General features: G+C 40.7%; 2 protein-coding genes across 2 annotated transcripts in view; both read right to left on the bottom strand.

Moving 5' to 3' along the window:
• LOC108791873 (inter-alpha-trypsin inhibitor heavy chain H3-like) overlaps nt 1–47,572 on the bottom strand; it is a 59,356-nt gene extending 11,784 nt beyond the window's left edge. Inside the window, exons 1-15 of the mRNA XM_018562477.1 lie at nt 47,340–47,572; nt 44,884–44,901; nt 41,969–42,135; nt 40,737–40,841; nt 35,797–35,959; nt 33,523–33,633; nt 32,760–32,885; nt 31,948–32,064; nt 30,053–30,221; nt 28,996–29,121; nt 21,946–22,127; nt 18,895–19,080; nt 17,692–17,831; nt 11,283–11,437; nt 1–15 (exon numbers count right to left, since the gene is read on the bottom strand). The exon at nt 1–15 is cut by the window's left edge and continues 6 nt beyond it. Of these exons, the coding sequence (XP_018417979.1) occupies nt 1–15; nt 11,283–11,437; nt 17,692–17,831; nt 18,895–19,080; nt 21,946–22,127; nt 28,996–29,121; nt 30,053–30,221; nt 31,948–32,064; nt 32,760–32,885; nt 33,523–33,633; nt 35,797–35,959; nt 40,737–40,841; nt 41,969–42,135; nt 44,884–44,901; nt 47,340–47,432 (1,873 nt within the window). The 5' untranslated portion in view covers nt 47,433–47,572. The remainder of the gene's footprint in view (nt 16–11,282; nt 11,438–17,691; nt 17,832–18,894; nt 19,081–21,945; nt 22,128–28,995; nt 29,122–30,052; nt 30,222–31,947; nt 32,065–32,759; nt 32,886–33,522; nt 33,634–35,796; nt 35,960–40,736; nt 40,842–41,968; nt 42,136–44,883; nt 44,902–47,339) is intronic.
• A 7,449-nt stretch (nt 47,573–55,021) lies between these two features.
• Nucleotides 55,022–139,683, bottom strand: LOC108791884 (inter-alpha-trypsin inhibitor heavy chain H3-like). Its single transcript, XM_018562487.1, has 21 exons — nt 139,594–139,683; nt 131,554–131,571; nt 127,371–127,537; nt 121,530–121,634; nt 119,015–119,177; nt 114,379–114,489; nt 112,987–113,112; nt 109,096–109,212; nt 105,202–105,370; nt 99,557–99,682; nt 88,161–88,342; nt 85,570–85,755; nt 83,743–83,882; nt 81,134–81,319; nt 77,227–77,237; nt 67,870–67,917; nt 64,891–65,004; nt 63,099–63,303; nt 59,272–59,444; nt 58,350–58,461; nt 55,022–55,311 (listed from the first exon to the last, which is right to left on the bottom strand). The coding sequence occupies exons 1-21, from the start codon at nt 139,672–139,674 to the stop codon at nt 55,170–55,172; spliced, it is 2,682 nt and encodes an 893-aa protein (XP_018417989.1). The 5' UTR covers nt 139,675–139,683; the 3' UTR covers nt 55,022–55,169.
• Between the last annotated feature and the right edge of the window lie 4,496 nt (nt 139,684–144,179).

Here is a 144,179-nt window from a genome sequence, read left to right as displayed (position 1 = left end):
TAGAAGGTGCCTGAGCTGTTAAAAAAAATAAGAATGAGTTTTAATAACAGAATACAGTTTACATATAATAATTATAGAAAGCTGCAGTGGAACGTATCATTACACAAGTAATGTGAAAGACTACATATATGGAGAGTAGCGCTATAGACTAGGATTACCAAAACTCAAAGTTCATATATTCACATTAATGCAGAGAAGAATGACGTAAGCAAATGACCGAACAAAACTATATGGCCTATGTCTAGTGGCTTATAGGAATCATGTAGGTCCCAGCCATTTTTGATGATTATCCCGCCACTTACTACCTTATATAAACCATTTATTTAAAGTAGAATAAAAGAAAAAAGTGCAAATGAGTAAGTGTGATGATCGTAATGCAAAGTTTATAAAAAGACAGTCAACGCGTTTTTCGGGGCACAACAAATTCTCCTTCATCAGGGATGATAGTATGATTTGATTTGTTTCACCATAACTGCCAAATTTTGTATCCTTAGAGTAGCATTATTATTGATCATTTTGTGTATTCTTTGATTATTAACCACAGGATTTATCTAGAACATGACTTCATTGATTTACCCTAAATCGTAAGTCTGATAATTGTTGAGCCGCCAAACTGTGTTGGCTCTCTTTCTATTAACTTTGCACTGTGATCTATAAAGTTTTACTGGACCTTTCATACATTTATGGCGCTCTCACTAATTTGCACTTTTTTCTTTGAATTATCTCAAGGCATAGAGAGCAGCCTTGAAAGACCCAGGACCTTACTAGGTCATATATATCCCTGTAGTCCAGAGTTCCACCGATACCTATTTTTTATTAAGGTAGAACTACGCAAGCAGTTAATTACACATATTAAATGTATATGTGGCAACTGTTGCCAAATGATATGTAGTTCTGTTTAGCCGCTCATGATAATTTACTCCCCCCTTCTAGTCAGCATAGCCAGCTCCCTGACATAAAAAATTTTAAATACAGGAAAACAAGCTGTGTCATGGACTTGTCCCAGATTGTGATTGGATGGCAAAAGAACATAGGAAGACTCACTCCTCCTATCAGACTATGGAAGATTGCACAAAACATCAGAGCCTGATTGGCTTACAGTCTTTTCTTTACCTCCTGCTGTCAGAGACTTTCTGTGTAGGGATTGCAAGAAACTGATATAAAGAATCTTAGAACCTGGCTAGTGGGTTCGGGGTCTTATGAAGTTTGTATTGTTTATTGAGGAGATTTTCCCACAATTCCTGCCACTGTTGAACCATTCACCAGAACTATAAATTAGGTGGAAATCTCCCAATCACAAATACAGCAATAAAAACCTGACAGAAGTTCAAAGCATTCTCCACCCTTCCAAAATAAAATTAAAAACATTTTTTGTTGAAGTTAAGGCATGGCAAAAATGTTTTTTAAACAAGGTTTGTTAAAATTTTCTTCAACAGGCTGATAGCTTTCCAATGGAATTGCTCACTCCCATGCATCACAACAGATAAGACTTCTTCTTGAACTACCCCATTTCATGTTCCCTGGACTCACCTAGGAAACAACTAGGATGCACATGTGTATGTTAGCGTCAACTGCACAACATGTATTAGGTATCCTCATACATGCCGGATTGAGGAATAATTCTGGGGCTTTTATTAACAGTTAAAGCGGACCTTTACCCATATCTTTAAAATAACAACAAACACACCTTTAGAAATGTTTAGTAATGTCAATCTACAAACACATACTTATAGATAATTGCCGGCTTTGTATTCTTTGCATACCTTATTTCTCTTTTCTTCCCCAGTCTTCTGACAGTGGCCATGTTTACTAGCTCTCCTATTACTTCCTGGATTACTGGCACATGTGACTAGACATGTGACTAGGGCATGTAACCATGCACATCATCTCAGGGGAGGAAAATGCCTTTCCTGAGATCTCATGAGATTACAGATGAGATTTCCCAGCAGTGCTCTGCTGATGTCCATTGCTTTGGCAAACTGAAGTAACTGAGCACTTTCAAAGCAGGAAGTGAATGCTCTGCAAGTGTAAGTATTTTAAAATCACAGCATTTTAAATCAATCATACATAGAGGGATGCATTGGTAGAATTTGATTTTTGAGTGTGAAGGTCCGCTTTAACTCTAAACTGGTAAGCTGTAAAGATTTCTAAAGCATTCCCTATTGGCAATTTTGGGTATCTTCGTTTTTTTGCTTTTCTTTTAGCAGACGCACACAATTGTGAGGCTTGACATATATTTACTAAACGTCTCAACAGCTCATATTTTATATTTAACAAAAAGAGTATGGGTTTTAATGTGTTTGTGGGCACAAAAATTAATTTGAGGGTATTTTTGTTTGCTGAAAATATAGATTTGATAAACAGTGGTGCAAATGTGGTGCAACATAAAGCAAATTGTTACTACTATCATATTTTTCTATATGTCCTCTATTTTTACAAAATATATACAAGTATTTTTACAGGTATCCAAGGTTGTAGACATGTGCACCAGCAAAAAATTAGTTTAGTTTCGTTTTGATTCGGATTTTCGTTTTTCGGATTCGGGTCCGCAGCTAAATTTGTTTCGGGATTCGGATTCGGACGAATTTCGTTAGCGGTAGTCCGGTCGAAATTTCGTTTATTGGACGAAATTTCGTTAGCAACAAAGTGACATTAGAAAAAAAATGGTTTTTGTTTTTTTTGTTTACAGTCTGCAGAAGATGAAAAAGAAAAAAACAAAAAAAGCGTGAGGTTCCCCCCAATTCATACCAGACCCTTTAGGTCTGGTAGGAATGTTAGAAGGGACCCTCCCCAAGTTAAAACAAAAAAAAAGTGCGTGGGGTTCCCCCAAAATCCCTACCAGACCCTTTAGGTCTGGTAGGAATTTTAAGGGGGAACCCCAGCCCCAAGAATTGGGGGGGAAAACGTGGGGTCCCTAACAGTCCTACCAGACCCTTGATCCAAGCACTGGCCCGGCAGGCCACGTTCCCTCGGCATTGGGAGGGTGTCCCCGTGCTCATGGGGACAAGGGCCTCTTCCTCACGACCCTGTGGAAGGTGGTTGTGGGGGTCTGCGGGCAAGGGGGCTTATTTGCATCGGGGTACCCCTTTAAATAAGGGGGCACCCAGATGCCGCCCTCCCCCCTTGTGAATGATTAAGGGGTACTTGTACCCCTACCCATTCACTAAAGGGTTAAATCAAATAGTTAGTAAAAAGTTCAGACTTTTAGATAAAATCCTTTAATTGAAAAAATAAATAAAAAAATGGCTCCATCCATGTAATCCAGCATCAATCATGATGCACGACCCCCGTCGACCCACAGAAAAAACTCGACCCAAAATGATATTCAGCCTGAATGTCAACAGGCGTGATGTCACGGCTCGCTCCGCCCATTTGACATTCTCAGCCGTCAAATACTACATAGCATTTCGGAAACTCCCGAGTGCTATTCGTGAGTTTCCAAATGCTATTCATGTCAGTGAGCCGAGGTGTCATAATGCTTTTCATTTGACAAAAAAAAACATTTTTTTTTTCTGTCACTTTGCTGATAACGAAATTTCGTACAAAAAAAACAAAATTTCGACCGGACTACCGCTAACGAATTTCGGGAAATCGGGAATTCAGATTCGTTTGCATTCGTTATAGCTGTAATTCGGAATTCGGATGCATCCAAAGCTCAGAATTTCCGGATTCGGAACGAAACGAATCGCACATGTCCACAAGGTTGACTTTAGAGATTTATTGCCTGCAGGTGCTGTTTTTATGCTTATCAGAGATCCCCCAGGCTATAACAACATACAAATAAAAATAATTGCATGCATGATTTAGAGTGCATTCATGCATAACCGGTATTTGTTCACAGACACCCGAAAACATTATCTTTGTTTACTGAATCGACATCTAGGAAAAATAAAAAAAGATAATCTATTTTTTTACCATAGAGAGATATTGGATAGCCATAGTACTGCCCTGCAAAAGAGAAGAAAAGCAAATATTGATGGTATAAAGCACTCAATATAGAATTGGATTCAGTTTAGTATTAAGGCAGCACATCATGTGTACATGATTGTCAAATGCAATGTGAAAAGTTGATACAAGTGCTTCAATATAAAAATGTCTACATCAGTTGAGGGGCCTAGGGTATTCCCTGTGTTGCAAGCCACACAAACCCTTATAAAATCTGAAGTATCCAATTGACTAGTCAGTGTATACTATTGGCTATCACCAACTATGCCAGAAAATGTTGATCACATGAAGCTACTCACATTGAAGAGCATAATGTTTTCTGAAGATTATAGCCTAAAACCTGAAATCTGTTTTTTTACCTGATAGTCTCTTCTTCAGTGAATGTTGGAGATAATCTTACTGTTACTCCCATCATGCTGGGAAGCTCAGCTCTAGCTGATGTCTGTTAAATCTACAGACAATAAGTAGTCAAATGTCACTTCTTCTAGCCCAACAGCAGTCTTCCAAAGTGATGCAGCATGGCTAAACACCACTGACGACACTATCTTATCTACTTGCCTGTAAATAGTTACATAGTTACATAGTATTTGAAATTGAATAAAGACAAAGGTTCATCAAGTTCAACCTTTCTGTCTCTATGTGTGTTTGTGCGTGCATGTGTGTGTACTGTATATGAGTTCCTGTGTGATCTAGTTTTTAAGAGTAGCAGGTACTGTATGTTATGGTCTGTAAGGAAGGTATCTAAATTATTTTTTAATGATTCAATACTCTCTGCTGATACCACTTCTTGTGGAAGAGAGTTCCAAAATGTAACCACTCTAACTGAAAAGAAGCCCCTACGCCCTTTGTGGTTAAATCTTTTCTTCACCAATTTTAGGTGGTGTCCTCTAGTCTTTATTTAGGGAAATTACACTAAAAAGTTTATTGCTGATTTTGCCATCACCACTAAACATTTTGTACATCAAAATCATGTCCCCTCCTAATCGCCCCACTTCCAGTGTGAACAAGTTTAAATTTAGCAACCTTGTCTCATAGCTTCTAGCATTCTCCAGCCCTTTAATTATTTTTGTTGCCCTTCTCTGGACTCTCTCTAGCTGAAGGACATCCTTTCTGTGAGTTGGTGACCACAACTGAACCGCATACTCAAGATGAGGTCGAACCAGTGATCTATAAAAGTGGCAAAATTATTACTTTGTCTCTAGAGTACATTTCCTTTTAATGCATGATAGTAGACTGCTAGCTTTGTTTGCGACAGCCTGGCATTGCATGCTATTGTTCAATCTGTGGTCTACAATGACCCCCAAATCTTTTCCCATTTCTGACTTCCATAGTGGATTACCCATTAATGTGTATTCCACTTGCCTATTTTTAACCCCAAAAAGCATTACATTACATTTTCAACAGTAAACCTCATCTGCCCACTCCCCTATGTTATCCAGGTCCTCCTGTAATGTTATAATGTCTGAGCTCGTGTCTATTACACTCCCAATGTTAGCATCATCTGCAAACACAGAAACATGACTATTAACACCTTCCCCAATATCATTAATAAACAGTTTAAACAGTATTGGGCCTAGCACAGAACCCTGGGGCACACCTCTCTCGACCTTAGACCCATTTGAAAAAGAGCCATTTACCAATACTCCCTGGACATGATTCTGTAGTCAGTTCTCTATCCATGTACACACATTTCATCTATGTTTGTAATATACTGTATGACTACTGTTTTTTTAAAGCTCTACTGAAATATGTAGAATGTGGTCGTTAACAAAATAGAAATGCACAGAGGTTGGTTTAATCCTGCGTTTCATAGAGGTTTTACAAAGGAAATTATTAGCAGCATACAGAAAATGGAGGTCCACCTATTGTAGGCACCATAGCAGCTATGCTGCAACTACAGACCATATGAACTAGTGTTGTCTGAAACATAAATGAGCACCATACCATGGCATGTACACTGGTGTACAACCCCAATTCCAAAAAAGTTGGGATATTGTGTAAAAAATCTACATAAAAACAGAATGCAATGATTTGCAAATCTCATAAACCCATATTTTATTCTCAATAGAAAATAGAAAACATATTCAATGTTTAAACTGCGAAAATGAACCATTTTTAGGAAAAAAATAAGGTAATTTTGAAATTGATGGCAAAAACGTCTCAAAAAAGTTGGAACAGGGCAGCACAAAACTGGCAAAGTGAGTAGTTCTAACAAGGAAGAGCTGGAAGAACATTTTGCAACTAATTAGGTTAATTTGCAACAGGTCAGTAATATGATTGGGTAAAAAAAGAGCATCTTAGAGAATCAGAATGTCTCAGAAGTAAAGATGGGCAGAGGTTAACCAATCTGTGAAAAGCTACGTCTAAACATTGTTGAACAATTTAAGAATAATGTTCCAGAATGTAAAATTGCAAATACTTTAAATATATCATCATCTACAGTACATAATATCATCAAAAGATTCCAAGAATCTGGAGAAATCTCTGTGTGCAAGGGACAAGACTAAAATGCAATATTGGATGCCCGTGATTTTCAGCCATCACTGCATGATTCTGTGATGGACATCACTGCACGGGCTCAGGAATACTTCCAAAAATGACCGTCTGTGAACACAGTTTGCCGTGCCATCCAAAAATGCAAGTTAAAGCTCTATCATGCAAAAAAAGAGCAATATCTGAACATGATCCAGAAATGCCACCACCTTCTCTGGGCCAAAGTTCATTTAAAATTGTCTGTTGCAAAGTGGAAAACTGTTCGTGATCAGATAAATCGAAATTTGATATTCATTTTGGCAACCAGGGGTGCCACATCCTCTGGACTAAAGACGAGAGGGAGCTTCCGGCTTGTTATCAGCCTGCATCTCTAAAGGTATGGGGGTGCATTAGTGCATATGGATTGGGCAGCTTGCAGATCTGTAAAGGCACCATCAATGCTGAAAGATATATCCAGGGTTTAGCGCAGCATATGCTTCCATCCAGACAATGTCTTTTTCAGGGAAGGCCTTGCATGTTTCAGCAGGACATTGCTAAACCGAATACTGGATCTAAGACAACAGCATGGCTTTGTAGTAGAAGAGTCCAGGGGCTTAACTGACCTGCCTGAAGTCCAGACCTTTCACCATTTGAAAATATTTGCCGTATCTTGAAAAGAAAAATACGACAAAGAAGACCCAGGACGTTTTGAGCAGTTAGAATATAATATCAGGCAAGAATGGGACAACATTCTTCTTCCAAAACTCCAGCAACTGGTCTCCTCAGTTTCCAAACATTTACAGCGTGTTGTTAAAAGAGGAGGGGATGCTACACTGTGGTAAACATGGCCCTGTCCCAACTTTTTTGAGAGGTGTTACTGCCATCAATGTCAAAATTACCTTATTTTTATTCATAAAATGGTACATTTTCTCAGTTTAAACATTTGATTTGCAAATCATTGCATTCTGTTTTATGTAGATTTTACACAGTATCCCAACTTTTATGGGTTGCCTCATAATTGATGAGCTGGATCCAGGAACCAAAGGGTCTTTTGACTAACATCTAGGAGAACTTTCTGGTTTCAGATTGGGATTGTGGTTTGGAATGTGTAGTGCTTATGTGTTCACTTCAAACGTGGGTAGCTTCAAGTTCTTTAATATTCAATTAGGGCTTTTCCACCCACTTTTAATTAAAATAAAAGTTCCTTTACATCAGGTTTTCCCTTGTAGGGGTTGCCAACATCACATAAAACAAAATAAACTGTTTTATCCTACTGGCTATCTTGGTCCACACAGTCCAAGAGTCTACCACTGCACAGATATCAACTCACAGGCGTCATTGGTCAATTCAGGCACTCTCCAAGTGTCTGCCTGGCCACACTGCTCCCATGCAGCATGACATCTCCTGAGGAGGGAGGAGTACATCTGGCTAATATTGAGGTTTGGCTACCAGGTAAGATGTGGACCTAGGAATGGAGGCTTTGTCCCACTTAAAGACTACAGGACCTAGACCAGAACTTATTTAGCTCTGAGATAAAAATGCAGTTATTCCCTCAATTATTTGGTCTAACTCTCCACCCTGTATTTCCAGAAAAGCATTGCAAGTGTTGCTTGCAGAAGGAGAGCTCACTTATCCATTATGCTGGTCATGCCTATCCCTAAAAGTTTGACAAGATTTAGGTTGCAGCAGCTAGCTGCTACGTTTGTGATTACTCCTTCTCAATGTATTGTTTGATTAATGAAGTTGTGTATATTAATACCGTCATAATGGAGGTGGGGTATTCAGTAAAGCATGCACAACACTTTTTTTTCTTAAGCAAGGCTATGGAATCCACCCACTGCCATCTGCTGTCAGTCACAAGGGTTGCAGATCTGATGGGGAACTTCTTTCTATGAGTTCTCCATCAGGCTACGCCCAACCACAGCAAAAATCCAGCCCACTGTGCCTGTATGTGTGACAGGTGCAGTTGCCGGGCCGGAAGCTCAGCAATTCTAAACATGTGATTTTCTGAATCCCAGCATTACTGAACTGCACAGCTGCACTTATGAACAAAAAAGCGCCAAATGGGACTGCTCCACCAGAATAACAAGTGTGCAATTGAGTGCAAAGTCTGTTTTAAAAGAGAGGGATGTAATAGAAAATCTGCAGGACGCTGCCCCAAACCAACCAGGGGGACTGCAAAATCTGGGGAAAAAGCACAAACGAGGGGCGCCTTTCCTGGTGCAGACAAATTTATTTAAGATAAAAACAATAGTGGATGAGAAACATACTCACAAAGGTCGACATGATTAAAGCATTGTAAGTGAATACATGGACCAAAGAAGAAGCCAGTGATAGCTGCACAGCCGTGCCTGTGTACCAGCAAGGTAGGCTGTGATGATAACGCGTTTCCGGGGTCACGCCCCTTGTTTGTGCTTTTTGCACAGCTGCACGGTCAGGTATGGACACTCCAGGCTCAGATCCAGTACTGGTGACAGATTCATGTGCCCATATGTGTCTACAACACTTTTTATGAATTCAGGGTTTGCCTCTATGAAGGTATAATGGGCTGAGGGGGAAGGAGTGTGTGATTGTGTGTATGAGTGTTTGCCTGTTTGTCTTGTCTCTGTACTACTCATGCTGGTTGTGATGTCCAGTAGTAATGAGCTTTGGGTTTGGACCAAACCTGAATTCATTTCCAAAGACCGAAAGAGCCTGATATGGATTTTGGGGTTCAACCCTATGTCAGGGTTTTTTTTTTTTTTTTATTATGTCTGTGGTATTTATGAATGTTATTTGGATTAAGGAATAAATACCTGTCATAGTTTAATATCATCTTGGCCACTTTGTAAAGCAGCTGAGAAATATAATTTGTGGGCATTTAAAATGGTATTTTTTTTTTTTAAAGTGTGTTTTAAAAAATGTTTTGGTAAATGTCAGTTTTGCTGTGCAGTATACTTCGAGCAGATGCACCACTTCACAGGCAGGATTAGGGCATCCCTCAAGCATAAAAGGAATTGTGCCTTTCTAATGTTGCCCTTTACTGAAAGCATTAATAAAAGAGCTGCTCCTCAAAGCATATTTTTTTTACACTTGTTTTTTATGCATTGCTACATGTCTACCCTGGCAGTGCTCAGCTACCCATAGCCTTTGTTACACAATCCATTGCCTATTAGCCCTTTAATACATTACACAGTTTATCAAGAGTTAATGTTAAAATCCTTACTCTGAAATGGACTTGTAAGAGGAGAGAAGCAGCTCTGGTGTGAACAAAAGGCCATTGACATTGGCCCTTGAAATGCCAAAAGCAATTATACTGTCCAGGCTAATGATTCTAACCCACACTTATCTCTTTTAAAAAAAACAGAATACTATGCCCTCAGTTACCCACTGTTGATCCAGAGGAAGGCAAAGAAAAAAACCCCTATAAAGCATGGTTCAATTTCCTCCAATAGGGGAAAAAGAATTCATGTGAAGACAGCCTCTATTGTTAAATAAAGTTTTGACAGAATAACTGTCTACATAATTCAATTCGATTTCTATCCCTTCCAGGTGAAGTTACTGTACCTAAAAATCATTATGAAGGTAGTACAATTTAAAAGAGATAATACTTACATTCTCCTTGTGTATAAAAACAGACGGAAATATTGAGTTTTTCAGAAAAAGGAAAAAAAAAAAAATCAGTACATGAATATTCTACAAATCAATTTTTAATCTGTAACATTGATAAAACAATATGAATAAGACAAAAAATATGGCAGTTCTTTGAATTAGTTCCATTAATAAGTATCAGGAGATTCCCCTTCATTTCCTGTTAGGTCACTGTGGCAGAAAATGAGAAGAATCTCCTAAAACATGTTTTATTAGTTAAACAGTAAAAGGCTAGAATAGCTGTCAGTTTTTTTTTGCTGTCTGTAAGGCCCCTTTCACATCAGGTCCGCCTCTCAGTTTTTCAGGCGAACCCGATCAGATGCCCAATGTAAGTCTATGAACGGCGATGTGTAAATGGACGAGCGTCCATTTACACTCAGTTACTCCTGACTCTAGCCGGGGGCGGAAAAATGAATGGATCAGAGATCCGTGTCGCCAGATCGGGGGTAATCTGATGTAAATGGACACTGTTTACATCCGATTCCCCATAGACTGACATGTTGTCGATAGAGGAAAAAACTGTACAGACACCAATGTCACAGTGGTGACAACTGATCTGTACTACTGTGATCAGGAGAGGATCCGTGCAATGCTACTGGGACAAAGACAGCAATAAAAGTATGATAAAGATATGTAACCTTTTCCTACTTGATCAAAAAATGACCTAGCTTTATAGTTAAAGCTAACATTTGTATGAAACCTGTTCATGCCCAGCTCCAATGAAAACTGTTATCTGCTTCTCCACTGTGGATTTCCCCTCGCTCCCTGTCTTGGGAACAGAGAAACAGGACGTAATGGAAAATGTCTCCAATGGGGGCAAGGCTAGAAGGAAAATGCTTTTCAGTAGGGTGAAAAAGGTTAGGACCTCTAAGGTCCACACAGAGAGCGGCAGAGAAAGAGAGAAAAAGAGAAGATAGAGGGGGAGAGTAAAAGATAAAGTAAGCAGCAGGGTCATAGAGAGAGAGATACAAATTAAAACAGAATATAAAAACAGAGGAAAGGGAGGAAAGCAAGGAAGAAAGAAAGGAGTAATAGAGAGAGCTAAAAAGAGAATAAAAGCAGAAAATAAAAAAAAGTAAAGGGAAGAGGAAGGAAATGAGGAAGGAGAGGAAAGGACTGGGAGGAAGTGAGGAAGGAAAGAAGAAAGAAAAGATGGAAGGAAGATGAAAACGGCAAAGTAAGTGGGGGAAAGAGCTAGTGTACATATGGAATACAAGCATGTTTAACATTCGTACCTTCAACAAATTTATCAGCAACTAATGTTTCTTCCTCTATCTCATCAGGTTTTGTAACCACCATAGATGTTAAAGGAGTCACAAACTTGAACTTCAGAGAGAGATCCAACGCCTGTTTTTTCAGTTTCTCTTTCTCTGATGGATCTGCAGAAACTCTTCATGAAAACAAGATGATTTTAGAATCATATAAACAAACACTGTTTTATATATTGTACAACCCCAATTACAAAATAGTTGGAACGCAGTGTAAAATCTACATAAAAACAGAAGGCAATGATCTGCAAATCCCATAAACCTATATTTTATTCACAATAGGTAATAGAAAACATGTCAAATGTTTAAACTGAGAAAATTTACAATTTTAAGAAAAAAAATAAGTAGGAGATTTAGAAATTGATGGCAGCAACACACCTCAAAATAGTTGGGACAGGGCCATGTTTACCACAATGTAGCATCCAATCTTCTTTTAACAACACTCTGTAAACGTCTGGGAACTGAGGAGACCAATTGCTGGAGTTTTGGGAAAGGAATGTTGTCCCACTTTGCCTGATATAGGTTCTAACTGCTCAACAGTCCTGGGTCTTCTTTGTCAATTGGTGAAAAGTCTGGACTGCAGGCAGGGCAGTCAAGCACCCAGACTCTTCTACTAAGAAGCCATGCTGTTGTCACAGTTGCAGTGTGCGGTTTAGCATTGTTCTGCTGAAATATGCAAGGCCTTCCCTGAAAAAGACGTCGTCTGGAGCATATGCTGCTCTAAAACCTGTATTTATCTTTCAGCATTGATGGCGCCTTTCCAGATGTGCAAGCTGCCCATTCCATACACACTAATGCACCCCTATACCATCAGAGATACATGCTTTTGAACTGAGCGCTGATAACAAGCCAGAAGGTCCCTCTCCTTTTTAGTCCAATGGAGGCTGTACCCATGGTTGCCAGAAAAAATATCAAATTTTGATTTGTGTGACCACCGAACATTTTAAATGAGCTTTGGCCCAGAGAAGACAGTGGTGTTTCTGTATCATGTTCACACATGGCTTCTTTTTTACATGATTTGAAATGGAGTGACCTAAATCAAGGCACAGGATGCCACACCGCTGAAAATGGTATATCAAAAATTAGAAAAGTTGGGGTCTTTTGGGCAGCCGACTGACAACATACAAACCAAACATTTGTTTAGAAAATATAATTTTATTTGATTAAAAAGTGAATAGAATTAATAAAATTGACAACATGATTCCCCTATGAGCTCACTCCACACTAATTAAGTTCATTCATATAAGGATGACATTCAGAGACTTATGCAATGAAGCATGATTGACATAATAATTAAAATATTCATTGACACAATACGTGATTGGTATAAGGAAAGGTGATGGAGGAGCTTGATTTTCTGGATGTTTCGCGCTGAAATAGCGCTTCTTCAGGAGATGGAGAGGGAGGTTGTCTATGCAATGGGCCCTCAACCCCAGTGGAGGCAGACCCAATCAAGAGATGACGGAGGTACCTTGTTTAAAAAGCAGAACAAAAATTAGAGGATACCATTTGGGGCCTCAAAAGGAATCATAAAACTAATCTGAGTATCAGTGGGAACCACCCGCTGTACCATATCGTCCTTGCTGGACATAGTGATTGAAATAAGTACATACCACTGCTCGCAGAGGATTGGAAGTGGATTCAAAAGATTGTCGGTCAGCGACGTGAGGTAGCCGTTCCTCTCTCGATATCGAGCCCCCAGCAGCTAATACAGCCCTCTCAGGCTGTACATTGACGCTGGGGGCTCGCGTGGGTGCTAATAACGGCGCTCCCCTGGTGACGTCATTGCGTCGTCATCTGGTCCAAAACAGGAAACGCCCCCTATGCGAGTCGCCGGGGAGTCACCTCATGCTTTTACTCTCTCACCGTCTGAGCCGGGTGGAACGATTGGGACGCACACAGACTCCAAGGATAGGTGATATATTTACATACATATATCCACCTGTTTACCATACCACTAGACAAGTTCAAGTGGCTGTGTTAGAAGTTCAATGATGTTTATATTTTCTATATATATCTTTCTTAAATTGCATAGACAACCTCCCTCTCCATCTCCTGAAGAAGCGCTACTCAGCGCGAAACGTCGAGAAAATCAAGCTCCTCCATCACCTTTCCTTATACCAATCACGTATTGTGTCAATGAATATTTTAATTATTATGTCAATCATGCTTCATTGTATAAGTCTCTGAATGTCATCCTTATATGAATGAACTTAATTAGTGTGGAGTGAGCTTATAGGGGAATCATGTTGTCAATTTTATTAATTCTATTCACTTTTTAATCAAATAAAATTATATTTTCTAAACAAATGTTTGGTTTGTAAGTTGTCAGTCGGCTGCCCAAAAGACCCCAACTTTTCTAATTTTTGATATTCTTTTTTACATGATAGAGCTTTAACTTTTAGCATTTTTGGATGGCACAGCGAACTGTGTTCACAGACAGTGATTTTGGAAGTATTCCTGAGCCCATGCAGAAATGTCTATCACAGAATCATGCCTGTTTATAATGTAGTGACGTCTGAGGGCCCGAAGATCACCAGAATTCAATATTTTGTTTTGGCTTTATCCCTTGCGCACAGAGATTTCTCCAGATTTTGATATTATGTACAGTAGATGATGATATACCGTGTTTTGCGGTCCATAAGACGCACCGGACCATAGGACGCAGGGAGGTCCGGCGCGCCTTATGGAGCACTCGACAGACTGTAGCTTCTGTCACAGCTTCTATGACAGAAGCTGTGACAGAAGCTGCAGTTAGTGACCGCTGAGACAGGTGGCGCTGTGATTACCTCCGTTCTTCGTCTACTCTATGGTAATCTCGATCGTCGCCGCTGCTCGGTTTTAATACGAGTGATCTCATTAGATCACTCGTATTAAACGAGCATTGGCTCCTACTGCTGAACTCGATCGCCGCCGCCGCTGCTCGGCTTTAATACGAGTGATCTCATTAGATCACTCGTATTAAAGCCGAGCAGTGTCTCCTACTACTCGCCCGGCGCCCGAAACTGCATGTCTCGGGCGTCGGGATTCGCTCCATAAGACGCAGGCACATTTTCCCCCTCTTTTTGGGGGAGGGGGAAAGTGCGTCTTATGGAGCGAAAAATACGGTATTTCAAGTCTTTGCAATTTTATGTTGAGCAACATTATTCTGAAATTGTTCGACAATATTTAGATGCAGCTTTTCACAGATTGGTGAACCTCTGCCCATCTTTACTCCTGAGACAATCTGACTCTCTAAGATGCTCTTTTTATACCCAATCATGTTACTGGCCTATTGCTAATTAACCTAATTAGCTGCAAAATGTTCTTCCATCTCTTCCTTGTTAGCACCACTTACTTTGCCAGCTTTCTGTTGCCTTACACCAACTTTTTTGAGTCGTATTGCTGCTGTTTTTATGTCGATTTTACACCGCGTCCAAACTTTTTTGGAATTGTGGCTGAATCATTTATATAATACTAGTTTATATTTTAATAAGAAATGCAATCAGGTTTTCCTGCAAAAAGAATTGTATTTCACTGCCCTATACAGGTGATGTCTGTTTTGGCCTATCAGTTTTACCACCCAATCGCTTTTAAAAACCATGATCCATAGTAAGTTGCACTAGAATGGACTAGCTGCTAGGAGAGATGCTGTCATATTGTCAGGTGCGTCCGCGGGCAAGCAGCACGGAGGGAACCCGCTGGCAGGAAGCAGCCTGAAAAGTCCGAAGGCAAGGTAACAAGGGGCAATCCAAAGGGGTAGTCAAGTGAAATCTGAGGTCGCGGCAGGCAGCAAAGGGTCAGAGGCGATAGTCGGTCCAAGGTCAGTACAAGGGAAGTCAGCAGAGGGTTCAGGAAACTGGCAGCAAGGCACATAGGAGGGGAGCTTCGTATGTCACACCATGAGGTGAAATAACTCAGCAATAAGCCAGGGCTCTGGCCAGGTTTTTATAGCTAGGGGGTGTGAGTCCACCCCCTGGTCACCGAGGCAACCAGGAGGCTTCCCTCCCCGGGAGCCAATGGCAGACGAGAGGCTGGGGAACCTCCCCCGGCACCTGAGGCCTAAACAGACGCATGCGCAGTGGCCGTTGGAGCACCCGTGGTTCTGCCAGGCCGAAGGGAGGCCTGCACCCTACGCTGTACCCTCTGACCCCGTGGGGAGGTGACGCCCCCGGCATCCTGACACATATGTCCTAAAAATGGAATAGAACTAGTTTATTGGTTCTCGACATAACAAATTAAAGCTAAGGGGTCAGTTGTTCAAACAGCCCAAAGATCTCCCATGGTAGCTAAAGAGTAAAGTGAGGTATATAACTAGTCTTTTCAAGAACTTTAATTATGCTGAAGAATAGTGTTAAATCTTAAAATATTCAATAAAGATTTGTGAAGTGGTAAAGATCTTTTTAGCAAACCTCTAACACTTTGAAATCTCAATAGGCATACATGTTTATAGTGAGTTACTCTGCCGCATGTGCTTGTTGTGGTAAGTTAACTTCTTTCTGTAATAGCATGATCCATTACCCATTACACCACTGCTACCAGCAATATCAAATATTACTTACCACTAAGCCTCCTTTCCCAGCAAGCTAGGCACTCAGTAACAACTATGTCAAACCTTTAAGTCTTCGCCAGCAGGTATGAAGAGCTGGCTTATAAAATTGTAATACAATGGTACAGGGTTCCCTGGTTGCTGCACAAAATCATTGCCTCCGTCCCTAACCTTTGCTGGTGATGTGGTTCGGCCGTAGGTATGATGACACACATATTTTGGTCTTGTCCACGCTTGTGATCCTTTTGGGATCAGGTTCTTGGAATTATTGAAAATTTGACCATGATGAACCTCAGAGACAAACCTGCTGCTTGTCTGTTACACCTTACAACTAAACCAAGCTCTAAATATCGCCATTCCCTCACATATAATTTGCTGAACGCTGCCAGAGCGTGCATACCCTTGATGAGGAGAGAATTTCAACCTCCCTCCGTTCAGCTATGGTTTTCTAAAGTCCAAGACATTTTTACTATGGAGGATCTCACGGCCTCGCTGAATAATACAGAAGGGAAATGTAACTCCACATGGGGTCCCTGGATATATTACAGAAATTCCTCCCAATGCTCTCAATTTCATTCTCAGTCTTGACTGGGGGGATGTCCCCATGTGTCCTATTATACTTTCCCAGCACAACTAACTGCTGGCCACTATTTCTTGCACTGGTTCCGTTTACCGTTGGAGTTTACCACATCTCTCTTTAGCAATGTTACTATGCTTAATTTTTAAAGTGTATTTTGTGCTTACCTGAGAAGGTAATATTATACCATTGTACTTCTGTTTGTATCTACCTTATCTCGTATGGCAATTGCATTTAGGTGACAAGTTTATCTTTTGCCCTCTGTTATCTTGATTCAGTCAATAAAGAATTAAAAAAAATAATCTTACAGCATTTCTCAAAAGGGATCAGTTTTTCAAACAGCCCTCAGATTTAAAAGTTAGTTAGTTGTATAGATAGGCTTTCCATGAACTTTATTTTTCCCTGAGAATATTGTTAAATCTTAAAATGTGTTAAAAGAGCTTTTCAACAAACCTCTAACACTTTGAGAGCTCAATAGGCATACAGGTTCAATGTGAGTTATTCCGCTGCACGTGGTTGTTGCGGTATCTCTCTGTAATAGTGTGATCCATTAACCATTACACCACTGCTACTGCATATATAAACTGTGACTTAGTGCTTAGCTTCCTTTGCCAAGCAGGCAAGGTACTCAGTAACAACATTTTGAATCTTAGAGCATTCCTGAGCTTGCAAACAAAAGTTGTCAATTATACCATAAAAGGTATCATTTAAAGCCCATCTCCAGGGGAAAAAAAGAAAGACTACCCTTGCAAGTAGGCTACCCCACACTGTAAGGATTACTACTTGATTTTGTCTAGGTGTATTATGTAAACCTTTTTTCTTCCCTGATCTGCGCTCCCACAGGCTCCACGAATGGTGCCCAGAATCTTTTCCCCCCTCCATTCCGACATTGGAGGTCCACTGATGTAATCACGTCTAATGTAGAGCCCATAGCACAATACATGAAGACACACAGGGAAAGTCCATAAGCCAGAGCAGAGGGGAGAGAGATGAGTGCCAATCACCTGTGGAGCGGGGAGCAGGGATCAGGTAAGTAGAAGACATTTACACAAGACCCCTAGACATAAACAAGCAGTTTATGCTTGCAGTGCTGGATTAGCTGCACTGCAAGGGTAGATTTTATTCTCAGAGATAGGCTTTAACTGTTTTCTGAAATCTTCTAAGGCAGCTTTACAAATTGTTTTGGAATCTCTTGATGGAAAAAATATTCAAATAATTGTAGCCAGGTAAATTTCTTATTAGGATGCTAATAATATTATATACAAACATACCGTTTCTCCAGGAGTTGCTGTATGGTGAGGTAGGCCCAAAGCCGCTCAGTGAAGTCACCAAATATGTACTCCTGCTTTTTGCTCACTCCATCCGTATCTTGGAGTTGAACATTTTCACTGTATTTCAGTAAATTATCTGCCTGTTTAAGTAACATAGACATAACTCAATATCTATATAAATCTAGTATACTCAGGAAGCACATCATAAAACTTTCAAAAGAATCTTTAACAATGCTATTTTAATGTTTACAATACAAACTTCAAGGCATGACAGTTTACTGAGTAAAACACACTTCTCTGTCTGTCTGAGGTAGTCCTCAAACTACAGCACCTTTCTAGCACCCAGCAATTTATATGGCACTATTGGCCAGTATGATCTCCTGCCTGATGTGTCCTGTATAGTTCATGTCATCTGGCCACTAGGGAGCAGTGCAGGATATTTAGCATATTCAAAGATAAGTGAACAACATTGCTGGGGGGCTTTTCTAACCCCACTGACGATGGGACTCTATTCCTCCACTGACTCCAAAGATGGGACACTATTCTTCTTACTGACTTCAAGGGAGGGGAAATATTGGTCCCACAGACACCAAGGATGGGGCACTATTTCTCCCACTGACTCCGAAGATGGGACACTATTCTTCTTATTGACTGCCAGGGTGAGGAAATATCGGCCCTGCAGACACCAAGAATGGGGCATTATTCCTCCCACTGACACCAACAATAGGGCACAAATATTTCCACTGACCACCAATCGATTCCTGCTGGGTCAGGGACCGATGGAATTTGTTGAGTTGGAAGTCCACGGGACCCCAGATGACTGCATTCCTAACAACACACAGTCCCGTGACATGCTCTGCTGGTTTAGCTGGGGAATACTGGGTAGTAAACTGTGTGTGGGTTGCAGATCCTAATGTGGATATGGATACTTGTGAGTAAGGTGTGTGTGCTCTGGGTCACAAATCTTACTGGTGGCATGGATACTGGCAAGTGTGGTACATGTGCTGTAGTGCAGACCTCATTGGTTGTAGGTTTACTAGGGGGTGGGCAGTGTGCGATAAAGTGCAAATCTTTTGGTGATATCAATAGCAGGGAGTAAAGCGTGTGCTGGAATGCAGATCCTTTTCATAGTATGGATTGACTCAGTCAAAAACAATATGTTTTCTTAGATAGCACATTTAACAGGACAGTATTTATACATACCCCTTCTGCCTTTACATCTACAGAGAAAACATTCAGATCATTATCAATTATTCGTCCAGCAACCACAATTTCACTGCCATCAAAGTAATGTTTGAAGCTGTTCTGGGTGAGGTTTGCAATGGCATTTTCAGGATATTCCATTTTAATATCCAACAATGTTGGGTTGGCAATTTCAGTATAAAATCCCTGAGATACAAGAAAAGAATATCGGGTCAATTAGAAGAAGAAGCATTTTAGAGAGAATACCTACAGTATAACCCATTGCGATCAAGTTGTTGTCTTTTATAGTTTGCATTGTCCAATGGAAGATGTTTCTAATTGTGCACTCTTAGGGGGTGGGGATGCGAGGAAGTAATCCAGCACTTTACACAATGGAATAAAGATATATTGGTTTCAATTTATATATTTTTATTCAATATCAATTAGATATTCAATGTAAAAGGCATTTGAGAAAATGTCAAGTGGGTAGGAATGAGCTTCAGGTTCGACCTGAACCCAAGTAATTTTCGATTCAGGAAAATGGCAGACTAATGCTGCCGTTCATGTTCAGAATCAATCACCAAAAATGCACTTCCTGTGGTCAGGTGACTAAGAAGGGTCAATCATGGGTATTTTCTCATCTGCCAGTCCTTCCATATGAATGTTAGGGTTCCCAGCAGCTTTTCAGTTCAGTGTGTTTTGGGGGACAACTTGGAGTAGTAAGGAACAGATCACAGAGTGTTTTCATGGAGGCATAGGTGCTGCTGGTGATTGTTGAAAATGTCAATGTTTATAAGAAGCCACAGACACACCAAGTGTCAGACAGTACCGTAGCCGATTAGGGACCGATCACAGAGTATTTGCAGGGAGAAACTTTTTGTGTGTGTTAGCAACAACTTCACGTTTAGCCGTTAACCCCCCCCTTTTTTTCACGTTTCTATATTTGTTTTTACATTCAGGAAGGTTAAAAAAAAAGGGGGTGAGGTTGGGGTTTAGTTTTTAGTAGAAGTGCTTAAATACTGTGCACAGAATGATTACAATATTTTGGGAGATTTTTTTAGTCAAATAAATACTAGTGTTGATCTCTTCATTAAAATCTGCTCGGTGTCTCTTTTTTGCAAAATGCAGCCCATTACATTATTTTGTGTTTTTTCCTGGTTAAAAGCCGACTGGTGTGGGTCCTTTTTAAAATGCGGCCTAGTGAAAGTGAACTCTGTGCATGTAGTCAATGCAAAATTTTTCTAGTGAAATAAATAAATATACTCTAATGTTTTTTTTAGTTTTTTTTAAATTAGCTTGCTAATGTCCGTCTTCTTCAAAATGGAGCCTAGTAAAAGTGATTAAAGACTTTGCATAGTCACTACAATATTTTGGGGACTATTTTCAGTAAAATATATACACTCAAATGTTGTTTTTTTAATTAAAAGCTGGGTGGTGTCTCTCCTGTTCAAGAGTTCTTGGAGACCCCTGATGTCTCCATAAAGAGGACCTGCCACATGTTTTGCTATCACATAGGGGAGTTTAATTAGCCCCCGTATGTGATAGCAATAAAGTTTAGTGGAAAAAAAGGGGGGGAAATGTAAGTTCCCCCCCCAAATTTTTTTGAAGTTACACATAAAAAAGAATAAAAAAACAAAAAATGTTTTTAAAGTCCCCACCCATACATACACGCATGCAAACATGCGTCGGGGGCGCATACGTGTAAAAAGGCGATTGTGCCCATTACACCGCACATGTTACATATCGCCACGAACATCGGAGTGAGACCAATAAGTCTAGCGCCATCAATCACTGATAACACTAAACTGATGAGCGGTAAAAGCTTTTAAAGCATCGCCTTATGGCCAATTTTAAGTATGGTAGTTTTCTGCGATTTCGCGGGTGCGCGCAATTTTAAAGCTTGACATGTTTGGTGTCTATTTACCCGACGTGACCACGACTTTTATATTTTACCAAAAAACTGGGTAATAATAAATGTTTCCTAACATAATGTAAAAAAACTTTTAAAAAAAAATTCTGTCATTTTTCCTAATTATAGTAAAAAATAAAAACCCCAGTGGTGTTTAAATACCACCAAAAGAAAGCTCTATCTGTCACCAAAAAATGGTATAAAATAAATTTCAGTACAGCGTTGCATGACGGAATAAATATCAGTCAAAGTACCGCAGCGCTGAATACTGAAAAATGGCCTGGCCAGGAAGAGGGTCTAAACACCTGGTCTTGAAGGGGTTAATACAGTGCATGGAGTTAGTACAATATTCTAACTTTTTTCTGTGGAAAAAACTCTAATTTTGATCTCTTTATTTTATTATAAACTTGCATGTTGGTTTCCTTGGGAAACTACAACCTAGTAAAAGCTGCATACACACTGTGCATACATTTATACCATCTTAATGGTTATTGCCTCTGAAATATTACACTGTTATTTTTTTGTTATTATAAAACATGCCTGGTCTTTCCCTTTTAAATTGCAGCCCTATAAAGCTGCTTATGTACTGCTCATCCACTGCACAAACTTTTTAGCAATTATTTGTGAGAGAATACAATGTAATGTTTAGTTCTGTAAAACCTGTGTGGTCTTTTCCTCCCAAACCTGCTTCGTCTCACCTTCCTAAAATGTGGCCTAATAAATCTGCTTATGTACCGTGCATTGACTGCACAATATTTTCTGCAGTTGTTTTTGAATAATACACTCTAATTATTTCTTAATCTAATTATTGTCTGAATTTTTTGTGATTTATTTTTTCAATTTAATACTGCATGCACACTTTTTATCTGATGGCTTCAATTAGACAAACCTCTTCATTGTTCTGCTTTACAACTCTGTTGTATGTGTTAATTATTATTTCCTGTTTTTCTTTATTAAGCTCCCTTGCCTATAAGCCTTGAAAGAACAAAAGCTGTCCAAAACTAATTTTCAAGATTTGCTCCCAATAAATCAAGACCCCACTGAAATTTGAGTTCACAATTTTCTAACTTTACCATTGGTTCGATTAAAAGACCTCGAACCACAACCAAGCACATTTGCTCATCTCTAGTAGTGAGTTGAACTGATATACATTAAAAGCTAACCTTCATCTGCAAGGCTGCGTCTGAGTCCTCATATATTCGACGAGCAATTCCGGCATTTTCCAGTGCCATCTTTTCGAGAAATCCATAATTAACCCCATAGCCAAAGCCAAGACAATACAAAGTGTATCCTCTTTGGTTGGCTTTCTTTACATTTTCCTGAATTTTTTCTGGTTCTGTCTCACCTTGTAGAAGAAAAACAATAGTCATACCAGTGCTTTAAATGTTTATTTGTAGAATAATTTTACTTATAGTGCATGGTAAGAAATTATATAATATATCGCTTAAAAGCTAGCTAATAAAAAAATATATGAAAATGGCTTTAAACCATTTAAATTTCCTTTTAAAGCATAACTTTACTTGCAAAGAAAAACCTTGGACATGTTATAAACACTGAATACATTCTAAATTATTCCTTCTGTTAGGTAGAAATGCTGAGGGTGCTCTGTACACAAGCAGTGTTCAGAACGCCCCCGGATTGCCATGCTAGAAGGAAGTGGAATTTGTCGGTTGCTTTTCGAAAATTAAAGATTCAGAACAAAAGGCAATTTTTATTAATGTTAATTTACAGCTTAAAACTTTAATTGTAAACGTATTATTTTTGTAGAAAATTTAAGCCTCCAGACAAATATATAACACACAAATAATGCAGCTCGGCATTCATTAAAACTATACCGTTGTCCCTAATCTACAACCTGCAGTAATCTGCCATACACCTTCAACCATTTGTGCAAAAACATCCTTCATTTTGCAGGTAATCCATGGCTTTAAAAAAAGAGAAGAAAGAGGGAGCCCCACAACCTAGTGTAGTAAATTTTGTAACATGGGAAAAGCATAAATAAACTATGTTGCGCTTACAAAGATACTTGTAACACCAGCGTGGAAATACTGTGTGCTGAAAGTAACCTCTTTGTCAAGCCAGGAAAAGGTCCTTTCCCGGCTTGACAAAGAGGCTACAAGCCTGTAAACACATTGCCAGCATCTATTACCTCCTTCATCCACATTTTTATCCACATGACAGCTATTTCTGGCTACTGCTCTGCAAGCCTGATTCTAGCTCTGCTCAGCCGCAGCTCTCCGGTCACAGAGACTTCACTTACCTTGTAGTATTTTAATGTATACTTCTTTACGGTAAGCCTGCCTGTAGCAGAGGAGTAGGTGGAGGAGGTAGAAAATAAGGGAGGAGGAGGAAGAAGAGCTCACATTAACAATGCTTTGCTGCCACTATGTGGCAACACCTCTACCTCTCCTTTTAGGCGCCATGTAATTTCTTTTTTTAGACAGTTTTTGGGAAAGGGCAGGCAGCCTATGGCTGTAGGATTCTACATTTACTTTTTGTTGCTGCCTGCTTCCCCCTAGTTGTGAATTTTTCCCCTACATTTTCTTTTGCTAGGTCTTTCCCCTGTTATGGAATTGTGGGCAGCCTATGGCCATACTTTTTTCCACTAAAACTATGCTTCCAGTGACCTAACTATAATGAAATAAAAAATATAGAAATAAAAGTGGCAACTGAGTGCCTGGGAGGGGGAAGATTATTCTGACAAAGCAGAATTGCAGACATGCCTGACCTCTGCTATGTGCAGCTCAACCACCTCATTAATACAAAAAAAAGTGTATATATATATATATATACATATATATACATATGAAAACAAACAAAAGGAAAAAAATTTGAAATTGCAGATGGGAATTTGCCACTGTGGGTCAACCCAGGCCAGGACATTTCCACTAAATTATACAAGGGAGGGGTTGGAGCACAACAGCTTGAACAAAGTGGGGCTCAGAATGCTGGATTTGGGTGTGATTATAGTGTAGTTTTTTTGTTGCTCCAGCTGCTCTGCCTGATGAAGGGGATCAGGCAGGCAGAACAAGTTGTTCTGCCTAATGAAGCGGATCCTGTGTGACCCCGAAACGTTGCAATTAGTGTATTGTTGCATGGAACGTCAATAAAAGACGTTATTCTACTTTGGAGTGCCGGTGTCCATAATTTCCTATACTTTATTCAGATGGTGGCCATCCGTTGACTACTGATGCACCCAACCTATCATTATGGATTAAGCGGTAAGGAGTGCAATGGGTACACGGATTGTTAGGTTTTAGATAAACACACAGGGCCTGGTAGATTTAATGACCCAGGTGACCCAGCATTCACCCTAACATCATAAAACTGAGTTACGATATCAACTCAATTTCATAACTAGGAATTGGAGAGAGATATTGTAAAATGAATGGTACTAATAGCTATGTCTCATCAAGACAAGAACACACATACCAAAGAATACAGCAATCTTCATGGCACATCATAATTTAGGAGCTGCCAGACCATAGGGAGATCAATAATTCTACGGCCAATATTCTTGGATATCTCCAAGATAATGACTAGTAGTGGCTTTCAAAGCATTGCCTATGGACAATTTGTGGTACCGTTTTTTGTCGCACAATTTGTAAGCTGGGCATGTTGGGTATCTATTTAGGCATCATAACTTCCCATTTTATAGTTAAAAAATTATATTGTTTTTTTGAGCACAATAATTAATTTAAGTGCATTTTTTACTAAATGTTTGGGTTCAATAAAGAGTTGCACAAATACCGTACGACATAAAAATTTGCAACTGCCATCATTTTATTCTACAGGGTATTTGCTTTCAGAAAATATATTACATGTTTGGGGCTTTTAAGTAATTTTCAGACCTAAAATGTGTGCAAAAAAGGTTTTTTAAAAAAAGGTCCTGAAAGTGAAAGGGTTAAATTGCAGCCTTACCAAGCTGCTTACATACTGTCCAGCCACTTAACAATATTTGTGGCTATTGTCTCTCAGATAACAATCAAATTTTATTTTTGATATTTTTTTTATTTGCCTGTATCTTTCTATATGTTGCCCATTCATTATGTCTGTACTATCCTCATGATAGCTAAGTTCCCTTAAACACATAACTAAAGTCTATTTTCTAAAACATTCTGGGATAACAATTCACAAGCCTGGAGCTTATCAGTTAGTAGGTGGCCACACCTAGTCCTGCACACAGCGTTCTCCATTTTCTCACTACAGGTTTCCTTAGAGAAATATGATGACCCAGAAGTATAATGAAGTTTACAGAATTATAATTTATAACATTATTAAAATTGATAGCATTTTATAACACTATTAACTTTGGTCCTCAGTGAAAGACAAAAGTCGATGCTTTGTCTAGGCCTTTTGGTAAAAGCAGGTTTACCTGCTTTTAATTGAAAACATCTGCAGAAAAAAGAGAATAGGAAAAACATAGAAGACCTTCTAACACAGATTGGGGAATTAGAAATATTACACAAAAAAATCACTTTTTTCGGACCACTTAGAACAACTAATTAATAAAAGGGAAGAGTTAAAAAACTTATTAAATATTGAAACCTCACAGAAGTTCCACTGGATGGCGGGTATACAATATAGATGGGGTAATAAACCAGGAAAAGAACTATCTAGATCTTTAAACCATATGAAGACGCAGACTTATATCCCCAAAATTAAAACAATAGACTCCATGGCTTTTACCCCTAGAGATATCGCTGAGGAATTTAAAGAATTTTATTCCACATTATATAATGTTTCAGAAAGATCGACACAAAAAACAACGGACCAGAGAGAGGAAGTAATAAGAGAATATCTGACTAGGGGCAAACTACCGCCCTTAACAGAGGATTCTCTGAAAAAACTTGGAAGGGAGATAGAGGTGGGGGAATTAGAAAGTAGTCTTGCCGAAATGGCTAGAGGAAAAGCACAAGGCCCTGATGGCCTAACAGTGGTTTATTATGTAACCTTTAAAAATATACTACTCCCCCAGCTGGCTAACTATGTAAACTCATTAACAGGAACTGGTAAGCTCAGACCGGAATCTACTTTAGCACATATAACAGTAATCCCCAAACCGGATGAAGACCCAACGAGTTGTGGGAGTTACCGACCAATATCATTATTAAATATGGATATTAAATTATTTGCAAAAGTATCGGCAAGGAGACTCTCACCTTTGATACCTCAATTCATCTCGCCTGACCAAACGGGATTTATTCCTGGTAGAGAAGCTAGAGATAACTCACTTAGAACACTAGCAGTAATGACCTATGTAAAACAAAGATCCCAGCCAACATTATTACTATCAACAGATGCAGAGAAAGCGTTTGATAGGGTAGCCTGGGACTTCCTATTACTCACATTACAACATATGGGCATGGGTAGTAAAATGATGAGCTGGATATCGGCCCTTTATAAGGAACCAAGGGCACAAGTAAGAGTCAACAGTACCCTCAGTAAAGAATTCACACTGAGAAATGGCACACAACAAGGTTGTCCACTATCCCCTTTATTATTTGCAATAACATTGGAACCATTCTTAGCAAATATAAGAGAAAATAATGATATCCATGGTGTAGTTTATAGGAAAGAATAAACATAAATACTCAGCATACGCCGATGATATATTACTTTATATTCAACAACCTGTAATATCTATCCCAAACTTATTAAAAGCATTCCGGGAATATGGAGGGTTATCTAATTTTAAGATCAATTTGGATAAATCGGAGATATTAAACATCGGCCTACCTCATAGGGAGGTATCTATGCTGCGTTCAAGTTTCCCTTTTAGGTGGCAGACTAAGAAATTGAAATATCTGGGGATTAACCTAACTCCACACCAGCAGGAGCTTTTTGACTATAATTATATTCCACTTCTGAATGATGTTAGGAAGGACCTCCAACAATGGTCTGCACTATACCATTCGTGGATTGGAAGAATAAGTGTAGTCAAGATGAATGTCCTGCCGAAATGTTTATTCTTATACCAGATGGTCCCCATTGCCTTGTCTAAAAAAAATGTTTAAACTTTAAAAACAATGGTATCTAAATACGTGTGGGGAAGGAAGAAAGCGAGAATATCATATAAGACTCTAGAGAGACCTAGATCACAAGGTGGATTAGCATTGCCTGATTTTAAATGCCACTATCAAGCGGCAGTGCTGACCAGACTACTGAACTGGCACTATGATAAGACAACTAAACTCTGGGTTGATGTTGAGTCTGAAATATGTAAAGTAGACCTGTGTATAATCAGTTGGTTACCGAAAGAACACAGAGGTTCAACGAAGGGGTGGCACCACTTAGTAGTAAACACCCTAGCGGTATGGGACCTAATGCACAAAAAAGCCGGATGGAGTTATAACTCACCTTTAATGCCACTGTTAGGTCACGACTATTTCCAACCAGGAAAGTTAGATAAAAATTTTGGTAAATGGACAGATGAGGGTGCACTACCTGCAATTAACCCACTTTTTGCAAATATTACCTAAACCAATCAGAACAATGGATCAGTTAAATCCAATAGAAGTGATACTATCAGGGACATCATGCCCAAGGGGAAGTATATCACTGTTGGCGAAACTGTTGTCTCAATTGGATACCGTACAGAACACCGGGTTTTTGTCACAATGGGAAGAAGACCTGGGAACCCCCATATCAGAACAAGGGAAATTAAGAGTTTTGCAACGGGTGTGTAGGACTTCAATATCATCCTGTATGGAGGAGATGAACTATAAACTCTTGTCGAGATGGTACCTCACACCAGTAAGACTCCACTCTATAGACTCTAACAACTCACCATATGCTGGAGAGGCTGTGGAAGGAGGGCAACAATGGCACACATATGGTGGCACTGCCCCATTATTAATAAGTACTGGGAAGAGGTTGGCAGGATCATCTCCTCCATACAGGGAACAACCCTGAGTATGGACCCCTGGGTAATCCTATTTCATAACAGTGAAGGGTCACTGCTAGGGTACAAAAAGTCTATTATACCCTACCTGTTGAATTCAGCAAAATGTCTGATACCAATTTATTGGAGACGTATAGAATCCCCTCCAATAAAGGAATGGTTTATAAAAATAAATCACATATGTTTTATGGAGGAACTGTTTCTGAGAAGCCAAAATAAGTATACAATGTTCTGCGAAATTTGGAAGGGATGGTTCAAGTATAAGAAATCAGAGGAGTATTTATTAGCGATGTCCTCATATAACTAAATAAATAAATTACTGACTCCCCTGTGCCCTATGGGACGATTCCATAACTCAATTAGAGAAAAATATGAGAACAAGAAAGGCTTAGAATAGGATGCTTCAGTATGTTTATTTTTGTATTTTAGAGCTAAAAGAAAACAACCTCTTTTGTTCCCCTACTCTTTATTTAGCCTGGAATAGTTTATTGTACAAACGGGTATAACCCAAAAGAACGGCACACACGTGAGGGGAGGGGGTTGGGGGCGGTGGAGGGAGGATAAAGGGTAGAAAGTATCAAGTAGCACTATTTATACGGTTTATCCTTTGAGGCTTGGGGTTATTTTTGATAAGAATTAAGGATATAATAGGATACACTTAATAATAACTTATATATAGATACATATCATCTCACTTTGAGTGTTAAGGGATGTTCGTTTTGTAATATGATATAGGGTGGGAGATGCACAAAATATTAACTTCATAAAGTAATGATTAACCCATGACACTAAACCATTGAACTTAATCTATAGTAGAAAGATACACCTTATCACATTTTGATCAGCATAAGATAATTTTTTTTTTTTTTTATTTATACGCTTGGTTACAATACTTGAGATGCACAGAAGATTGGGTTCACAATGCAGTGAGTAACGATAGACACTAATCCACTGATTTGTAAAGAATTGAAGGAAGAGAAGTTAATTATAAAAGTAAACAGTAATATATAAATCACATTAAGAAGAAAATAGAAAAGTTAGCACTATACGGATACAGACCAGGCTACGATTAGTGGGAAAAACAAGGAGGTTAGAAGAAATTAAATTAACATTATGATATGTTTTTGTCTTAATGTTGGTATTTATGTGATTATGTTACTTTGTGTTTTAATGTTAATTGTTTAGTAAGCTATGTAAAATGTCGGATTTGTATACTTTTGTGAGGTAAAAAACTTAATAAATATATTTATAACGAAAACATCTGCAAAACCACAGTTGAGGCACACATTGTACAAAATATTTTACTTACCTATATTTGCTTCACCATCAGTAAGCAAGACTATCAAAGAGACACTTCTTTCTGGGATTTGATTTAGTGCATTCGCTTCATCCAATAATTGCACAGCCTTTAACACAGGATCATTGATATTTGTGGCTGCAAAAAAATATGTGTAAATAGTGGTATATCATATGTACACTTCACTGTGTTTCACACATACACATACAAACACTCCCACAGACAGTGTGACTCTTTAACCACTTGAGTCAATCTATAACCAGCCTTTATAGCAGGGCGCACATTGGGAAGGCTTACAACAATACAAAACACAAAAATTCCCCAGCCCCAACCTGCCAGCCAGCCTGCAACCAAACAAATTGCCCTGTCTCTCACACTTGGAGACTCGGATACATAGAGTTAGGACCACACTTTGCAGAGGTGCCTTGGCGCGGCAGTGAGGCTTCTACATATTTTTGGCCAAAAGTTTGTGCAACTAAAACCTCTGATTTTAACGCATACTGTTGACAGGGCTACTTGTTTGGTTGCAGGCTGGCTGGCAGGTTGAGGCTGGGGAATTTTTGTGTTTTGTATTGTTGGACTTGATGAGCCTGTGTCTTTATTCAACCTCGAATACTATGTAAGTATGTAACTTTATTGTTTTGAATTACAGAGTTGATTTACATCCTATATAAAATTCATTTACAGGTGAAACTCGAATAATTAGAATATCGTGCAAAGTTCATTTATTTCACTAATGCAACTTAAAGGTGAAACTAATATATGAGATAGACTCATTACATGCAAAGCAAGATAATTCAAGCCGTGATTTGTCATAATTGTGATGATTATGGCTTACAGCTCATGAAAACCCCAAGAACCCCAAATCCACAACCTCAAAAAAGTAGATTATTACATGCAATCAATAAAACAAGGATTGTACATAGAACAATATCGGACCTCTGAAAAGTACAAGCATGCATATGTACTCAGTACTTGGTTTGGGCCCCTTTTGCAGCACTTACTGCCATTACTTTTGCACGATATTCTAATTATTCGAGTTTCACCTGTATATGTTGTGTTTACTTACTATAACCATCTGTAATTTGTCTGACAAAGTCCCTGGCTTTTTTCAGGTTTTCTGGTGTTGCTTTCACCAAAGAAGGTTTCCACACTTCAATATCATTGTCAAATAATACAAAATTAAAATGATCATGTTCTGCTGTGTCTTTCAAAATTTCAAGTAGGGCTTCTTTTGTCTAAATAGGGATACAACAGTAATGCATGAATGTAATCATTAACTTAAATTTTAACTCACAATTGGAGGGATGAGCGGTAGTTTCAGAAAAAGTTATTAAAGGGCCCCTGTGCAAAAACAATTGTATCGTGGTGTCTGGTGAGAAGTGTTCGGTGTATTGTGGCGAATGGTACTATGTGCTAAGTGTACTGGATTATCATTATTATTTTTTTAGAGCTCTTAGGTTTTCATAAGCACTTAAATTTAAAACAGATATATATACCATTTGCATATAAATTGTTAGCTGATTGTATGTACATCTATACTAATGTTATATACATATTTATATACTGTATATATATAAATATATATATATATATATATATATTACAATATATAAATAATTTACAATATGTATATATAATTTAATTTCACATTCTTAAACCAACATTAAGATTTGGAACACATTACTTGCAGTTTACTAATTTTAATACACAGAGCTTTCCAGACCCCCAAAAAGTTGCTAGAACATGACTAACATATAGAGGAACTCCAGCCAAACCTTTTTTCAATTTTGGATGTAGAGGTGAAGGGTTAGAAAGCCAGCCAGATTTTTATTGTTTTCTGTATCACTATTGGAGATGTTTTGCCTCACTTACTTGCCTGGTGGCACCAGTCAACAGGAAAGAACTGAAGGTAAATCTTTCCTAATTCTTCCTTAATTTGCCGAAATATGCTTTGCCTGGAGTTCCATTTTATCATATGATTCTGATGTTCCCTTGTTAAATAACACCTCTCATCAAGGACAGGGTAATCTCATTTGCAATCTTTTAGTCCTTTTAGAGTCATGCATGTGCTGCTTGACTTGTCTAATGCGCTTCTTGGGACAATTTGATTACAGAGAATTGCGAGATTCTCAGATAACAGTGAGATCAGTGCTTTGGGAACTACGCACTGCTTACACTCCTAACCTTTTAAACTCCCATCCTATTGTATCTGCTGGTATTGCAAACCATATAGCTGCCAGATAGTATGTACACAGAAAATTGCATCCTTAGTTACATTTTAGATTGCTAATTGGAACTAAACACTGCAAATTCCACATCACTTAAGGAAAAAAAAATACAGACTTTTAAGGCTGGAAAGCATTAGAATCTTTGGTTCTATCCGAATGCCATCATTAAAAGGGCTTCCACTTTCAAAAGTCCACTTTGATTGGTAAAGTGGGATGCCATTGCATCCGCATTTTGCACGGGATATGGGGTCGCCACTAAAACCCTTGCTATTTTGGTTATTGCAGGATGTGACATTGACAGCCTTAGTAGTTAAGAGTCTCAACATCATATACCAGATCTTGAGTGCTTAAAGCATATCTGAAGCCATAATCTTTCTTTTCAGTGTGGGATAGTGAAGAGGTTTTGAAATCTCTATCAGGTTCTTTCTGTCGTCTGTGTCTCCATCAAGGAAAGTGACCCCTCTCTACTTGTCTTTGTGACCATTGCCACTGGGACAGAAAGTGATGGGAAATAAAAAATGTTACAATTGTCACTTAACCAGGAAAATAAGGTTAACCTTCTATTGGGGATATCTGTTTCGGAGACAGTTGTCTAAGAGCGTATTTCCCCTCATTTGGGAAAGATTTCCTTTTACATATCTTTCATGTCTTTAGGTCAGAAAGTGACAAAGATGCAGTGAGGAAAGGGTGTTAATTATTAACAATAATATAAAAATGTTTATCTATATCTTACCTGTTCCAACTTTCTACCATACATCGATCCACTTTTGTCTATTACATAGATTACATTTTTTGGTACACCAGCTAATTTCTGGGGTGCAAAAAAGTGAACAAAATATCCATCGACAACCTAAAAAAAATCCAAACAGTATTAGTTCCTGCAAATACACCAGAGTATAGAGCATGTGCCAATCATTGCTGGAAGTATGGTTGGCACATGCCATTTACTTCGTCCACTCAGACTTTGCATAAGATGGAATTGTCTCTAAACTTTATAATAGGAAGGCAACTCTCTAAACACTACCCAATGAAGTAAATTATCACACATCATGGCGAGAACACCCTAGGCAAGGAGTGGACACATGAGTGCCTGTTCACTTGGCATAGAGTCAACATGGTTTCATACACACAATTGTAATATCACGTCTAAAGAACTAATGCCTCAAGACCATATGTACCAGGAATATGAGGCCATTCCACTAATGTGCTTGGATTCTGCTTTATTTCGGATATTATGGCATGCCCGATACCATTTTTCCAAACCAAGTACAAGTACAAATACTTTGCCTCACAGATACCAATTACTGATACATTTTTGTTTATTTTCATGTGACAGTTTTTCTAAAATAATATAGACTAATGATTTGAGGACAGTGGTGGAGCGCCAGGGCCCAGTCGCAGCTGCAACCGCTGCAACCCTGGTAGTTCTTGTGAAAATGCCAAGTATCGTCACTGGTATCTAAACTGATATCTGTGCATCCCTGGCCAAGACGAATAGTGACAACTTGACCTGGCGAAAATATGCCCGAAACATATATATGTTACCTGTATGTTTCCTGCCGATTCTCGATTCACATCATATGTCACAGTAAAATCTCCATCCAGTAATGTAGTTGAACATGTTGCACATGAGCGTTGCTGATCCAAAGTTGGTTTGAAAGAAACATAGCCCTGAAAATAAAGGCCATTATATGGTCAATACAGTCAAGTCCATAATATACTAACTTAAAAAAAATTATTTAGGGTTTCAGTAATTTGTTTGTGAAACTTTCCACCTTGCATAATATAAATTAAATAGCATAGCTCACAGCTGTGAAGACAGATGTAGTTATACATAAACCGCTTTCTTTGCACTCTTCTTAAAGAATGAGTAATGATAATAGTTTATGGTCAAGTTTGCTTGTTTTCCTGCTGTTTTCATTATATACAAGTTTTATATTCAAAATAAATATTTAATAAATATACCATCTATAATATTTCTATAAAGGAACACTTGCTTGATTATTGGCAGACTGTGTATAACTGACTCTGCCAGATGACCCAGTTTCTACTAGCAGAGTAGCGAGTTGCATTTTTCAACTGAGTCATTCAACACTCTGTGTAATCTGGCCTCCCCACTATTCAGGTGTATTTTAAATGGGTTTCTCTTGGTGCTACCCACTGGTTGTTTGTGAGTGGAAAGTATGACCTTTGCAAGATTTCATATCTACCAGGTTAAAAAGAACAATTGTTTTTAAATTTTAGTAATGAAAAGAAGCAAAATTAATTACAGTGTATTTTACCTTTAAATAAATAAAAATATAATTACCTTTTCGGCAGAGAAGCTTTTATGGACTGCCGGCAGCAAATCATTTGTTATGAAAGTTGCTTCAGCATCTAAAAAGCTGATGCCTTGAGGTTCATGAATTTCTACTTCAATCTGAAAATTATTATTATAATTATTATTATTATTATACAGGATTTATATAGTGCCATCAGTTTGCACAGCACTTTACAATATAAGGAGGACATTACTAATACAAGTCAAGACAAAATGGTAAGCAGGGCCTTGCCCATGAGAGCTTACATGATGCCTCCGCCTCCTTTGACTTTATTTTTTTTTAAACTTTTTTAAAATGTTTTTTTACACTTATTGTTATTGCTATCACGTAGGGGGATAACAATTTCTCTATGTGATAGCACAGGTACACTGACAGGTCCTCTTTATGGAGACATTAGGGGTCTCTAAGACCCCTAATGTCACCTGGGGACCCCCAAAGAAGCTGATGAAGCAGAGATCTGCTTCATCATCTTCTTCTCTCTGGCTATAGCAGCCAAATGACTGACAGGTGAATGCGGAAGTGATGTAATACACATCACTTCTGCATTCAGACCTCGGAGGGAGATCAGCAAGGAGGAAGATACTGATCTCCCTCCCATCTTACCTCCTAACGCCCTCCCAAGCCGCTCCCGGGCCGCAGATGGGCTAGCGGATCCTGGGATTGAAGGTGAGGGGTCAGGAGGGGGAGGGGGAGGCGCGCAAAGACAGCACATACATACGATCGGCAGGCTATAGAGCCGCAGATCGTATGTATATCAAACAGCCGGTAATGGCTGTAAAGAACGGGCGTGTTTTTTCTGCCCGGGGGCGCACGCAAGCAGAAAAAAAAAAGCTGTCTCATGACGGCAACCCGCCTATGTGAGTCTGCCGTCCAACCGTTTTTTCTCAACGGGCGGTTAATAGTGTACCAAGCACCACATGCAATAAAGTATTGCACCCAAGCACAAATTTCCCATCCCACATTCTCTAATAAAATTTTATAATAAGCCCCACATCATGTCTGAAAGACCAACAAGGAGACAGGTATGTAACAGGTGCATATAATTAGACTTTTTTTACAGCAGGGCCCATTCCTGTGCTCATCAAGAGCAAAGGTGGCCATACACCTTACAACCATCGCACGACTTTGGTTGTGCGATGGTTGTGAGGTAATTAAAAGTTCGTACAACCTTCCCATCGTGGACAGGCAGATCGTACTTGCAATCATCACAAGCAATCATCACAAGGGAGGGCTTACAGATGATTGCAATGGTGAGCGGGCAGTGTGTGCTTGCGATCACGCGCTGCCCATACACGTTATGATTATTGTACGATCGCGGGATCACCCGCGATTATCGTACGATAATCGTCAGGTGTATGGGCAACTTAACTGTGATGGGATACAGTGTGGAGGCACCAACACCAAAGACTCTTCTTTTCCACACCTGTGTGACAGGTATATATCATTTCAATTTTTAGAGCAGGGTCGTATCCTGCACTTGTCGAGAATAACTGAAGGGTTACAGTGTGAAAGCACCTCCAACACTAAAGGCCCAATTTGACAGCACCTGCTGTTATTTTCATCCAACGTCTGCAAAAGGGGCACCAGAATTTACCCAAAAAATCTTGTTCCGAGTGTCCTAGAGTGTGTCCTATTCATACAGACTGCCTCCCCAAGCAGTTGTTTACAAGATTAATGGAAAACCAATTACCGGCAATTTAAATATCATTGTTTTCTTTATAAATGTCACTTTTTGCTGCAGCAGGTTCTATACACTGTACAGATCCGCCACTTCACAGACAGTTAAGGGGACCCCCCAGACATGATATTTAAAGGAATTTTTCATTTTTATTGTATCACTTTAAGCAATGTTGAAATCACTGCTTCTTTAAAAACGGTATTTTTTTAAAAAGTTTTTTTTGCATTGATGCACATCCCCCAGGTCAGTACCCGAATCCCCATACCCTGGGGGGGGGGGGGGGGGGCAAGAAATTGTTTGCCCAGGGTCCAATCAGTATTAAAGACGGCCCTGCATAGAAGAGTTCAAAATGGGGACCTTTGATTTTCCGAGTTCTGGTGCTATAGACTTTTTCCATGTTTTAAAGTTCGAGTTAGAACCGATCTCGGGTGTGTTCAGCCCATCACCACTAAGTATATAGAGATATAGAAAGGGTGAATCTCCGCAGAGGCAACAAGAACCTTGCTACTAAAAAAAAAGGTAAAACACTGTTTAAAAATGTACATACTTCTAATAAAATTATATTGGATTGTTTGTAAAATACCTGGAAGTTCCGAACAAGCGTCTTTGGTTGAACTTTGATGAACATTTCATATTTCCCATGATTACGCTTAAGCATTTCTTCATAAACCAACTCAAACGTCACTTTACTTTGTGCGGCTATATTCACTGACACAGTAAATGTCTCTGTTTTTCTGCCAGATGCCCTGGAAAGGACAACAAATTAAATATGTGTGCTATCTTTAAATAAGAAAAAACATTAAAGTAGTATTGAACTCTTAAACTTTTTTTCAACAATGAATCCAGAACAAACAAATATACATTGCCCAGCAAAGTTACTTTTTACATTTTTGCCCAAGCATTTACAGTCATCATGTTTACACACAGCTGACTCCACTCCGGTACCTCAGCATCCCTGAACTACATGTCCAGCACAAGTTCACAAGGGACACAGCAGTCTCTAGCAGCTGTCCATCTAATAGCATGGACAAGGGAGGAAGGAGGAGCTGGGGGAGGGGAGGGGGGGGGGTCTTGGCTTGCTTTGCCTGTTTGTTTGTGGAAACACACACCTTACTAGTACACACATGGGCTGCTCCATAGGATTCTGCAAGGAAAAGGAGCAACCCTAAAACAGGATATCAGGGCCAGTGCTCAGGGGACCAGCTGATTCTGTAGAAAAGTAAAACTTTTATATATCAAGGAGCGGCATCCATTGTAAGTGATTTAATCAGTGTTTGAAATAGCTTAAAATCCTTTTGGCTTTAATATCAATGTAACCACTAAACGAATCATTTTAAAGAATAACGCCCATATTTGGGTTAAGAGCACGTTTTTGCCTAGGTGCTAAAATAACAACGTTATATTCACCCGAAGCTCCAAGCCGGCCAGCTGTCACGGCGCTCCCTCGAGCCTGTCTCCCCTTCCCTGCAGCATTGTAATCTTCCTCAGCATCCTCACTGCCTGTACACTGTGTATAGATATTGATAATTTAAAGGACCTTAGACCGCTGCAGAGGAGGGGGAGAGACATTGGAAGGACCGGTCTAAGAAGAAGCCAGTTAGGAGCATTGGGTAAGTATAACCTTTTTATTTTTTTTAAACCTAGACACCTAGGAACACTTAACCCTTGCAGTGCAGGGATAGCCCCACTGGAAGGGTTAATAAAGAACATTTCCTGGAGAGGTACAAACCTCTCATTGGGAACACTTCTTATGGTGTTCGTATGTCCCCTGTTCTACCAGGCATCCTTGCAGAACTTTGTTTCTGTGAGTGATCACACCACCTCCCAAGAATGTCTTAGCCTGAACCAGGAAACAAAAGTTTAGGCTCCATATTAAAACAGATCTCCCCTCTCTTGACTTTCTTTCACTCAGTTGTTGTTCTTCAAAGGCAACTTTATAAATAATAACACTGTATATTGTTGATCCAAGGCATATCCAATTGCTTTAAGGGATCAGGAAGTTTTTTTTTCCTGCTAGAGCAAATTGGACCATGCCAAGGGGGTTTTTTTTTTGCCTTCCACTGGATCAGCTGAGGTTTTAGGGTTCTATAGATGCAGATACTCTAATGGTTCTAAAGCATTTCTGTTGTGAACAGAACAATTGTACACTTTTAACCTATGTGTTATATCTAAAACAAAACAATACCGTTTTTTAAAGGAGCAGTGATTTTAACATTGCTTAAAGTGAAACAATAAAAATGAAAAATATAATATAACATTGAGCCCATCCCTAGTGTTTAATAACAATTGTACTTCTCTTCTCTGACCGAGAAGAAAATGTGACACATTATGAACAGCCATGAAGAGAGATTTGCACCCATGATCTCACACAATTTGACAAAATCAGGGGCTTAGCCACTCCTTAATTGAAAATTAAAATGTAGAGGAGTAAAAATAACAGTTACACAATAAATTTTACGTTTATAAAAGACAGAGTGGATATAGATTTCTGTGACACTTGTACATGAGTGTATAACCACAAATACACTGAGTGTCACAGAAATGTCTTGACATAAACAAAAACACAAGTATATATAGCCCATCATGCATTGCTTCCAGCAAGCAATGACAATGTTAAATTGTTTAGATGCTGAGCTGTAGTTCAGAAGGCAGACTCTATGAGAGTTGTGACACATTCTATGAACATCTTCAATAAGTACGTTTACAAACTGCAAGACTGATATGGTTAAATACATATTTCATACCGTATAGTTAGCAACTTAATTAAATATGTAACCTTGAGTTTTGATTTTCCACAAAGAATGTAGAAACATACATTCAAATAATGCATATTTGTTTTATTTGTGTGATAATCATCAGCACAATGTTTGCTGTTCCCACAACATTTTAGACAGTATCTTTGTACTAGGAGTTATTGTTTCATCATCATAGAAAAAAAGCTAAAGAAGATTTGCACTAAAGTATATATAGATGGCTAGCTTTATTTTCAAAGTTCAGCTGCATATGTTGATGTTGGTTGTAGTTCAGGGACAGTTCTTTACTGTTTGCTTGATCTTTTGCAAATAGGTGAATGACAGGTGGGATAGCGCAGAGGACGAAAGGACTTTCAACCTGCTAAATATATTTATTTATTTTTTTTCTTTTTCTTTTTTTTTTTCTTTTAGGGAAACTGAATAGATTTCTGATCAATTTTATTTAAAGCTGTTTTTTTATCAGCTTAAAAAAGTTATGCCTTTTGTTTTATATACTCCCACACCCAAATGGCTAAATTATTAATATGATTTATTCCTTTAAATGGTCTTTTCAGTATGATCAACATACTTTTGTATGATTTCAGGATTTCTGGTTTTGGGTATACAAGCTATACAGTATATGTTTAGTAGTTAATGATTTGAATTTCTTTCCAGATAACTCAGATATTTTGGATAGAATGTCATGTTACATAGTATTTGAGGTTGAATAAAGACATTAGTCCATCAAGTCCAACCTATAGGATCTCGTTTTTAGGAGTACTTTTACCCCTGTATATTACTGTCCCTTAAAAAATAGTCCAAAAGTTTCTTGAACAATTCCACGTTTTTTGCTGAAATCACTACCATGTTGGTTCATCTGTGTATCTTTTCACTTTAAGGACCTTTTCACATGGGCTGATCTGAGTGGAAGCTAAATGTTAGTCTATGGGCAGCCTGATTTAAGTGGACGTGTGTATTGAAAAATTAACTTTCTGCATAAAATCACTCCTATTACCTTTGTTAGTAAAAAAAATCCTCTTCTGTGCACTGGTTTGATTCTGGCTTTGTTATTACCAGAAACCAGTGCAGTGCCCAACTTCAACATTAACTCCTAGAGCTAAGCTTTACTCACCTATTGTGCTGCTGTCCATTGAAAACACCCTTATAAAGTTAGTAGTTAGTAGTTAGATTCTAATCAAAGCACCCCACCCCCAAATTATGATGCAGGCTGATATGAGCTTTGCAAAGTATCTCCCACTCATAGGTTTTTCAGCCATTGGGCTACTAATACCTATACCTGGTGTTCCGGGTGGATAAATCTACATGGGTAACGAGGTTGTTGCTTCCTGCTACTGCTTTGGTTCTCAAGGCTTCTTCTTCTGTCCTAGCATCTTTTAGGTGATAGAAATTTCCTTTTTTATACCTCAGAGCAGCTACAGCTCATATAGGTCCACAACTTACACTAATATCACTCCTCACCTGATACCCTTTACCACTCAAACACAAATTATGGTACTTGAATTTTCCTCAGCTTCATTCTCAATTATCTGCATTTTTCAGCAAGTTCATAGAACAGGCTGTTGTGTGTATACATATATATATATGACGAGTGTCCCTTCTCCCCTCTCCGGCCGCTTCCTCTCCTTGTCTCCTCCCTGTCTTGCTGACTTCTTGCTCCACGGACTCACACAGGCATCCTTCTATCTACTGCCAAAGAAGGACTCCTCAACTCATTCTTCCAGCCTCCACTGGGTGGCGCTATGGTGCCTGAACTACCAAACAGCAAGTGATGCTCATCAATTGTTGTTTAGCCAATATAACTGATCTTCTAGCTGTCAAGCACGTGAACGGTTACTGTTGCATACTGTGTATGTATATATATATATATATATACAGTATATATATGTATTGTCTACTTATTGTATATATGTATATTGTATATCTATATAATGTCTATATCTCTGCAGTGTTTGTTCCTTTGAAAGTCCATGGAGACACATGGCACTATTATGTTGTTCTATAGGCTCTAGCTAAGCTAGGGGAAGAGGCCTACATGAAACTTCAAGGGACAGGCAACAGCTCACACAGACCCCCTTCCTCTGCATAATGCAGGACTGGGTGGCCACTTACAAGGTCTGAGCGCTGTTGCATGCGGGAGGAACTTGCTTAGCTCCTCCCCTTGTGCCAGTTATGACCTTCAAAAAGTCTAAGCATGCCCTAGAATTTAGGGGAGCTCTGGTGTCAGATCAGGGTGTGAAGGTAAATACAGATTGCTTACAGTGCCTGTGGTTCAACGGATCTTTTTTTCTCTCTCTAGTATGGGAAAATACACATTTGCTTAATTTGGTAATTCAGAACTACCTCTGCTGATGCCATAACAGTAAAAGATGACTTCTAAATTGTTGCTATAAGTCACTGTATGTACCAATTAGCACTTAAAGTGTCATTGTTTTCTCCATTGGGAATATTTCCTTTCACTTCCTGTCTCAGAAATGCAGCAGGAACTGAAAGGAAATCTCCTCAAAGGGGAATGCTCCTCCTAGACAATTATTAAATGAACAAGTGTCCCCATCGGAAGATTTACCCCCAGGTCTTGTTCTGGTGGCATCTCTGGATTTCTTCACACTTTCTGACTTGGTGACAACGGTCACTAGGACAAATAGAGAAGTGACATCCTTTGCACACTTTAAGAATACGAACTCTTTATTAAATAAGGTTGCATGTGTGAACAAAATAACAACATGTCATAAAATATATATATATAGATATAAAGAATTACTAATAAACTTACTTGACAAGTCCAGCTGTCTGACCTCTTTTGACAGCAGTTTCATACTGTTTCTTTGCAACTTCTTTTTCTTTAATCTCCCCTAAATATGTTTTTCCATCAATTACCCTGCATTAAATTACCACAAGAAGGTTACTGTTTTCAGATAAAACAGATTTATCATTAACAAACACAATTTTTAGACAGATCGGGGCAAAATAATATGCAGAATGCAGGTTGTGATAGACAATTTGGATGATTTTAACGAGTGCTACCAACAATAATATTTTGGTGATCTAAATTAAATTGACAAAAGGGATTCTAAAACCTATCAAGAAAAGCAAACAGCCATAGCAACAAATCAGAAATATATTTTTTTTATTATTCATTAGTCTTGCTGATTAAAGATAAACTGCAGGCAGAATGTAAAAAAACACAATTTAATCCAGCAATGTATGTGTTAAAATAAATTACTGGATTCGTACATACAATCAGCATAAGAATCTTAATCTGTCTTGACATCAGCCTGCTTTTATCCTCTGCACAAAGTTCCAGGACCTGTTGCTGCTTTCTAGCAGGACAGCCTGGATCACAAGACTGGCTGAATAGAATTCCAAACCCTTTGACAGTTAAAGCCGTTCACATACAGTAAGGGCCGGATTTCCCAAAAGGCCAACCAAGACCCGGCCTTGGGGGGAAAAGGGAGTAGAGGAGGAAGCAGTGGTGTGGAATTCCCATCTCCCGATGCCCGGGACATGCATTTCCGGGGGACCGGCGGGTAGATGTTTTCTACATTAACCCTGCTTTGGGCAAGCGGAGCTAAATGTACAGCGAGGAAGCCGCCACTTGTTTTTGGGGGGGGTTGGCAGATAGGGGGGCGCATTGAGGAACCTGGCCTTGGGGCAGCAGAGAGACTAAATCCGGCCCTGCATACAGTACATATTGTCCATAAATAGGTAAGCAACGGTATAGAAGTATCATTAGACTTTATCTTCAAATATTTCCACCAAATCTGTCATTTTGATTATTACCAAAATGACAGATTTATTTAGGAAGATTACAATAGAACAGCTGATGTGTAAACTTATGTTCACCTTTCCAGCGATGATGTAAAGATCCAATGCTTAAAAGTCCCTCCTGGGATAGAAGGTATGCAAAGGAATGTGTAATTTTCAACTCAGTCTTCCACACCATTATCAGCCACCCAAAACAGAATGAATACTGTAGCTTTTGGAATTAAATGCCGAAATACTTACATGCTAAAATTAGTAATGAAAGCCGTTTTTGGCAAATCCACTTTAAACATGGCCTCTTTAGACATACTGGCTCTATTAATGGCTCTGCTTGTGATGACATTATGAGCGAACCGGGATGTCACCTTACAGTCAATATTAATACTGTAGACTTCGATATCATTCACTGGCTGGGGAGTACAAATACATAAGAAGTACCTGATTATATGTAAAAGTCAAAATAATCTTTAAGCCATAGGAATGTAAGATATGAATAGCTATGTTGTAGACTAACTTACCCTGTATATTTATATTTTTAACAGGTTTGTTGAAGATTAATAGTGTGATTTTATAGGTAAGTTATATAACAGCCGTATTCGGCATGGTTATTAAACTATATTAAGTATGCATATACACTCTAGTGTTGGTTCCCTGGTCTACCATAAAAATAAACAACATCATGGAAAGAAATATAATGTGGGAGGCTGCACTAATCAGAGTTAAGAATGTTTTTACCTCCCTGGCCAACCACTAGGAGGATTATTGCCAGTGGTGAAGGTATAAATAACTGGGAGGGACTTTGGGAAGTCAGACTTCCCCTAGGGCCTCCTGCCTGGGGAACAATGCTGGGGATTGTCTGATCCTCCTGGGGCTGCTGCCTGAGGAGGGTGACTTTTGCTTAGACTGAGACTTGGGTTTGAGGCCTAGTGTGTGAAGCCTGGGGCTGTAGATGCCATGGAGATTCTTTAGCCTGAATAAGGAGCCTGAAAAGCTGGGTAGTAGCTTGGTCCTTGACTGAAGTATAGCGATTTCTCCCCAAGCAGTCAGTAAGTGCAATATCCAGTATTGTACAGCCAGGGGCTCTGTTGACAGAATGCCGGGTCAGCTTAATCTGTGAAGGTTGTAAGTACTTTTTGTCTCTCTTTTCTGGAGTCTGCAAGTCCATGGATGTCCTGTGTCCTCTCTCTCAAAGTTATTAAATATGTTTACTGCAAGCAAAAGATCACCAGCATGGAAGTCAGTTAATTGGTCACCACTGATGAGTCCATGGGGTTGATTTACTAACCTTATAAACACACCACGAGCGTGTATACACCTCTGCAGTGTGTTCCCTCCCAGCATGATCTATGGGTGGAATCTAAACACCTTTGTAATGTGTACACACCCAGCAGGTGTGTTGTGCAAAGCCCTGAAGGAATTCCAAGGTGATGTTGGGTAAATTAGCTCTATGTTGTGTTGCTTGCGTTGATGAATGCAAGGAATGTAAATGCATGAGCTAACCATTTTTGTCTAAACTGTGAAGCAGCATTATATATGCATCATGTGCATGATTTTTCCATATATGGCATTAGTGGAAATATGCTTTTAGAGACTTTTTGGTTGATAAATACGTTTTGCTGTGTGAAAATCACACACACCTGGTGTGTGTGTGTGTGTGTTTAGGTTAGTAAATCACCCCCCCATGAGTTCTTTGGGGCAGCAATGGAATTGTGTACTCTAGACAGGATAGGAGGGCCCAAATCATTCAGCAGGGGTGAGCGGTACACCTCTTAAAGAGGAACTAAATTCTGGAAACTGTGCCTCAAAAAGTCAGGCAAAGGACATAGGACTAGTCACCAGTTTTGCCTGTGGTCTCCCTGCAGCTGAACATTTCCCTTTACTGGCTTACAATGCCTTGTTCCATACTGTCCAAAACTTGTGAAAACGAGGTGCTGGATTTGACCTTTCAGTGAGTCAGTCAGATTATAGCAGGGCAGAGTGGCTCTAGTAAGGCTGCTCTCCTCACAACAGGACACCCCTTAACACAAGGAGTCCAGAGTTGAGGGTTCACATGCACAAAGTCCAATAAGAGCACCAACACATCAACAGGTTCTGATACAGAGAATCCTGGAATTTTGTATCTTTCAGCTAAAAAGTATTTTGGGTGAATATGCCATTTCTGAGTCTTACCATTTGCAACAACTGAGCCCTGAAGAAGGGGGATAACTTTTGGGCCCCTAAAGCACATTGGCTGTTTTGTGTTATCCTGTTATGAACTAGCAATGATAATAAAATAATGTGGACTCTTGAACCTTGTGTTTGGTGCTCTCATTGGACTTTGTGCTTGTTCTATACTGTATCCATATGGAGGAGGTCATCTTGGTAAAAGTGGGGTTTTCACATGTCAGAGGCTTCAGCAAGAACAACAGTGAGCACCACAGTGGTGACATCATCAAATCTCATGCTATGCCTTCATTTCATTACACTTGAACGTGAACAGTTCCAGGTGATTTTATGTGGTTTTCAGGCATTTTCAGGCTCCAGTGTTTTTTGTCTTTGTCAATGTAAAGCTAGTTACTAGAAGAAGGAGACAGATGCTAGATGTTGATGTTAAGCTTCCACTGAAGTATATGGGGTGAAAAACGTGTGATTCTGCCTAAAAAAACAAAACTAATGTACTTTTTCCAGCTACAAGCGACACAACACTCAATGAGAGCTCCGGGCCGGCCGTTTTTCTACTACGGCCGGCCCGGAGGCAGTTAAAAATAATGACATTATTCATGCTGAACATTGCCAGGCTTCAGGAGTCTCAAGACACAACACTCAGGTGTGAATGGGCACCATTAAACACAATGGCATTTCTTTGTGTTGCACATTGCCAGGCTTCAGGAAACCCACTAGAAAATGCACAGTCTGCTGATACTAACAGTCAGAAGCAGCAGTGACTTAGATCTAACACTGCAGATATGCAGCTATTTGGCTGTAGGCACAGGAGTGCCTAGGTACCCTCACAAACCAGGACGTGTACTGCTATATTTCAGGATGAATTCCATACAAGAGGTAGACATTCCCAGTGCTGATCACACAATTAACATTTCTAGATGTTCCCTATAACCTAGCAAATCTTTACTTTTTGTTATTCAGTTCAACTTTAACTTAGATTTACTAATATTTCTTACCTCTGCAGTGTTTCTCTTCTGTAAATAAAGACAGAGAAAGAAAAAACCCTATTAGTTTATACAAACACACATACATTTTACATCCTTTTACTAATTATAATTTACTGGCAAACTGAGTCACTACAAGGAGCAAATAGTGAAACTTCACAAAGTAGATCGAAACTGTAAAACATTAAAGGGTATGTATGGTCCAAAAAAAAATCTTCATTTCTATATTACATTTCCATAAGTTCTATCCCACTCCTAAGAACCATATAAATCTAGACGTTTGTAAACATACTTATTGTGGGGAATTTATCAAAACTGGTGCAGACAGAAGCTGGTGCAGTTGCCCATAGCAACCAATCAGCTTCTCTCTTCAGTTTTTTTAGTTAGGAGTTAAAAATGAAAGATAGAAGCTGATTGGTTGTCATGGGCAATTGCTTCATATTTTCTGTGCTACAGATTCAATAAATTCCCTTCATTCTGAGTGAGGAGCAAGTTCCCCACCGGGGACACAGGTTGCAATAAAAATGTGACAGATGTTATCACCTTTCCTCGCTCTCCAAAAAACACTTACACTTACAAGTTTTATTACAAGTCAAATTTGAATAAATGTATTTTGTTTCAGGAGTTCTACAGTCACAACATATACCAGCGGAGGGCAACCAAACTCATTAGGGGAATGGAGGACCAAAGCTATGAGACAAGGCTACTAAATTTAAATATGTTCACACTGGAATTAAGGAGATTAAGGGGGAATATGATTTTCATGTACAAGATGTTCAATGGTGATAGCAACATTAGCCACAATTTCTTTACGATTAACTCCATAACAAAGACTAGAGGCCACCACCTAAAATTGGTGGAAAACAAATTCCAGCACAAGGGGCGAAGGGGGTTCTTCTCAGTTAGAGCAGTTAGGGTAGGGAACACGCTGCCACAGGCAGTGATTTCAGCAAAGAGTGTGGAATCATTCAAGAAGCGTTTGGACGATTTCCTGAGGGACCGTAATATACAGGGGTACAGGTACTCTCAACAATGAGATGGCACAGGGACCTATACATACGCACACATCAGCAGAACCATACACATGTACGCAATAGGTTGGACTTGATGGACTTATGTCTTTATTCAACCTCAAATACTATGTTACTATGTTACCATCCTGTTATAACCTCCGTATTGTAATAGGAATATATACTAGAGTTGTTTTTGATAATGCGATCAAAGCCTATTTTAAAAAATCCCTTTTATGTAGTGAGTGCTGCCTTCCGTCTGCCCATCACTTTCATCAACTTCCAGGATTCTCGGAGTGCTTTGTATCTCTTTCCCTGCTGCTTGATGTGATGGAATCTCGATTTCTCAAGACTACATATTCCATCATGCATTGCTTCCAGCAGGCAATTATACACTTACATTGTTCAGATGTTGAGTTGTAGTTCAAAAGGCAGGCTTTGAGAGAAGTAAGGAAGTGCATATTCACAGGGCTAAGTGAAATTGTGTCTGTGAATTAAGGAAGTACATCCTATGGGCATCTTCAATAGTTACGTTTACAAACTTCTAGATCGATATGGTTATTAGGAGTGGTATAGAACTTATGGAAATTAAATATAGAAATACATATTTCTTCTTCGTTTTTGACCATAGATCCCCTTTAATATCATAAATCAGAACATGAAGGATTATATTTCTTACATTTTTTTTCAGCATAAAATATCCCTTGCACATAACATGACCAGTTCCAAAAATGAATGTCCCCAGGCAGCCATCCTAGACAACCATGAGCTTCCCATCATTGTTGTTTACAACTAAAGCAGCCATACTTTCCTCACTTTAGAGTGGAAAACTGTTTTCCTTTATTTTCTTTAACTTTTCCTTATTAAAACTTCTGCTTTTTTGAAGAATATTTTATTGACACTTTTCAAATCCATTACTAGTAACAGGAGGGTTTCTGAACATTGCAGTATAACAAGACAGACTTCTTAGAACTCTGGAAGTTCTCACAATTGCTTCTAGGGATGGAACAGGTTACATTGCTAGAAAAAAGCAGGCCGTGTGGGTTTAAATGACACTTTCTCATTTGGAATTTCTAACATTTCCAGCAATAATATTAGAAATGTGTTTTACTTAGTTACCTTTATTCAAGCTAATGTTTGTCCTATACTTATCCCAAATGTATGGGAAGCCTCAATTTACGAATTGTCTTGTTAGGATGCCCTTAGGCTGGATTCACACATAGCGTTTGCGGTTCCCGCATGGTTTTCCGTGCGGAAGACTATGAGGGACGAAAATGCTAATATTTTTACATATTCTAATTTACAGCCGAATACGCACGAACAGCCGCTCAGGTGTGAATGGAGCTTTATGCCTACATGTACTTATAAAGAAATACTAATGATAAATTAATACAGATATTAGTAAATATTTACAGATCTATGCAAGTAACAAGATCAAAGATAGAAGATGACACTGACCTTGATGTTTCTCAGTCCTTCAATCAGAAAGTCGCCCTTAACCGAGGACACAACATGGAAGAACAAAGTGCAGACCAACAGAAGGTGACCCATGCTGGATGGATGTCTTTTCTGTGTGACAGACGAGCATTCTACGAAGTATATGAAGACATGTTAATAAATTACAGAAGATCAGCCACTGCTGGTGACAGCTTTATCCAGTGGTATCTTCTGTACCTGCAGACATGTCACAGTTTTTAACTATTAAGCCTCTCAAATACTTTTTGCAAGGAGGAAATGATGATGTCTTCCTCCGTTTGTCTAGCTTGGCAGCTGCATTGTGGTTGTAAAAGGTTCTCAGACATAAAACACAAACACACACACACAAACACACACACACACATTGCTGGGCTCATTTGTTTCCTCCACTGTTTAAAATACAAGCAAACCCTAACTGAATGAGATTTAGCTTCAAAAAGCACTGTTTATCATAAGCAAAAAAGTTTTTCTTGTAACATACCTATTTTCTATTTTACCCTTTGCTGCATCGCAATGCTGATGATCTCCAGCAAGGGACTGGAAAGACTTCACAATTAGTGTTAGTGGTTTACAACAGCAAAGCTGAGCATGCCTGTTTATGACTTCTCTAATTCTGCTAGAAGTGCTGAACATCAATGTCTAGTTGAGGCTGTTGGTTGTGTGTTTAGATGAAGCACTGAGATCTTGAGGAATGCTGAATTAAGTTTTACTTGCTTAGAAGATGTATACAGCATTGTGCAGGAAACATGTCCTGTATATAGGAAAACTTCTTGTGTATCATAGATAAGCATGCATCTGGCCATTTCTATAAGAATGCAATCTTTCTGTTTTACTACACCATTTTGTTCAGGAGTGTTTGGTGTGGTGGTCAATACACCATCTGTGCGGTATACTTTTCTGAGTCACTTCGAAGGTAGCACTGCTGGATGTGCCTGCAGTTTCCTTTGTAGCTGCCTTAGCTCTTGTAGATGCCTCTTGCTTTCTCTGCTTGGCTTTCCAGATTGAACAGTCCTTTTTCAGGTGACCAGTCTTTTTACATCGAAAACATGCGTTTCTTACTTTGCTTTGCTTTGTGCTCTCATGTAGCTTAAGGGCTATTCTCATTTTCTTTATTGTTCATATTTGCTTTCCTTCTGTCATAGTCATCGATTAATTTTCCTTTGGCGTATTCTAGTGTTAGTTCCTGCTCAGGTCTGGTTTCTAGAGTGTTAGTAAGAGCACTGTATGACTCTGGAAGGCTGCATTGAAGTAATGCCAGCACGTGGTTATCTTTCATTTCCTCTCCAATTGCACGTCTACGACTTCCAGCATGGCATTCACATGTTCACGCATTTCCTGGCCTTTTTCTAGCCTCATATTATATAGCTTGCATAGCAGATATATTTTACTGTTTAGGTTTGAACGTTCATGCAGTTTTTGTAATGCATTTCACATACCTTTAGCTGTATTTTCTTTTCTGATGTGGATGAGCTGGTCATATAGTTACATAGTTACATAGTATTTGAGGTTGAATAATGACATAGGTCCATCAAGCTCAACCTTTGTGTGTCTGTGTGTGATTGTGCATGTGTATGTGTGTACACAAGTCCCTGTGTGATCTAGTTTTTAAGAGTACCTGTATCCCTGTATGTTACAGTCTCTGAGGAAGGTATCTAAATGCTTTTTGAATGATTCAATACTCTCTGCTGATACCACTGCTTGCGGAAGAGAGTTCCAAAATGTAACCGCTCTAACTGAAAAGAAGCCCCTTCGCCCTTTGTGGCTAAATCTTTTCTCCACCAATTTTAGGTGGTGGCCTCTAGTCTTTAATAGGGAGTTAACAGTTAAAAGTTTATTGCTGATGTTGCCATCACCACTAAACATTTTGTACATCAAAATCATGTCCCCTCTTAATCGCCTCACTTCTAGCGTGAACAAGTTTAAATTTAGCAACCTTGTCTCATAGCTTTGGTTCTCCAGCTCCTTAATTAGTTTTGTTGCCCTTCTCTGGACTCTCTCTAGCTCAAGGACATCCTTTCTGTGGATTGGTGACCAAAACAGGACTGCTGACTCAAGATGAGGCCGAACCAGTGATCTATAAAGTGTCAAAATTATTGCTTTATCTCTACAGTACATTCCCTTTTTAATACATGACAGTACTCTGCTTGCTTTGTTTGATGCAGCCTGGCATTGCAAGCTATTATTCAATCTGTGGCCTACTATGACCCCCAAAACTTTTTCCATATCTGACTTCCCTAGTGGAGTTCCCATTAATAGGTATTCCGCTTACCTGGTTTTAAACACCAAAATGCATTACTTTTCAATTTTCAACATTAAACATCATCTGCCATATATTTGCCTACTCCCCTATTTTATCCAGGTCATCCTGTAATGTTATAATGTCCAAGCCCATGTCTATTACCCTCCTGATTTTGGTATCATCTACAAACACAGAAATATGGCTATTAACACCTTCCCCAATATCATTAATAAACAGGTTAAACAGTATGGGGCCCAGCACAGAACCCTGGGGCACGCCACTCTCGACCTTAGACCAATGTGAAAAAGAGACATTTATCAATGCTCTCTGGACACGTTCATCTTCCACTAGCAGACTTATAATTGCTTTTGCTTGCCTGTTCTTCTTTGGATTCCCATTCCTTCATGGATTTATTAGTGGGTCTGTCTGTACTCGGTACTTGCCGTAAGTCATCTTTGCTTAGCAGCATTTCAAGCTTGAACTTCCATAGCTGGTAGTTGCTATTGTTGACCTTTGCGATTGCAAACTTCATATCTGAACTACTTGTCTTCTTGCATTAGCTTGGTTCTTTTGAGACCTTATCCAGTGCCTTGTGCAGGGTTACCTCAAATTGGGCCATCAGGGACGGTGTCAATTCAGGATCCGACGGATCCGTTTGTAAGCTATCTCCCTGTGGGTCTTGGGGCTCCACTGAGGAATTAGAGTCCTCTGCCTGTAGTATTGCTGGCGCTGGGGCCAGTTTGTGGGCCGCGCGGCCCAAGGCCTCGTGGAGGGTTGGTTGATTCATCTTACCGCCCCTACTTCTGGTTTGCGACATCTCGGTATGTATCGATCGGCGGCGGGAGGCCGAGGCTAGGAATCAGTGTTTGGAGCGAGAACGAGTCCGGTGATCAGCCGTAAAAGTCAGTTATTCTCCCGGGCAGGCGCGGAGCTGGTTAGTGTGCGGCCATCTTGGTCAAGCTCGCGCATGCGCCGTTGCTGAACTAAGTTTTACTTGCTTAGAAGGACATTACATCAGAATACAGCATTGTGTAGGAAACATATATATCAGAACTTCCTGTGTATCATAGATTAGCATGCACATTGAAAACGTACATTGCACCACAGGGCCATCTACAGCTCAAAAAACATATCACAGTCAGTAATACAACCAGAGTGTGCTGTTGCATTTGCGACAGAGGCCAGTCTAAATACCTTGTTACATTGTGGTAAGTCTAAATGCTTAATTTACATTGGTAGTTAGTGGGTGTACAATCTGTCAATTCATTGGTTAATGTAGAATACCCCTCCATGGATGATATTTATTATGTCCATAGTTGTGGTTACGGTAAATGTGGGGACTCTATACTGGCTATGGGTGTAACAGAGGTATCCATAGTTTCCTGCCGCATAGGTTCCCAAATCACCCTTTGTAAACAAGGCATAAGAGTTGCTACACAAGGAAGTGCATATTCACAGAGCTGCACGAAATTGTGTCTGTACATTGAGGAACTACATCCTATGGACATCTTCAATAAGTAAGTTTACAGACTTCTAGATCGATATGGTTATTAGCGGTGGAATATAACTTATGGAAATGCAATATAGAAATATACAGTATATGTATTTGTTGTTTTTGAAAATAGATACCCTTTAAAGCAGTGGTCAGTGGGGAACTGCACAGTTACATATATGGTCAGTAAAGAAGTGTATTAGTATAGTGGTGATGAAATGTGATATTACTGGTGCCATCAGTGTAGAAGTGCAACATTGTAGTTATGGTCAGTGGATAAGTGTGCCATTAAAGTGGTTGACAGTGGAGAACTGCACTGGTAAAGTGTCAGTCGGTGGAGAAGTGTGCTGTTGCAGCAGTGTAAAGAAGTGTGTTGGTAGCATGGCAGCAGGTGAAGGAGTGTGCCTTTACAGTGGTGGCCAGTATCCCTGGTATTAGTGGTGGACCTTGGAGAAGTGCCCTTGGTGGTTGTTCTGTCTCCACAGTTTAACATTGAAAGTGTGATCTCTGTAACTTACAGTTGTGATAAGATAGCAATATCTCCCAGTCACAGTGAGTTGGCAGACAGTTGACTCAATCCATAATGACACCTTGAAGAGCTTTGAGAAGTTTTATCCAAACAGCGCAGATCTTTAAATCAGCGAACATATGATAGGTCAAAAGATCATAGCGTGATTCACTCAGCAAAGGACATGTGGCTGAGATACAGACTGGAACATAATGAAGACTAGTGGAGCTATCTACACGGAGTAAAACTGAACTACAGGGAGGGGTAGAGACAAATGCTAGAGACAGATATAGCAAATAATATCACAATGCATGTGTAACAAGACAATGGTGACCAGTGAAGTGCCTCTAGTATCAGTGGGGATGTGCTCCGGGCAATAAAGTTTGGTTACTTACCTACTTGGATTAATCTGCCTTTGCCATTGTTTGTGCAGACATGTAGACATTTTTTCCATCAACTTTGCCCAAGACTAAATGGTGGTGGCCAAAGCTACTGAAGGAGCTCTGTCAATAGCTCTTGTCCTCACCACAAATAATTGTGGCTCTTGGTTACTGACATTCTGGTGCAATACTAGTTACATTAAAATTTCCCTTCGGTTCTACTGAACCGAAGGGGTCCTGGGGCCGAAGCTAGCCCAGGGATCGGCCGAAGCTACGGTCAGATCCTTCGGCAGCTTCGTGAATAGACCCCTAAAGATTGCATAACGGTATTAGTTGTTTTTTTTATATGTGACTCACTGAATCCCCAAGTTTTTTTTTACACAAATTTGTAAGTACTGACTTTGTGGCCAAGTCACTGACCTGGTTAATTTGAAGCACCCAAATAACATACACCCCAAATTTTCAAGATCAATCGCCCCAGTAATAGTTAATATATAAGGGCTTTAAATTGATGCTCGCGAACTGAATATCAAAACCATGTTGCTCATAAAATCAAGTTACATTTATTAATTCCAAGATATTAAAAAACAAACTATAACAGCCCTGGTGACACCCGCACAGCCCTGGTGACACCCACCGCCCACACAGCTATGGGGACACCCACTGCCTGCACAGCTCTGGGCACACCTGCCCAGCCTGGTGACACCCACCACCTGCTCAGCCCTGGTTACTTCTACCACCCACACAGCCCTGGTGACACCGCCACCCGCACAGCCATAGAGAGACCTGCCGCCTGCACAGCCCTGGTGACACCTGCCTCCCGCATCCACCTGCACAGCCTTGGGGAGACTGCACTGTCCTGATGAGACCGCACACAGCCCTGGTGAGAGCACACAGCCCTGGTGAGAGCACACAGCCATGTGAAACCCGCACTCAACCCTGGTATGACTGCACAGCCCTGGTGAGACCACGCAGCCCTAGAGAGACCCGCACACAACCCTAGATAGACCACACAGCCATGGTGAAACCCACATGTAGCCCTGGTGAGACAGTACAGCCCTAGTAAGACTCTGCACAGCCGCCTGTGACGCTGCATAGCCCTGGCCACACAGATTATGTAGCTTCATATTATTCTGCATTGCTGTATAATGTATTGCTGAGATTTGCAGTCCTTCTAACTACAGCCTGGAATGAGTGGCACAACTACCATGGTGGCAGTGTTTGCAGCCGATACTGGGCCCTGGCGCTCCATAACTCTGCCAAAATCATTAGTCTGTAGTGTTTTAGAAAACTGTCACATGACACACAAAAAAAAGTATTGGTAATTGGTATCGGCGAGTACTTGAGAAAAAGTATTGGTACTTGTACTCGGTCTTAAAAAAATGGTATCGGCACATCCATAGTTTTTATGTATTTTTGTTATAGTTTTTTTTATTATCTTAGGAATTAATAAATGTAACTTGATTTTATGACCAACATGGCTTTGATATTCAGTTCACACGCATCAACTTAAAGCCCCCATTTATTTACTATTTGGGTAATTGATCCCGAAAGTTTGTGCTGCATGTTAATTGATCTCAGGGGTGTGATGCTCTTGACCAGGGGTAGCCAAACTCCGGCCCTCCAGCTGTGGTGAAACTACAAATCCCATGAAGCATCTCTCTCCAGGAGTCATGTTTGTGGCTGTGAGAATCTTGCAATGCCTCATGGGATTTGTAGTTCCACCACAGCTGGAGAGCCGGAGTTTGGCTACCCCTGCTCTTGACCCACACACTAAGCCACTTCAATATTTATTAAAGCACCCAAAGGAAAACTGTTGCCTTTAGTGAAGTTGGCCATACACTATTCGAATTTCGGGTGGTTCTTGACGAACTGGCAAAAATTCGCACAGTGGGTTCCACTCTCGGCACCCTTTCAGCTGGCAGCCATTCTCAGAATATAATGAAGACAGCGGGTGATTTCTTGATCAACGCTCATAAGCATTGATGCCTGAATCTGTTATATTTTCTCAGCTCAGCCCGCAAGTTGAACAAAAAAAATATTACAGTGCATGGCCAGTCTCATGAATAAATTCGAAAATTAAACAGAGAACAAACTGCAGCTTTTGTTTGACATTTCACATTGCTCATTAACGAGGCTGGCAGTGGAGAGCAGTTTTTACATCCTATTTCATTTTTACATATACTGTACAAAATTTACATACTACCTTAAAAGAGAAAATAATACACAAAGGCCCAATAAGTCTAATAAGTATTGTATTAAAAACTACATGAATATGAAAAAATATTGCCCATTCAATTAAAAAGTCATCCTCAGTTACTCTGATCACTAATGCCACCAAAATGTACTGCAATCCATTTAACTTGATCCTGTAAGCTTGTTGCTCTTCACTAACATAAGGCTTTCTGTGAAATTGTAATAATATGATTTGACCCCTCCCAGGTCCACTGTATTTTTTTCTAGTGCTTTACATTACATTAAGGGCTTGTTCACACCAAATGCAGACCAGATCTGCACGAGTTTCTGCACACGCGGTGCAGTGGGTTTTGCCGTGCTTTTGATGCGTTCCAGGCCATTTAGTAAAAAAAGAAATTATATATATTTTGCCTGAAATGGACTTTCAGTGTGTTCCTGGGTGATTGCATGCGTTTTCATGCGGTCCAGAGCAGGAAAAATAGGGCTTGCTGCAGTTTTTTTTACATGCTCTGGAACTGAACTTTGCGGTGTGAACTAGAGCCCAAAATACCATTGGAATACATTGGACGCAGTTTAGATCCGTTCTGTAACTGCTCTGCTCCGGGAACGCGCTTGGTGTGAACTAGCCCTAAAGAAGAAAGCATGTGGGTAAACGTGCCAGCAGTGTAGGACATGTAACAAACCAGCCACCTGTTTGTTTTCCTCAGTGATGACTTATCTGCCTAGCATAAGCAGGGAAGTAGACGTCTTTCTGGGAATTTTGTTAGCAAGACACATTTCAATAAATGATGAGTGCTGTTTGAAAACTTTTATTCAGCTAGTAGAACGTTTGACACAGAACAACACAAAGTACATAAGCACATAAGTAGATTTGGTGATTTATTTATATGTCAGTTGTGATCCAAGGAATACTCTTTTCACAAAATGAGAAGTTACATATTAATGATGAATGATTCTGCATCTCCTTGTTTCTGTGTGTAACTGTTGAAAAACCTGATCATTCAGCAATGCTGAAGATATCGGGCACAATATAATCTGTATGTGTTCCATCGATCAGCCCTTCTCCATTGGAATGAACAAACCAACAAGCAACTTTACTGCCTTTATAGTGGTCTTTCCTGTAATCTCTCTGTACCCCCCTAAAATGACAAAAACACATTAATAAACATTATGATGTAAGTTAACTTCTATCTGCATTCACTTGGCAATGGTTCCACAGTCAGCTATTGCAATGAAACCACAGCACACAAAAAGAACTACAGTGTAATGCGATTTTGAAAGTATATATATAATTATACTGCATCAGTGTGTGTTCTGATGACCACAGTAATAAATGGTAAAACGTACAGGTATTATGTTTTACTGCAACTGAGCATAACACCATGTGACCAGCAGCGTTGTTAATTCTTTTTTTGTTTTAATTTTGTTTAAAAAAAAGCAACATAGGAGATTGTACCAACTGGTGTAAATTTCACATTTTTGTGTTGTCCCACTTCCATCCTCCCCACCCCGTCTCTGATCAGTTCCCCCCCTCTACCATTCTCCAGGGTCACCTCCTCAGGGTGTCGGATGAGCTTCTTCTCCCAGTTAATGGTGGAGAGGAAGGCTGGGTAGCTCACAGTCTGGAAGAACTTATCAGACTCAGGGAGGCGTGTGGGGGGACGGACTCTTCACCTCCGCCGGCCTCTCCTCCACATCTTCATCCTCCTCACTGCTGCTGTCCAAGCTGCCATACTTCCGTGGGGAAGACAGTCAGGGTTTTTATTTTACTAAACTCTATTCTATCGAAAAGTGGCAGCATTTGAGGTGACAGGTTCTCTTTATGACAGCAAAAGGTTTCCCAGCACACTCTTTATGGAGACATCAGAGGTCTATTGGACTCCTGGTGTCTCTCCTGCCCAACAATACAAACGAACAAGAATATAAATTTGATTGATCGCCTGTGTAATGGGTACCTCAGCTAGTTTCTGATGGCTTTGAAGCAAAAAGCACTGCACAATAGCAGGGAAAGTATGTGCAAGGGGGGACAGTACCTTCACAGTCAGGTACAAGTGATCGTGTGGCTCTACAACCACCTAGATCACTAATAATGGAAAGCCCTCCGCCTACTGAAAAAATGACACTGAGCTTATGGCTGCAGCAGCCAAGAACTTGGTGTAACCACTTCAAAACCAAGATGTACAGGTATGTCATCATATGATCCTGAAATTGCTAAATAAAGAATTTATAAAACCGATACATGTTCTATCCTTTCCCCACACTATACAAAAGGTTAAAAAAAATCTACCTTTGAATATAGTGAAGAATTAGATCTTCTGCCAGGTTTATACTGCTGTATACATCCCTCTGGGGAGAATCAACCTCTCTATTTTTTTTTTACATCAAGACAGAAAGTAATGGGAAAGCCTAAATATCTTCAGGTGGCACTAGAACAGAAGGTGAAGGGTATATTCTTTATTTATACAAATAAGCAAAAAAAAAAAGTTCACTTTGAAGGTGCTCAAAAAAACTTGGATTCAGCCATTTTGGCTGCAACAAAATATATAAAAGATAGGAAATATTTAAAAAAAATTTGGGGGAGGGGGTGTAGTGTGAATAGGAATATATAAAAAACATATACTGTAGATGCTTTTTTTCTTTATCTTGACTGCAAAAGTGGGAATACCCTTTAGATTGATGTCATACTTGTTCCTTGACTCGCTAGTTACTAAAGCTGGGATCAGATTGACAGCCCCAAGGCCTGACCATTCAAAATAAGTCAGCAATGGCAGCTCCCATATTTCTACCTTAAGGCTGGCCATACACCTGTCAATTTTTTGTCGTTCAACCTGCGGGCTGAACAAAAAAAATTGACGCGATTCCTCCATCAATACTAACAGAGTGTCGATCAAGGTATCACCACTGTCTGCATTATATTCTGAGAGATGCCGCCGCCACCTGCCAGAATACCCGATAAGAGCGGGCTGCCGGCTCTGATTGCACACAGATTTTCCAGCAGGCTCCTTTGATCAGTTGATCGAGGAATGCCGGCTGAAAGGGAGCCGACAGCCCCACACACCGTTCGAATTTCGGCTGGTACAATTAAAAACCGGCCAGTGTATGGGCACATTTACAGCTTAATTTTAACATAGTTCAAAAAATGAACATGCATACATAACCACTGATAGAACAAATGATATTGTGTTTACTGAATGTTTTGCATTGCTTGAAATTCTAGTTAAAAGAAAGTAACACATTTAATATACAAAAAAAAAATGATAAACCATCTGCTAGTTTCTTACATCTGTCTGAAACTCCATTGATGACTTCTCTGCATTTGAATCCCTAGTCTGCACACCTGCTGTGGATGTTATGAAAGGTTTCAGCATGCCCAGAGCGGCGGCACTAGGGTGGGTGTCACCCGGTGCGGCCGCCATGCATGTGTTACGATGTCAGTGGTGCAATGTCATCATGCATGCACGTTGATGTACTTCACTGCCAGTGGCCACCTTGGTAATGGATGTCGGCAAAGAGAGGAGGGGATATTGACCTGGGTCCCCCTCTCTCTCGGTCCATGACTGAGTGCTCGACTTTTAAGAGGGGGTGACACCAAAATGATTGTCAGTCATTTTGGTGTCACCGTCTCTGATGGTGTCACCCGGTGGGGGCTGCACCCCCTGCACCCACCCCACACCCCCCGTGACACCACTGGCCACCCGGTTGGACTTTTTATATTTTATCTTAAAGGAGTATAACATGAAACACATATAACACACAAAACTTCCAGCTGGACTGTAATAAAGCGTGAGTCAGGGAGATCTTGGGAAAAAGTGGAATAAAAAATGTGTCAGTCTAATCAGCTGCTAGAGATCTCTATGCATTCTCACACACTGGACAAAAGAGTATGCAATGTCACATCATGCTACATGTTCATCCTTAGTAAGCCTTAGTGAAGGGGCTATCTGTATGAGCTCCTGAAATGTGTTGACTATTCTATACTGTCCCCTCAACCCAACATTAACTAAAGATGTATTTGGACTAAAAAACTGAGTGTGGCACTTCAATAAAAAATCCTGCGACAGGGAGGTCTTGTTCTAGACATATAAGATATCGGTGTTTGACTTCAAATATCACATTTTCGTGGACTGGATGTGTTATTTTTTTTTTACAGTGGAGAATATTGAAATCCATTCTTTACCTTGTCACTGTAAGGAGCTTAGTTTTAACTTTCATTGTTGCATCTAGTTTGTTGGGAATTTCGGTTTCATGAATATCAGATATTTCATAATCAATGCCATGAAAGAATTGTCCTTTAAAGAAAATAATAAGTTAGCATTATTAGACCTCTACATACAACAGATAATGAAAGGAGTTTACCAAAAGTGGAGCAGGCAGAATCTTGAGCAGTTGCCCATGGCAACCAATCAGCGTCTCTCTTTCATTCCCAAAGCTTAATTGAACAAACTAAAGAGAGAAACTGATTGGTTTCTGTCTGCTCCAGTTTCGATCAATTTCTCCCAATGTATATAAAATGCTTTTTTTCATGCTGGAATAAAGCTTAATCTATAAGCTTGTTTTGGGGAGGGGGGGTTAGACCCTCTGCCACTTTTTTTAATTTTTATTGCTGTCTGTGTCCTCATCAGGGAGATTCACCCCTCTACCTGTACTGGTGACCAATCTCACCAAGAAAGAAAGTCTAGAGACATCTAACATTTTAGAGTTGTCCCCAGAACAAGAGGTGAGGAGGAATCTGATAAGGACACCTGTTCTGGACAGCTGTCCTAGAGGGGAATTTCCCTGAATTTGGGAGATTTTCTCTAACTTCCTGTTGAGTCTTTAGAACAGGACGTTAGGGCAAATTCTCCAGATTTTACACAGAAAGCGGAAAAAAAAAACTAAAACCAATACAGAAGGGGATTGTAACCCTTCCTGTTCCATCTTAAACAAAAAAAAAAAGTTTTAGCTCTACATCCACTTTATGATTTCAATAAATTTAAATATTTAATGACAAAAGTGGCAGCTCTTGCTCCACACTTATGTTGTTCCATAATCATATCACACTTATGTGATATGTTATGTTATATCTGCTACTCCAAAATGTATGAACAGAAATCTCTCACCTAAGAGTCCATGAACTTCTGTAGAAAACATATGATCATCCAGAGTGTAGAACCCCAAGAAATCTTTATCTAGAGGATGATCTTTTAGGGCTTGATGTAAAATTATAACAAATGTCGCCCCTTCTCCGAATGTAAACGTCACATTTTCTTTCTTGTATATCACCAGGTGCAACCTAAAGGGGTATTTAGTGTAAGAGAAAAATATGAAGGATCTAAACAGATAAATGATTGTGCACACTGAAGCTGATTTACTAAAGGAGTAGAGCATGTTCATTTTGCATAATGAAAGGAAAATGTAAAAAAAACTAAATGTTCTCTTGCAAATAATTGGATGATCAGTCACAGCTTTGCCTCATTCACTAAATTATGAGACAAATCACTTTGCAAACTGAAAATTCGCATTGCTATGTAAACAGCCTCCACTCCTTTAGTAAATCATCCTCACTTTTGTTGGTTATTATTAGTTTCAGCAGATTGTTTTAGTAAAAAAGAGTTGACCTTGCAGGCCCTAAATCTTTAATACTCTCATCGTTTGCATACCAGAAAAGTCAGAACTCTGCATGCTTGTTCTGTAACAAGTAGCATATAATAATTAAGCAGAGATAGGAAGACCAGTATAACAGGAATTCTAAATTATTTTTATTTGTCATTGCATTGTGCTTTACTAACCAGTTGCATACATTGGGCATAATGGTTATGTCTCCAAAAAAATCTAAGTACTATGGGCATACCTAGTATGGAGACAAGTACTGGAATGTGTCACAGGTTTTCCCGCACATATTCGCGCATACGGAAACGCGCTAAACATAAAAACTAGAGGTGCACCGAAATGAAATTTTCAAAACGAAACCGAAAAACTAAAAATGTCAGGCCGAAACCGAAAATGTTTTTTTCTAACCTTTTCACAAATATTTGTATTTATTTATTTTAAATATTTGTATTTTTTTTAACTTTACTGTTGGAGGCTTGGGGGATAATTGGGGGTCTAAACAGACCCCTGATATTTCCCTTTAAAACACAGTCTTCAGTCTCTTTTTCTACAGCCCCTTATAAAAAATACTCAATACTGAGTGTTCCCGTTAATTCATAATCTGTGGAAATATTATGTTTACTATATCCACAATCATGAATAAACAGGAAGTGATGTAGAGCACTTCCCATTCATTCATAATTGGGGACAAGGTAAACCTACTATGTACTCAATTATTTACAAACACTCAGCAATCACTGATTGTTACCCGCTCGCTCTCACAGGAGGCTGAGCGAACAGTGCGGGGAGGAGAGCTCAATCTTCTCTAACAGCAGACTCCTCCCCCGCATTTTGCCAAAAGTGCCATTTTCGGCCAATATGTTTCGGCGGCTGAAATTTCGGTGCATACCTAATAAAAACCAATGCATTGCAATGTGTATTGTTCAGACTATTGCGGCGGGCACACGGTACAAAACCCATGTCCCGCAAATAGTCGAAGCGCAATTTTATTTGAAGATTCAGCGCGTTTCTGCTATAGTAATAGCTGCAAATGCGCTGAATCCATGCGTATGTTACTGTTTGCGTGGTTTCGTTCCACGTGGCTTTTCGTGCGGAAAAATCGTGCGGGAAAAATGCTACTGCTTTGTGTGAATGGAGCATTAACCTCTTGCCGTCCGCCCGTTAAGAAAACGTGTGCCCCATCTCCCCCTCCTGACCCCTCACCTTTAACCCCAGGATCTGCTAGCCCATCTGCGGCCCGGGTCCGGCTCGGGAGGGCGTCAGGTTTTTTTTTTTAATCTGTAGTTTTTCCTTAATATATTAAAAAATAAAAACCCCAGTGGTGATTAAATACCACCAAAATAAAGCTCTATGTGTCCCCAAAAAAGGGTATAAAATTCATTTCAGTACAGCGCTGCATGACGGAATAAATGTCAGTCAAAGTACCGCAGCGCTGAATACTGAAAAATGGCCTGGGTGGGAAGGGGGTTTAACACCGCGGATGTCAACTGGTTAAAGGGAAATGCCACCTTAAAAAAAAAAAGTGCAATAATAATAATGTTTTTGCATTGGAGCCAGTAATGTATTATTATTACAGATATTTATATAGTGCAGACAATTTTTGTAGCGCTTTATATAGTGCACAAAGTCCAAAAATGTCACCAGTACACCATACAGTATTTGAATGACAAGCATGTGTCATTAAATGGATTTGCTTCACATTTAAATGGTGTGCTGGTGACATTTTTAGACTTTGTGATATACACGGTGCCATCCGTGGTCACTTCAAGCCCCCGCCTGATTTACAGATCTATTCTTTGACTCGGTAAGGAGTGCAACAGGACATATCTATATGTGACTTTATATAGTACACATTCACATCAGTCCTTGCCCTTAAGGAGCTTACAATCTAAGGTCCCTATCTCACATGCATTCATACAAGAACCAATTTAGACAGGAGCCAATTAACCTACCAGCATGCCTTTGGAGTGTGGGAGGAAACCCGTGCAAGCACAGGCAGAACATGTAAACTCCTTGCAGATAGCGATCTAGCTGCAATTCGACCTAGAGAACCTCGACCTATTGAAACTGTGATTAGTGGATTGCGGGTGCAATACTCTGGCTCCTGCAGACTATAAATATAGACAAAATATAAGCACCTTTAAATTCTCCACAAAGCCTATAGATATAGTGGTGAATGAGGGCTTGTTTTAAAGTGCTTTTACGTGCATTGATCGGGTCTTTTCTGTCCGTGCGTACCCGCTAGGGGGCGCGCGCGAGCAGAAAAAAATTGCCGTCTGGAGACGGCAACCCGCAGATGCAGCAGTGCCGTCCGTCCGTTTTTTTACTACGGGCGGACGGCAAGAGGTTAAAATATGTAAATATTTTAGCGTGTGTGATCTGGGCACAAGTTCACTTTAAACTAAATAAAGAATATTATATGTGTGTTGTAGTACAGTAATGAAATGGTGGCTATGTGTAACCTGGGTCCAACCAAGCAATAGCCGCCTGTCAGATATACCGCTAAACCATAAGAATAGGAAAAACCCCTAAATAACCCCTAAACCAGTAGTTCTCAACCTGTGTAACCTCAGGACCCACATTTGTCCTTGGTCATTAAGTCGTGACCCAAGTCGCACTGCACTGGTACCATGCGTTCCGGTGTGGGCGATCAAACTGTGGGTGGGAGGTGCGTTTTGGGGTGCCAGTCAAATGAATAGCAATGCAACGCACCTCCAGCGCCAGAATGCGCTGTAGGTGCGATTGCATGGTGAGTTAATCGTACGGGACTGTGCGATTAGCGCACTGTACCAGTGTGAACGGGCCCTCAAAAACACTGCCATACATACACAACCAGACACACAATCCAAAAATTACAGGACACGTGAGGGAGATGTAAGCAATGTACGTATGAATGGAGCTCCCTCGCAGCCATACCCCCAGCCCACCTTAAACTGACACTCCGCACCGGGCAGCATATTTTGAATGGCTGCTTGGTGTGAGAACAGACAGTGCTGCACCAGGGGGAGGCTGAGGAGCCTCTCCCCTAGAAAAGAGGAAGGCATGCGGTGACCCACTGAACATGAGGTCGCGACCCACTTTTGGGTCACGACCCACCAGTTGAGAACCAAGGCCCTAAACCATAATCATAAGTACAGACATAAGAAGGATACAAATGGAATAGATACACATTGCTAACTAATTTTTGAGGAGCTACAGTATCAAAAATGGTTACAAAGCAAGATCAGTAGGCCCATAGAGATATTTGTTTAAACAAACCAAGTTGTGCAGAACCTTTACAATTTTAAATGGACTTATTCATTTATGGAACAGCTAATTTTAAAATTCAGTTGTGTACCCGTGTTTGTTGACAGATGCTTTCTTCTCCCATGTAAACATTTTGGTGATTTTGCCATTCATGATAGTGATTGTTTCAGTGGTCACCTCAATTCTCAGCTTAATCCCTTCGTTTACAATGCCCAGTCTTCCAAAATATGTCTCATGTGATAACACACTGTTGTCTGTTTTCCGTTTTCCAGTAAGTTCCCCATTCACTGCAATTCCTATAGAAAGGCAGCAGAAGGCATTGTTAGTGGCAGAGCAGACATGTATTACTTCGTCAGGCAAATGTCAAACTTTAATTCATTTGTAATAATAAAAGGTAGCCATAGCCACAAGTCAGTTGTTAAACCTAGTTGTGACCAAGATAAGCAGAGTGGTGGGCAACCCACCGCAATACTAGTTCGTATGTTTTTCAGACCTATCTTTTTAAACTGTGTTAATTTGTCAGTTATGCCATCTGATTTATGTCTACAGGCTCCATAAGAGCCATATCATGTTCATGGTTCTGTGGTTAGACAATGGCTGGATTACCAAAATGCATATGCCATCTTCCCTAATGGACGGCGCTCCAAAAACACTTCAGAATCTCTAACACTATTGAAGTAGCATAGATGAATTAAAAACTAGCTAGTTCAGGTACAAAGGGAGTAATGCCATAAGAGAAGGTGAATTGAGTCATAGGAGTGTTTTTATAAACAACTTGAGAGCCATTCATTCTGTAAAACATGTAAATATTTGTTCTGTTCAAGGAAAAACTACTGTTATTCAGTATATGTTCTTTCCAAGTCGAATGCAACATCATGAAAATACCACATTATGGCCACTAGATGGAGTTAAGGAGCATATGACATACAATACTTCTTTTCTATGCTCCTTACCTCCATCTAGTAGCCATCATTTTTTTTGTGACATTAGATTCGACTTTTTGCCTCCATTTGCACAGAATGCACATTCATTGGGTTTTGCAGGCCAAATGGCTCTGTGAATCGTCTATAAATACACCCCATTGTGATTCTACTAGTGTCACATGACCCTTAATGTGCAGAAAATTAAAACGCATTGGATGTTTGATTTGCCTTAGGACACCAGGCTATTCTGTTACATACAATTGCTATAGTATACAAAGTAGTGTAAAATGCTAAAAGTTTTTCTTGGTCATGTATGGCATGTTGTTGCTCCCTCCAGCAGATTGGAATAACAGTTTATACCAGTAATGTGGATTTGCAGCTGTCTGCATAGTTTCCACACACCCATGGCAAGGAATTCACATGAAGTTGTGGAGCTTAATACATACATGATTCTGGCACACTTAAGAAATATCTTATGGTGTAGAAAGGTTACAAAATTGTTCACAGGTAGGGAAGGGTTACAATTTCTTATAGTTCCTTTCTGTTCCTTCCAATCCATGTAAAGCCCTCAACCCCATTACTTGAAAAAGTATCTTAGGAACAGGAAGTGAGTGGAAATACAAAATAATATAAAAATAAAACTCTTAAAGAAATTTTAATTCTTCCAAATGTATCCAAAATGAAAAAAATTGTCTGGAATCAGCTCTTAATTCATTACAAATTGTCACATGGTCAACGATGACAATATTGCTTTGTAAGGTGTTGTCTTTTTCCTTTTCAAAGGCTCGTGGTTCTTAATTTGGAAGTCAGAATTTTATGATATTATTGCTGTGGAGCTTTGAGATGTACATAGGGAATGTTTGTATGAATATAGGGATCCCAGATTACTGGATCCTATTTTAAATACTGGATCTCATTTTGTCTACTTATGGTCTAGTATGTGAAGATACCAATACGTACCTAGGCGTTTGTCTTCAATAAGATTCAATACCACGCCAGGTTCCTCTTGTATATTAAAGCACAAAGCGTCATTCTTTTGTGTCACATTTATAACAAAATGAGGATCTGAGTCAACTGTAAAACAAAAGAAATGGTATGTAAAATCAATTTAGCCGAAATTTCCCACCAGCTTTTATGAAGAGGATCCTAAGTCTGCTGTAAGGCCTGGTAAACACCTAGGCGGCAGCGTTTTTGCGCGTTTTAACGTCCATTTCTGATGCATGTTTTTTGCTCATACGGCAAAAAGCTTGTTTTTGTGAGCAGATTGTATCTCATTGATGTTAATGAGAAAAAGCACATAAAATGCACATAAAAACACAGCAAACGGGCGTTTTCAAGTGTTTTCTATTCAGCCTATGGGGCCAAAACGAGCTGTAATATGCCATAAAAAATCTGCTGTACTTTTCCAAGAGACAGGCGTTTTGCTTATTGCGACAAAACACTCAGATGGGAACAGGGCCATAGAAATGAATTGGATTCTTTTTGGGGCAGATTTTTTGAGCTTTTTTTAGGGCTTTTTTTAAGGAACCCTGCTTTTTTGGAATTACTCTGCTGGATACTTGGACAAGAGGAGACATTTGAACTTTGATTTGCTTTGAGGTTTGGGAATTTTTCAGGAAGACAGCTAAGCCGAGCTGTCATTTCTGTGCTCATGTGTGGGAGTTATGTCATCCATGGCTGACAAATGGAGAACACTCTTGTAAGAATGAGCCAGAAGGAAACAAGGAGAAGATGGTAGTGGAAGCGACGGAGAGGCTAAAGGTAGCACAGAACTTGCATCTTTGGAGGAGAGCACAGACCCCAAATAAGTACATTTCCACTTCTGAAAAGTGTTATAACATTAGGCACTACTGAAGAAATTTTGAAATGTACCGTAATATTTTTTAAAAAGCTTCTCATTTCTCTTCCTTGCAAACACAGCAGTAGTACTCTATTTGTAAAAGGGAGTTGCCAAAATTGTACTCTACCTGCTCTAGTAGCCTCTGGCTTTCTGGTTATTCTAGATGTCTGTACAGATTAAGGATGCACCGATACCGTTTTTTCGGTATGGAGTACTGATATTTTTTCTGTCGGTACTCGCCAATACTGATAACGGAAGTCCCATTAAGGAAGCCAAGCGGCATGTAATGGCTCGCCGCCTGGCTTCCTGATTAGTTGGGAAGCCAGCTACATGCTACCTCGTCACCAGGTGAGCCGGATTTTTGGCCAATCAGGGACCTAGGGGGCGGGTAATGACTCGCCGCCTGGCTTCCTGATTGGCCAGCTTCCCAACCAATCAGGAAGCCGTACGCCGAGTCATTACACTCCACCTGGCTTCCTGATTGGCCGGGAAGCCGGCTCCATGCTCACTGATCACCAAGTGATTAGGAAGCATAGAGTCGGCTTTCTGGCCAATCAGGAAGCCCAGGGGGCGGGTAATGACTCGCCACCCGGCATTTTGATTGTCCAGCTTTCCGACCAATCAGGAAGTTGGGTGGCAAGTCATTACACGCCGTCCGGCTTCATGATTGGCCGGGAAGCCGACTCCATGCTGCCTCGTCACTTGGTGACAAGGCAGCATGGAGGTGACTTCCCAGCCAAGGAGGAAGCAGGGCGGGATGTAATGACACGCCACCCGACTTCCAGATACCAGAGGTTCTGGTATCAGGATACGTATCGGAAGCATTTGTCAACACCAATTCATAGATGATTTGAGGATCTACAGCCGAGTGATACACAAAGAAATTATATTTTTGTTAATAGTTAAGGTACTTAAATGCATTTTTACGTTTTAACTTCTGAGTTTAGCGTCACTTTAAATTTAGCTGTATATTCCTTGCCATTACTATGACCCACCACCAAAAAGCAATCCAAAATAAATTCTCCTATGCTTGACATGCATGGTGATGTTATATATGTGTGCATTATTTGTTGTTTCTACCCCTAGTAGAGCCCAGAAACAATAGTGCAGAGTTTGCTTTTTTCTTTTGTATCCCACTTAAAACACACTGACACTAACACTGGTACTGACATCAACCCTAGCGCTAACACGGACGCTTACACTAACACTGACACTAACCTTGATTGAGTGCTAATTTAAATGTTTTATCTTTATTTTTAACAGACATTTTATTTTTTACAGGCTTCTCTTTTACACAACTTTTGCAAAGATACTTTGGGAGGAATTTACTAAAACTGAAGCAGATAGAATTTGGAGCAGTAATGCATAGCAACCAATCAGCTTCTATCTTCAGCTTGTTCAGTTACGCATTCAAAATGAAAGCGAAATGCTGATTGGTTACAATACACAGCTGCTACAAGTTCTGTCCAGTCTTAGTAAACTCACCTCAATATATCTTTTTCTCCTCACAGAGGACAAAGCGATAAGGAGGAGGTATTTCTTACTAATGACCACTGTGATTGGCTATGCCACAAGCTCCTGATCATTACACGGAGACCTGGAGCTAATAGGTAATTAATCCTGGAATTGCACTACAGAAACAAGCAACACATTACCCCAGTTAGATGGAGTTGAGACAGCAGGAGCATGATAACCTGAAAAAAAAACCCAGTATAAGTAAGATAAAAAGCCATATTTTTTCAATGAGCAAATAATTTGAGCATTCTAAACCTGCAATTTTGATTTAAAGCTCAATTCTACAGTAAATACACAAATTAAATACATGTAAAGTAGCAGCTTAACCTGCCAAAGAGTTTGTGTTTCTGTCCATCCAGTCCTGAAAGTTATACCATTCTGCCAAACAGCACACTACTGTCTTGCAGGTGAGGGGACCTGATCTTTCTCTGCTGTAGTTTTATTTTAAAGGAGAACTATGAGGTGAATGCTTTTCACTCACCTCATAGTTCTAGCCGACCTGTGTCCTGTGCCGGCAGAGAGCCGGGACAGGGGGGGGGCCTGGATTCCCCCCTCCCCGCTCCGATCCTCCAGCGCTGACTGGCGGAACGGACGGGGAGGGGGCGGGGGGCTGTAGCTCGCGGTATACTGAGCTTAGGGTGACGGGAGGACGCTAGTTTGTGTTCTCCCGTTACCCTAAGGAGAACTATGGGGAAAAGCCCTAACCCCATAGTTCTCCTTTAACAGGCCTCCTTCCCTGCCCTATTATGTGACTGGGCAGTAGAAGAAGAAGTGCTGAACTGGTGAGCTCATCTCTCTGTCACTATAATATTTGCTCCTATCGGTTAGCACTACAACGTACCCAATTGGCTCCTTTTGCTGCTTACTATTCCTCTGAAAGCTTGCTTATACGAAGTCAAATTCAGGTACTTATAGTAGATTGATTGCAGAACTGCATTCATTTTTGCATATTATATCTGTTCAGTTCAGCTTTATATATTTTATGGATCATTGTAACAAACAGCCTTTTTGCGTCCAGGGCAGAGTTATTGATGAGGGTTCTTATTCCCATGAGCAGGAGGCAGATTATAACTTTTCTGGGCATTATAGGATACTATAAACAGTTCATTATGTATTTTGCCTGCACCCTTGACCGATCTGAACAAAGGGAAAAATTGGATTTTTGTACATAGCATAAAATCAGTTTCTCTACATTTATGGAAGGACACAGCAATGATCTGTAGATCTTGACCACTGGATTAATAGAAAATTAGAAATACATAGAAAATTAGAAATACAAAATCCATCCATAGGGGTGGCCCCTGCTGGTAGCCACCAACACCCCCACCTACCCTTTCCAATTTGCTAACACAGTTAGCAGCAAGCAGTAAGGACCCCAACTAACATTCAACAGGAAACAGCCAACACAGCTGAAGGAAAGGTGCTGTGTCCTTCAATGAATGCGTGGAAAATGATTTTACATGGAGTACAAAAATCAAGTTTTGTCTTCTGTTCATTGAAGGACACAGTGAAGGTCAGTAGGTCTTGACCACTAGGACATCAAAAGCAATGTCTACAATATGGATTGGCAAGAAGTACCGGGGCACCCGGCGTGACAAGGTCAAAGGCCAAAAAATATCACACTTGTTAATCTTTTAAAATTTGGTAAAAGGAATGAACAGAAGATCAAGTGGCTGCTTTGCAAACTGTAGAAACAGAGCGCCGATGACGGAAGGTCTAGGATGCACTCACTGGTTTAGTAGAATGTGTAGTAACAGAAATCAGGGGCTGCAAACCTTAAAGAGAAAAAGTGTGCACAGTGAACTGTCTAATCCACCTAGAAAATGTCACTGAAGAGGCAACTGGACCCATTTGTAAATATGAAAATGAATCATTCCTACAAAAAGACACCATGGTTTTCAGGTGCATCTTGATTGCCCCAAATACATGCAGGCAATTTAAAGCCTGCTCTGTACAATAAGCAGAGAGAAGGCAAAACATTATCTTTGTTCAAATGAAATGCCAACACAGCTTTTGAAAAAAAAAAACAGGGTCTAGGATAATGCACTACCTTATCTCTTATGTAACACCAGAAAGGGGGACCTGCAGGACAAACCCTGAAACCCTACGCCTTGAGGAGATGGTCAACAAAAAAGCCCCCTTCTGAGATAGGGCCAAAAAGAGAATTTTGTAAATGTTCTCAAATGGTGGTTTTTTACTTCCACTGGTGTCATAGCAAGTCATAGAAGAAATACAACCCATTGAAACTCCCCCTGCAGTAGCAGCACAGCAGTTGCCCACTGTAGATCTTAAAGCTGCTAAAGAGACAGATGGAGGTTGGATGCGAAAAAACGGTCTGGAGGAGGAGAAACGAACTCCATCTTGTAGCCTAATCCTATCTCTGTGTGGACCTTGGTAGAACAATGAGGTTTATGAGTACCAAAAGTTACCAGGGGCTCTTCCAAGGTACTAGGCCTCAAATGCAAGGGTTTTGCTTGCAGACTTAATAATGGCCAAGACCATTTCCTTATCCTCAAGGATGATTGATGCTGAGACCTCTTTGCCACTACCAGTAAGGGTCAGTAGAGGATGCGAGGTGGCAGGCGTTTCTACAACCTCTTAGTTGTGCTCCTCAACGTCAAATGCCATGGACAGGGAAAGTAGGGGGGAGGACTTTTCTTGGTGGAATCATGCACTGAATGGAATTTCAAAACTCTCAAAATTTTGGAACTCTCAAATATTCTAAAAAAGGGGGTGGACAAAGATAGGAGAGATTGGGATTGCTTACTGCCATATCTATTTGCAATTAGAGGAATTTCTAGAGTGTTTTTGGCCTATTGTATGGGCATCACCCCCAAGGGTTGTTAGATGCAAAAAAAACTGGAGAATGGCACTACGTTCTAAAAGTGTGTGGTAGAGCATATCTTAGCCATACAAGATAGAATTTTCCTCAGTTATGCCTCTGGTCTGGAACAATAAGTTTGTACAGGTTCGAAAGTTCCACTGAGGGGATAAGGTACTGGTTCTAGTCCCTACAGTGAAACGTAAGTTCCTGGCCAAATGGTTAAAGGAGAAGTATTGGGAGAGTAAAATATACTCTTTCCAATACTTATAGCTGGTGTGGGACACTTCTTCCTGCAGAGAGCAGTGACTGCCAGTCACTGCTCCCATAGGGATTCCTTTCTCAGTTCCTCCAGTGCTCACTGGAGGGACAGAGAGGGTAGGGGCCAGGCACAGCTGCCAGAGAGGCAGAGCAAGCTGTCAGACAGCCAAGTGGATGCTGACAATATTGTCTGGATTCATCCCGGCTGCAGTGCGGCCCTGCACTGTCTGCAGATAGGGGCAAGCTATATGCTGATTGCTGATTTTGGGTCACAGGAGTACATTAGTAAATGCACTCCTGTGACCCCCCCCCCCCCCCCCAAAAAAAAAAAAGTTTGGCTTTACTTTTCTATTAAAGCCTGGAAAGAGAAATTCTCTTAGCTGTTGGAGGTAGCCCCCTGAACAAAGAGGAAGGTATATGGCAGGTTCTTATTGCTAAGCTAAGAAAGTTTCTGCACCAAAATAAGAGAGTTGACAGGCTGCACAGATCTAATTAAACACAACATTATCACTGCCTCCAAGGTTTGGGTGCAGCCTTAGCCCTATCAAAGGCCCACAGATAGGCAGTAGCCAAGGAACATCAGATAATGTTAATGCTAGGCTTTGCGGTAATTGAAGAAGCAAAAATTGAATAGCGTAGCCCAATAGTCCTGATTCCCAAGTCTATTGGTTCTGCAATAACTTCAGAAAATTAAATGTGGCATCAAATTGTAATGCGTATCCTGTGCCAAGAATTAACAGACTCATTGAGAGGCTGACCTTATTAGGGGATGTTGGCAGGTTCTGCTAATGGTGGAGGCAAGGGTTCCTTCCACTATGTTAGAATGCTTTTTGACCTACAGGGGGCTCCTGCTACGTTTTAGTGAATGATGGATGAGATCCTTTGGCTATAAAGTGGACACTGGAGACTTTGCACTACTATCTACTGGGACATAGCTTTAGACTAATCACAGACAATGGCCCAGGATAAAGAATAAAATCTGAAAGTCACCTTCTGGTTCCTGGTTCTCCAATACTTCTTTTTCAAGGGTAAGCATCAAGCGGGTCTTCTTCAGAAAAATGCAGATGCCCTCTCTAGAGCCCAATGTTTGGTAGCTGATGTTGGAACCCACATGTTCAAAAAGAGGGGACTAGTTTGTGACAAACTGCCCCTTTGGGGCCAGGGCAAGGTTGTGGGAGGGTTTACTTGATGCCTAGATTGTGGAATTTTATCAAATAAGTTGGTGGTAATGGTAGGTGTGGTGGTGTCCCAGTTTGCAGGAAGTTAAGCCCTGGAAGAAGGTTAAGCCGGTTCCCATGCTAGGGCCTATGGTGCGTGTTTTACAGTGATGGCAAGTCTGAGACCTCACCAACCATCTCTTCAGTGGCTTTGTCCATCAGCTTCCACACTAGAGTCAGTCCAAGGGCCATGACAGGAATCACACACACACTTGTTCACTGTTAGAGGCATCACTATACTTAGTTTACCAATTTTCTTGCGCCAATATAAACAAGATATTAGCTCCAAAGCATAACTCTAATGAATAAACTGCAATAACTCTTTATCTCAAATGTGCCAAGCTATAAAGTGAAATACATAAAGAAAAAATTATATATAAAGATAAAAATAATGTATATCTCAGTGTGTCTCATCTATAAACAAAGTATTCAACATGTAAGACAATACAATCGAAAAAGCGGTGTGCATCCAAAAAATACAAACAATCTAATTGGATAAACTATCAAAATATAAAGTGTCCATAGTCTTTAGTGAATTAAGCACAATATATACACACACACACATACATATACAGTATATATTTACATACAATATCCATGGAAAAAAAACAAATCGAAAAGGGATAGAAAGCACAGAAAAACTAAGATAGTGTGAAAGAAAAAAACAAACCATTTGAATTCTGGAATCCAGTCTAAAGCATGTTTTTTTCTTCACTGGCTTGAGTAAGCATGAGGGTAAGAAGAACACAGAATACTGTGCTGAGGCCCAGACAATTGTTGTCAAAGGGCTGCTGATTGGGCAACAGGAAGCTAATGCCTATGGGTATGCTAATGTTGATTACCAAAATACATTTTACAGTACAGGTGTTTGCATAATGCCTTAAAAAAAGTTGCTGAAAAAAGTGTCCCTGAAAAAGACTAAATTGAATACTTACCTCTATTGTTATGGTAGTGATGGTAGTGGACAAAGAAGGGAATGGTATTAATGGACCCATCACATATAATAACTATATCATCAATATAGCGACCAACAAAAACTTATATGTGAGGCATAGAGGTTATTGTTCCAGCTATAGCTATCCTTACTATGTCCTATGGCCAAATTGGCATAGCTTGGTGCATAGTTTGAACCCATAGATGTGTCTTGTTTTTGTTGGTAAAATAATAATTGTGTGAAACAAAAAATTCCAGATTATTTGCAAGGTGATGATATTGTATAGCTCTTTGTTTTACTTCATAGGGAATCGAAGTATATAGGGAACTTTAATCCAAAGACAACCTGTTTTACATGCTCAAACATACAAAACAAATTTTAATTCTTAAAGCTATAGAATAAACAGGGATAATTTGAAGTCAGTTAACACTTACGAGGTGCTGAAACTGGATATGAATATCCTGTAACAAACAGTATTAAAATAATTAAATTAATAATTAGGCATGGGTAAAATATTATGTACTATTATTATCGAAGACCTCTTTTGTTTTCAATGATTTTTACAGGAAAATTTAAGATTTAAATATAATTTTAGCTATCTATGGAAGGAAGAAAGAAAGCAAGAAATGCAATGACAAAGACACAATTAATGTCTAAAAAAAGCATGCTAAAATTAAGCTTTTTTTTTTTTTTTTTTACAAACAAAACAATTTTTTAGTTATAGTGTGCACATGAATATTTTTTAGAATTAGCAAAACTTACTGGGTGCTGTATGTTCCTCTTCTGCAATGAGAGGTATTAAAGTAATTAGGCATGGTTATAACAAGTTATTATCTTCTAAAAGATATAATTTTCTTTTTTTTTCTTACTTCTTTTTTTGTGTAAAAATCATCTTTTTCTTTTAGTTTCCTAATTCTCTTTCCTCTTTTGTATCACTGTCTCTTTTCAGTGCATGTCCATGGTCTGAGAGAGGTAATCATGAAAAGAGTCATGAAAGTTTGAGTATGTGATGACTTTGGGTTGCTTTGCTGGAGGAGGATGTTTGCAAATAACGAGTGACCCGCAGCACTGTTATTTATATCATCCTGTAACCAAGTGTGTCTAGGGTGAGACTAGCCCAGCGGGGGACCAAAGAATCCTTTGGCGGACCCTCACTAGCCATCTCAAAATGCTGCTTGCAGCACCATCAAACATCTACCTTCAGTTTATACAGCAGCATTCTAGAGCGCGTGAGACCCAGCACCCCAGAGATCTTTAAGTCCATTTGCCCAAAACTTTTCTGAACAACACAATCACCTTTGGCAGTGGAATATATAGTACATTGGGGTACAGATGTAGAGGGGTGGGTGGTAGCAATACACTATTGCAGGGATTGTGTGGGGCTGGGTTAAGGCAATAAATTGCTACCCAGGAGTGAAGTGCTGTGGGATGGATTGCTGCTACCACTTGTAAATTACCTTGTGGAGTTGTTAAACTTATGCAAGCAGCCATAAGTAGTAGTAGTGGAAAATAGAGGATGCAGTGTCTGCATCCAACAATAGGACCTTCAGCATCCCACCCCAACCTTCTTATTGACACTACAAAAGTGCATTTTTCGGTTTGGAGAAGCAATTGTGATTGCCAGAAAAGGTAGGGGCTTAGCTTAACTCTTAGAGCAAATTGAATGCAAATTATGACCCGATGTCTGTGAACATATTCGCTTCATTAACAGCATCCACAGTGAAATAAAGTACTAGTTTATAATAAATCTATGAGCGCTGACATCTATGTTGCTTTCATTGACGATATATTTGTTAGTACAATTAAGAAGAAAGAAACCGTGTTTTCGTGCAATAGTGGTTTTGTAAAGGAGCAAACTTAGCATTGACCAAGGACCCCATGCTTCCCCAATTGGTTGTTAGCAGCACAAAGTTACAAAGTTACACTTCAAGGGTTATTCACAAAAGGGTGAAGAGTTTGGAGATGGCAGGAGAAGTGAATAAGCTAGGACAAAATAGCTGATTTGGAAAAATTCTCCAATTCAGCTCACTATCCACATCAGCTATGTTGTGCTGGATTGTTCATTTCTCCTGCCTTCATCAAACTCTTCATTCTTTTGTGAATAGCCCTGTTGGTTTCCTGTGGTTGCCGTGCTTTGAATATAATCTTAAACCGCTTATTTTACTGGACTGGGGGTGCTTGTAATCTCCTTTGTGTGATATACTGTCCAATTAATTAAGGTACTTTCTTCAGCCTGATGCTGCGCTCTCCTAGTGTGCTCCCAGCAAGACACCCTATTACTTTCAAAGTAATGCTAGATTGCACACAGAGTGATGCATGCACTTAATTTTGGACATGCCATGCTCAGATCTCCTGAGGAGGTGCAAGGCAGGGAAAAATGTGGGTGCGAGCCAGTGAAAATGTCTACTATGTATCTGTCTTCTGTCAGCAAAGTACACATCTCATACTATCAGATATGCTGCAAGAGTCTTGCAGCAGAAGACAGAGACCCACAGCTCAGAATAGGGACTATTTATACAGTTCTCTATGATACAGAAAAGGACTGGAAGGAGATTTATACATGGCATGCCCCAGGAAGTTGCATGCATCACTTTATGCTCATTTTAGCATTACATTAAATGCAATAGGGTGTCAGCTTGGAGCCATGAGGTGAGTGGAAATCACTCATCTCATAGTTCTCCTTTAACATCACTTTGAAATAGCACAAAATCATACAAAGGAAAACACCATAACTAATAGGGCAGTACACAACCTTTTTAATTCTAGTGACATGGCAACAGCCAGATCATGTGACATAACTGCCATTGGTAGTAAAATGGAACTGTTACACTTATATAGTTATAATAATTTCAACAAAGAGGCCCTACTTTGGTTTCCTGTCAGATCCCTTTAACAGTGACCCCACATTCTTAATAAGCATCTAAAATGTGATGGGTCTCGTAGTAGTTCCCTCTACTATCACATTTATTTAGCAATGGTGACAGTTCTTTCAGTATATTGGAATTGCTGATGTATAAACAAAAATAGTATATCAAGGTTTTAAAAGGGTAAAATAAATACTTACTTTGTCCTGGTAAATGAATAATGAACACGTGATGGAAAGAAAAAAAACACAAGTTAGAAAACCAAAATTAATAAAAGATATAATTTATTTACAGGGATCAAATAATTTACCATAATATAAAAACCTTTCTAGTATTTATAATGGTAATAGTTTATAGTATGGTAAAAAGTCAGTGTACCTGAACTGGTAGGTAAATGCTGGAGGGTTATACCACCATCTGACACTTTCTTATAGCTCTTGGGGACTCCGATATCTCAGCACTTGCATTCATAGGTCTGGTCATCTGATATGACCATGCAAAGGCGTCCCACTCTCCCCTCTACTGGATTTTTCATTTATGTTATATTACTTTGAGTGCAGTGGGAGAAGTGAGAACACCCTTGTTGTTTAAGGGACAATCACTTTTGGAATGAAAGTGTTAAAGATTCAGCCAGTCAAGTTTCTAAGAGGTACAACCACTAGTAGGTGATTCAGCCCATCAGATACCAGTAGTTACATGGTTTCACATATGTGAAAGAGAGCCTAAAAAATAGATTTACACACAATGCACATTGCTTGTACAACAGGCTTATTGTTTTCACAGTACCAGGATTTTTAAGATCTCCCGGAATTTAAAAAGCTAACCCTTGCAGTAGGGCTACCCTTGCACCGCAAAGGTTAACTTGCTTGTTCTGATCTAGGGAATGTAATAAAAAAGGAATACTGACCCGATCCTCGAGCCTGCAGCGGTAAGTGCTCAGCTCTCTCCCCTTCTGCTCTGGCTGTACAATATTCCTCAGCATCTTCACGTCTAATGCAAGTGAATGACATCAGCGGGGCTGACATGATCACATCAGCAGGGCTGAGACTGCCGAAGCCAATGGGAAAACAGGCCGCAGGGACCGGTCTAGCAACCAAGCAGGATCGAGGATCAGCGAAGTATATTTTCTTTATTTGCACCCCTAGACCAAAATGAGCAATTAACCATTGCAGTTCGGGGGTACAACCACTGCAAAGGTTAACTTTTATATTTCCTGGAGTTTAAAGGGTAAATCCACCCAAAATTGTCATTAGGCATTATCCAGGAACCAGGATCAGCGTATACTACCTGGACTACAATGCAGGATCTGAAATGACACAATCATATGAATCATGGTGCCTGTGCAGTTTTTGGTTGCGATTACAAATGCTTGACATCAAACCACTGGTGAAATATATCACCTTGTGACTTGCTTTAAAGTTACAGTGTTGCAGTCTGATAAATTGGGGAGGGGAGGACAGGAGTTCTTCATGCCTGCAGCAGATTGATGATGTCATCTCAGCCTAGGTTAAGTCTTTTGGATGGGGCTCAGGAAATGCTTTTTAATTATGAAAAGTAAAGCTTTTCTAGAAATGTTGCTGTAGATAGTGACATCAGGAATGTATTAATGTACACATGTAAATTTGTTAACGGGTTTCCTTTAAAGTTTTTATGTGTTTTTGTTATGTCGATAAAGATGTATATTTTTGTAATATCAATTTATTTTGCAGACTCTGGCTTTCTTCTGACACCACTAAAAGTTCAGACAAAATGGACTATTCATCTTATTGAATGCAATCAGATCCCTGGTCATAGATCTGAAATCCCGACACCAGATGTAGCGGTTCACCACCTACACTTGAAACGCATAGCGTATCTGAGACCAGAACTTGATCTTCAGGCGCAGATACTCCTACTTCTTGGGAGAGACATCATACAAGTTCACAAAGCGAGAGCTCAGATTAATGGTCCCCCAAAATGATTTTTATGCCCAGAAGTTAGACCTCGGATGGGTCATTATAGAAGATGTCTGCCTAGGAAGCATGCACAAACCTACATCTGTTAGCAGCATGCTTACAAGTACACTAGAGAATGGACTTTCCCCTCTTTTCCAGCCATGGCACAATCAGTTCCTTTTAAAAGAATTGCCTAAAGCTACCAATTTGCCTTGTCCTTTCATAGGCCCCCCATGTGACAACCTCACCTGTGACAGTGACCAAGACCATTTAGGGTGCACAGTCTCTAAAAATTGAGGACAAACTCTTCTTAGAAATAATGGAACAGGGACTAGTCAAAGATGACAAAAACAGCTGGGTTCGCACCTCTTCCCTTCAGAACAGAGGCGAGGCCTACCTAATAACAAAGAACAAGTACTGAAACGTCTCTCTTCCCTTTGACGTAACTTTCAAAGAAAGCCAGAGATAAGAGACCACTTCTTCTCTTTTATGGAGAAAATCTTTGAGAACGGTCATGCAGAAATAGCTCCCACTCTTAAAGATTCTGTGGAGTGCTGGTACCTACCAATATTCGGAGTATACCACCCTTAAAAGCCTGGTCAGATTAGAGTAGTGTTTGACTCTAACACCAAATTCAAGGCTTTCTCCTTAAATGATGTCCTCTTGACAGGTCCAGACCTCAATAACAAACTTCTGGGAGTACTTTTTATACTTTTTCGCAAAGACTATGTACTGGGCCAAGCTTCAGAATCTTGCTAGTTGGCCCAGCTGGCTCTCAAAATACCTGAACAATCTGGCAGAAAAGCATTGTTCAGGTATTTTGAGAGCCAGCGGGGCCGACTAGCAAGATTCTGAAGCTTGGCCCAGTGGGAGATTCTTCCATCCACACAGTTTAGCGTAGATGGAGGAATCTGTGGCACTTTTTCCATCTGACCATAGAAAATCTGCAGATAATCGATAGGTGTATAGCTAGCTTTACCTGCCAGTACCCAGCGTATGTGCATTTATCTTTTAGCAGCCAGGCACCAGCAGACAACGTGTTAATCCCTAGCAACCCGTTTCTAGTCCATGTGTAATAACCCTTCTGTGCACAGTAAATGTGTGTTAACCACTGTTCCTGGACATACTGTAGACCCTGCTAATGACCTTTTTACATTTTGCGGTCTCCTTTTCAACTTCTGTCATATGCTTTGCACTCCTCTTCTGCACATAATGCCTGCTGGCAAACCCTTTACAATCCACCTCTCCTGCACATACTACCCACTGTCACACCGAAGGCCAAAACTGGGGGGGTGGTTCGGGGGGCATTTTCCCCGGGCACTGCATTAGGAGGGGCACCGCCAACAGTGTAAACAACTAACTAGGAACAGACCTAACACACAAGGCTGGTGGGGGTGGGGGGGGAGAGGGAACAGATTGCACTGCGCGCCCCAACTACCCCCAGCCTCGCAGTAGGTCCACCATCATTGGAGGAGGCATGTCATTTTAAATTTTTTTAAAGATTCCACTACCATAAGGTCCCACTTTTCCTGGGGACCTCACAGCAGCCTTCTGGGGAACCAAAGCAGTGCATGTATACAGCGCCGGCCCACACATGAGACCTGCTGTGACATGGTAAGACCCTTCTTCTGCCCCTGCTGGGATCTTTAGTCTGCCCCCCTGAATGCCTCCTTCTCCCCTGCTGAGATTCTCCATCCGTCCGTGCTGAGATCCTCCATCTGCCCGTGCTGAGATCCTCCATCTGCCCCTGCTATGATCATCCATCTGCCCCTGCTGTGGTCTTCCCTCTGCCCTCTTGAGATCCTCCATCTGCCCTGCTGAGATCCTCCATCTGCCCTGCTGAGATCCTCCATCTGTCCTGCTGTGATCTTCCATCTGCCCTTGCTACAATCTTCCATCAGTCCTGCTGTGATCTTCCATCTACCTCCCTGAGATCCTCCATCTGCCCTACTACGATCTTCCACCTGCCCCCTGAGATCCTCAGGGGGCCATGCTGTGATATTCAATCTGCCCTGCTGCGATCTTCCATCTGCATGCTGCGATCTTCCATCTGACTTGCCAAGATCTTCCATCTGACATGCCAAGATCTTCCATCAGTCCTATTGCAATCTTCCATCTGCCCTCCCAAGGTCCTTCAATTGCCCTGCTACGATCTTCCATCTGCCCTTCTGAGATCCTTTATCTGCCCCTGCTGTGATCTTCCATCAGTCCTGGTGCAATTTTCCATTTGCCGTACTGAAACCCTTCATCTGCCCCTGCTGAGACCCTCCTATCGAGACATCAGGCTGGCACCCCAGAGCAGAGCGGCAACACAGAGTATCTAGCATAATCATATACTATTCTGCATTGCTGTATATTGTATTCCTGGGATTTGCTGCTCTCTATAGCCGGTGGTATTCTGCATTGCTGTATAATGTATTACTGGGATTTGTAGTTCCTCTACAGCTTGGAGTCAGTGGCAGAACTATCAGGGTTGCAGCAGCTGCGACCGGGCCCTGGTGCTCCACCACTGTCCCAAAATCATTAGTCTGTATTGTTTTGGAAAAACTGTCACAAAACAAAAAAAAAAGTATCTGTAATTGGCATCGGTGAGTACTTGAGGAAAAGTACCAGTACTCGTACTGATGTGACTGTGAGGGGACATGTATAAGCTCCTCTGCTGCAGAGACTGTTGTCACTGGTTCACGCCACTGTGACTAATTTGTTTAGCAACACAGCACACACTTGCAAGGAGAAAATAGAAGTGAGCCCAGAGGCAGATCTTTAATTAACAAAGCAAATCTTAAATTAACAAAGCAGAACTGGAGAATGAGGTGATTTCAAGCCTCACCTCTGTGGTGGATCAGGAGGGACACCGCCGTGACAAAAGTAGAGAGCCCAGAAGTGTGGAGTGGGAATGGGGGCTGTGGATGGATAATTTTTAACAGGGGGGAACAACTTTGTGTCTTTGCCCCACGTGACGGAATTTCTGGCTTCGCCACTGGTCATACCCTCCACACTCATCACCTGCACATACCTCCCCCTATCATATTTTCTGCACTCCTCTTTTGCACATGCCTCCACCCGTCATATTCTCTGCACTCCTCTCCTACACAAACTGCCTGCTGTCATTCTCTGTGTGCTCCTCTGCTGCACATACTGTCCACTGGCATACCCTCTGTACTTCTCTCCTGAACATCCTGCCTTCTGTTGCATACCTCTCCTACACATACTTCCCGCTGTGATATCCTCTGCATGCCTCTCCTGCCCTTGCTACACTGTCATACCTTCTGCACTCCTCTCCTGCACATACTTCCCAGTGTCATACCGTCTACACTGTACACCAGCACATAATGCCTGATGTCACTCCATTTACATTATTTTCCAGAATAAATTACCTCCTCAGGATGCTTAGAATTGTTATAATCACAACCTTTCCCATTCCGAAATGGGCATACTTTTGTTAGTTTTATATAACTCAGTAACCATGATTTACTAAAGGAGTAGAGCAGGTTCACTTTAAAAGTGAATTTTAATCTATCGTACTGAATTAGGTGAAACAAAGTGAAAATTCACTTTGCAGAGTACTAAATTATGGGCAAAGAGAATTGAAAAACAGAATTGTTGCAAGCATCTAACGGGAAGAATGAAGTCAATACAACTTTACCTCTTTCACTATGTGAATTCACGTTGAAAGAGAAAATTCACTTAGCTTAGTGAATGGGGTGAAGTTGTGCTGATTAAGATCAGCCAATCACGTGCAAGCAAAAATCAATTTCTTGTTTTTAATTTTTCACACTACACATGTCTGGGTGTTCTTTGCAAAGATCTGGGAAACAAATTGTGTTTTGGGATTTCTGTACCTTCCACGAACTTATCAGCAATCATTGATTCTTCCTCCTTTTCTTTGTCCTCTGGCTTTGTAACAACCATTGACGTTAAAGGAGTCACAAAATTAAACTTCAAAGAGAGTTCAAGTGCCTTTGCTGTTAGGTTTGCTTTTTCTGATGGATTGGCATGGATTCTAGAAAGGTGAAATAAGGTAAATGTTATCAAAACAAATTTACTCATTTGACAAAATGTACTTATCTAGGAACTTGTTTGAAAATATAGTAAATATAAAAGCTAAACGGCACTCATTAGTTAATACAATACTGGCTCTGATTATTGTATGCATGAAAGATATGAGGGAGGGCTGATAAAGGAGGGAAAAGGGACCAATGCAATCTGAACCACTCATTTTTGCAAATAAGGGCAGTACACTGAAAGCACACATGCAGACCAAACTGTTGGCTAAAAATAGGGGTGCACCGATACCGGTATTTTGGTACCGAGTATGAGTACCGCTAAATTTTTTTCGGTACTCGCAGATACCAATTACCGAGTTCCGGAAGTCCCATTCAGGAAGCCAGGTGGCGTGTAATGACTCACCACCTGGGTTCCTGATTAGCAGGGAAGCTGGAGAGTGTGTATAGACTCGCCACCTGGCTTCCCGATTAACAAGAAAGCCATCCCAGCCTGTCCCCTCTCACCTTGGCATGTCCAGCCTGTCATCCCCGGGGCCTCTCCAGCCAGGAACTTTCTTCCTCCAGTACCCAGCCTACGAGGACTTGCCCAAATACTCGGTATCGGCACCGATATCGATACTAGTATCGGTGCATCCCTAGTTAAAAATATTAGTCACAGTGACTGGCACCGACTATTACATTGCAGGGATGTTTACAACAGTCACTTGTTAATCCCATGATTTAAAGTAGAATTCTGCCTAAAATCCACAGGCCAGCACTTAAAAAATAAAAAAGCAGCTTCTGTTGCAATACTCACCTTTTAAAGCAGATCCGCTCTTCCAGCAGATGATACTTCTGTTCTGGGTTGACATACAATCAATATCATTCAACCCACTTCCTCTGAGCACAGTCTGTCATTTACACACTTTACTTGAGGATGCGTTATCCCTCCGGCCCGGACTGAGCATGCAACTTCACTCGACGTCACTTACATGTGATTACATGAGTGCCCTTCAGTGCAAGAGTAAGGACTGCTCACTGCCTCCACCACAGGAGTTAAAAGGCAAGAGGTTATAGGCAAAATATGTGTAACCCCAAAAAGAATGTCTCAAAGCTTTTGAGACTACCTACAATAATATAACATGCAGTGAAGATACTTACAAACGTTTTTAAGATATACATAATCTGATATAAATAAACACAGATTTATGGATTCCTAAATAATTGGAAGGCCTCATGTAAGAAAAAAAAAAGATTTATTTCATAATCATAATTTTTCATCCTTTTTCACGATTGCTACTGTTGAGTGATGCATGTCAATAACCATGAAATGTTATAGATCCTTGATACAGTCATTATAACGACATCTTTGTTTATATGGCTATTGTTAAGCTTCTTCTCTTGTGTTCTGTATGATTTAGGCCAGTGTTTCTCAACCTTTTTTTTCCCTTCAAAAGTATGCAGAATCTTTAGGCATCCCAGGCCAAAATATAGAGTTTTAAGGGGGACCCCGCACAAAAAAGTAGAGTTCCTCCTTCACATCTGGAAACCCCTTCATATCACAGCCTCCCTTGAAATCAGGAAACGCCTTTCACACTAGAGTCCCCCTTTACATCTGTAGCCCACTTCATATCAGAGACCCCTCCTTTTACATTAGAAGCCTTCAGTTCCACCTTCACATCAGAGTCCTACCATCAAAAATGTTTGAAGCACCCCTGAGGAAGCCAGAAGGCACTGCAGGATGCCATGGCACCCTGGTCGAGAAAGGCTGATTTAGGCAAACATGTACTATTACCAACACTAACCTAAGCAAACAGTCCAAATATACTGTATATGCCACTAGATGTTATTTCATCTCACGATCAAGAAAGAATATATCTCATATGTTTGTTACCCACCTTTTCCAGGTTTATTTAGTGTGATACAACACAAGTCCAAATCACATATATGTTATTCCATTAAGTAAGGTTTATATAAAGTTCGCAATTGCCCACATTAGCTTTGTAATTGGTTTTTGCACATTGCAGATTAGCATCCCTATCCTCTGAATGTTGTCATTACTATTCTAAGCATGCTTAGGGTAACGGGAGGACGCTAGTTTGTGTCCTCCCGTTACTCCTTTAATAATTCAGTATAACAGTTTTGGACCCTGGCTGGCAGCCTTCAAACGTGAAAGTAGCGTACAGTTGTTAGGTTTCACACAGTACTGTCTGACATTTCAATAGGCTTCCCATACTTTTCAAAGGCAGTATGCACTGCTGTCATACATTCATTTATAGATCCTACTTCTGGGATTCACCTTATTGATCATGGATTGGTATCAAACTCCTATTGCAAATGTGATGGTGATGTCATAATATCAAGTAGCAAACGCATGAATATTTATGGATGCACAGCCATGTCATGTAAACTATATAAAACATTTCTTACAAGGACATACCGTTTCTCTAGCAGTTCTTGTATGGTTAAATAGGCCCATTGTCTCTCTATAAAGTCACCAAATATATATTGCAGTTTTTTGCTGGCTCCATCCTTGTCTTGGAGATCAATTTTTTCACTGTATTTCAATGATTGGTCTGCCTGTGTACACAACAAAATGTTTGTGATTTATACATTCAATTATTGAACTATAAATATGGTTTTATTTTACTTGTTTGCAATTGTAAAGTATGCTAAAATAATTGTATATAGTAATTTCATGCATTGTTTTAGAATCATTTTTAAAGCTGAACTCTTTTATTTAAAAACAATAATAGTTATGAGGTCCTTCAAGGATTAATATCGTTCTAAATGCAGCTAGTGTAAGTGCCTGCATCTATTCTCAGCCTCTTGTAATCCTCCATTCCCCGTGCCCCCTCTTGCTAGAAAGCCTGAGACAAGACTCTCATCCAGCGGCTGGGATCAATAGCCAGCCTGCTATTGGCTGTTTTAAATTGCAATAGCCAATAGCAGGCTGGCTATTGTACCAGCCCACTGTCTGTTCTCAATTAGCAAAGGAGGACCTGAAGGAGAGCCCCCCCATATGATAGCAATGATGCTGTCACATGTGGAGCTGTACATAAAATCCAGCACAATTCTGTGCTGGATTTTCTGTACTGGAGGGCAGGCTCATAAAGAGCGCCTGTCACCTCCTAATTATAACACATGTGTGATATCAATAAAAAGTTAAGGGAAAAAAATAAATTAAAAAAGTGATTAAAAAAAATAATAAAATAAAAATTTAAAAAGTGATAACAAAATGAAAAAGATGTAAACATTTAAAAATAATAAAATACAAAAGTGATAAAAAGGTAACACACTCCCCCCGCCATCTGCGTGTGGATAAACGCATGCGTAGGGCATTGTGTGTGTGTTCTCTCACACGCACAATGCACATTAGAGGGTAAGTTCACTTTCCCAAGTAATTTTGGAAAATGGAATTACCTGCTTAAATCTGGCCAACTCCCCCCCTCCCCCTGCTATACGTACCTTTTGTGGAATGGTCCTTCCCCTACGCTGGTACTGGTGTACTATCAGTACCCCATACTGCCATCCACACGCTAACCAATGAGAAGCGCTTCTTAGCATGCTTAAAGGAGAACTATGAGGTGAGTGCTTTTCACTCACCTCATAGTTGTAGCCGACCTGTGACAATGAGACTGTCACAGGTCGGCTCAGTAGATCGGGAGGTGAGCGAACCCATCCCGGCGTTCGCTCACCTCTCGATCCTGTCAAGGCTATCTGCCGTGACAGGGAAGGGGCTGGATTCCCCCCTCCCCGCTCCGATCCGCCAGCGCTGACTGGCGGAACGGACGAGGGAGGGGGCGGGTACAGCTGGCTCTGCCTCTAGATAGGCAGAGCCAGCTGTCACTCACGCAGCTGGGCGGATCCCGGCACAATTGTTGGGATCCGCTTCAGCTGCGGCGTCTCAGTATACCGCGAGCTACAGCTCGCGGTATACTGAGGCTAGGGTGACGGGAGGATGCTAGTTTGTGTCCTCCCGTTACCCTAAGGAGAACAATGGGGAAAAGCCTTAACCCCATAGTTCTGCTTTAAATATGGTTTTGGTTAAAATTATTTTTTGTATCAGGACAAGAATTATCATGGATTGAGTTACAGTTCATAATTATATAGAAACTGTCCAAAAATCATTTGTCTGCAATGTTTTAGAAAAAATGTAATATGTCCCTTTAAGAAAAAGTATCGGTAATTGGTACCGCCAACTACCTGAGGGAAAGTACTTGTACTTGGTCTTAAAAAATGGTATCAGTGCATCCCTGCTACTTACCCCTTCTGCGTTCACATCTACGGTAAATGAATTCAAGTCATTATCAGTTAGACGTCCAGCTACAACTAATTCACTGCCATCAAAGAATTGTTTGAAATTGTTCTTAGTTACATCAGCTATCGCATTCTCAGGATACTGCATCTGTATATCCACCAGTGTTGGGTTTGCAATTTCATTATAAAACCCCTAAGGATAAAAAAGAAAAAAGAAAACTAGTGTTGTAGTACTCAGCAGATAAGCTTATATATTGTTTTCAGTATTGTAGCTTGATTTATTTGTGAGATCCAGTATATAGGTATATTAAAAGCACAGACTGGTTTGTAGTTTTTAAAGTCACGCAAAAGGCATAAAAGAGTAACCACTCACTGCCATTCTTCCACACACAAAACTACAGAACACCTACAGTATGCTGTATATAGTAATCTACTCCCAGAGACATTTACCAACTAGTAGAATGCCACAGTATGGCTCTGGATCTCTCCAGAGGTGTTTCGTCTTTCCTAAACAAGGAGATTCACCCCTTAGAACCTATGTAATGTTTTCATTGCCTTCTCCCTGTTGGGGAAATTCCCCTTATTTCGTATGCAGTCACGAAGACAAAAAGTGGGAATAACTTTCCCCAGTGGGGACACAGACAACAATAAAAACCCAACATTGGTCCTAACCTTTCCCACTTTATTGCAAGGAAAAAAATTTTTTAATTGGAGTTCCACTTTAAACTGCATTGATAGGCTCAGAAATCAATAGTGAAGTATGGTAAGTGGTAGTAGCTGCGTCAGCCCCCGACTTTGAAAAGCAAAGTTGGTACATACACATGCTCTATTTTGGAGATTCCTGAGTACTCAAGACAGATTCAAAGGTATAATATTTATCCAATGGAAAGGTTTATGGAACCATTATGGAAAGGTTTATGGTAATAGGTTCTTATGTGAAACATACACATATGGGTGCATTCTTTTCAATGTTTAGTCCAACTTTTTAACATGGGTAACAATGTTATAATGTAAGAATTGATTTTATGACTTCCAGACTAACTGACTACTTCCCAGTTCCACAGTGCAGAGAGCATTTAAGCCAAACACAGCAACACTGTGTACAACAAAAGTTTAGCTGGTTCACAGACATCTTCTTGTTCTCCCAGGTCTCCAGGTCCCTGCCAGGTTCCAGCCTTCACTTAGCTTCAACTTCCAGGAGAGTCACTCTCCCTGGTTCTCCATCCTGGGTCAGCATCCTGGGTCAGCTTCCCAACACACTGGCAGGACAGCTTCAGGCCCTCGACACTGGGCCTCTATTGCTAACCACCTGAGGATCTGACCAGGCTACACAGCACAACAAGTATCCTCCCTGAGGCAGGAGCCCAGGAGGAAGAGAACTCACAAGGTCAGCCCCAAATATTTATGTCCTCCTAGTATGCACCACTTGCACTAAACCTCCTAGTGATTAGCCAGGGAGTCACAAATAGAACCCACCATTATTGATTATTCTGGCTCTATTACCAGGGTCACTTCCCAGCAGCAGGCAGAAACAAACAGCAACACTAGGCTTAGGGGAAAGCAAATTAGCACAGAACTATTAATTAGCTTTGACTGGCTACTGTCCAGCACAACTAAAGTTAAGGAGTCCTAATGCTTATGGCAAGGTGGCTATACATGTTTGCTAGATTCCATACTAACTCTTCGTTAGAGTTGATTATATGAATTGTAATCACACTTATGTTTAATTTTAATGTGATTGGAGGGGCTTAGCTTGGCATGCATTTCTTAAGCCCCCCCCCCCATGTATATTGCAGTTTACTAATCCTTAAATGTGTTGGCTGCATTGCTTTTCTTTTTTTCTACCTGGTGATCTGGCCAGTAACACACTTCCTGTGTTAGGGTTCCACTCTATAGAGGAACAATGGAGCCACCCTTGGACAGCACCATTGTCAACCTATGGAGAGGGGTAGTGTTACATATACTAGCAAATTTAGGTAGACTTGCCTGACAAATAAAATCCAAACTCCAGCCAACACTTTTTAAGCAGTTCCGTTTTTTTAAAATCTTTTTGGCATAAAAGGTTTATATAAGTGAATTAAAGCTAACCATTGTAAACACCCCTGTCAGTCTCATCCCTCTATATGCCTCTTTTGTTGGACACCTTGGTCTATTAAAGGAATTTGAAAAATAACAGACTTACTGACTGGATTACCAGGTGAAAATAAAAGTAAAACAAAACAGAAAATCAGAAAACCAATGCAGCCACCACATTTAAGGAATAGTAAGCTGCAATATATTACATATTTGTTACTATTTACTATTACTATATTACTAGTATCGGTATCGGTGCATCCCTAGTTTCAACAATTATACACTGGGTGGATGCTATTCACATGGGAGTCGTGCCTCTAGGTGGCGCTGACTAGTATAGATGTTTTGGTACTGTAAGTTGTAAGTCATATTTTACATATACCAACACAAAATTTTATGAAGGCAAGAACTGATCTTTCAGGATGAGGGATTTCTATAACAACAGCAGGATGCTTTTAACAGGATTCAATTTTAAAAAGAGAAAAAAAAAGATATTTATGAAGATGTAAAATAGCAAGTTCTAACCTCCAACTGTAAATCTGCATCTGCGTCTTCATAAATACGTCGAGCAATTCCAGAATTTTCTAGAGCCAACTTTTCCAGAAAAGGATAATCAACACTATAACCAAAAGCAAGACAATATAGAGTGTGTTTCCCATTGTTGGCTTTTTTTACATTTTCTTGTATTCTTGTAGGATTGCTTTCACCTAAACAATAAATTATATTAAACATGTTATTTCTAATTTCATGAACGTGTAATAGGCTACAATATACATTCATATAGAATTGTGAAATAATATTAGGATTTTGTTTGGATTTTAATCATATGGAGAGAATCGGCATACTGAATTTCTTCCAATTGTATACCTTGCTTGACTAAATGATGTCAACACAAGTCTTAAGAAATATTTGTGAATTTCTGGCACCTAATAATATTCAGAGTTATAATTACAGCTAGCAAGTCATAAAGTTACTACATGTAGGGAGAACAATTACAATAACTTATTTGAACTCAAAGACACTATTAACCATATAATTCTAAACACAATGGGGTCTATTCACTACGCTGCCGTAGGCAGCCAAGTGAATGACCGACCTGGAGTGAGCCGAACACTGTTCGGCTATTCACTTCAGGCTGGTACGGCTGATTTCAGCCGTATATCGGCTGAAATTAGCCATACATCGGTTGAAATTAGCCTACATCGGTTGGCTTCGGGTCGGTCGAACATGCTCAGCATGTTCGGCCGACACGAAGTGCAGAAGGAGTTCGACTCAGCCGATCCAACATCTGGATCGGCTGAGCTGAACCTCCTGCAGGCTACTCACTACTGTTCGGCCTATTCTTATAGATGCCGAACAGCAGTGAGTGAGTAGCCGAGGGACCTCAGAGGGACCGAGCAGAACAGAAAAACAGTTAAAGAAGTTTAAAAAAAAGTAAATAGAGAGCGATTGTGCGGAGCTAGTTTCTATTGTCCGGCGGCTCTGCTGCCGTCAAAAAAAAAGAGAAAAAAAACACTCCTGGGCTTTAAACACTCCTCTCTTTATTCTGACGCGGAGCCGTGTCAGAATAGAAAGAAAAAAAAAAACATTTTTGCCCATTGGAATGCATTGCTAGATTGCTATTGGCTATTTCAATTTGCAATAGCCAATAGTAAACTAGCATTGTACCCGCCCCCTGCTGCAGTTCTCCATCAGGCCCATCAGCAGAGGGCGGGTACAATGCTAGTTTACTATTGTCTATTGCAAATTGAAATAGCCAATAAGAGCAATGCATTCCAATGGGCAAAAAAAAATATTTTTTTTCCTATTCTGACACGGCTCCGTGTCAGAATAAAAAAAAAAAGATAGAGCAGTGTTTCTCTCCTTGGCGGCCGGGAGCGGGAGAGCGCCAGGGAGAGTTTGTGGTTTGGAGATCAGTGTCCCTGGTTAGCAGGTAACCAGGGACGCTGATCTCTCTGCAAGTGGCCGGAGCCAGCCGTAAGATCGCGGCTGGCTCCGCCCAGCTGTCAGAAGCAGGCTACCGCTCGGCCAGCTTCGGCTTTCAGCGCTGCTCAGCCGAGCCGAGGCATATGCGTTCGGCTCAACTGAGCCGCTCGGCCACGTTCGGGACCTATACGGGCTATAGTGAATAGCCCATACAGCACCCCTTCGGTTCTACTGAACCGAAGGGGTCCTGGGGCCGAAGCTAGCCAAAGGATCGGCCGAAGCTAGCCAAAGGATCGGCCGAAGCTACGGCTAGATCCTTCGACAGCTTCGTGAATAGACCCCAATGTATACCAAAACATGCACTGAAACACTAGTCTGTCCTAATTAAATAAAAGTAATATCCTACATTAGGCAAACATACAGAAGGAATGAATTTGCTTGAAAGCAAAACCGTAGAAAGATGTTGCCCTTTTTACCTGTAAGTTTTGTTGGAAATGTTGGAAATACAACAGTATACTGATTGTATTACTTGGGCAACTATGTCTTTTAAGCACTAGATGGCATTGTAGTGCAATGTTAGTAGCTATGCTTATGTATACTTATCTAAGATATATATTGTTTCCTAATAATACTGTATTCCTGTATACAAACATGTAACGTCCTTCTAAGCAAAATAAACGTAATTCAGCATTCCTTAAGATCTCAGTGCTTCCTCTAAACACATAACCAACAGGTTATGGGCCCAGGCACTAAACAGAATATTGCAAGTCAACAAGTGCTGCATCCAAGCTACCGAAAGATGGTTTGCTGTTCAGATATGAAGTTTGCAATCACAAAGCTCAACAATAGCAACTACCAGCTATGAAAGTTCAAGATAATCACATGGTGGCATTACTGCTATGCAGCCTTCCAGAGTCATACAGTGCTCTTATTAATGCTCTAGAAACAAGACCTGAGCAGGAACTATCACTAGAATACACCAAAGGAACATTAATCTATCAATATGACAGAAGGAAAGAAAATATGCAAAATGAAGAAAACGGGAAAGCCCTTAAAGTAGAATTAAACCTTCCTTTTTTTGCATATATTTACTGCTAGCAACTTAGACTGTTTTAGCCAGAAATCCATACAATTTCTAATGGATGAACATTTTTTCTTACAGGGTTTATTCACAAAGGGGTGAAAAGTAGGGATGAGCCGAACACCCCCCTGTTCGGTTCGTATTCGAACATTTGAATGGCCGAAATGTGCGAATACGAAATCGAACTCAATGCAAGTGTATGGGGGTCGAATGTTCGACCCCCATACAGTTGCCGGTACATGTAATAAATACAGTGTACTGGCCCCCTTACCTCTGCTGCTGTCCCGGCCTCCGGTCCCCTGGTCCGTCCACTCGCTGTCCCAGCCTTCGGTCCCCTGGTCTGTCTGCTCGCTGTCCCTGCGGTCCGTTGGCTTTTCTCCTTCAGTCCGGCCGCGGCTCCTCTGCCCCGCCCCCTGCCTCCACTTCGTCTGCAGGCTGGGAGCCATACCTTCAGGCCCCTCCTCCGCTGAGCCCTGATTGGGCAAAGTCTTGCACCTGACCTGTGGTCAGGTGCAAGACTTTGCCCAATCAGAGCTTCAGTGGGCATTCTGTATTATGGAATGTACGCGGTCGAACAGACCGCGAACATCCCATAAAGTTCGGCGCTCGTCGAGCACTCGAACTGCCGATTTTCGATTCGAACTCATGTTCGAATCGAACACTCGGCCCCTCCCTAGTGAAGAGTTTGGAGAAGGCAGGAGAAGTGAACAATCTAGGACAACATAGCTGATTTGGAAAGATTCTCCAATTCAGCTCACTTTCCAGTTCAGCTATGTTGTCCTAGATTCTTCACCTCTTCTGCTTTCTCCAAACTCTTCACCTTGTTGTGAATAAATGTTAATGAGCTATCCCATACTTCATAGATAAAACCCAGGAAGTGAATGAGAGTTTAGTGTTAACAAGACAAGTATTGGAAGGAGAAGGGAAGTGATGTGCACACAAGCTTGGTTAAAAGGAAGGCTGCTGGGGGCGTGGCTTGGGCATGAAGGAGTGAGGACGTGCCTGTGAGAGCTCCCGTCCCGGCCGCTTACATATACGCTAACATCTGAACATCTATGCACCGGAGAGGGGTCACAACCTAAGCAGGGGAAGAAGAGATACTCACCCCCAACTCCCGCGGACACCGAGGACTCGCAAGGGCGCCATCGACGCCTTCTTCGCGGATCGCGGCAGCGAGGACAGGGCTGCATCCAAGATGGTGCCGGACCGGCCAGCCAGTGAAGATCGCGCTGGGCCCTCGCCCCCGGCTGGGGTAAGCGATGCTACGGCGGGGAGTTCCCCGGGCACACACCGGCCACAGAGCCCGGCTGCTGATATGCTGGCAGGGGATGCAGACCTTAGGTCACATATCTGGTCTCTCCCCACTAAGGCTGACCTGTACATGTTTATGAACAGGATGGAGCAGGACATTGCTGAAATGAGGCAGGAGACTGCACACTTGGGGAATAGAGTGGACTCCCTGGAAGCCTTACAGGATGATTCATTGGTGGCCATGTCCCTCCTTAGAGAGCGCAGCTCCACACATGACAGGCAGATCGCTACCCTTTTGAACCAACTAGATGATTCCCTGAAGCCACGGGGCCTAAGGACATTGTCCCCACATTGCAGGGCATCTTACGGAGTATTTTAAGCCTGTTACTGGAGACCCTATAGAAATAGACAGAGCACACCACTCCTTGGGTCCACCCTCCCCTAATGTGGATCAACCTAGAGATGTGATTTGTAAACTACACAAATACTCTGTGAAGGAGGCCATTATGTCTATTATGAGGGATAGGCCCCAGTTGGAGTTTGATGGCGCTACGCTCCAATTTTTCCCGGACTTATCTAAACGCACGCTTATGCAATGGAAAGCACTGCGCCCTCTGTTGGACTCGTTTCGCAAGGCGCAGCTCCCATATTGCTGGAGCTTCCCCTTCCGCCTGCTGGTCCGCAAAGAAGGCAAGACAGTATACCTGACGGAAATGGGTGACCTCCCTGGCTTTTTGAAAACTCTTGACCTCCCCAAGATTTAGCTGCTAGACTGGAATGTGTCTCCTGCAATACCGCTACCAGCTTGCCAACCCCCCTGGCAGACTGTTCCCCCTAGGCGGCCTGGAGGACGTGACCCGCCTTCCCTAAGCCAGGGGGGCTCATCAGAACCTCATTGAGGGCTCTTTTTGAAAGCAAATGGTGACTTTGCCATGTTTTTGCACACCTGATTGTACCCCGGGGATCTCAGGACTCGCTTTGCTTTCAGCAACTCCCCCACGTGATCAACCCCCGTGGTTGCGCGGTACTCTGCGAACACGGTTCTTGTTTTTGAGCTCATGCTGGCTTTTTCTACTCTGCTTCTGCCCGCACCCTTAAAGTTCTACTGAAGTTTTATTATCTCAGGATGTCTACTCCCACATAGCTTACCTCCCCAGGAGGAACGCGCCACCCTAAGTTGGCCGGGAAGGGTCGCACCCTCCCCTGTTATGCCCTTTCACGTTACCCGCATAGGATTGTCCCCCTTAAGGGAGACGTGTCCTGGATGGGACTTTTTGTTTCCCCTCCTGGGAGTCCCTGGTTTGGTGGCTCCTCGGACTAGGGAGGCACTACAAGTTGGCCTTATTGCCCAATGTTATCATTTTTTTCTGTGTTGGATTTGTATTGATTTACTTTTCCCTTTGTTCTTTGTACTTACCTTGTATGTGTATGTCCTATCTAGGCTCGCAATACGTTACAGGCTTGGTGGCATCCGACCTTCTCCTTGTGATACTCTAACATTACCATGTCGGTGTTGAAGATATTATCGTATAATGTGCGGGGTCTCTGCCCTCCGAACAAGTGGAACAGACTGTGGAGGGAACTGAGGCACCTGGGAGCACAGGTAGTAATGTTGCATGAAACTCATTTTCGTGATAATGCTGTACCCAAGCTGCCTACACATATGTACTCTGGTTGGTATCTTAGTAACTCCCCCATTCCCAAATCCTGCGGGGTTGCGATAGCTGTCCATAAGAGGTGCCCCTTCCAATTCCTTGACCAAGTGACAGACCCTAATGGCCGGTTCGTGTTTTTGAAGGGGTCCATTGAGGGCCAGATTTTCACATTTGCCACGGCATATGTTTACAATACCCGTCAGCTAACGTTCCTGGACTCTTTGCTAGTCAAACTGACGGACTTCCAGGAGGGCCTGCTTGTGCTAGAAGGGGACTTTAATTTGAGTCCTAATCCAGTACTGGACACGTCCTCGGGCACATCCACACACTCCCTTGCGGCTCTGAGACATTTCCGCAAAGCCTTCTATGACAAGCACTTACTAGACACCTGGAGGGTGACTCATGCATCAGATAGAGACTACAGCTACTACTCCCATGACTCTTATTCCAGGATAGATATGCTGTTTATTGATCAATACTACCTAGGCGCCTTGTGTGAGGCGACTATTAACCCCATTAATATATCCGATCACGCCTCTGTCTCTCTCTCGATTTCATTGCCCCGGGTCCCCAGCACTTCGCAGACCTGGCGCCTCAATGAGAACCTGCTTGACGACCCAGAGACGGCAGGTGTGACCTCAGAGACGTTGTGCCTTTACTTCTTAGAAAACACAGTGGGGGAAACCTCGGTGGGCTCAGTGTGGGAAGGGCACAAGGCAGTGATCCACGGAGTACTGATTTCACAGGGCTCGAGATTGAACAAGGCTAGGAAGGCTGAGCTTGACTGCTTGACAGCTTTGATTCGGGGAGCAGAGCAACGCCACAAGCGCATGGGTCTCCCCCAAGATGCCCAGGAATTGGTCACCCTCCGTAAAAATCTGACAGACTTCTTAGACCTCCAAATTAAAAAGAAACTATGATATGTCTCTCACCTGTATTATGAGCAAGGGAATAAATGTGGACGCCTGCTAGCTAGGGCATTGAGGAAGAGGCGAGAGCTGACCCACGTCCACAAACTTCAAACCCCCTCGGGGTCCCCGGTTTATAACACTTTCAAGATAGCAGAAGCCTTCAGAGACTACTATGCCACACTATATAACATACACCCTACTAGGCACCCAGAGGCATTATCCGCCAAAAAATCCCTTATTAGCAAATACCTGAAGGAAGCGGGCCTTAAGAAGCTTTCCCCCTCCATTGCGGCTGACTTGGATAGACCTATCACCTCAGACGAAGTGGAGGCGGTCATTAAAGCGTCACCTAATGGGAAGAGCCCGGGCCCGGATGGCTTCTCGAAAGCTTACTACATGAAATACTTGCCCCTGCTCTCCCCACATTTATGTTCCTACTATAATGCCCTGGCCAAAGATGAGTCAGCACCCTCAGGGGCTTTGCTGGCTTATATCACGGTCCTCCCAAAGGAGGGCAAAGACCCCTCTACCCCTCAAAGTTATAGGCCCATATCGCTCCTTAATACAGATTTGAAGTTTCTCTCCAAGATACTGGCCGACCGCCTGAAGGTCTTCCTGCCCGCTGTTATCCACCCAGACCAGACCGGTTTTATACTGGGGAGGGAGACTAGGGACAGCTCCCTTCGAGCGATCCAAGTGGTTCAATGGGCTTCCCACCGTGCCTCTTCCTCCTCCTGTCCACTGACGCTGAGAAAGCGTTTGACAGGGTGGATTGGACGTTTCTGAGGACGGTGCTGGAGACCTTGGGGCTTGGCCCCCTGATGCTGGGCTGGGTGGCCTCTCTCTACAGTGACCCATTGGCCTGCGTGAAGGTGAATGGTACCCTTTCCAACCCCTTCAGAATTGGAAATGGCACCAGGCAGGGATGTCCTCGGTCCCCGCTCCTGTTCGCGCTGACCCTGGAACCCTTCCTGAAAAAGGTCCGCAACAATCCTGATATTAAAGACCTGACGATTGGCTCTCAGGAACATAAATTATCTGCTTATGCAGATTACATCCTTTTTTATGTTACGGATCCCGTCACCTCGCTCCCTAACTTGGTCTCGGAGTTCGCCCATTATGGACAGCTATCCAACTTCAAAATTAACTACCTGACTAATGTCTTTATTCAACCTCAAATACTATGTAACTATGTAATAAGTCTGAAATTCTGCCCATCACAGTCCCGTTGGCAATGGCTCACCAGTTGAGACACAGTTTCCCGTTTTCCTGGTCTACGACGGCCATAAGATATCTGGGAATTCAATTGACCAACCACTGCTCCCACCTGTATACGCACAACTTTGAGGCCTTACTACACAACCTCCAGAGAGATCTCCAGGACTGGGATCGCACATCGTTCACGTGGCTGGGTCGCATTAACATACTGAAGATGACGGTGCTCCCTAGGATCCTCTTCTACCTCCAAATGATACCTATATTCCTACCTCAAACTTACTTTGTAAAACTTCGTAGTCTGTTTATTTGCTTTGTTTGGGGGGGTAAGAGACCCCAAATAGCATATACCATCCTGCGCAGGCCCAAGGGGGCCGGGGGACTAGGCCTACCTGATGTTAGCCTATACTATAAAGCCATCTCTCTCCAGAGGATTGTGAACTGGCATTTTGACGCTTCCACCAAGCTCTGGGTGCAGATCGAAAAATGCATGGCGGGTCGTGATCTAGCTCATGCCCCGTGGGTACCTTGTGCTAGTCGTGGTCTCTCTAACCACACATCCCCCCTGACTCATCAGACCCTCTGGCTGTGGATTAGACTGAATGCTGGGGGTCTACTCTTGCCACCGCTGTCCCCACTATCTCCACTAGGGGGCTATCCATGGTTCCCTCCTGGGGAAGATATTTCCTTTTTCTGCGGATGGGACCTGCAGGGAGACTTCCGCTGTCATAAACTCCTCAGTCGGAGTTCTCTGATGTCCCTGGAGGAGATCAAAACCAAATATGGTGATTTCCCCTTGGCAGACTGGAGATATAGACAACTCACCCATTTCTTTGGAACGACTGCCAAGGGTATAAGGCCCATGTCCTCCCTCACACCCGTTGAGTCCCTATGTGCGGGATCTACATCCCCAGATCGACTGGTCTCATTCTTTTATGGCCTGCTTTTGTCCACGCTCACAAGAGACAGACCGAGGTTCCTAGGGGAATGGGAAAGGGAGCTGGGACGGAATCTCTCAGATGACCAATGGCACTTGATATACCGCTTCACACACAAATCCTCGGTAGACTCCAAGATGCACGAAACCAACTACAAATTGCTGTCCCGTTGGTATCGTACTCCGCTCTACCTGAGTGCCATATTCCCGGGGACACCCTCGCTTTGTTGGAGGGGATGTGGGCAACCAGGTGGTCTCCTACACATTTGGTGGGAGTGCCCACTTATAAGGGGCTTCTGGCAAGATATTCGCACTCAAATTAAACTTATCACAACGATAGATATACCAGACGACCCCGTTCATTTGCTGTTCCACCTCCCTTTCACGACCACTGGCTCCTATAGGAAGAGTGTGCTGCCTCATCTTTTGGATGCGGCGAGGAGACTTGTCCCCAGATACTGGAAGCAGGCTAGGGTTCCGGGGAGATCTGAATGCGTGGCGTAGGTCACGCAAATCCAGGAGGCAGAGGAATGGGTGGCGAGGAGCAACAATAAACATAACCGCTTCTACTCTAAATGGGCAACATGGCTACACTATGTATCTCACCCGCCATGACGAGTGATCCAGTAAGGGCATCTAGGCACTGGCTTGATAGGCCATCCCCCGACTCTTGGCCTTCTGGGAGGGTTTCATCTCACGAACTGCCGAATAACATTGGATATCAGTATGTACTGTTTTAGATACTAGGAGATAGGTTGATGCACGACAAACTAACACTCATAGTGGTGATGGAGACATCACCATCTTCACTGGAAATCGAGCCTATGCGATGGGACATGATGAGGCCGGGCGACATACCCGCTTATTGTGTTACATTGTGGTTATGTATGTCATTGTATATCTGTGCCTTTTTTCTTGATTTATTTATTTTTTTGCTGTCGGGGTCTATGTTGGACCCACTTTAGTCCCTTAAATGTTCCTGTGTAAATGTGACTATTTGTGAAACGAGAAAAATAAAGATTATACAAAAAAAAAAAAGGAAGGCTGCTGCCACTGTATTCTGACAAGTGGCATCCTGCTGATCCACCAATGGGTGCTTTTAAATTGTAATGAGATGTGCTGGGTATATGCGCTAAGGGATGTCTCCATTCACTGAGCTATAAGTAACAGATTCCTGTCTGTCCCATTCTGCAATCTGTGCAGTATGTTATATATGCCACACTGTACTTTATGTTATATAAATCATACTGCTAATCATCACAGTGGTGACATATTAATGTTCTTACCAATTAGACTTCCGAATTCCACTTTGTTCAATAAACAGGCACATTTTTGCTACTATATAAAATCAACCCGTTTCTAGTAATTAAGCATGTACAGAGCTCTTACTTTGACTGCATTATATTTTTAAAACCCGCATACCAGTGTTAAGATACCTCAGTGCAGTAGGGATAATAATAAATAAACAGAGGGCAAACTTACATGGGGGCAACCGTGCCACTCCAGCTGTTGTAGAACTACAAGTCCCATGCATTGCAAAACTCACAGCCACAAGCATGACTCCCAGAGGTGGAGGCATGATGGAATTTATAGTTTCATCATAGCTGGTGTATCAAGATATGCCTTCCCCTGCCTTAAAGGGTACATCCACACCAGGGCCAGACTTTCTTAAGGCAGATTTGAAATAATTTTGCTTGAGAAACTCCATTAATTTCCTGAGTCGAATGTTAAAATCAAACAAAATTTCAAACCACATTTTACAAGTCTCTGATGGCTTTAACAAATGTTTCAACAAGAATTTTCATATGAATGCTTGTAGTAAAATCTGCCAGTGTGTGGCCAGCTTCACTGAATAGAAAATGGTGGCAAATACATTTTTTAAATATACTGTGACAGTGTAAGCCAATGCCACGGTGTATTATGGCGACTTTGGCACCCAGGACTCTCAGCCAAAGGGGCTGAGAGGGTCCAGAACGTGAAAGATGTTATAAGGAAGAGCCTGGCTTTTCGGGTGCGTCCAGGTTTTCCTGATTGTAGCTGGGATCTGGAGCTCTGGAGATTTCGTAGAGCTCTGGGTCGGATGAGATCTCGAGTCCTGGGGCCAGGTGTTGCTAATGACCAGCCTGGGCTGATCAGATGGCTGAGAGCAGCCTCATTAGGAAGCCAGCTCAGTGCTCAGAAGAGTGTTGGAGTTGTGTGTGTGCAGGAGGCACACTGACACACGCAGACTCGGGTGCGTGCTGGACGCACAAGGAACAGCCGGGGGAGGCTGGGAGAGGTCAGGGAGGTCGGTGACCCTAGGACCTGTGGGACACACTGCTGAGAGAGCAGATTGAGGGCTCACGAGGGGTGAGCTGCGTGAGTGTCTTGGAGCTGTGGAAAGCTACAGAGCGAAGCTAAAAGACTGTCTTTTATGTTGCGGCTAGAAACTGTCTTGTGCAACAGGGGAGGTCTACCCTGTGGATGGAATGATATATTTGGTGTTTGCCCTAAATAAACTGCATTTTACTTGCACCTCCTGTCTACAGTGGAGTGTGCTTGTTACAATACACAGGCATAAACTGTCAGTAGTAATACTCATGTATGTTATGCTTTGAACGGTTTAGGACTTCTTGAACACTTTAATAACCTTAAGCGCCTTTGGTTTCTGTCTGGTAAAAAGGATGCCCACAGGACCGGATCATCAGGGGAAATCTTTCTACCAGCAACACAGGCAGATCTTATAAGCTTTTTTATTGTTGTCTGTTGCTCTCTCTTTGGTAAAATGTCCTCAGGACAGAAAGTGAGTGGAAAAATCTCTCGGAGCTGCAAATAACAATAAAACTTGACATGGATTCTGACCTTTTCCCATTCCAAAACTAAAACAGAAAAGGTTTGATACATTTTAAAGTCTGTCATTCACAAAAAAAAAACAAAAAAGTAAACCTATATATTTTTTTGCTTACCTACATTAGCTTCCCCATCAGTCAACAAGATAATTAAAGAGGCGCTTCTCTCTGGAATCTGTTTCATTTCATATGCTTTATTCAATAGCTCAACTGCCTTCAGTACAGCATCATTAATGTTTGTAGCTGTAAAAATAAAATATGGTAAAAAAAAATTTATGTAGCATTTGCAAATTCAATAAACTACTAATAATTCAGGAAGCATACACTCTGCTAAAATCCAGTTGGTGAAATGTAGTGTCTGATTCTCTGACAGGGTAAGCATATGGATGCCTAGATGAGTGCTTCTACCATGGCACTCTTGGTGCACAGTGGCACTGACGTACAGCACATAGAGCCTACACTGCTAGTGGATTTGCTATTCACATTTATTGCAAGGCCACAAAGGGAGTTGCTGTTTAGAAATCAAATAATATTGGGTAGTTATAGATGAGAAAACTTTATGTAATGCAGAGCAGCAACAATACTTTTTGGAATGAAAGTAATTATGATTTTAAAATGTAACGTCCCCACTAGCAATCAGCAAATAGTTCAGTAATTAGTGAGTTTAGGACATTGGTTCAGTTTTCAGACCTAGTAATCCATCAAGTCATTATTTAATGCTATGTTTGGTCAATAAGGCAGTCAGCTGTCACGGTTGTTTCCTTTTATAAACTACAGTTTTGTTCTGACCACATTTTTACTTTAGCATGAGTTAAGACCCCATGTATATCCTGGGCCTAGAATACAAGGGTGCTCCATGGGGACAGGAATCAATATAAAGTTTGATACGATACTTTAGCACTGTTGTAGCTTTAGAAACATTTTAGACAAGGTCATGTTCATTTAAAGGGATTTTTCAACTCTACCTGTTGAACATTGGTTGTTGAATTACAAAAAAATGTTGCTTTGTAAAACTTACTCTTCTGCTGTGTTATGAATATTTGTCGGACTCCTGCTATGTAAATCAATGTGAACTATACACTGATCAGCCATAAGATTAGGACAACTGACAGGTGAAGTAAATGATATTGATTATCCCGTTACAATGACACCTGGAAGTGGTTGTAATATATTAGGCAGCAAGTGAACATTTTGTCCATAAAGTTAATGTGTTGAGAGCAGAAAAAAATTAGTAAAAGTTTGGATTTCAGTGACTTTGACAAGGGCTAAATTGTGACTGCAAGATGACTGCGTCAACTCCAAAATTGCAGCTCTTGTGGGATGTTCCCGGTCTACTGTGGTCAGGACCAACGTGGTCCAAGGAAGGAAAAACTGTGAAACGGCGACAGGGTCAAGGATGGCAAAGGCTCATTGATGCACATGGGGAGCGGAGGCTGGCCCACATAGTCAAATCCAATAGAACAGCTATTGTATCTCAAATAGCTGAAAAAGTTAATGCTGGTTTTGATAGAAAGGTGTCTGCACACAGTGCACTGCAGATTGTTGCATATGAGACTGCATAGCCGAAGACCGGTCAGGGTGCACATGCTGACCCCTGTCCACCTCAGAAAGTGCCTACAATGGGCACATTAGCATCAGAACTGGACAATGAAGGTGGCCTGGTCTGATAAATCATGTTTTCTTGTACAAGCTCCTGGTCATCCACATGCTGTAAATCACCTACCTGGGCAAGAGATGATACCAGGGTGCACTATGGGAAGAAGGCAAGCCGACAGAGGCAGTGTGATGCTTTGGGCAATGTTCTGCTGTGAAACCTTGGGTCCTGCCACTCATGTGGATGTTACTTTAACACATATCACCTATCTTAACATAGTTAGCAAGTACACCCTGTCAGGACTGGGTGCAGACACTCTAGTTAGAGTATATAGTGGCGAGTGGTTTTACCTTTTAGCAGCCGCCTTTCCCATTAGGCAAGTGCACCAACAACCTACTGGCCACAGATGGTCCTCAGGTGCAAAGCAGTAGCACTGACTGGTGACAAGATACAAACAGAAAGCAAGATACAGAAAGACAGGAACAGAACGCAAGATAAAAGACAGGAACATGATTCAAAATAAAGGCAGGTACAGAATTCAAAGTACAAGGTGGTTACAGGATTTAAGGTATGAGACAGGTATAGCAATCAAGTTACAAGGCAGGTTTAGGATTCAAGATACAAGTCAGGTATATGATTCAAGGTACAAGGCAAATACAGGCTTGTGCCGACTAAACTAGACAGCACTATCACAAGCCTAGATCCCTGGGCTTGTGATACTTAAATAAAGTGCCACTAACCAATCCCAAGGCTGAGGAGTGTGTGGCCAGTGTGTGGCCAGGCTCACAGCTGATAAGAAGTTTGGAATAGGTGCAGTGGCAACAAGCAACCACCAGTAGGAGCTGGGAGGTTGCGTCAGTCATAGGAGTACTGGACATGCTCCTAACACACTCCACGGTATTTCCTGATGGCAACATAAATGATTCAAGAATAGTTTAAGGAACACAACGAGTTTGAGGTGTTGACTTGGCCTCCAAATTCTCCGGATCTCAATCAAATTGAGCATCTGTGGGATGTGATGGAAAAACAAGTCCAATCTATGGAGGCTCCACCTCACAATTTCCAGGACATAAAGTATCTGCTACTGATAGCTTGGTGCCAGATATAATAGTATACCTTCAGAGGTCTAGTGAAGTCCATGCCTCAAGGGGTCAGGGCTGTTTTGGTGGCAAAAGGGGGACCAACTTAATATTAGGTTAAGTTAGGTTAGGGTAGTCATAATGTTTTGTCTGATTGGTGTACTTGCTCTAAACATACAGCTACACTGATCATACCTGCACCAATGTGTCTGTAGGCTCTGTGCGCTCACTAGAAATGGAGTCACATAGGTGGAAGCACCTGGGCACCATTCAATACTCACGGCACCTTCTCCTGAATTGATATAACATCATGTACCTCTTCCTTATTGCCAATTATAGTAGAGACAGGCTATCTTCCCAGAGGTATTTTTAGACTTTGCCCCACTCTGTCTGTCTCTTCACTCCTCTTCCATAAACCCACACCTTTGGAGACTAAAACCAAGCTGGCTATCAGATGAAATTGAAGAAAACCACTGCCACTCTGCTCTACAAAATTACTGGGCTGGACAGTTCCATGCTTATTCTTCATCTCCTAACTGGGAGGCATCTAAAGTTACTTTTAGAGGCTCATTCATGGCCATTATAGGCTAGGGATGCACCGATACCAGTATCATATCAGCATTTGTGCCGATACTGGGCATTTTCACAAGTCAAGTGACCAGATTGGTTTTATACCGGGTAGATCCAGAATGAATATCAGACATCTATTTCACATTCAGATTCTAGCACTAGAGTGATTATTTCCTTAGACACAAAAAAGGCATTTAATCGTGTGGAATGGCCTTAACTATTTGCTGTTTTACAGCAATTTGGATTTGTTCCTAATATCCTCAAATGGATTCAGTTATGTATGGTTATAATGCTCCATTAGCCAGAATTCAAATGAATCAAATCATTTCTGGTTCTCCATCACCTTCTCCAATTGTAGGGGCATCAGGCAGGAATGCTCCCCTCACGCACCCTATTTGGCCTAGCCAAAGAGCCCTCATTCATATTAACACAAACTTCTAATATCAAGGGAATTTGTGTTTACTCTCTGGAGGAGCACATATCTCTATATGCCAATGATGCCCTGATTTATTTTTCTGATCCAAATCATTCCCTAGCTTCAGAGACTTCACAGGCCTCAGAGTGATATACTAAGGCATCACTATACAGCTTTTCGAATCACTTTATTTACAACTTCAATTACAAAAAAGTTGGCACGCTGTGTAAAATCTACATAAAACAGAATGCAATGATTTGCAAATCTCATAAACCCCTATTTTACTCACAATAGAAAATAAATAGAAAACATATCAAATGTTCAATATTCTGAAATTATTCGACAATTTTTAGATGCAGCTTTTCACAGATTGGTGAACCCCTGCACGTCTTTACTACACTCCGACTCTTTAAGATGCTCTTTTTATACCAAATCATGTTACTGACCTGTCTCCAATTAATCTAATTATTTGCAAAATGTTCTTCCAGCTCTTGCTTGTTAGTATGACTTACTTTGCTAGCTTTTGTTGCCCTGTCCCAACTTTTTTGAGTGCCATCAAATTCACCGTGTTGGTGCCATCAAATTCAAAATTACCTTATTTTGTTCTTAAAATGGTGCATTTTCTCAATTTAAACATTTGATTTGTTTTCTATTTTTGATTGTGAATAAAATATGGTTTATGAGATTTGCAAATCATTCCATTTTATTTTTATGTAGATTTTACACAGCGTCCCAACATTTTTGGAATTGGAGTTGTAGATAAAAACTTCTCTCTGATACATAAATCCCTCTCAGGCAAAACTTAACAACGGATGTTCTTCATGATATATTTAATGGGTAGAGCCAGTTTGATAAAGATGAGTTTCTTACCCAAATTATTATACATTTTCCTGAATGCCCCAGTCTATATGCCTTTATCATTTTGTAAATGTATCCACTCTGTTTGTGTCTCTTTATGATAGATCCAACATCAACCTCATATTGCTTGAGACACTGCAACTTCCTCTAAACCAAACTGGTTTAGCCTTCTCTAATTTCCAAAAACTGTCTCTCCCCTTCCAAACATAACTCTTTCACAGCAACTGAGTCAACCATAATGTCCATTTATGAATCCCTGTGTAGTTTGATCCATAGAAAACCATCCTTATCAATGCTGGCTACCTCTTCTGCCAAGTGGTCAACAATTCCTTAAAGATAACTGGTAACTATTTCTCTGGAAAAAATATCGAATACAAAGACAATGTATACAACTCCATAGGTTACTACATACAACCATAATGCAGCTGGGCCTCGTATTACCCTTTTTACCCCAATCCTAAAATCCAGCTGATATAAGGTGATCTCCTCCTTAAACTCAACTTCACTATTCACCAAACCTACCAAATGTTAATGTGCCAAGCAACGCTAGGTTTTCCTTTTACCAATGCTAATGTTTGAGGAGTCATATATGACTACCCTTATCTCAGAGACAGGGTTATTCAATTCAAACTGTTCCACTGAATTTAATACGCTATGTACTCGACAGTTCTGATTTAACTGTTTTGCTGTCAGAGCCATTACTCTCAGCCTATTGGCCTTAGATTTTCATCCCATTAGCTGGAAAATCTCTGTGAGTGAGGCTGAGAGTGGGATGGTCACATATTAGTGACAGCATGGTAGGATCAAACTGCGTATTGTCACGTATTGGTGACAGTAGAGTGGGTCTTTCTCATCCAAATAGTTAAACAAAACTGAATATGAGACAACCCTAGGCTAAATCCTTTAATCAATTTTCTGGCCCAAAATGTGCATTTTAGCGTGTGTGCAAAAATTAAAAGGCAAAAGCAGCTCTAAAGCGAAAGGATTGAAGGTACATTTATTTACTGATTCAAAGTCACATTAAACTGGGCCAATGAATTCCTAGTAGCTTGCCGATCTTTACATTTTAAATATAGGCTCACTTTAACACAAGGTGAAGGTATGGGAAACATTATTCTGAAGACCAGCAAAAGTGTGTATTGGCAGCACTCCCAGTTTCATGAACTGAGATAAAACATTTCTAGCCATTCTTTAAAAGGTTTATATTTTATCTTAAAACTATGTTACAGCTTTTAGAGTTACTTACCTCCTCCACTTTGAATTGCACTGACATACTTTTTGGCTTCTTCTACATTTTCTGGAGTTGCTTTTATCAAAGAATCTTTCCAGACACTAATGCTACTGTCAAACAGTATAAAATTGAAGTAGTCATGCTCTGCAGTGTCATTCAGGATTTTAAGTAGAGCTTGCTTGGTCTAAATGTAATATAAGTCGTATTAGTCATAATAGTAAATAATACACTATTACACTATTAGTCATAATAGTCATAATAGTCATAATAGTAGTAGTCAGAGGAGACACATAACAATTAAGGCATTCTTCAGTTAGAAAGACATTATAGTGGACCTGAGATCAGATGTACCTTTAGGGCCCATTTACATTTCTCCATTTCAGTGTGGTATATTAACAAATGCTTTTTTTGCATGTGTTAACATGAGGTGGTGCCATTCATTTCGAATAGCAGCCCAATGCACTATGGCCACGCACCTCTAACACACACGTGTGGTAGCACGCCACAACAGAAATCAATAGACTACCATGCTTTTTGGTGCACTGCATAAAAAAAAAATGCTGAGTTTCTGTTTTTATGTCCATTCTGGTGCATTAGCAGCCTTTTCAACTGAGTGGGCTTCCTTATCATAATGCACCAGAATGGCAAAGTGTAAAATTAACTGCTAAATGATGTACAAATAAGACATGCTCACATATTTATTACCCCTCACAGAGATAGCATTACTTCTCCTAACAACACCTTCATCTACTTCTAAGGCATTATCCAAGGTCAGCAAGCTTCTTCCTGAACTACATTTTTTTTCCATAGATATAAATCCTGGTCCCTGTGTAGTTATGTTCTGTGCTGTGTATACAAACTGACTGTCATAAATCAGCCCCCTCTCACCTTGGAACATGCATTGCTGCAGACATAGTTACAATAAATATTCATATATATGTATATTCATATACAGTGTATATATATATATCAGATTTTAACTTCAAACAGTAGAGCTTTAAGACACATCCACTCGCTGAAATCTTCTTTAACCTCAATGGCGGTATGATAATTATTCAGGATTTTAGCATCCCAAAGCGGTACATTGTTTTTCATGGAAATTTGTTGTTTTATATTGTAGGCCTGTAATTCTTAGTAAATCTTAGGAAAACCTCACCTAAATCTGTCCAAACAAGTGTCCAGTAGACATCCCGGGTATGTTAAAGTTTGAAACACGAAATTTAAAAATTATAATATAATAAATTATAAATAATTATAAGAAATAATATAATAAATAATGATAAATAATTATAAACAATTATAATATAATAATTTAAAAAATGGCCCAGTAAATGGGAATTCTGGGGGTGCTGCCTGATCCGTACCACATTCAATAGAGTACCAAGTTCGCACATCACTGAGCTCGGTCACAGAATTGTCGCTGTTTTAGGTCAAAAGCGGTTTTAGACCAGGTAGAAAACATAGTAAATTAGAATCACTTGCAGAATTGAGCAGACACTGAAAGTAACTTTTACTGTTCTTTCTGCCTGGAAACTTGTGAACGTCCATGGCATCCAAAAAGCGTCCCTTTAGGTCAAAAGCGGTTTTAGACCAAGTAGAAAACAGGGATAGTATATTAGAATTACTTGCAGAATTAAGCGATAGCAATTCGTTGGGAAATTCGTCCTCAGGCACTGAAGTAACTTTCAGTGTCTGAGGGTGAATTTCCCAACGAATCGCTATCGCTCAATTGAGGTTTGAAGCAGTTTATGTTTCCCACTGATACAGCTATGTGTGGAAGTGAATTCAAAGTAAAATACCCCTTATGTAGTTTTTGATTATACCTCATTCCCTCCAACTTCTTCTTGTGCCCTCGCATCTTCCTCACGGTACTTGGTTTAAGTAGTGTATTCCCAATACCGCAGTCCCCACTGATGAGTTTGTAAATTGTGATCATGTCACCTCTTAAGCGCCTCTTCTCTAAGGAGAACAATCCTAATTTTTGTAGGCGTTCTTGATAACTCAGACTTTACATTCCCTTATTAATTTGGTTGCCCTTTTCTAGCTCACGGACATCCCTCCTGGGGAATGGTGACCAGAGTAGCACAGCGTACTAAAGATGGGACCTTACCAGTGTTTTATATCTATATTTCCATATGCACCTTTTAAATTGATTTGAGCGGTTGCCATTTGTGTTTTTTTATTAGCAAGTTAACTGACACATACTGATGGTGCTAAATTTGGTCTAGCCATCAATAACCCCTGGTCATAAAAGGGTTGAGCATGCATTTCCGCATGTGCTTTTGCAACATAAGGGAGAAATTAACAAAGATTGAAGGTAAATGATACAACCCCAATTCCAAAAAAGTTGGGACGTGCGTAAAATGTACATAAAAACAGAATGCAAGGCTATGCAAATCTCATAAACCATTATTTTATTCACAATAAAAAAAATACCAAATGTTTAACATGAGAAAATGTATTATTTGAAAAAAAAAAAAGTTAACTTTGAAATTGGTGGCAGCAACATGTCTCCAAAAAGTTGGGACAGGGCAAAAAAAGCTGACAAAGTAAGTGATTTCAGAATAATGGTTCTCAATGTAAAATTGCAAAGACTTTAAATATATAATCATCTACAGTACATAAGATCATCAAAGATTCTGAGACTCTGGAGAAATCTCTGTGCCCAAGGGGCAAGGCCAAAACGTAATATTGGATGTCCGTGATCTCTGGGGGCAGGATCATCATGCAAAGAAGAAGACATTTCTGAAGATGATCCAGAGACGCTGCCGTCTTCTCTATGTCAAAGCTCATTTAAAATGGTCTGTTGCAAAGTGGAAAACTGTTCTGTGGTCAATTAGAAATGTAACATTATTTTTAGCAACCATGGGTGCCGCGCCCTCCGGATTAAAGAGGAGAGGAACCTTCCCGCTTTTTATCAGTGCTCAGTTCAAATGCCTGCATCTCTGATGGTATGGGGGTGCATTACTGTGTATGGAGTGGTCAGTTAGCATCTGGAAAGGCACCATCAATGCTAAAAGATATATCCAGGTTTTAGAGCAGCATATGCTCCCATCCAAATGACGTCTTTTTTTCAGGAAAGACCTTGCATATTTCAGCAGGGCAATGCTAATCTATGACAACAGCATTGCTTTGTCATGAAAGACTGCCTGCAGTCCGGACCTTTCACCAATTGAAAATATTTGGCACATCTTGACACGTAAAATATGACAAAGAAGACCCAGGACTGTTGAGCAGTTAGGGTCCTATATCTGGCAATAATGGGACAACATTCCTCTCCCAAAACTCTCTCAAAACTCCAGCAACTGGTCTTCTCAGTTCCCAGACATTTACAGATTGTTGTTAAGAAGAGAGGATGCAACACCATGGTAAACATGGCCCTGTCCACACTTTTTTTTAGATGTGTTGCTGCCATCAATTTAAAAATGACCTGATTTTTTCTTAAAATGGTACATTTTCTCAGTTGAAACATTTGATATTTTTTCTATTGGGAATAAAATATGGGTTGATCAAATTTGCAAATCATTACATTCTGTTTTTTTGGAGATTTTACACAACATCCCACCTGTTTTGAAATTGGGGTTATACGTGCATTTTTGTGCAACTATGTAATGGGTGTGCGTAACAGTCATAAACACACGTTACTGCTTAAAAATGCATTTTAAAATAGTAAAATATTTTTTCTCTACAATTTGTAATACATTTTTTCTACAATTCTGAATCCTTCCTGAATTGTTGGTAAATCGTCCCAATAAATGCATTTTTATCAATGTGTAGAATATGTGGTGGAATATAAATGCTTTATAAATATGAACTTTAAAAAATGTGAAATACATAGTACATCACTATACTGTAAAACCCTACTGATATACATATGTTGCAAAATTACATTAACAATAGTTATGCTACCTGTTGCATTTTTCTACCAGCCATCGAACCACTTTTGTCAATGACATAGACAACAATTTTTGGCACACCAGACAACTTTGATGGTGCAAAGTAGTGCACAAAATATCCATTGACAATCTGGAAAAAAGAAGTGATAAAGATGAAATATTTCCATTGGATTCATATCTGACAACATCTAGACTTATTCATTTTTTCATGTTAAATGTTAACATGGAAGCTGCCATTGTTTTAATACTGTAAGTCACTGATCCAGAACATGTACGCAGATAAGGACTTGATAAATAAATTCAAAGATTCACTTACAAATAAATTGCAATCATGCTCTGCAAAGTTTACTTTCCAGCTTTGTAATACTTTCCAGAAAGTAAACAACGGTCAACTGTTGAGTTGTATTATAACAAAGTGGAAGCAACTGGGAACAACAGCAACTCAGCCAACGAAGTGGTAGGTACAATGCAAAGCGTGGGATGCAATGGTTTAAAGCACGCCGCCACTGGACTCTAGAAAAGTGGAGATGTGTTCTCTGGAGTGACGAATCACGCTTCTCTGTCTGGCAATCCAATGAACGTGTCTGGGTTTTGGCAGTTACCAGGAGAATGGTACTTGCCTGACTGAATTGTGGTTTATGATTATGATGTGGGGTTGTTTTTCAGGGGTTGGGCTTGGTAAAGGGATCAGCATACCAAGACATTTGGACAATTTCATGCTCCCAACTTTGTGGGAACAGTTTGGGGATGGCCCCTCCCTGTTCCAACATGACTGCGCACCAGTTCACAAAGCAAGACATGGATGAGCGAGTTTGGGGTGCGGGCACTTGACTGGCCTGCACGGAGTCCTGCTCTCAACGCGATAGAACACCTTTTGGATGAATTAGAGTGGAGACTGCGAGCCCGGCCTTCTCGTCCAACATCAGTACCTGACCTCACAAATGCGCTTCTGGAAGAATGGTCAAACATTCCCATAGACACACTCCTAAACCTTGTGGACAGCTTTCCCAGAAGAGCTGAAGCTGTTATAGCTGCAAAGGGTGGGCCAACTCAATATTGAATCCTACGGACTAAGACTGAGATGCCAATAAAGTTCATGTTCGTGGAAAGGCAGGCGTCCCAATACTTTTGGCAATATGGTGTGTGTGTGTATATATTAGGGATGCACTGATAACGGTATTTTGGTACCGAGTACGAGTACCGATAATCTTTTTTCGCTACTCGCCGATACCAATTACCGAGTACTGGAAGTCCCATTCAGGAAGCCAGGTGGCGTGTAATGACTCGACACCTGGCTTCCTGATTAGCTGGGAAGCCGGGCAGCGTGTAAAGACTCGCCACCCGGCTTCCCGGTTAACAAGAAAGTCTGTCCCCTCTCACCTCAGCATGTCCAGCCTGTCACGCCGGGGCCTCTCCAGCCAGGAGCGGCCTTCCTCCGGTACCCAGCCGGAGCCGTCTTGCTGGCCAATCATGGAAGCCGGGCACCGTGTAATGATGCGGCGCCCTGCTGTCTGATTGGCCGGGAGGCAGGCTCCATGCTCCCTCGTCATGAGATGACAAGGGCTTCCCGGGCCAATCAGAATGCCGGGCGCTGCGTCATTACACGGCGCCCAGCTTCCTGATTGGCCAGCTTCCCGACCAATCAGGAAAGCCGGGAAGTCGGCTCCATGCTCTCTCATCACAAGTCCAATCAGGAAAACGGGCAGCGTGTAATGACGCGCTGCCCGGCTTCCTGATACAGGAAGTATCTAGCTAGGCATCGGAGCATTTGGGCGAGTACGGGTACTCGCCCAAATACTCAGTATCGGCACCGATATCGATACTAGTATTGGTATCAGTGCACCCCTAGTAAATATATATGTAACCCTTATAGTTTATAGCAATACTTATGGATCCCATTGGATGTGTGTCTGGCTATATCTTGCAATATGCAGAAAGTGGATAGATGAACCATACAGGAATTAGACAAAATAATCATATAAAGTTTTACACAGTGACAGAGCTCGCCACCTTTGAGAAAGATAGAAGCACTGTTGAAATGCATCAGGCAACCAAGGCTGTTAACAAATAAACTGTGTCATCACTCAGTGCATGCACGCCCCATAAAAAAGGCAATGCTGTAATCACACAGCCACCAGCTTGGGTTCCGAGCTGATCCATCTGAAGCTTGATACCTCTACAGAAACATGGTAAAATCAGAATTTAACATTCAGTATTCTTCAAGTTACTGGCATATGAATTTTGATTGATTAACTCTTTAACAACATTATGTCTACTATCTACTTGCCACTGGTTATATTTGTGCCAATGAATGCATTTAATGCACTGCAATTAATCTGCATGAACAGCAGATTGTGCCCTTAGACTTACTATTATACAGTGGACTCTACTCAAGATTTCAAACTTATTAGGGTAAGGCCATTAATATATATTCATTTGGTTGTCTTTGGAGGAATTTGTTGGATCAATTAACTGTGACCCAAATTAGTTGCCGCCATTTATTTTAGTGTATGAGCTGTACCTCATCTGTGTGCTATAAAAATGGATATGTCTTAAAATATGTAAACTATTATTAAAAGCTAGTTACTGAAATACACTTTTTTTGTTCCTGTGCCAAAACCTCAATGTCTACAGCCTGGGCACAGGTGCACTTTCACTCAGACATCTTCTTGAAGAACATATAACTGTCATAACAATCTCTCTACTAATTGTAGATGCTAAAGTGCACCTGTGCTATGACTATGAGCAATGGTTTCCATTACTCTTAACAAGCCATAAAAAAGCTTTAAACAAGCCCTCACTCACCTCTCTAGCGTCCTGTGATGTGAAGTATTTAAATCTCAAAGATCGCAGCAAACACTCTGTAGTTGGGTTTCAGTCTGTGTCTAACAGCTTATAAACATCTTCTGGTTGTTTATATTGGGGGTCTGACAGCCTGCCAAGCTTTACTGGCCATAGACAAAAGTCATCATTTCATTCCTGTTGTGGGGAGCTTTGTAAATTAATCTACAAAATACCTATAGACACAGAGGTGAATGAGGACTTGTTTTAAAATGTGTTTAAAAAATGTAGTTTTCATGATATGGGCACAGTTTCACTTTAAGACCTACGTGAAATACTAGCCAGGATTCGCCCAGGGCAACTTAATAAAGATCCTAAACCTACATCACTGGGCTTTCTCCTTGGAATTTAAATGGTTGTTCCTACTTATGCAGAAAATGCATTTAAATGGATCACCTGGGATTAGGTGTCAGCTTCCCTTAAATTTCTCAGGCTTAAAGAAAACATGATAAATGATCCCTCCTTTATTCTAAGCCCCAAGCAAGAATAAAAGTCAGTGGGGTCCAGTCATTGACTCTAACCATCAGCAAAAGAGGCAGAAAGGGATGTCCCTTACCTCCATTAGTTTCATCATATGTCTAAAACCCTTCCTGAGAATGATAAGAGCTAACAGCAATAATCATAACTTTTCCAATCCAGGAAAAGATTTTAAGACTGCAGCCATATCTGATTATCTATTATTCTTCCTTGTCCAGCTGTGTGTCACTATTCTAATTTTTCTGCACACTAAACATTTCTTTAAACTATTAATGATGATACAAAGAAGCCTTACCATTTATATGTGGGTGATGAGATTAGTAGTTTACAGAAGAAGAATAACATTGTTTATGATTTCAGTCCAGCTCACAGGGTGTAATAAGGACACCACATTTCTGACAAGATCAACAGGTATTTTATGTATATACTTACAATGTATTAAAAAACAGAAAACAAATTCAGCCACCAAATCTAAGCACTGTTAAGCTGTAATATATAACATTGATATTTCGAGTTTTTGGTTTTAGATATTCTTTAATGCCCAATTTGTATTCAGAACTCACCACAATTTTTGTTCTGAGCTCACCTGTATGTTTCCTGGAGATTCTCTGTTAACATCATATGTTACAATAAAATCCCCATTCAATAATGTTGATGCACAGTCAGGGCAGGAGCGCTGTTGATCTAATGTGGGTTTGAAAGAGATGTGACCCTGAAGATGGCAAAAAAAGTAGATTAATCAGTCTCTTATGCTGTGAACATGGGCTCCATTTAATAAAGTGTCTGAAATGAGAACTCTCTATATTTCCCAGAAGCAACCAATCAGATTAAAACATTCACAGGAAATATTTACCAAAGGCACATACTGTAGGCTGTTTCGCAGCAAGGAAATGTTCCCTTAGGTTAGTGAATTCATCATCAGCAGGACAGGGAATGAGGGGAAATCTTTCTAGCAGTAAAAATGTGACACGGGGTTCTAACCCTTCCCTATTCTTTTCAATACAAAGACAGATAACACACAATAAGATTATTTACACTAAAGAACACCCAAAGGCAACATTTTTATTTCCGTTTTAAATGTACTAAGGAAGGGTAGAACCTCTGCCAGGTTTTAATGTAGTTTTTTGTCTCTAGTGTGGTAATTCAACCACCCTGTTTGTCTTGCTAAAAAGCGGTACAAGGACTGAAAGTGAGAGAAAATCCAAACTTTTGAGTTTGAACAGAAATAGGAGGGCACATCCTCCAGTGTGGACACTTGGTCTGTTGGCAACCGAAAGAGGATTTCCTTTATTTTCTTGCTGTGCCTATGTTACAGGAAGTGAAGGTAATTCTTCCCAATGGGATATGGGTGACAAGAGGAAAACTGATAAGGGTTTTAACCATTCTCTTTTTCACCCAATCAAAAAAAAATTCCACTTTATATATTTAAAGGAGTTATAAAGTCAGCATCTACTATCCTGTTATATCATCAGTGTTGTAATAGGAATACATATTATAGTTGTTTCTGATAATGCAATTAAAGCTTACTTGAAAAAAATCCTTCCTGCTACTGACTTCTGCACTCTTATTACTTTCTCTTTACCTCTATGTTGTGTGGTTCATACTACAGACCTCTGAACTCTGTGTTGCGTACATATGACCCCTGCACTCTGCGTTACATACTACTGACCACTGTGCTCTGTGTTACATGTTACTGACCCCTGCATTCTGCGTTACTTACTACTGACCTCTGAACTCGTCAGACATTCCTTAGCTTTTAATGGGGCCCTGCTAGGCTATAGTGATCTTTGATCTTTTCTGGTATTAGATTGTTGAATGTTCCAGTGATAGGCAACCATGATAGGCAACATCTGTTCAGGTAGATGTCCACCTCTCCATGGTTGCCTACCACTGGTTTAGAACATTCAAAAATCTAATACCACAATATAGCATTATAAAAAGCTGTGTATGTCTGCTATTATCAAGTAATAAGAATTACCGTTTCTCCAGAGAAGGACTTCTTGATGGCTGGCAGCAGGTCATTCGTTAAGAAAGATGCTTTAGCATCAAGAAAACGTATTCCTTGTGGTTCATATATTTCTACGTCAATCTGAAATTAGTTAGTAAAGAAATTAGAAGGGAAAAAAAAGTATTTTTTTAACAAATGTAACAGATATATACATTTCCTGATACAGTAAATTCCCAGTTATCCGGCACCCACTGGGATTGGTAGGTGCTGGATAACTGTAGTTCCTGGCTGATTGAGAGTTAATAGTAACTCTCAAGCAACCCCCCTCCCCCTTCCTGTGGCCAACTCCCGGTAACCAGCTGAAAGCAATAGCTAGCCTGCAATTGGCTATTTCAAATTGCCAATTGTTGCCAATTGTGGCTTCTACTTTCCTTCTTCTACTGTATACTACTGCAGGATTTATCTCTATTTACATCCTCACCCCTCCTATTCTTCATTAGTTGTTTGTTCTATTTATATGTTTTTACCTTTTATTATGCTAATGCAATGTGATATCCTTATTGGCATGACTACCTTCTTCCTGAAATTGCTCTCTTTCTTGTCGATTTTTCTTGTAATTAGATTTTATGATCACACACCAGGATCTCACACTTATTTTTTACATATGTTGAATTAGCCATTACTCATTATCTGTATGGTATTAAGTGTAATACCACACTTTCTGTATACTTTTAGTTTGCATTCTGTCTTTTGTATCTTTGTAAATCTTTAAGAAAACAGTTATTAAAAAAAAAAAGAAAATGAAAGAAAGAAGCTGATTGGTTGTCATGCACAGCTGCCCCAGATTCTGTATGCTCCAGTTTTGATAAACTCCCCTCCATGTCTTTCAGATACAGACTTGAATCAGTCACTAATGGTGAAGATGTTTTATCTGATTGCATGGACTTCTGACTATCTTTAAATATAGTTTACAGGTGAAACTCGAATAATTAGAATATCGTGCAAAAGTAATTGCAGTAAGTCCTGCAAAAGGGGCCCAAACCAAGTACTGAGTACATATGCATGCTTGTACTTTTCAGAGGTCCAATATTCTTCTATGTACAATCCTTGTTTTATTGATTGCATGTAATAATGTACTTTTTTGAGGTTGTGGATTTGGGGTTCTTGGGGTTTTCATGAGCTGTAAGCCATAATCATCACAATTATGACAAATCACGGCTTGAACTATCTTGCTTTGCATGTAATGAGTCTATCTCATATATTAGTTTCACCTTTTAAGTTGCATTAGTGAAATAAATCAACTTTGCACGATATTCTAATTATTCGAGTTTCACCTGTACAATCAGTAACATTCGTATTCTTTGGAACCAAATGCTAGCTTGTGTAACAGTAGCTCAGGTGTGCCATGTAACAAGGTTTGCATTTGGTTGGCTGTTTACTAGTTTCCTAGGTCTCTGGACAGACCAAGCCAACACATTTCAATAATTATCGTCATAGCTACTTAGATTATCCATGGTAGGAAAGGGTATCTTTCAACATCAGTATATAGTTGAAGCTTTAAAGGGGTCCATGTGAATGTAAACATTTTTTAGAAAGCAACAAATGAAAAATAGAACAGCTTTTGGCCTTTTACTATCACTTGTAATCATGTATATCCTTTAAACATCAGCTTTATAACACCATATGAAACCATCAACATAATAGAGGGTTCATTTTTCACAAATAAATGCTAAATGTCCCCTATAGCAGTGCCCAGCTCCCCATGCCTTTTTTTGGCAATAGCTTGACTATTAGCCTTGAAAATAGCCATAATTTAGTATCAAAATTAGTCCCTTATATTCTTCAATGGAGTTTGCAGCTTAGTTTAGGTTCTATGAATTTCAAGCAGGATTTAACAAATCCCTTGCAAATCGACCCTGGGCTGATTAGCTCATCTCTACTGAAGACTATAATTACAGGAATTAACCTCATAAAGTTACCAGAATACAGTATTTTCTTTTGCTATAGACTGACATTTTTAAAAAGTCCAGTTTACATGCAGTCAGTTGCTCAATAAAAGAGATCCAGCGATGTATCCCCTTCATCAGATACAGACCTCCTCCGTCCCATGTGCTAGATAAAGAGGTGACTGGCCAATCGGCAAGTGTGCGGGAGCCCTGTCGGTTTAAACCGCAGCTGTTACAGGGTTTGTGTAACGAGTCCTCCGTGGCTAAAGACATTGAGCCCTGTCCTGTGACTGACGGATAGCCCGTCATGGCGCTGGACCAATCATGAGAGGGCTATTCGTGTGCTCGCCTGGAGGGAGTGGCCAATGTTAGCATCCAATCCACGAGGCAGAAAACCGAACCTTGTTCTGCCAAGTGGCGTATCGATTGTGCAGCATGTCAGCTGTACAGCAAGCACTATGAGAGGGAGGTGGACTGTTTACAGAGAGCAATTTAGAACACATACCATGACAAATGTAAACAGTTCATCGTCAGCTAGCAGAGGCTATCTGTCAGTCACAGGACAGGGCTCAATGTCTTTAGCCACGAAGGACTCGTTACACAAACCCTGTAACAGCTGCGGTTTAAACCGACAGGGCTCCCACACACTTGCCGATTGGCCAGTCACCTCTTTATCTAGCACATGGGACGGAGGAGGTCTGTATCTGATGAAGGGGGAGAGATGAGGGAAGTTGTATCTTGAAATAAACATTTAAGTGTTATATTTGAGATATAATAATCACAGTTTACATTGATTGACAGTATGTAAACAGCTTGAATAGGCTGCAATATAAGAGGGAGAGACGAGGCACAATTTGTCTTGAAATATACATTACTGTATTTTTTGAGAAACAATAGCCACATAATGTATATTGTACAGTGGCTGGGCAATATGTAAGCAGTTTTGTTAGGCCACAATATATGAGGAAGAGACAAGGTAGGTGGTATCTTGATATAAACTTTAGGGTGAGTAATCTGACAATAGGCACACATATTTTTAAGTGATGGAACAACAGAATAGACTGCAAAAGGTGCAACACATTATTTTTCCTGCAGCAAACATTAGAAATTTGGTGGCTTAGGTCCAGCTGTGGAAACATTGTGTGGCACCTTTACAGTGCCTGGCCACTGAAAAATTCCCCAAACTGAGACACAAAGCATGATTTACCAAAAAACATTAGAAATTTAAAAGTTGAGGGCTACAAATTGTCTACAGCAGAGGACCCTGGGTCTTCTGTGTCACTAAGTATAACACTTTGCTCAACAATCTCACCCCACCTACAATATGTACGACTGACTGGAATTGGGAGGGGTGAATTGTCTCCCTTAAAGGACGCTTATTCCATTCTCCTCCTCCTCACTGCCTGCACCCCAATTTTCCACTGCCTCCTCTTAACTCACAGGGATAGAAGCAGTAGGCAAAGAATCCTGGATAGAAGCTGTAGGCAAATAATCCTGCTCACCCTGAGACAGCAGCAAATCCACCATCCCCCTCTTCCTCCTGCTGCTGTGCCTCCATTGCCCAGACTATCAGGCCATGGAGTGTGTGTTTCAGGAGGAACATGGAAGGGATTGTATCACAAATTTTCGCCTTGTCGCAACTCTCGATTTTTTAAAAGGTGCCAAAATGTTGCATGAGTGATGAGCCATTGATGCAGTAAAAATAATCCCGTCTCCCCAGAAACTGTCCTTGTATCATAACAGGTATTCAATGATAGCATGCTGCTGCTGGTGGTGGAGCTTCTGCAGCATGGCCAATGTTGATTTCCAGCACGTGGGGGTGTCAAAGATAAGGTGTTTGGCATGCAGCTGATGTTGACGCTGCATTTCTGCCAGGTAAACACTGACCACTTATAATCAGCTAAATTGGTCACAAACCTTTCTGGCCTGATGAAGGATCTCCTTGAAGCCAGGGTACTTCATAATGAACCACTGCACAACTCGCTTGAGGACATGTGCTGGCATGATACAGGTGTGCCATTGTCACACCTTCCATAGCTAAAAAAGGGTGTTGGGTAAGCCACCTCTTGGCCTGGGCCTGGAGAGATGCCATCAGATCTGCTCAATTGTACCTCATGTCCCCTAGGAATACGAGCTGCAACACAGCATGGCATAATTTAGCCTGTGATGTTACATATGTAGAGGAGAGGCGGGGACAGAGGACAGAAGCGAGGATGGAGGAGAGGACAAAGGTGGAGACAGAGCTGAAAGGACAGAACGGTGGGAAAGGAGCTGCTGCGCATTCATGAATACTCGCACATGCACAGCAGCTCTATTCCAACAGCTCTGTCCCACCTTCATCCTCTGTCCCCGCCTCTCATCCACACTGCTGTCTTTGGCTTTGCAGCAATGGCTGATTCAGTGCGGGTAGCGTACTTAGGCTGCAGCGTGTCTCACCTCATTGTGCCGCCCCCACTATTTCCCTCTGTGTAGCGTCATGTTGCCATGGAAACAGTCAGACCCATGTGACAGCGTGCACGCTCAGGTTCGAAAGCAGGTGTGCGTCCATTTGGAAAGCGCTGGGGGCAGGGCTGTTGCTGGCTCTTAACTGACTTCTGAAATAAGGATATCTCATATGTGTAGTCGCTTTGGAAGCAAAGTATACTATTAGGAAAATAAAGGTAAAAAGTAAATTTAATATGCTGTATGTCATAATTCTCCTTTAAACACAGAATAAATACCTGATATTTTTTGACAAGTGCTTTTGGTTGAACCTTGATGAAAATTTCATATTTTCCTAAATGTCGTTTTAGCATTTCCTCATAGACCAACTCAAAGGTGACTTTACTCTCTGATGCCACATTGACTGACACAGTGAACTTCTCAGTTTTCCTGCCAGAAGCCCTATATGAGTGAAACAAACTGTTAATATTTCTGGGATCACTGTTAGGGTTCATTTACACGTGCGTTGAGAAAAAAAAGGAATTGGCAGGCATTTTCTAGGCATTAAGGCTTCAAAAACACTTGCAAAATGCCCTGCAAGTAGCAAAGTGTTAAAGGGGAAGTGATCTAATTTTTTGTGTATTGCTGCATAAGTGCTGTATAACTGTATAACTGCTTTAGATCACACTGATAACAGCTGGCACTACTGGTATCCATAAAACTAAAGGAAACTTGTACTTTAAAACATTCTGAAAATAAGACCTAGTGTTTTTTGGGGGGGCAAAAAAAATATAAGACAGTGTCTTATTTTCGGGGAAACACGGTAGAAGTTGACCACCTATTGAAAATGTGCATTGCATGGCTACCTCTGAATTCAGTACTTTTAAAGTTACTGACCTGGAATAATTTACTCAGAAAATAATGGAAGCATTAACTCAGCATGGCAGCCCGGTAACGAGTGTTTTCATAAGTAAAGGTTAGCAATGGAAATCTACTCTCTCAATAACCTATTTCTCTCAGCACAAGTTTTCTTTAAAGAAAGAATGAATATGGATACATAAAAGCAGTGCGCCTCTCTTGTGTAGAAGTCTTCATTAAGTGGAAATGCTAAAAGCATCTGTCCACTGTTTCCTGTTTGCTAGACTTCCAGGCACCCTGACTGTCATAAGTGCTGCCCTCCTGTGGGAAGTCATTGTGTTTGTACCCCTATGGAGGATGAAAATAATTTTGCGCTATTTCGTTTTTCGGAATCTGTGTCCGAAAGTCAATTCGTTTTGGGATTCGGACGAAATTCGGTAGCGGTAGTTTTTTTTTTTTAATGTCACTTTGCTGCAACGAAAATTCGTCCACAAACGAAAATACGCTAACGAATTTCGTCGAAATTTTGTTTTCGGAAATTCTGATTCGTTTTCATTCATCATTTCTGTTATTCGCATATTCGGATACATCCGAATCTCTGAATAAGTTCGTCTGAAAAACGTTTTTTCCCAAAAGAATCGCACATGTCTACTGATTTCTCCACTACTCATTATGAGAGGTAATGCATTGTGATGCATAAAGTTACATACTGCTGCCACTTTTGGGTTTCCCTGGGGAGTATTGCAGTAATCAGTTTTTAGAAAACAGTACCTAGTAGTACCGTGTATTTTGTTAGAAAATTATTTCTGCTATTCCTACTCTAGTATGTTAGCATAAACAATAGGGCATATTAAAGGAGCGTCCTCCCATCACCCAAAGCTCAGTATACCGTGAGCTACAGCTTGCGGTATACTGAGACGCTGGAGCCGGGACGGATCCGGACAATACTGTCTGGATCCACACAGCTGCATGAGTGACAGCTGGTTCTGCCTATCTAGAGGTAAAGCCAGCTGTACCCGCTCCCTCCCCCATCCGTTCCGCCAGTCAGCGCTGGAAGGATCGGACAGGGGAGGGGGGGAATCCCGGACAGGGGAGGGGGGGAATCCCTGCAGGGAGCCGTGAGTGACAGTCACTGCTGTCTGCAGGGACATGATCGAGAAGTGAGCGAGCGACGGTATGTGTTCGCTCACTTCCTGATCTATTGAGCCGACGTGTGACAGTTTCATTGCACAAGTCGGCTAGAACTATGAGGCTGAGTGATTTTAAGAAATGACTAAACTGAGTGCAAACTTAACCAGGAGGTAGCTGTCTGTGTCAGTTTATCTATTTATTCACTGTGCCTTAATTCTCTCCTCATATCAAATTGTCAACATTTGTATTTTGATAGAGTGTTTTCTTTTGGGTTTAATACTGCCTGTAGAGAGGCCAATGTGTAAAGCCATGTTTATAAATAGATTTAATGTAAACCTTGCACTTAAAAGTACCACCAGGGTTCACATACAATTGGTTTATGAACCAGGGCAACAGAATGAAATACTTGCAGCTTTCAGCATTTAACTCTTTTATTTTGTTTTATATTCCTAATGTAATCTCAGTGACCGGCACTCTTTAGCCGCAGCTCCCGCCCACACGCCCGCACAATGGAAGCGACATCCGCCGGTACCGCAACAGCACGCCGCCTTCCGGGACCTCCAGCCAGGTAAGACATCCCCCGAAAATAAGACCCAGTGTCTTATTTCGTGCAAAAAAAAAGTAAGACAGTGTCTTATTTTCGGGGAAACACGGTAGAAACAATTTCATCAAACATGCAACATTAAGCATTTTTCAGTTTTTTTGTGTGAAGAACTGAAGCATTGACATATCTACAAGCACTAATTTCTGGTGGCCATAATACTGTAAATGCAAACTCTTTGGCACATAGATGTAAATAACTTACTGATAATACAGATGACTTACTTGACAAGTCCAGCTGTTTGTCCTCTTGAAACAGCTGTTTCATATTGCTTCTTTGCAACCTCCTTTTCTTTAATTACACCACTATATGTTACTCCATCGATTATCCTGCATTATATTAACATAGTTCTTGTTTAAATGTGTGAACACTAAGTAATTATAAACAAACAGTTTCTGAATTCATGCTTTCTGATGTACAGTAAATATATTGCAAACATGAATGATAAGTAAAACCCCTAAGTCAATATAAGTAGATCCAGAGCCACTGGCAGTTTTAGTTACATGCAAATCTCAATTTATCCTGAAAAATGTAAGCTTGTCCTAACCCCCTTTACAGAGAATAAGATTCCTACTGGTCCATTAAAGAAATCTCACCAAAACATATTACATTATTTTATCCAGGGGATCAAATGCTTGTAGCATTTGGCCCTGTAAAGATCAGTGACCCCACTGTGGAATATTAGAACCTTTTTATTTATGTTAATACCAGCTGCAGTTCCATCCCAGTCTGAAGCCTAAAATATGGGTGTTCGTGTGGGGGGAAGTACAGCCAGCACCGCTTCTCTTAGCTGAGAAGATCACTTGGCTTAAAAGATAACTCAGCTCTGTAGGTCTATGTGATCTATCTGCCAGGGCTGCTTATACAGTAGGTGTGGTTGGAAAGTTTAACCACCTCTGTCTGACCATGCTGCTAGCAAGGTGTTGGAGTATTGAGTGATTCTAAAGCAGCTGGGACCATTAGAGATGACTTAGCACTACAGGCTATTTAAAAGCAGCCCCGGCAGATAGCTCATAGCCTTGCAGCACTTAGGAGCTTTTATGAATAAATGTTCAGCACTGTCTGGGCCAGCACTGTGTATAACACAGTCCCAACAATGCTGAGAATTTATTCATAAACGATCACTCAGCACTGCAGGGCTGTGATCTATCTGGGGGGCTGTGTACGTACAAGAAGCCTAGGCAGATAGATCACATAGCTCTGCAGTGCCGAGTACTTTAATGCTCAGCAATGTCAGGGATGAATCATATACTGTACTGGCCCGACAGCGCTGATTGTTCATTTATAAAAGATCACTTACCGCTGCGCGGCTATGTGATCATAGCCCACAGCGCTGAGTAATCTCTTATGAATGGCAGCGCTGGTCTCCAGAGCAGCCCCTGCTGCCAGAAAATCAATCAAAACTCCATCTCCTTGATAGAAGTGTAGTCAGACAGAGGGGGTTAAACGGTCTGACCACAATCCTTGGCAACGGCAGGACGAATTTGAACAGGGCCAAGTGTTATATGCAATTGATCCTCCAGAGGCTGAAATTCATGAGACTTCCTCTTTAAAGTGAGTCTGAACTCCAAAAATATATATTTTCTATATTATGGGGAATATGTAGAAATGTTAATTGGAGGCCTTGTAATTGGACTACAAGATTCCCCCAGATAAATTCTTATACTACTATCAACTTTGATATGCAGTAAATATACTATATAGGGAAGCAACTCTTCTCCACACTCCTCTTGAACAACTTCTTTTGACCTCTTAGTGTGCCTGACTCTGTCCTCATTTTATATGTCCACTGGTCCCTTCGCCAGATCATACTCACACACAAGAAATTTTGGTAGTTGCGCTCCTGATCTTTTGTTTGTTTCTTTTGACCTCAGATAACATTAAATTGGTCTCGCAAAATTATGCAGCATTATATGGCACAAATAATACTAGGGATGCACCGATACCAAGTACCGTACTCGGTACAAGTACAAGTACAGATACTTTTCCAGCTCTAAGGCTAGACTAGAGAAAAATTCAAAAATTAGGAGGCAGCTGTTTTAATGTATGATTTTGTTTTTATAAATATAAATAAAGAGATGCACCGATACCAATTCTGCAAATACAAGTACTGATACTTGCTCAAGTACTTACAAGTACAAGTACTGATACATTTTTGTTTATTTTCATGTGACAGTTTTTCTAAAACAATATCGACGAATGATTTCAGGACTGTGGTGGAGCACCAGAGCCAGGTCCCAGCTGCAACCGCTGCAACCCTGGTAGTTCTCATGAAAATGCCAAGTATCGGCACTGGTATCTGAAAAGTATCGGTGCATCCTTAAATAATACCTCAGCTGACGTCAGAAGACTGACGTCTTATACAGTTCTAAACAGTATGCACAAGGTTATCTTCTTCAGAGACCAATTACTACAACTTAAACTATCTCCACTTTGTTTTAGAGATTGTGGTCAAGAGGTAAATTACTTTCATGCAATATGGTCTTGTACCTATACCCCAATTTTAAATACAAGCTAATTATTTTAATGAATTCACATTGGGTCTCCCTAATATTTTTTTCCCCTAAGATTTGTGTTCTAGGGATAATGCATCACCTAAGAGAATTGTACTTTAATGGAAAAAATTTATTTTTCTTACATGAAAATGTAACTCTACTTTCTCACTATAAGAATGAAAACATCTAATCAACTCATTCCTTCTTTATACCAACTTACCTATCCTAGTAGGAACGCAAAGATTTGATCAAATTTGGAGTCCATGGTCTAACTCAAATCTTATGGTTACATCCCCTGATGGTCAGTAAGTCAGGAGACTACTGTATATTATTACTCTGGCTTTGCATGCTATGGCATTCCTTAAAGGAGAACTATGGGGTTAGGGCTTTTCCCCATAGTTCTCCTTAGGGTAACGGGAGGACACAAACTAGTGTCCTCCCATCACCCTAGGCTCAGTATACCGCGAGCTGTAGACGCCGCAGCTGAAGCGGATCCCGACAATTATGTCTGGATCCGCCCAGCTGCGTGACTAACAGCTGGCTCTGCCTATCTAGAGGCAGAGCCAGCTGTACCCGCCCCCTCCCCCGTCCGTTCCGCCAGTGAGCGCTGGCGGATCGGAGCAGGGGGAATCCAGCCCCTCCCCTGTCACGGCAGAGAGCCGTGACAGGATCGAGAGGTGAGCAAACGCCGCTATGTGTTCGCTCACCTCCCGATCTACTGAGCCGACCTGTGACAGTCTCATTGTCAAAGGTCGGCTAGAACTATGAAGTGAGTGAAAAGCACTCACCTCATAGTTCTCCTTTAATTGTACAGTGCAACCATGTTTGCTGTAGAATTTATGTACCCAGTAATAAAAGACACAATACTGGTTTTCCTTATAATTAGGGATGCATCGATACCACTTTATTAAGACCGAGTACAAGTACCGATACTTTTTCTTAAAGGGACAGGTCACATTTTTGTAAAGCAATACAAACTAATGATTTTAGGTCAGTTTCTTAATATTTATATTAATATATTAACAGCCGGCCCGTACAGATCCGTGCTGCGGATGGATCCGTCTGCATCAGAGCAGGGACACCCGCAGTACACAGCATGAATATGTAAAGGACGGCTGTCAGTCATGTGAATGAGGCCTAAATGTAAGTTTAAGATTATTTTTTTTTACTTTTGGAAAAGCTTGGTGGAGTTAAATTTGGAGCAAAAGGTTTTGCCTGTGATATTGCAACTTGCAGGTGCAAAACTATGGATTCCAGCCAGGGATTCATAGCTGAGTAAATACAGCATGAGTAAATAAAATAACATTTTTTTCCATTGCTGAGTAGTGATTATATCAAGTAAGGATTCAATCATCTTTGACCATGCTGTATTAATAACATTGCAAGGCATTCCTGGACCTGTATATCAATATCTTTTGAATTTTTTTAAATGTGCCAGGTATGCAGAATTGGATATAGCTGTGCCACACTATACAATACAGTGTATAGTGTAAAGTTTATAATATAAAAAAAAGACATTGAATAATTAAATGAAATTAATATTTAGATCATGCCATAGCTAACTAAGGCTTGTATCCCCATAGTGGAGAAAATAGATGAGCACATGTCCAGACTCCAGAACACTATATAGTGTGGCACAGCTATATCCAATTCTGTATACCTGGCTTTATTGGGTGATTGACAGGCTTCCTCACCATTCAGGAGTGAGGACTTGGAGGTGGAGTTTACTTCGGCCGTTCGCCCGTGGATGAGTTCGCGGCCATGTTTTTTCATTGCAGATGCTATGGAGATCCTGTGTGTCGTGGTTCGTGTGCTTGGAGATGGCGGGTGTGGCACAGGTACTCGTTTTGGGTATTGAAGTATTTGCACGAGTGCGAGTACTCATGCAAATACTCTGTATCGCCGCCGATACCGATGCTTGTATCGGTATCGGTGCATCCCTACTTATAATACTATTTATTGTGTGATTTGGAATATCTCACTAAGTTCCATTGGTTTGATTTGGTTTCTATGTCATCTTTGCAAAAATTCAGTAAAACAAAAATCGAAAATTCAGTAAAAAAAAGAAATGTCAATTGTGCAGTATTCTCAAAAATATGACTCTGTATTTAAATTACTCTAGTAACATTTCAGTGCCCACCTGTGCCTTGAGCCTTATAGCTGTATAACTACAGTGTGAAATAATCTAGGGCACTGCGACTCACTATTATTCTAACAAGATTTGAAGTGAGATTTTGTGGTGTCCCTACTGACCTGATCACTGCTCTCCTTGCTGGAGAGAAAGCTATACCTGAGCACTTGCAGACAAGCATCTTCTTGCTTTTGCTTTATTCTGTGGATCTGTGCTTTCTATACCTCTCCTGCTGCTGGATTATTTCTCCATCAATCATCACATCACCATTCACCAAAGGGGGCAGCTCTGATATGAGGAATTAAAGCTCTGCTCCTCTATCAGGATGGCCACTCTCGCAGAGAAGTTATTGCAGGTAATAAAAAAGGGGTACACACCAACACACTGAAATGCAGGAGAGAAGCAGACTAGACTACCTGTTGGCACTGGACCACAGGTAACGTTCGCTTTAAATATATTTTTTTTTTGTTCTGCTCTATTGGTAGTCATATATTCTTAAGCCATGTCTATACAGCAGAGGGGCAGTAAAATCAGGCAGTTGATCCATTGTTTTGCTGCTCCCCAGCCATCTGCTGCGGTGTTAGCATTGCAGGTGGAAATCCTGTATACATCGCCTTGGCTGCTATGCTTTGCTTCATGACATGCAGTTGCAGCCCCATAGTTCAATGAAATGTTCCCCTTAGGATCCCCCAAAAAATGGCTTTCAAGAGGTGGCAGTTTCGCTTCCTGAATGCTGGGCAGCCGATGCCCTATTACCCTGTGAAAAGTGATCCACCCTGTCTAAACAAGGTGGTATGGTATGAAAACGATGACAAATGGCAACCAACATTAAAAAAAAGAGCACCTCCGTTCTGGAGCTTAAAGAAGAAGTCCTGGAAATTGAATTGTGAAGCTTTGGGGAATGTGAGTGTAAGGTGTAAGGTACATTTACCTTGGCTGTATTCTTCTTCATTAGATAAGCTGCTCTTTTTGGCTTTGTGCCCAAAATGTAATCTTAGTGCCATCCATAATAGAAAAAAATATGAAATAACATTTGCACTCTTAGTCTACAGTAATACTAGTTGCTTTACTCTTTAAAAAAAAAAAAAAGAGTTGCTTTAGGTTTTGTTAGTTTTTTGCTTGTAGATTGTATAGAAAATAAAATAATTTTTGCAAGACAATATCGGCCAAATGAAAGCCTTGTTTGTCCTAAAAAATAGATGTATTTACTCTGCATCATAAATTATGATAATGTGATTGCCAAATCAATAGGCCCATAGCTTAAATGTAAAACTTGCTTTATTAAGGGGTACATAAAATTATAAAGTTGAGGAACACTGTTCTCAATGGCTAATATATACAGTACAGGCTCCTTTCAGTGGGATGCACTAAAAATGTTCTTTCGTTTTATGTAATTTTTGAATCAAAATTCAATACATGGAAACATTTGGAGTACTCACATGCTGAAGTTTGCAATGAAAGCAGTTTTTGGTAGGTCAACATCGAAGAAGGCTTCTTTTGATACATTTCCTCGATTGACAGCTCTGCTTGTAATGACATTATGGGCGAAGCGAGATGTCACCTTACTGTTGATATCTATGCTGTAAACTTCTATATCACCAGCAGGCTAAATAATGCACACAATGATGAATAAATCAGTGATGAGTAAATATTTTAGACTTGGTTAGATGTAACATTTCCATGATTATGTTTGCATGAGAATGCATATAAGTTTAAAAAAATGCTTTAGTTAAAAAATGCTGTACACCTACTCTCATTTTAAAAAGAATTAGGTTTTGGGCAATGTTATTTTAAATATGTTTTGAAAGTTTAGAAATGTATAAACTGATATTTTACATATTTATTCATATTACTTGTATAAAAGCGTTATTTTATGAATAACAATTTAATAAACGGTGCTTCCTAGATTCAGTGTATTGTATTGGGCTGTCTATTATCGGCATATTTATAAAGTAGTGAATGTAACATTCACCTAACACCGAGTACAGGTGAGGAGAAAGTTAAGTGTACTTGTTGCTTTGCCCTAAATAGAAAAAGCATACTGTTACTTTTATTCAAACAAAAGTTCATACATCCACCTTGGATACCCTTGCAGGGTTTGTTCAGCATAACCTCCATGCAATACTTGCAACATAACACAAGTTTAGCCTTCTGGCTTCCACTTTAAACATTACCACTTCCGACCCGCTGGTGCGCTTGGAAGTGCTGTCCCACACTTGTTCTGGTGGCCCCTTAGGCTCACGGCTCTCCTAGCCTCACCAGTTCTTCCCAGCCTCCCTGGCTGTCATCACATGGCTCCAGCACACACCAATTGACTCAACTTTAACGTCTGGGAGAGTCCTCCTGACTCCTGAACACAGTCCGTTCCTATCTCAGCAGGAGCTCACCTGACTCCTCTCTGACTTCTGGGGTAGTCCTCCTGACCCCTGAACACATTCTGTTCCTATTTCCCCGCAGGAGCTAATTTCCCTAGCCAGCATCCTTTCCTTAAGGGCTGTGCACACCTGTGCAATCATCGGGTGCTGGTCACTGCTAAACCCTGGACCCAGGAATGGAGCTTTCTACCCTCCTGAATCACTTTGAAATCTCCCAGTTCCAGGATCCCAAGCAGAACCCAGACAAACCCTTGATTCTTGAAACCACTTAGCCCCTCTGGCTGAGAGTCCTGGGTAATCATAACACCCAATTGTACAGTGGGATTGCCACACAATACGTTCTTGATATTGTGGTCTACAGCCAGTGGGGACCGTATGTGCAGCACTTTGATTTGAAACCTGATATATTGATATACGACTCTGCTAATGCAGCAGCTTTGTGTATGCAGTGACTCTGTGAATGCAGATACACAACAGGGGGTGAGGTTTTCCTGCATCCCATGACGTGTGAGACTGCTGTCTGACCACTAGATCCTCAATATACCATTAATAGGGTCAAGGAGGACAAGGTACGCGGGATCAGGGAATATACATCCAGTACCGTTTGATTGAGCCTACACGGTAAAAAAGTATCTTGCATAGGTGGATGTCTGTATCCAACACCTACTCCACATTCTTCTGGTCCGTTGCAAATAAGAAATATACCCTTTGGTGACTATATTGTTTTTGGGTGACAATATATTGAATACCATTCCTTGAACAAGCAGGTGGGGTTACTAGGACATCATATTTGGAAAAACAGGCATCAGTACCGATGATTGCACAGTATTGATTCATACTTATTTAAAGCTATCTATAGGCTCTGCATTACGTTTTTTCTTTATGTTTTTAATTGTTTTAATGATGGCGTGGGTTGTTTCTGTTTACATGTTACAAAAAAGTAATGTCTTTTTGTAAGAAAAAATAGTATCTACTTTATTAGGAGTCCTGAGGGAGATGGCACCACCGTTTGAAGAGGTTTTTTCTTGTTAATGTATTTGACAAGGGTGAGCACACCCCCAGATCTCCCATAAGGCTAGCTCAATATTTTTGCTTTATATTTTGTTGGATACATGTGATGTATTTGGTTATCCAGCCAGAGGGTTTGTCAGAAACTTTTTCAGACCTCTATATTACATTTGCAAACCTTCCCAGGATGCATCTCTTAGGCATGGATTGCATCACGAATGCCTAAAAGGACCAGGGATTGGAAAAACAGTAACTGTAAGTAAAAGCAAAATATATTTATTTAACTAATGAATGCAAGAGGACTTCATATCAGCACGCAGAGCTGCATGCTGATGTGATTTTTAGTGAAATGGGGAAAAGGTTCACCTTATTGCTGCATCACAAGCTGCGATCTGGGATTCCTGCTGCGAGAACCTATGGATTATTGTAGCAGGAATCCCAATTATCCCCTTTCAGATGTGGCATCTATCACCATTAAAGTTAATGACAAGTTGATAGCGGCTGCATCTGTCAGTGGCAGTCCACATGTAATTGTATATGGCATGATTACATGCGGTTTAGGATAGATAACTGTCTCTGGACTCAGGATAAATGCATCCAGCAACAATCATCTATTCAAAATACATGGTGCGATTACATGTGGACTGCTGCTGACAGATGCAGCCGTTGTCACCCTGTCATTAACATTAACCTCCCTGGCGGTATTCCCGAGTCTGGCCCGGGGTTAATATTCAATACCAGGAGCGGTAACCCCGAGCCAGACTCGGGAATGCACAGAAAAGTGTCACTTACCTTGTCCCTGCGAGCCCGTGGCGTCCTCTGCTGTACGCGGCCGGCCGATGCCGGCATCTGACTTTTAGTTTCGTTTTCGGGCGTCACAGCGTCACAGCCGGCAATTTTTAATAATTTAAAAAAATGGTCCAGTAAATGGCAATTTTGGGGGCGTTGCCTACAATATAAAACAACAAATTTCCATGAAAAACAATGTACCGCTTTGGGATGCTAAAATCCTGAATAATCATACCGCCAGGGAGGTTAATGGTTATAGATGCCGCATCTGAAAGGGGATTCCTGCCACAATAATTCATAGGTTCTTGCAGCAGGAATCCTAGATCACAGCTTGTTACCCTGTCATTAACTTCAATGAATACAGTGACTGCATCTGATCGAGGACACCTGGGATTCTTGCCGCAAAAATCCGTAGGTTTTTGCCGCAGGAATCCCATATTGCAGAAAAATGCCCATGTGAATGGGGCCTAAGAAAGCAGAGAACAGATATCTCTTTAAAATTATATTACAGTGGGTACTTTAATTTGGCAGAAAAACTTCCATTAGAATAAAGTGGGAAGTTCATATGCCATGGTGCTTTTCTGGTTCATACTCACTATTTTTTATACTTTCCAAGATGCCACTGGTTTAGTAAGTGCTTTTATTCATTGAAAGGGCTGTTTTTATCTAAAATTGCATTTGTTTTTTTATGTGGTCATTATAAATGGACTTATAAGCAAATACTTAAAGTTGCCTGAATGTACGTTCATTGAGTTTCTGAAACATCACCTCATCATGCAAATGGCAGCTTTTACAATTGAGGGATGTTGAAAGCTTTTGAGGTGTTTTGGGAGTGCCACACTCCCAACATCCCACAATGCCATATGATGTGGCTCTCTACCGATAAAGAGGTAGAATGCAGAGCAATAGGGAATTGCACAGCTAAATATATATTTTCAGAATCCCAAATTTAGGGGCTATCAAGCATTCAGGAAGATCAACCTAGGTAAAATATGTATAGGCACAAACTGGTAACTGCTTTGATAGCAGAAGATACCTTATATTGGCATTGCTTCCATCCCCTACCCTGCTACTTGCATTGTAACTGCACAGATACTTACCTGTCACTAACGCATGGCTTCCTTCATTTCGTTATGGAAGTAATAGGACTTTGAATAATAGAGCTAGCACTATGCTTGTGATAGGTAAATATCTGTATAGTGTCAATGGTATTTTTAGCAAAAGAGCAACCAAGAAGGGGTGAAACTCTTATTGATAGTTTAAGAAATTAACCTAGCCTTAAACCCTAACGTTTAATTATAGCCACTACAAGTTCACATTAAGCCTATATTTAATTTTGAGGCAATGTACAGAATGCAATGCAACCAGAGATTACAATACTTCAACATATTTATGTTTTGCATATGCACTTATAATTCATTCATTCCCATTGTGCTTCTTTCATTCTTACCTTTCCAGTGTCTCTCTTCTGTAATAAAAGCACATAAAGAAAATATTATTATACATTGCATGTTGTAACACGAAATGTCATAAAAAAATTTGATAGAGTGACCTGTGTTAAAAGAGTTGGTACAAAGAGTAAGTGCAAAATCCCAACTGTAACTTATCAGATTTCATTTACTGCAGTCAGATCACAATATGGAGATTTCCACTTTGTGTGTAGTCACTGAGAACAGATATAAGAGCACGATAAAACCTGACTGGAGTTCTAACCTTTATCCAACCCTACCCAAACTTAAATGTTTGGTTGTAGATCTTCTTTAAAGTTAATGGACCAAAGCTGTAATGAACAGGCACATACTGGTAGGTTTAGGATGTAGAAAAAAAGATGAAGACTGGCATTATACAGGTTTCAAGGATATATTTTAGATTGAAGGCATGGACCATGTAACTGCAAGAGAGAACTGCAAGTGAGAAAATTCAAAAGCAGCTATATGGCTTGGAGAACACTGATACAGCATTACAGCACAGAAAAAAATCTATAAAAACAGTAAGTGATCAGTGCCAGTGAATGAGGGTAAATACAAGCTACTAAGCACTGAGGATATAATAAATATATCTAAAAAATGTAAAACAATATTGTGCCGAGCTGAATTAATACATGTACAATTCAGTGGGGAAAAAAATATGCCTAAAGATTCAAATAAACATAACAGGACATGAAAAAAAGTGAAAGAACAACGAAAAACCAAAAGTCCAGTGTGCAACAATCGTGGTCGTGCAAACAAATGCAGGGGATAATCCGCCGCTAAATAGAATCAGACTTCCAATTTAATTGTATGTATTCACTGAATTGTATGTATTCATTCAGCTCGGCACAATACTGTTTTACAGAAAAAAATCTGTTTGCATTATTTATGCTTTTCAAAACGTTTATCTTTTTTTACTTAGTTTCCCTAGTATACTGATGATACAAATCTTTTAATTTTGATCAAGATGATCACCTACAGACACATTTATAACTTTCTTTTTATTAAACGATTAACATAACAAAAGATATAAAATAACATTTCCTGCAGAATCTGCTGGTCTCCTGAGCACTGGCCCTGACATCCTGTTTTTGGGTGGCTCCTTTCTCAAACAAAGTTCTATGGAGCAACCCTTGTGGTTTGTAAGCAAACACGTAGACACATCAAATCAAACTACTCCCCTCTCCTCTGGAGATTGTGCTGTCTCCTATGATTTTTGTACTGGACAGGAAGTTCAGGGAAGCTGAGCTGAGAGACTTGGAACCAGCTGTTCAGAAGCATGATGACTGTAAGTGCATGGTCAGAAATATAAATAAATACTTTTCTGGGTGATGTATATTTGTTTGATCTGTATTCATTACTGAAAAAAAATAAAAACTACTACTTTAAACATTGTCAGTGGGTAGTTGTTCAACATCACAGGCGTAAAGTAATATATGTTAAGTAAACAACATAGTAGAGCAAAGTAAATTGCTAAGCAAAAGCAAAAGAAATATGAGATAAGAAGAAAGAAAAAGAAAAGTCAGAAAGCCAGGGGGAGATAAGAAAGAGGTAAAACAAAATAAGAACAGGGAAAGATACAGGAGAAAAAGAAAGAGAGAAAAAGAAGAAAAGGGAAAGAATAAGGGGAAAGTCCATGCCCCCCATTCAGCCAGGGCCCTTCCCAGAACCCATGAAGGCGGAAAGGAACAGTATTGGAAATAGTATAAACAGGGTAGTCCGTACAATGACAGGAGGACCAAGTTTTCTCGAAGTTAGGTAAGGTGTTACAAAAGTGTGTTCCATCTTGAAAATGTTGCGGAATGCTTCTAAACAGATTTACCTTAAAGGATGGTAAAGGCTGTTTATATTTTAGGGAGATGAGACATCTAGCAGTGGTCAGTACAAGGTTATCTAGCTTGGTATAGTGTCTGGGCATGTGTGAAAAGAGGAGACCCAAAAAGCAGTGAACAGGGTCCATGACCACCGGGGTATCAACAAGGTATCCAAGTAGGGTCATCACTTGTTTCCAGTAGCTATATTTGAAAACATTCCCTAAATATGTGACATAAGGTACCAGGAGCACCGTTGTACCTCCAGCATGTGGAGGGGATTGTTGGATTGATCAAGTGTAAAAGATCTGGGGTCTGGTACCAGTGGTAGAGAATTCTGTATTGATTTTCCTTATACATGGTACAAATTGAGGTTGTATTTATTTTGAGACAAAATCTCTACCCACTCTTCCAGATCCAGTTCTCTCCCCAACAATGCCTCCTATTAGATATGTCATTTTGTTAAGGGAAAGGTTCCCTTGGAATAGTAACTATGAGCTTAAAAATATCAGAAATAGTGTGTTTACGTAGGGGACCCTCCAGACATCTTTTCTCAAAAAGGGTCAGTTTGGGGAAGGTTAGTGTGTGCAAAATGGAATAAGAATCATTTTAATTTAAAGATGTGTGAATTAGCAGAGTGAAGGGAGGTTACATTTGAAGCAAAGGTTGGAAAAAGGAAGGAGGGTCCATGTGCTATTTTGAATTATGTCATTAAAATGAAAATAGGATTTAGTCAGCCATTGGGAAGCACAGCTATGGAAAAGTGTTGGTGGTAGGGACAGTGTGGATAAGAAGGAATACCGTGGAGAAGAGGTTGTAGTTAAAGGGAACCTTCTCTTCGAGTACAACCATATATCTTAAGTATGGGCCATAGAGGTTTAAAAAAAAACAAGATTTGGTGGGTGGAGGGGTATGCCAAAGGAAGGATTTGAGATAGAATACACAGACACATTTAAATGATCCAATATTTGACTTTTCTCTAAATGATTGAGGAACAAGACTTAGACGGCAGTGGATTCCTTATGCTTACAACAATATTGGTAAGCAAATCATTTTATATAAACCCAGTGAATGGGACCAATCTGTGAACTGGGCCAAGCCTGTGAACTGGTAAAAGGGGTTCACTTTAAAGAGTGTGTGGTGTGCCTCCAGCTCACACTTCCTTCTTCTAAACCTGTCTTTGTTAAGTGAACAATCATAAAGGTGACTTAATAATGATTTGTGGTGCCTGGCATTATTGGTTTGCTGTGACATCATGACCAATAATTACAGGTCCTAAAAAGGGCATCTATGTCCTAATGATGTGGTGACCCATAAGGCCACATGCTGTGTCAATAACAAAAAGTGTGCTCACCTATGTATCCATTCATTCTTTAACCTCTGGTCATGGAGGATATATGGGGGAGAGTACAGATCGGAGGGGGAAATATACATACATAATACATTTCACAATCCAGTCCCTCCCATGTCACAGCTCTCTCCCGTGACAGGATCGAGAAGTGAGCGAACGCCGGTATGTGTTTGCTCACTTCCCAATCTACTGAGCCGACCTGTGACAGTTTCATTGTCACAGGTCGGCTAGAACTATGAGGATGAGTGAAAAGCACTCACCTCATAGTTCTCCTTTAAGCAATTCCAGATATTTGTAAACAAAAAAAAAAGAAAGAAAAAAACTGCTGCATGCACAACTTTAGAACTAGTTTGGTAGTTTGGGCAGATATTAGCGAGATTACAAGTGAGATGCTGTTCCACTGTCTGGTCAAGTACAGCTTTTTTTTCCCAGTTAAAAAAAAAACTAAAAACAAACAAGCAATAAAGACACTTGCTCCCAGATGAAACCCACCAAGGATTATCACTATGATAAACTCCCACAAATCAAGTAAAGGTATAGAAGAAAATAATGTATAAATCTCATAAAAATACTTAATACTTTAATAAGTATTTATTAAGTGCTTACAAAAAGAACCCAAAAGGGAACACCAAATAAATGAACTTTTTTGGTCCCAAGAAAAGGTTTGTACAGCTATCTATAATAGTTTAAACACTTTATTCGGATCATAAATTATTATATACATCCGTGCTTTTTTTCTGGGGAAAAAAGGTGGTGATACTCATGAAATTTACATAAGGACTATAAACTTGGATCAATTCAAAACACTGTAGACTTGGTTCAATTCCAAACACTGTACCAGCTGTTAATGATTAATTACATAAAGAGTGTAAACTAGCATCAACTATGAATACTGAGGGCTTGGATTAATTCTAAACACAGGCAAGGGTCGTCTGTCTCACTGTGGCGCTGTGTCCATACAGTTGCCATGCGGACACTTGCGCATTGTCCGTATGACAAGTGTATGGACTCAGCACTAGACAAGCCTCATCACCCCACGGGGGGTGATGACGCTTGCCTTTAGCGTTATCCATACACTTGCCATACGGATAATGTGCAAGTGTTCATACAGCAAGTGTACGGACACAGCACCCTCACCATGCGCAGGGTGATGATGCTTGTCTGGCGCTGTGACTGTACACTTGTCGTACGCTTGTTGCAGCATGGACGCTTTTTAATGTTTTTGGAGTTTGGGGCAAAAAATAAATTAAAGTAAGGTGGCGCATACCGCCAGAAAAAAAAGCCCTGCATCCTTACACAGTGATACAGCTATTTCAGGTATGCTGGCCATCATCAGCACAATGTATGGAATTAATGTCCTCTATGGAACAGGCATTGGGAAAATGAGAAAGCATGACCAGGTTATTGTGAGGTGGCCCAAAATAAACCAAAAGGGCAACAAATGAACTAGGTTGAAGCACAGTATTCCCTCTTCGAAAAGAAGGTATCTACATCTCCTAGACATGTGCACAGCATAAAAATTTATTTTGGACGAAACGAAAGAAAAATAAAAAACATTTTCATTCATTTCGCCAAACAAATGAACTATTGTGCTATTTTGGATTTAGAGGCAACGATCCTCGACTGCACATGTAATCCAGAACGCTAGGCGGCCAATATACCATTCTATTGTCATGTGTAATAAACCACTTGTTTTGAATGTGAAATTGGCCAATATACACCAAGATGGCATGTATACATCAAGATGGCGGCACCAATACAGGTGTATATAACACCCAACGCTGCGCATGCGCAACGTCATGTGACATCATCCGCTCCGCCTCCAAGATGGTGGTGCGTATGCGCAGAACATGCCAGTGGCCGATATGGCTGCCGAGCGTTCTGAAAACAAATTATTATGTGCCTGAATATGTTTTTCGTATATTCGGGCATATAATAATTTGTTAATTTGGATTCTAATGAACCGTCGAATCAGCAGAATTTTGTTGTTTTGCAGGTTCATCCGAATCCGAATGCACAAGTCTAACATTTCCCACTTCTCTCACAAATCCCCAAAACAAAGGCTCCATTCTCTATTTTAGGCTGAGGGGATAACGACATTGAAATCTGTCTTTTATGCCCCTTGGCGAATATAGTACATGACAAAAAAATAGTGGGTTGGTATATGTTACCTCTCTGTATATGTAGACAATGTTTATAGAACATTAATAACAGGAAATGGAAAAAACGAATTCTTGCAATGGGGCTACCCCCACACTACAAGGGTTAAACGCTCTTATTGTCTAGGGGAAAATGTAAAGAAAATGTACCCACCTGATCCTCAGTCCTGTTTGTATGCTAGACCAGTCCCCGCAGCCTCTTCTTCCCTGGGCTCTGGGGATCTAAGGACCTGTGGCATCATCATTTCTAATGCAGCTGCGTTAGATGTGAGGACACTAAGGGACATTCCACTGCTAGAGCAGAGGGGGAGAGAAGTGAGCACTAACTACCATAAGACCAAGGATCAGGTGAGTATATATTTTTTTTATTTAAGCCCCTAAGCCAAAACAACCAGTTATCCCTTGCAGTGCAGGGGTAGCCCCACTACAAGGGTTAATTTTAACATTTCCTGGAGTTCTTTAAGTAAATGCTCTACATACATTAATCTTTAAGGCTGTATGCTTAGTGTGTTCAATAAATACCCCTGGGGCTAAATAACAAGGCAGAGAATATAGATGTAATATCAAATATTACATTTGATGAGCACTGTCGTTGAATTATTAATGTGGTTTCTTGGTGATGTAGGCAACATTCGGGAGGTGTAGAATACTGAGAACACTCTGATTATTCTCTGGATGTGGGTCTCTCACTCTCCTGCCATTTGGGGTTCCTGATGGGTGTTTTTGTGATCTGTTGGATAAGTGGATGTATTGGTGGTAAATAACAAATGTGATTGCAGGACATCATGGTGAGGCTAATGGAACAATATTTTGGATAATATAGGAGGATTGTGAGATCCACATTCTGAAATTGAGAATGATATAGGATCTATTTATTGCACCTCCATTGTGGAAAGTATATACTGTAATCACCTGAAGTTCATATAATCTGATGCCCATCATAATATATATACAGTATATATAAGCAAGGTATGATAACTAAACGTCCATTGTTGCTTTACCAGATACAGACATTTTATGCTGCATTTTTGAGGGTAACACTACGTGATCCCTTTAAGAGAATTTATATGAATATGGGCACACTCTCTACTCCCTCTATCCAAAATGTCAGATGTGATGAATGGTGTTAACTACAGTCATGTGTTGATAGATATGTCTATATAAATGTTAATAGAGGTATCAGTGTCTTTATAGTATAGTTAGTATCTGTTGGCTTACGTGTTTATTAAAGTGACATTAAGGCCAAAATCCCCCCACCACCACCACCACCACAGTGCTAATGTAAGGACTTACCTTAACCTTCCTGGCGGTAATCCCGAGTGTGGCTCAGGGTTAATTTTCAGTACCAAAAGTGGTAACCCCGAGCCACACTCGGGATTACACTGTAGCGTCACTTACCTTGTCCCTAAGAGCCCCGCTGTGTCCTCCGGTCGATGACGGCATCCGTCTTCCGGGTTCCTTCACTTGCGAGCGCCCACGTTACAGGGGGGCAGAACCGGCAGGAAATTCAAAAGTAAAAAATACTGAGATAATCAGACCGCCAGGGAGGTTAAATGATGCCTCTTAATCTGATCATCTTCTTTCCAGGAGTTTTTAGCTGTCCCTCCAGCTTTGGCGCGGGTCTCCGATCCAGCGCTGACTCCTCGGTCCTCCTCTTCTCTGATGTCCCACGGAGTATATGAGGGTGCACGCTGCTCCATATTCTTACCTTGTGTCTCTCCTCGTCTCTCGGCCGAACATCTGAACTGCGCATGCGCCCGCCCAAGAAATTTTCAGATGTTCAGACGGGAGCAGATGGCGGAGACATAGGAAAGTATTAACCTTTAGAAAAAGTTTTTTTTTTTTAACTGTTTTCCATATATCTACTGCTTGCTCTCAGTAGATATATGCAAAAACAAATGAGGGTTTAATAACCCTTTAAACTTTATACTGTTATATGATCATAGGAGTCCATGGTATGACTTAGGTAGTTAATGTTCATCTTTTGTGTATCCCTGCATTGATGCAAATACATGCATATTGGCTGAATTAAGTTATTATACATTGAAGTTCTATTTTAATATATTGTTGTAGGATAGCCCTAATTATACTCCTGAAGAAGCAGAACCTTATCCGACAAACGTGTTCAGCAAAAATATATTTGACTCTATATGTGCACAATTCCCTTGTATGGAAAAAAAAAGAGTTCTATGTGGTAATAATTAGTGAGTATTGGATGGGGACAATTTAATTGGAGGCTATATTGAAGTCTGCTTATGACAGAAGATTGGTCTTTTAATATGAAGTTTGTTGTATACGCATAAAGCTGTATACTTTAAATAACATAATAAACACATTTTTTAACACATGTTGTGGTACCTGAAAGATCCGTTCTTTACTGCTGATTCTGGTTTTGGTTTATAGCACAGGTAATTAGTTAAAAAAAAGATGGTCATGTTTGTAATAAGGAGAGGAAAAGCTGTTCTCCAGCCCAGCTTTCTCAATTGTATTTTGGCTCCATCAAGTGAAATATCTTCACAATTCACACAACAGAGCTAGAGAAATCCTGGGAAAGATGGCCTGATGAGGAACTTTACAATTCATTGCATTACCACTATAGAGCAGTGGTAGTGTAATTTGCTGCACCAGCAATGAATGAAAGATGTGCTGATCATCGGTTGAGGTTGTTAATATTATAAGAAGAAGATACATTTACTGTACCTGAATGTTTCTTGGTCCTTCAATCAAAAAATCACTGTTAACTGGAGTAAGGGCAAAAAACAGCAAAGTGAAAACTTGCATTAGCCGAGCCATTTTTGCAATGTGCTTTTTCTGTTCAATACATCGGTATTCCAGACAATATTATAACCTTATAACCTATGTTAATAAATAAAAGCAAATCAAATATTGCTAAACTCTACAAAAATGGAAAACACATGGCTCCGTTCCATGGTTCAGCCTTCAGCCACAGAGAAATAACAGTTTCAAAGTAATGCCTCACTCACAAACTTTAGTTACAAATTTGAGGATTTATGTGTGTTGCAGAATTTGAATAGTTTACAAGATCATTTGTATGAAGGTTTATGAGTCACTGAAAAGGTACAAACCCCTCTAAAATTGATTTATCCATTAGATCCAAATTGAACTTCTATACTGCACAAGATCGAAGTGATAAAATGGACTTGTTCGAATAATATGTACTAGCAGGGTTTGATATTCTGAGCAGAAGATGTGAAAACCGATGTATCTACTGATAATAAACAATAGAAACTATATAACCTAAATAAACAGGAGAGAGAAATTCTATCTTCTCTGAAACTGAATTCAGCTATAACTTGTACAGGACGCCAACAATAGGTCCTGGATGGACGGTATATTCCTCCCTTGTTTAGGTGGTGGTCCTGTTAAGGTCACCTTGTATTAAGGGTTCCCGTCAAGCAGGGTGAGGGGTTCTGGGTAGGACTTGTAAGGGAAACTGCTGGGCAGTCTTCCCAGAGTTGTTAATTATACATGGGTCCTGGAATCCGGAGGCGTTCTGGTAATGAAAGGGTTAACCCGCCAGTCAGAGGGTGTGTTAAAAAGGAACAGGAAGCCAGTCAGTCTGTGTCTGTGCCTGTGAGGAGTGTTTGGAGCAGGACATATGGCTGTGTGTGTTATGCTGTAGAATAGCTTCTACTGAGACACTGCTGGGGCACCTGTGTCCATACTGGAACCCTCTGTGAGCAGGGTGGGACTCTAACCCTGAGGTGGGACTTGGTATACAGGCACTGAGCCGAATCTTGTGTTTGCTGACAATAAGCCCTGTTGATTTTGTCATTCTGCTGAATATAAGCCATCTTTATTTGATTCTTTGAGGAAAATAATACAGTTTTACTCGCTGATACGGATGGCTACGGGTCATATCCTCCCTGAATATTACAAACTATAAAGAGTGCTGATAAAGGAGTCTCAGTAGTAATTATTATTACTGAAGACTATCATAGAGAAGCCTTGAGACTCTCGGATGTAGATACATACTGTAAGTTAAAAGGATAGCCCCCAGGTAGTGTGAGCAGGCGATCGGTAGCTGGCACATAAGCCCCCTGGGAATAAGCAGTCTCTTGGGCACAGATACCAAATCCAGGGGAGTAGTGGCAAACAGTGCAGTGTTTATTAGTGATTTATAGGTGCTGTACAGGGGTTCACAAGGAATCAGCAAAAATAAAACCTAGCCGTATCTCGGCACTAACTTCACGCACAAAAGATATAGCTCCTAACTAACAGGCTGAGCAGGCCTGCTGCTTGTCAGCCTCCACATAAACTGTTTGCAAGTTTTTTCCACTATACCTTGCAGCTCTCTCAGACAGGACTTGTCTGATCCCCAGGCAGAGAGCTCTGAGTACAGGTTCCAGGTGAGCTTAAATTGCCAGTGGGGAGAGGAATAAACCCTGCACTGGAGCCCGGATCAGCAATTCCTAAATGTATAGGAGAGGAACCTGGGAGACCTATAAACTCTGAACAGGACTTTCCCAGGCTCCCTCTGGGATGCTCTGCTACAGTAGTTATAAAAAAGAACTAAGTATGATAGTCCATAAAGCGGTATTAGGAGTCTTAGATCAGGATTTGGCTGACAAACTAATACCTGAGTTCCCTCCTATTCTGATAACGGTTCCCACCATCTCCTTAAGGTTCACAAGAATGTGACCCCAGTTACAGGGAGACCTATAGTTGCCAGTATTGGGTCACTGTGTGAGCCTTTGGGAGATTCAGTGGATATCTATCAAAATATTTGCATGGTGCTAAACATGTCATTCAACAATTCGGTGATAGAAGGAGGTAGAGGGGTAGCAAATGGCTGACTTGTTATGTAACATCAATATACTTGTGTATTCCCCATCATTTAGGATTGTCAACCTACGCCAGCCTATATTTGGATCGGTGGGAAGAACATCATATTTTTGGAGGTGTTATCCCATTAAGGGAACAGATTCATTTCTTTTACAACTCTATAGACAATTTGATCTTTATCGTGGGCCATACATTGCCAATAAAACATTTTCTGAACTATGTGAACAACGAGTACAGTTTGAAATTCAGCTATAAAGAAGAAGAAAGCCAGATAAATAATTTGAATCTTACCCTAATAGGCTCAGAAGCAGACCATAAGATTCAAATTCAAGGGTGGCGCAAACCCATTTCAAGCAATTCCCTTTTGAGGGCAGATAGCTGTCATCCCACTCATATTCAAAAAGCCATAATGAGAGGCCAATCTATTAGAGAGAAGCATAACTGTTCTACTCTAGAGGCTTATGAAATTGAAGCACAGGCTGAAGAAAGAGATATTTGTAACACAGTTATGACAAATCTACCATGACGGGAGCATACACGAATGCTAAATATATTCCCTTAAAGAGAAATTAATGAAAAAACAACCAAGAAATAGAACAGTCACATTTGCCACTTGATATAGTTTGACATTTGAAGATTTTACATTAATTATGTGAAGGTATGTATGAGAAGACAAACATTAGAGGGGTTCACAAAAGGGTGAAGAGTTTGGAGAAGGCAGGTGAAGTGAACAATTTAGGCCAAAATAGCTGATTTGGGAAAATTCTCTAATTCAGCTCACTTTCCAGTTCAGCTATGTTGTCCTAGATTGTTCACTTCTCCTGCCTTCATCAAACTCTTCACCCTTTTATGAATAACCCTGTAGATCTTTTTTCAAACAGTACAGCACAGACAAAGGTGATATACTATATCAAATGACACAAAAAATTGACACAGCGTATTTGTTCTCAGTTGTTACTATAAGAAAGGAAAAATATACAAAACCAATATATATTTTCTTTTAATTGCCTAAAGCAGCTTAAAATATTGAAGAGTTGGGTGCTGTTGCTGACACAGCATGTTTATATGCTTCAGAAAAAAAGCTATGGCACGCCAATCCTTTTTATCTCTGATACACCCTTCATAAATTCTCCTGTTGCTGAAAGCCCTCCTGCATACCTTCTTCTCCTGCCCATACGTTTTTCACTAGAATGTGACTTGGTATCAAATTTCAGATAATTTTACACTAGTTGAGTGGAAATATGATGTTATGTCTTGAAACCTGCAAGTGAGCAAAAGTATTTGACTTTTGTTTTGCTATGAAGAAAAGATAATTACCTTATTTTGCAAAAGGTTATCTCTTGTTTTAAAAAGTAGACACAGTCTCTGCCCACTGGTAGACACAGTGCAATATCCAGGAACTCAATGTTTACCGTATATGAACTTTGCCTGTCCTCAAGGCTTCTGATAAAAGGGTGTTTCAACATCCCAGCTCAAATACCAGAAAAACTTCAGTTCCAGTTTTCTCTTCACTTTTCGTTATTTTGTACTACTGTTTCTATTAAAAAATTCCTCCTCCAAGGTCTGCCCGTGTAGCATCTGAAGCATATTCCCCAAGCCTATCTAGGTATAGACAAAAATTACAAAACAGATAACCAGAAAAGACAAAATTTTGTTTTTATTTAACATTTGATTATGGAATGAACGGAGTTCGAGCAACACGTCCTCATGCTAGCTGCTGAGCCTCTCCTGGTGTCTTCCTGAGACTGTCCACATGCTCCTGTCTTTGACCTTGTACACTTCCAGGGAGTTCCCCAGCTCTTGGTGCCTGCTTGAGACTCTAATGTACTCTTAGTGCTTTCAGAGACTCCTGTGCATTTCCATGTGTCCAGCACCCTAGTGCTCCCAGAGATTGATGTTACCCTGTGCTCAAAGTGTCCAGCACCCCATGATTATGGACTCCTGTGTCTATTACCCCAGTGCTCCCTGCTCCAAGAGACCGCTGCTTCCCTGTGCACTTCACTGTGTCCCACACCCCAGTGCTTCCAGAGATTTTTGACCCATGTGTATTTCCAGTAATCCAGAGAAATTGCTATATCTCATCCACTAGCCTGCACAGGTGTGCTTGACGGCTGCAACTTGGGGGTTGTCCTGTGGCAAAGACTATCACTCTTTGTGGGGAACTCTGGTGAACACCAGGCACACCTTAGACTCTACCATACAAGCTATACCTCTAAATGTGCAGAACCCTGATCCACCAGCATTATGTGTTTACTCAACATGCAGTGTCACTATATGCCCTCACAGCCTCTTGCATCTCCAAGATCCTAAAGCTTGCACTCCCAGTGGATAAGAACCTCTGTCTGTGACATACACTACGGTAGCTATTCACAGAGGCAAGGTTCTTTGATTTCTAATAGAAAAAGAGAATTCAGAAATTCAGTTCAACCATTTTTTTTCCCAAATGCTTTATTTAGAATCACCAGCAGAGAACATACAAA

The sequence above is a fragment of the Nanorana parkeri genome, unplaced genomic scaffold (assembly GCF_000935625.1).
Source record: "Nanorana parkeri isolate BGI_ZX_2015 unplaced genomic scaffold, ASM93562v1 scaffold579, whole genome shotgun sequence".
Lineage (NCBI taxonomy): Eukaryota > Metazoa > Chordata > Amphibia > Anura > Dicroglossidae > Nanorana > Nanorana parkeri.
The sequence above is the reverse complement of the archived record's forward strand: the minus strand, read 5'-3'. Positions and strand labels throughout refer to the sequence as shown.

Bases quoted from the DNA above. Each gene is read 5' to 3' on its own strand.
- LOC108791884 (XM_018562487.1), bottom strand. From the start codon at position 139,674: ATGCAAGTTTTCACTTTGCTGTTTTTTGCCCTTACTCCAGTTAACAGT. The intron at 109,213-112,986 runs GTGAGCTCAGAA...TCTTTTTTCCAG, and splicing joins AATCTCCAGGAAACATACAG to ATTGTCAATGGATATTTTGT. The intron at 85,756-88,160 runs GTTAGAACTTGC...TTTTATCCTTAG, and splicing joins ATGCAGATTTACAGTTGGAG to GGGTTTTATAATGAAATTGC.